Source organism: Myxocyprinus asiaticus, chromosome 6 (assembly GCF_019703515.2).
Source record: "Myxocyprinus asiaticus isolate MX2 ecotype Aquarium Trade chromosome 6, UBuf_Myxa_2, whole genome shotgun sequence".
In the NCBI taxonomy this organism is placed as follows: domain Eukaryota; kingdom Metazoa; phylum Chordata; class Actinopteri; order Cypriniformes; family Catostomidae; genus Myxocyprinus; species Myxocyprinus asiaticus.
The window spans coordinates 25,545,744-25,664,754 of NC_059349.1; the positions used below are offsets into that span (position 1 = coordinate 25,545,744).

The window sequence follows — 119,011 nt, forward strand, 5'->3', positions numbered from 1 at the left end:
TACAAAAACAAATCTAGGAAGCCGACACAATATGTCTCAGGCAGTCATTCTGTATACCAACACACTAATTGAGGCTCTTTACAGAAAAGCATTGAGCTAAAAGTCCAGCCACATCTGTTTCCCATTGCACATCGCTCTCAGAGACACACAGAGGAGGATCTGTCCTGCTAGCAGCCGGGATGTTTCTCTCTGAAGCTCTCCTTGGCTTGTGGCAAATAGCAAATGCACACAAGAGCAGACTGTGCAACTCAACAAACCCATGTGGTCATCATTCAAACGCAACAATGACATAATGACACCACACGAGGACAACCGTTTCTCAACCTGCAGCTCACACCTATATTTTCCAGATAAATGACTACTGCACTAACAGTCATACTCCCTTACTCATTTATTTTTTCCATTTCATGAATCACTACAACCGACTGGAACTGAAACTACAGTCACAGCTATGTCATAAGATTTTATAAACTGTCACAGTATGTATGTTGCAAATTTGAATGCTGTTAATGGAGTTCATGGTATTATGTCATTAGATTAATTAGATATAACTTTGCATAGAAAAGGTTAGTGAGCGATTTTATCACACTAAAATCATGTTAAAACGCATTTTGTTTACATCTTTTGGCTATACTTTTGAAACATTGAGTATTTTAACGTTTACAGCTTGCCCCCATTGCCTTCCATTGTAAGTGCATCATTGTAGCACAGATTTGTGCCCCTTTTTTAAAAAAAATTTTTTTATGAAAAGCAAAATCAAAAAAATAATTTTTGTGATAATCAACATTACTCCACAAATGCTGTCGATTGAACTTAACTTGTATTGAATCTGGAATTTTCCTTTAAAGGGATAGTTTAACTAAAAATGAAAAAGCTGTTAATCATTAACTGTGACTTTCTTTCCTCCGTGGGACACAAAATTAGATGTTCGGCAAAATGTTTTATTGTATGGACTAAAAAATGCAATGAAAGTGAATGGTGACTGAGGCTATCGTTCTTCCTAACATCTAATTTTGTGTTCCACTAAGGAAAGAATGCCATACAAATTAGCAAAAATATTAAGGCTCTAATACACAAAATGTTTGTCATGTTTACATAATGCATTTATGGTGCTAATGCTAACGCTATCCCACTATATGTTACCGGTTACCACTTGTTATCGTATTAATGAAAAATTTGCAACTCCACACTCGAGTGTGTTTATGTTGACTGATCTCAACTGAGTGAAGATATTAACCGAAAAAAGATTAGAGGTCAACCGATAGTGGATTTTGCAGATACCATTAACAAAGGTGGTGGAAAAGGCAGATAACCAATTAATCAGCTGACAGTTTTTAAAATCTATTCATAAAATTTTACAACATTTTCTTAGTAAGCACAGACATAGAGGCCAGAGACCAAAATGAATAAAATCCCAGATGTAGTTTATTTTTCAACCAAAATCCCAATAATAATCAGAAAAAAAGATTTTATCTGCATACGTTTACATATACAGTGCATAACGTGGGACTTTTAACACTTTTAACACAAGTCTGAAACACACCAGAAACTCTTATTTTGAAATGACGGAGACTTGACTCCGTTACAGTGCTCTATATTTAATATTTACCAAGTCAAGCTTTTTATAGCCTATATATTATTATTATTATTATTATTATTATTATTATTATTATTATTATTCACAATATATGAAGTTGGAGACACAATGTATGTGCTGACGAGGGACATTTCCATATTCTATTTCTTTGCATGCCCTCGCTTCAATTATCATAGGAACATGGAGGAATAAAAAAAACGATAACCGATAGTTCTAAAAAGCAACTATCAGCACCGTTTAATCTGCAAAACTGATATACCAGTCTACCTCTAAAAAAGATGGCGTCAAAGTAAGTGAAGCACCCGGTCACTCCTATCGATTACATTGATCAGTGGCAGTGAGAATTTGTTGAACATCTGGTACAATGTTTTCCTGAAAGTTTGCGCTGTCAAGCCATTTCGAACCACCACAACGATCTCAAAAACTGCTTCTTTTTGGACAGATTTTTATTTTAAATGACATCACACCCATTTTTTCTTCAACTTCGCTGGAAGTATATTGGCACCTTTAGAGTGTGTAAATGATGACAAAGTTTTCATTTTTGGGTGAACTATCCCTTTAACTGAGTTTTGAAACCAAAGTCTAGCAATCATGTTGGTATATCAGTCAACCTTTCTGTGAATTTTCCAAAAGCAAAAAGTCTAACTTTTAGCATGCGATCCAAATGAATTACCCACAGGCATAGTTTCACATCTTTCAAATGTTTGTTCAATGCTACAACACGAAGCTCGGTAGTCTAAAGTACAAAGAATGCTAGTACAAGATGAACTGGTTCCACAATGTGGCTAGACCTGCGATCTTCCCATTTCAGAAACTTTCTATCTCCCTCCCTCTACTTTTCACTAACTCTAAATGAGCAACAAGAGTGGTTCTTCAGCATCCTCTCCACCCTCCCCACTCTGTGTTCCACCTCTAGAAGCTATCAAAAATTCACAGACTGTGGGCAACTGCCAGCTGACAAAACTGTTTAGTCAGCAACAGAGGCAGGGTGGGAGAGAAGGGGCGGGGGGAGTAGCAGAGAATGAGGCCTGCAAAGCTGTGTGATTCGTCTTATTTTTCTCTCGCAGACAAACACAAAAAAGAGAGAAAGCAAAGCTCACAGTCCCTCAAAAATGATTCTAATTCTGAAGTTAACAGGGAAAGGATATGGTACCTATTGTATTCTGTTTTTCTTACTTCCTCTATCCACACAGACTGAACTTTTTCCTGTCATCCATGTCCCACTTGTACCAAAGTAGTTTTCATGAAGACTCAGTTTCACTTTTAGTTTCTTTACTACAAGTTGTCATTTTAAAAAATAAAGCGGCATATTCTGTCTAACTGAACCAATGTGCATTGTTTTCACAGAAGCATCCCCAACTCAGTGTCCATGCATTTAAAGAACTAAAAGGGGTTAAAAAAGAGGTTCCTAATTCCAGTTTATGAGTTTAAAGTGTTTGTAAAAATGTGTAGAGCACATAATTATGGATACAGCAGCATTATTAAGTAATATAATGCTAGTACATTTACATAAACAGTTATACAGCTACAGCTGGGTTTTGCGTAGTCGAGCTACAGTCTTTATTTTTTTGTCCAAGTTCACATGATAAAATGCATAAACTAAAATTTAAAGGTGCAGTTTGTAATATTCTGAAACCCTTGTTATTAATGACACCTGTGGCCGTTAAGTGAACCGCAGCCAGCTACCTGTTGCTTGTTCTCGCGCTCGTGCACACACTCCATAGGGACGCGAGCATCGGCCAAAACAATGACATAACGTACAAAGAGACTGAACGTGATCCACCGGCATCATGCTGACAGATGAGGTAGCATAATTAAAATTACACAGTTACGATTGTTTTACTACAAACTTTGAGACTAAACTAAAACTACTTATCAGATAAGATAGCATGCTGATACACACATACAGCTACATACTACCGAACTATACCAGACAGTTTACTGTTGCACTGTTATATTGCACTATTGTATGTTTTGATGTACTACGATCAAGAAACCAGAGTATTTGCTTAAATTTATCCTGTATACCTGACTTTTAGTATAAGGAGAAGATCGTTTAAATTATTTGAAAGTTACAAAGCAAGGTAGCTTGCAAGATCAAGTTAGCTAAAATTACACAGATCAATCCTTATGGCACTACACTACACATGCTTTGCAGTTATGTAAGCTTACCTGTCCAATAAGAAGAACGCCAATTCAGGGTCGGTTTTGATCCCCGAAACCGAATGAAGGTCCCTCCAGGAATCAAATGCCCTGCTGATGTTCACTCTAGTTTTTTCGCTCGATCACGATCACGTTCCTGCTTAGCCAGACTGGATTCTGGATAGATACTTTTTTTTTTTTTTTTTGGCTTACTCGGAGTTTGTGTAGGAGTCGGTGTTGTGCTGAGAGCTGAATGTTTGCTAGATTCCATCTCTAAGATAACTTTACCTAGTGTTGCAGACTGTCCGTTGACATGGAAGAGAAGCTATTACTGAGTCAAGGCTCTCGGGAGCACGCATAAACATCACATCCTTTGGATTTTCCCAGCAAAAGCAACCCGCTCCCTTCGCATGAAAATCTGTCTACAGGCTTTAATAGGCAACCTCATATTTTAAGTTGCGTTACAAGCCGTTCAAGCATTGGCAAAAAAAAAGGTGACTATTACATGGAAATTGTTACATATTGCAACTTTAAATAAAGGACTACACGTCACCTCTGTCTTTTGCCAAGGCCAGTTGAGGTCCGATTAACGTGTACACATGCTGGACAAAGCAAGGCTACATTATCTAGGTCTGTTAGTCCAACTCGCAAAACTCTGACTGGTACGACTACGGCTGCATAATTATTCGAGTAAATAAACGAAATTACAATTATAAGCTGCCACAATTAACGAATTGTGAAAAGTGTCAATTACAGCATTACATTGAGGTGTGCTCCTATTGTGAAAAAATTATATTTACAACATGTTTTTTGCAGCAGCAGCAACAGCAGCAGTGTAGCATTAGTCAATCATAGCCTGTTGGTTTATTTGTGTGTAATTCTGTCAAAACTGATTTTGATTTACTAATGCATAAAACAGCAATGAAGTAATTCAGAAACACTGTTATCAGATGTGTAGCCTAAATAAAGAATACGGCAGGCAGATGAAAGCATAGGTCTCTGCGGAACAATAAGGGGCGTTTCTCAATCTGTTGGTGTTTTCAAACTGGGATTTTTTAACTATCCAATGAAAGTAAGGAATCTCAATGTAGTAATCAGTGGGTGTTTCCAAAACCAGGATGGGTATTTCTCAACTATCCAATGAAAGTAGGGAATCTCAATGTAATAGGCGAATCCTGTAAACGGTTGAAAAACGCCCATCCCAGTTTGAAAACACCCACTGATTGGGAAACACCCGTTTTTGTTCTGCTGAGAGGTGTGCCTAAAACAAAATAAGAATTTTATGTAAATTATCGCAATTTATCGCAATTATAATATCAAGGGGAAAAAATATGATTTCTGTCATAATCATGCAGCCCTAGATATGACTAAAGTGTTTATATGACATTTTCAAAAGACAAATTATTGTTTTAGTCTGACTGAAATAGAACTTTGGAAGTGCATGTAAATGTACGAAGTGAATGTGTAACGCCTTTACCGAATAAGAAGACTAGCGACCAAATAAACAGTAGCATTAAAATAGGTGTTTTTAAGAGATTTAAAGTCGAAAATCAAATATTTTTCAATATAAATGTAAGCCTATCTCTTAAATTCTATTAAAACATGCAAACTGTTTGCATCCATCTGCTCAAAACTAACTTTATTACGCTCCACAGGTACCGTATCTCACCCAACACCCCAGGACCAAGTCAGGCTTCCCATTCCCTTATGATGGAGAGGGAACATAATCTTATCTAAAATAGACAGGTTAAAAATAGCTCCAGAGCGAAACAGGATGCCCATCTCTACCCTTGGATGAGTGAACAGAACACCCATCACTAGGGGCAAAAGGCTTGGGGAGTTAACCAGCTAGTTTCTCCATCCACCCCAGGATCAACAGACTGGTCACTCTGTCTTTACGCTGTTTAAACAGTCACAGTTGGGCATGTTTGTCAAGGGAAGTTCACTAGGGAGCCCCATTTAATCAATGTCTATTAATCAAGGTTAAATAGGGTGTGTGTGTGTGTGTCTTTAGGATGCTAAATAATACATTTCTGAGTATTGATATTCAAATAGACAGTAAACCCCAAACAAAAGCACAAAACAAATCAGTCAGTCCATCGGTATAGTATCACCTATATTTGTTGGGTTTTGAGACTCCAGAGTTTAAAACAGAGTTTTGTATACAAAGTGGGGTAAATGCTGATGGCAAAACTTTCTATCACTATCTATCAGCATGGCAGCTCTGATGCTCACAATGGGTTTTCTCTATTCAACTCTTGCGACTCCCTGCTGAGGACAGAGGAGATTACAGCCCAGATCACTGGTTGACTGTTCAGTGGAACATGCCTTTGAATTTTCAATGGTCTTCTGGCTTTACGCGACTGATTTGTATTGAACAAACAGATCTCCACCCTACATCAACTTGCATTGTTAGAGCAGCTATTCTAATAGGAAAATTAGAAAAGGAGAATTTGTTTTAGCCTTGCCTTTCTGCATATTTTAAGTAGGAAAAAAGATCAGGAGGTGAAATAAGATCTATACAATTTTATATTTTTTGATGTAAAACGAAGGAAAAATGTCTATGCTCATATGAATTAGCAAAGAAACAAAGTAGTAAATTCTCCATTCCAGGTGATGAATCAATAGATTCCCATGTTGGTCTTCAGAGTACATTTCCAATGGTTTAAAGTTTTATGATCATCTCTAATAAGCAACAAAGTTTTCTTGATATCAAACTGTGATGATGATCAGGGGCAAAACTAATTTGTGTAACATCAGTTTCAGAAATAAACCTCCCTCTAAATGACTAAATACAGCAGTTCACAAAATGCAGGTCATCATAACCATATAGTGTAATATTTATGCAATAGCCACAGTTTACCACGTAATTTTCCAGTGTATGGAAATATGGCGAATACATTTAGAATGGGACAACTGGTAAAAATGGGACACTTAGGCTCAATTATTATTGTGCATATTCTTCCGTTAAGTTCATTATATACTAGTAAGAAATAATATTGTTGTAGCATTTTGGATTATATTTTCAAAGCAAACGCTAATGCAGATAATCAGAAAGTGTCCCACTTTACCTGTATTCACACTAACTGTTCAAAACAACCTTGATGTACTTAAAAGTCAGCAGACTGGGAGTCAGAAAGTGAGTGAATGATGGTTGTGCTGCAGGCCTCCAGGAGCCTAGTGTAGAATTTGGTAATGGAATGTGAACTGCTCATCCGGATCTCTGCACATTCTGAATCTCCAAAGAGACGCGAGAACGGACTGTGGATGATGGGAGGAAGGGCACGAGCACAACCTCTGACGAGACACTCGCACACACACACCAAAAAAAAAAAAAAAAAAAAGATGCATCAATGCATTTCGCAGGGAAAGTTTTAAAATAGACCATAATCATCCTAATTCGATATAGTTTAAATGATATCATCGATGTAGGTTCTTATTTCAAAATTATGGCCTGAAAGAATGTCTTGTAAGACTATTCGGAGTTCATTTTGTGCAGCAAACCCAACCCAAAGAGAGTCTCGCGCTGTGTATTCCACCGACGACAGCGAACTTCCTCCTTTAAAACTTTTGACATTCCCAAACACTAAGTTTCTAAAGTGCGACCGACAAAAGGATGGTTGTCTGGTGAACAATAAAAACCTCTCGATAATGAAAACGTGTCAAAAACGCAAATAAAACGTCAACACAAATGTCCCGGCAAGGTCAAAATATAAAGGGAAGCGTGTCCAACCCCCCACGCGCTAGCCTCGATCAAAGTTCAAAGATGTGGATGCTTCGGTTCACTATAAAATACTCACTTTTTATGGCACTGTCTGGGCAAAACTTAAGTCTTTAGAACTTTAGATAAAGTCCCATTACAGGGCTTATGGTTTGTTGAAGTGGTTGAGTTTAACTCAGGTAGGCAGAATTTCCATGTGCGCTGGTTAGACGCGAGTGAATTCCTGTAGTCAGGCGTTCAACCTTTGGATGCGAGAATGAAACGAGGAAGCGCAAACTCTGAGCGAGGAAAAAAAGATCGGTCATCACCTCAACATCTTCGGCCTTCCAAGTAAAACAAAAAACAAAACTTCCAATAAAGTATCCATCCAATAAATTTTGCGTTCGACAAGGTGGAGAGAAACATCACAAAACATGACAAGATAAATTTCAGAAAACTGTTCAATACTTACGTTTGACTTTGTCGGGGTTGGGCAGATTGCGCTGAGACATGGTGATGGTGAAAAGAGATGATGGACTTCGAAGAAGAAGAAAAAAACCCTGCAAACTTGTTCCGGAGAGCGATCAAAATGGCGTATTTGAGGATGTGCAAAGTTCGCCAACTGGAGACTTTACATCGCTCGCTTGCGTTAGCTCCCTAAAGGAATGATGGCCATCGACACTTCCGACGAGTGAGGGTTAAAAAAAAGTCACTTTTTCCTCAAAGTGTGTTCCTGAGCGCGGCTCGGTGAACGTGATAAGTAGACGCATCACGTGTTGCTCTAGTCTCCAAGGGGACGTGTGTTACTGAGGCTGCCACTGGAGTTCAGCTGTGAGCATCTCTACGGGAGGGGCGGAAAAACTTCGCTTCCACTTTTGTCCAGCCTCATCCGATTGATTATTCGTACATACATACACACACATACATACATACATACATACATACATACATAGATGTTTGCTTGCTTGCATATGTGTGCATGTCACAGGATGCCTCATATAATTTAGCACATTACAAATGAGTGTTGCAACTTTCCCAGGTTAGTGCAACAACAGTTCCTGGCATGGGGACATGTCTTTACAACAATAGGAACACTGTATGCAGCTTTTTGACATTTATTTTGTTGGTAGACAGATGAAGGTATCTTATGTGAAAAAAACAAAACAAAAAGGGCATCTTTATTCTGGTCAGTGTTTTTTTTTTAATTTTTTTTTTTATTTTTTTGCAGTACAGCAACAATACTTGGTCTACCATAATAAAAACTCTTTTATAGTAACAGTTTGATCAAACAGGACCTATTAATTAAGCAATATTGCACAAGGAAGAGTGCTGTTGTTGTGAGTAACATTTAAACTTGCATTTCAGACAAAATATGGCCAAAATATAGCACCAAATGCTTTGTGTCTCCAAGCAACTTTTTATACTTTGAACCAAACAGTTAATTAAACTTTATCTTTAGGTCCCTAAATTAGCCTACCTCATAAGTAACTTAAAAACTTTTTAAAAAAACAAACACCCATCTTTCTCTTGTTAGTCAGAGCATCAGTGGAGAAAATCCAATATGAGTCTGCATAATGTTGTAGAGTTTAAGGTCACTTAAATTGCATCAACAGAGCTCTAGGCGTACGATGTGTCACATAATCACTGACGTCGTCCAAGCATATTGATGAAAGCAATAGGTGACATGTCAGCACACAGTCATTTGTTTTCCTTGGCCTATATTTCATACTTTCTTTTCCCACTCACAACACACTTTTTCATGTTTGCTATAGATATATGGCAATATAGAAAATACGAATAAATTGATAGTGGCGAGAAGAAAACAGGACCCCAATACCACTCTTAAGTGATGATGATGCAACACACCTTGTGCTTTGGCACCTTCACACTACTGGCGTGGCCAAGTGATGAAAGAGCAAGCGGGAGAGACAGAGAGAGGAGAGAGAGAAAAAAGAAAACGCTCTTCTTCGGCTCCTGCGGGCACACGGCCCACCCGGTCCTCCACCGCTCCTCCGCCCCCTGGCAGACGGCAGCAGTTCCTTCGCCTCCCGGTGGACGGCAGCGGGTCCTCCAGCTCCTGGCGGATGGCAGCGACTCCTCCGTCCCCTGGTGGACAGCAGTGGCTCCTCCATCTCCTGGCGGACGGCAGTGGCGGGTTCTTCCGGACAGTATGCCCTTCCTCCTTTCCCGGGTTTCGGCACCAATGTAACAGTTCGGGAAAGAAGGATGCGGGAATCGAATTAACAATCAACAAAACTTTAATTAGACAGAACATCAAACTGAAAACACAGCAATATAAACACACACACACACAGAGTGACCGCGTGTGTCTCTCTCTCCCTCTGTCTTCCCTTATCTCCCTCCCGCTGATTAGGCAACTCAGCGCTGGGCGTGCATCCTCACGACCAGGCCACGCCCTTCTCCTCATCACAGTGAGTTAAAAAAGTAATGTAAGGGCATCTATTGACAAATAATGCGTTAAAGAATGACAAAATAATTGGAGTTAACTCCCCATCCATGTGTGATATAGTTTACTGAATTAGGTATTCTAAGATAGCCTACCTACTATTACCTGGGTTTCAATAATAGGCCTCTGTAAATCGTGACTCTGTGAATATAACCCAGCTGCATGCTACACAAGTCCAAGCCTACATTCAAAGTAAATATCTATGGTATAGTAAAATCTTAGATTAATGTGATTGTGTATTTAATGTGCAAGATACTGTATATCTTCTGTGAAGTAACATTAAACAGTGGTTTTCAACCAGTGTTGGGTGTATCCGATTACAAATAATTTGTTACTGTAATCTAATTACTTTGTAGTCAAAAAATGACATTACATTTTAAATACTTGTAATCAGATTAGTTACTGATTTTCAATTAAAGTAATTACTTTTAAGTACATGCACTAAAGTAATATGTAAAATACATTAAAAATATGAATTTAATATTGAATTTATATGTACGACAGCTGAAGGGTGTGCGACAATAAATGAGTAAATATAGACATTCTGAATTTGAGCGGAAAACCAACAACATTCCTAGGAAAAGTGATTTAGACAGTAATTTAAAAGTAAAATAATTAGTAATCTGATTATTTTTAGATGAATTAATCAGTAAAGTAATCTGACTACATTTTTAGAGAAGTAATTAGTATTTTGTAGTGGATTACAAATTTTTAGTAACCAACACTGTTCTTATCCAGGGGGCCAAGGCCCACAAGGGGCATCAGCGAACTTCCAAGGGGGACTCAAGATGACTGAATTTATTTTAATATAATAATCTAACTTGCTAAAGATTAGATTTACAAACATTCAAGATCGCAAACATCTCAACGACATCTGCTGAATGTCTTATTAACATCCGAGACATACTTAGTATCTCGAAGTACCTTCGAGTCTTGGATAATGGAATAAAAATAGAATAAAAAGGTTAAGAACCACTGACATAAAACACAAATTATCCATTTATATAAACACTTGAAATAAACCAGAACTTTTAGGTTAATCACATCCTAAAAAATATCTATCTATCTATCTATCTATTTATTTATTTATTTTCATTTATTTATTTATTTATTTATTTTCATTTTTATTCTCGCCTCCATGCTGCTTTAAGCCCATATATTTTTCAGCAGCTTTAGGCTGGGTCTAAAGAGGGGCTGGGGGGGCATTGCCCCCCTAGATTTTTCTTGTGTCCCCCAGTCGGACCGGACAACAAAACAACCAAGTGGGACCCCTCTAGACAAACAAAAAGAGAACCTACTGCCCACCCGTAAAGGTCAAAATGCCCACCCCCCATAAAAGGTAGCATCCATGTTGCTCAATTTCAGTTAAATGACCCACCATAACAATAAGATTTTGACAAAGCACTTGATAAGTAAAACTTCATTTATATAGCAGCTTTTAAAACAGTATTTACAACGTGGTTTACAGAAGACATATATGCACATCCTTAGATGGCAAGCATTTTACTGTATTAACTTTTCAAAACATTTATCCTTATCTTCAGTCATCATCATCACTGATATGTCTCTTTTAAATATATGTATTTTCAGGATGAAAATACCCTGAGCATGGTTTTGCTGTTTCAGATTATTCACAAAACCAGTTCTCAAAGTAGCTGGAATATGTTGGATGACTAAAACTTTCTTGACATTTTGCGTGCTACGTAAGCTTTTAAACATTCTTTAGCAAAGTGCACAGCTCATTGTTCACAACAAGTTTTCTGCAGTTTTATATACAAACAAGTCAATAACACTCATGCAGCATGTAGTTAACCTGAGTCAAGTGATCTAAGCTTTAACTCATATAATGCATTTGAATGAGGTATAGCTGTGTCTCAAAGAACAGTTAACCCTGCCTCTCCCATGGTCGTTTCAATCTAGGATCAGTTTTATACCTACAGCATGAGAGGTGTCAGCAGCATTGGGTTTTGAGTTTGCGTTGGAGCTACCACTAGAGAGCAGTCTCTCCCTCACCTTATGTAATCACAAGAGAGTGACCTTGTGTTGGTATACTAAGTAATGTCTCTGACCAACAGTGACCTGGATAATTGCCTTTGGCCTATATAGTGTTGTCTATCCTGCAAGAACTCCAGCATAACTATTGACTTCCTAATCACTGGAGTAATTTTATTTGGAGAAAAATCTTGATTAGTTAAAATGTAGAGTTTCAAAACCCAACACAACACATCCCTGTGTTTTAATCAGGGTAAGCATGTGAGTTTGTGTGTTACCAGTGCTATCTGAAATACCTGTAAATGAATACTCCCAGTAACTTCACACGCAATTGGCCTGGTATTTTAACATCAATGCCTTCTAGTGGTAAAAGGTGTGGACGTCTAATCAATGGTCTCATTGCAATCAAAACTCATGCTCTTTTATTCAGACAATTTAATAGGTAGACATTCCTAACAAACGATCTTCTCTTTTACTAAGTAATGTTTCTGTCAGTAGGGCAAAACCAATGATCATGGAAATGTATGATAGTGAAACTCCAAGTTTAGTGTTAAAAGTAGAGGTTAATTAGTCTGTTTGTACCTATGCCAGAAAAATGCTTTTCACAAACAGGCAGAATTTTGATGAAGTTAACCTTTTTATCATTCAAGGGAACAAACCTTGATCACATAAAATATGAATATACGATGATCTTGAGCAGTGCTTGAAGTTTTGTTCTTTATTTTCTTGTTATATTTTCTTTTCTTTATCATTCCCATGTAAAGCACTTTGAATTACCAATGTGTAAGAAATGTGCTATATAGGCATTTGCCTTGCCTTGCCCTTCGTACCACTACTTCTCAGAGTCACCTGGTACGTTGCAGTTTCTTTATTTAATGTAAGTCAGTGGGTGATTTGATGCGGCCCTCCAATCACTTTTATATGACCCTCCAACTGATTTTGACAAAAATCATATCACAGTGTAAACATCCGAACGCTGTCTGCGCAAAACTCCCGGTGAATTTAACAACTCTCAGCGCTGAGATTAACAACCTCAGCAGCGCGTGCAACAGCATCAGCGGTCGTCAGAAGTGATGCGTCACCGTGTTCCAGTCCCGGACAGGAGCGCGCATGCTTAAGCTTGTCTGGGCATAGTTCAGTTTCACTGTTCTCCAAAACATGAACCAGCAACTTTTAGGTGGGCACATTTTATCGCGTCTTATTAAATAAAATTAATTTATGCAAATTGCACTTATTTGTTTTGATAACAAACCCCCCTAGAATCTACACCACTGGGTCAAGCATAATGTTCATTCCTGTTAATAATTAGAACGTTACAAATACTGATCACTTGGGGTCGCTCAAGACAAGAACAAGCTCACTGAATTAAACATGAAACAAGTTTAATATGAGTTGCCATGCATGATTCATCTCTTAGTTTACTTGTTTACATGTGAAGTTAATTGTTAAATGGCTTACTGAGGCATTAATTGTAAGATTTTTGAGACGTGTGTACAAACAATATACAGACCTATGTATATTTGTGATATGTAGGCCTAGGTGAGCACCTGGCAAACAAACCTCACACATTAACATAACATGATTTTCTTGTTATTTTTAAACGTGAGGTTTTGTGTGTCAGGTTCGCGCCTACGTCATTGTGGCGCAAGAAAATAAAGAGGGAGTGTGAATGTACGTGACATCTCCATTTCTCTACAATGCATTTCATCTCAGCCGACAGTGGGGAATTTGTGACAGAAGTAACTTAATTAATTCCCCTTCAACTGTCGATTGAATTTGTTGATCATATGTTGGGACTGACAGCGTCCGATAAATACAATTCGGTACTTTTAACACTGGAATTAGGTGAGTCGGTCCATTTCAGGGTGTCATTCTAGTCCTCTTATGTTTTGTAATACGTCTAATTAGTTTAATTCAAGGTGATATGTAATACCATTCTAGATGCAGTGTATATTTCCAAACCTTTCACAATATGGTACATCTGGTAAATAAAAAATAATTGCACCATTGCAGCACATTAGAAAATGTATTTATTTAATATGTCTTCAGTTAATGGTACTGTGGCCGTTAAGTGAACTGCAGCCAGCTACCTGTTGCTTGTTCTCGCGCTCGTGCACACACTCCATAGGGACGCGAGCATCGGCCAAAACAATGACATAACGTACAAAGAGACTGAACGTGATCCACCGGCATCATGCTGACAGATGAGGTAGCATAATTAAAATTACACAGTTACGATTGTTTTACTACAAACTTTGAGACTAAACTAAAACTACTTATCAGATAAGATAGCATGCTGATACACACATACAGCTACATACTACCGAACTATACCAGACAGTTTACTGTTGCACTGTTATATTGCACTGTCGTATGTTTTGTATGTTATGTTGTACTACAAATAAGAAACCAGCGTATTTGCTTAAATTTATCCTGTATACCTGACTTTTAGTATAAAGAGAATATCGTTTAAATTATTTGAAAGTTACAAAGCAAGGTAGCTTGCAAGATCAAGTTAGCTAAAATTACACAGATCAATCCTTATGGCACTACACTACACATGCTTTGCAGTTATGTAAGCTTACCTATCCAATAAGAAGAACGCCAATTCAGGGTCGGTTTTGATCCCCAAAACCGAACGAAGGTCCCTCCAGGAATCAAATGCCCTGCCGATGTTCACTCTAGTTTTCGCTCGACCACGATCACGTTCCCGCTTAGCTAGACGGGATTCAGTAGATAAATGTTTTTGTTTTTTTCTTTGCTTTTTGGCTTACTCTGAGTTTGTGTTGGAGTCGGTGTTGTGCTGGGAGCCGGATGTTTGCTGGATTTCATCTCTAAGATCAGTGGTGGACTGGCCATTGGGAGAACCGGGACTTTTCCTGGTGGGCCGGCTGCGAAATGGGGCCGCATGGGTCGCCGCATTATGCAGAACACGCCACAAAATGGCGCCGCGATATGCGGAAGGGGGCAGCGATATGCAGAAAAGGACAGCAACACCTACAGACCATCTGCTCGTAAGTGCACATTGTCTACTATAATTTCTTGCTGAAAGGAAAATCAATAAATATACAATAGTGCATGGGTAAGAGCAGAAGTGGGAGACGCTGAACACCAAATAGCAAGGGGTGGAAATTAAAGGCAGATAAACTCTTTCTCTTGTCTAAGATTTGACTAAGATACTGATAAATATTTCATAACTAAGGTGTGAAACAGAGTGTGAACCTTGTGTTTATCCACTTGCAGATATTGGGATAACTTACACTCATGTGCCTCCAGCGCAACTGCAGACTGTCAAGAAGCAACAGACCTTTGGGAAAAATTTCAATTGCAGTCCAGGAGTTTGAACTATCAGGGAAGCTTGTATGAATTGTGCTTTGGGGATAATGGAGCACCTGGAGTTTTATTACCAAAGCAACTGAAGATACTGCTGATGTGTGTCACCACACTAGTAGCGTGGCTTGGTTTTGAGTTGTAAGCCTGAAGATCTGACCTGAATGAATATGCACCCCTCTCTTTCTCTTCAACTGAACTGATTTGTGTTTAAGTAAACACATAATATGATGATTATGTTATTAAACTGTTTAAAAGCATACATGTGGATGAATTAAAAAATGACCCTTTAAAATGGTTGGGATGTTGGTCATTGGGCCTGCTCTTTACCAAAATTTAAAGATGAGTTTTTCGGCCTGGATCATTGTTGGGTGAAATAGCAGACCATTTGCATTGACTCAAAAGCATGCCTCAAATACAGTACATGTTGTTATCTTAAAGGATTAGTTCACCCAAAAATGAAACTTCTGATATAATTTACTCACCCTCATGTCTTTCTTCTGTGGAATACAAAAGGAGATATTTATAGTAGTGTCCAAGCTGCTCTTCTCAGTACATTGAATGTAAATGGTGACCTCAGCTGAAGAACTTCAAGGCAAGATTTTCTGTGAATAACAACTTAAATGTCCATCTATTCCTCACATAAATCTATTATATTGCTTCAAAAGATTTGGAATATTGTGCATGAGTCGTATCGACTACGTTTATGGTGCTTTTTGTCTTTTTTGGAGTTTGAAACACCCTGGTCCCCATCCACTTTCATTGAAAGGAAAAGCTTGAACATTCCTCAGAACTTCTCCTTTTGTGTTTCACAGAGGAAAGAAAGTCATATGAATTTGGAACAACATGAGGATGAGTATATGATTACAGAATTAATTTTTTTTCTGTGAACTATCCCTTTAAGCACATATTTGCTTAAAGGAATGTTCCGGGTTCAATACAAGTTAAGCTCATTCGAAAGCATTTATGGCATAATGTTGATTACCACAAAAATACATTTGGACTCGTTCCTCCTTTTCTTTAAAAAAAAAAAAAGAAGCAGGGGCCTGGGTAGCTCAGTGGTAAAGATGCTAGCTACCACCCCTGGAGTTCACTAGTTCAAATCTCAGGGCGTGCTGAGTGACTCCAGCTGGTCTCCTAAGCAACCAAATTGGCCCAGTTGCTAGGGAGGGTAGAGTCACATGGGGTAACCACCTCGTGATCGCTATAATGTGGTTTGCTTTCAGTGGGGCACGTGGTGAGTTGTGCATGGGTGCTGCAGTGGATGGCGTGAAGCCTCCACATGTGCTATGTCTCCACAGCAACGTACTCAACAAGCAACATGATAAGATGCATGGGTTGACAGTCCCAATTGTGGAGGCAGCTGAGATTCGTCCTCCACCACCCAGATTGAAGCAAGTTATTATGCCACCATGAGGACTTAGAGCATATTGAGAATTGGGCATTCCAAATTGGGAGAAGAAGGGGAGAAAATACCCCCCATCCCAAAAAAAAAGAAGATGCAAAAATCAAGGTTCCAGTGAGGCACTTACAATGGAAGTGAATGGGGCCAATTTTTTAACGTTAAAATACTCACTTTTTCAAAAGTATAACCACAAGACATAAACAATATGCGTGATAACATGATTACTAATCATGTTAGTACTAATCTTTTCTGGGTAAAGTTAAAGCCAATTTAACGACGTGACACCATGCGAGGATCGGACATGTGAACGACGAGCTCTGCGCACTTTGCAAGTTTTAATACTTTTCATGTCATAAACCGGAGAGATTTGATACACCCTGATCATTAACTGTTCCAGGAAGGTAATATGTCAAAGAATTAAAAATCCTCAGGCTCTGCAGACATTAAAAGACACTTACGTAGTAGGAGGCCATGGACCAGGGAGTCAATTTGGTCGGAGAAGTGAAGGAGATTCGGCGTGAATTGCCGAATATGTCAGCAATGCTAGTGAAGGTCATTGCTGACTTGGAGGATCTTGCTGTAATACGTTGATTGATCACTGCCATGGAGATGAAATTCAGTGATATGGTTACAAGAGTGGCGGAGGTCGAGAAATGGATCGATTATTTGAAGTCATCGGAGAGGGAATTAGCTGCTAATCCTCTAGCGACCAAAGCAGATTTGGAGTGGGTCTGGGAAAAGTTGGAAGACTTTTTAGCCGGCGAAATAATGTCCAAATTGTTCGAATTCCTGAAGACGAAGAAGGTCGAGATATGGTGAAATTTCTGGATGGGCTCTTTCCAAGTCTGCTCGACATAACGGGCCATAAACTGGAAATGGAGTGAGCTCACAGGGTTCCGGCTCGGAGATCCATGGAGAGGGACAGGCCCCGATCAATTCTGGCCAAATTTCTAAAGATCTCGTGTTACGCAAGGCGAGGAGTAAAGGAAGGCTTGTTGGAAGAACCACAGCATTTTCTTGTTCCCAGATTTTACGAATTCAACAAGAGAGAAACGTGATCGATTCAAGGAATACAAGAAACTCTTACATCAACGGAAGGTCACTTTTGCACTGATGTTCCCGGCCAAATTGAGAATAGATGCTAAGGATAGCCATAAAACATTTACATGCCCAAAGCAAGCATTGTCCTTCATAAAGTCAATGGAGTGAGTAAGTCATTTGGTGATACTCATGTTGCAGCCAAATGGGCCTGTCCGAGGAAGCTGAGCGTCTTTTTTTTTCTTTTTGTGCTGGTTCTACCTAGCGGCTAGAGTTTGTTTTGTATAGCAGCACTCCTTAGGGACATTTTGTGGATGAATCTGCACGTTCTTTGTGCTTACACCTCCTATTGGTTGGAGTTTCTTTTGTGGAGTATTTCTTGCAGGACATTGGAGTGATGGGTCATCTGTTGCACTCATGTAGCAGTTGAATGGGCTGGCTCACTGAACATTGGTTTGACTGTCCGAGGAAAATGAATGGCCATTTTTTTAAATGTATTTTTGTGTAATTTATTTATTTATTTATTTTGTGTGTGTGTGCTGGTTCCGCTAGAGGCTGGAGTTTGTTTTGTGGAGGAACACACCTTCAGGACAGTTATGTGGATAAATCTTCATGTTCTTTGTGTTTATCCCGCCTATTGGCTGGAGTTTGTTTTATAGATTATCTTCTGTTGTGTAATTCTGTTTTACAACTTTTGTATAGAAACATCGGACTTGAGCAATCCGACGGCAAAGTAGGCGTACATGGACTGTTTGAGTTTAGAGGGATGGACGCCGGTTGGCGCTGTCGTGCGCGGGGTTAATGCGCATGTTTTTATTTTTTCTGTTTGTTTGGTTCAGGGGGAGGCTCGGGGTTTGATTGTTGCACTAATGTATAATGTGGTCTTTATAATTTTATTTTTGACACACAATCTATTTTTTCTAATATGTCAAAATGTCAAATGTTAATATGAGTGGATTGTCTCTCTCCACGTGGATTGTGAATGGGTTGGGGCACCCCATAAAAAGAAGGAAGGTTATTTCTCTTCTTAAATGTAAGAAATATTATATAGTGTTTCTTCAGGAAATGCATCTTTTTTGGGGAAGATATGGGGTGGATCAAGTAAGAGCAGGGGAGTCATTACACTGATAAGTAAACATCTACAATTCATATGTCTCAAACAGATTAAAGATAAATTAGGAAGAGTCATTGTTGTTTTAGCAGAAATTCAGGGGCAAAGTCTGATTTTGGCTAATATTTACGCACCTAACGCTGATGATCAGGGCTTTTTTATAGATCTTGAAGGGATGTTGGCACCCCTTATGATATAATATTGGGAGGAGACTTTAATCTATTGATGGACTCAGTCCTTGATCATAGTGAAGCTAAAGTGTGTAAGCCCCCTAGAGCAAAAATGATGCTTCACAGGATGTGTAAAAATCTCGGTTTTACAGATATTTGGAGACTTTTGAACCCATCAGGTAGGGACTATAAATTGTTTTCAACAGTCCATAAGATTTATTCTAGAATAGGTTTTTTTTGTTTATATCTAAGTCCCTCATTTCATCTGTTGTTAAATTGCTCAATTGGAAACATCTTAGTTTCAGATCACGCCCTGGTGAATTTAGAGATGTTGCCACATATGGAGAAAAGGAAATCATATAGTTGCTGCTTTAATGTATCCCTTTTGCAAAATCCTGATTTCCAACAAATATTAAAGCCTGAAATCAATGTTTATATGGAGTATCCTCTGTGGGCGTGGCTTGGGAGGCACTTAAGGCAGTTCTTAGGGGCCGTACAGTATGCCTCATTCATCAAAAAATCCAAAGCACGAGAACTCGTGGAGGTGGAAGGGAATCTTAAAAGTGCCGAGGCAGAGCTGAAGCGCTGAATGTCGTCTGATGGCCTCAGAGAATTGACCAGATTGAAATACAGATATAATACTATTTTGTCACAGAAGGTGAGGTTTTGGCTATTCAGGGCAAGACAGTCATACTTTCAGTTGGGGGACAAAGCAGGGAAGCTTTTGGCTAGATATGTAAAGCAGAGAGAGTCTTTTTCTATCATTCCCTCAGTGAAATCTACTGGTGGTGAAATTTTTACCTCAGCCATTGATATTAATAATGCTTTTAAAGAATTCTATCTTGATCTTTATAGTTCCACATCTTTGTCTACTGATGAAGATATTAGAAATTTTGTGGAACCATTAGAACTCCCTAAACTGACGACTGAGCAAAAAAATTCTCTTGATTCTGAGATAACCTTGGAGGAGCTTGGCAAGATTATTAAGGCCATGCCTACAGGCAAGGCTCCGGGGCCAGATGGCTTTGCCGCTGAATCTTTTAGATCTTATGCTACAGAACTGGCTCCACTTTTGTTAGAAGTTTATACGGAATCATTAAAGAATGGAAAGCTTCCGCCAACCACGACACAAGCCCAGTTCAGTCTGATTCTTAAAAAGGACAAAGATCCAAGTGAGTGTAAGAGTTACCGTCCAATTTCCATGATCCAGCTAGACGTAAAAATATTGTCAAAAATTCTGGCTAACTGATTATGTAAAGTTATGACATCTCTTATACATATAGATCAGGTGGGATTTATTCAGGACAGCAGCTCTTCTGATAACAGGCGTTTCATCAATATTATGTGGTCAGTGGCGAATAATCAGACGGTTGCTGCCATCTCACTTGATGCCGAAAAGGCGTTTGATATGGTAGAATGGGATTATCTTTTTAAGATTTTGGAAATATACGGGTTCGGGAATACTTTTATTGGATGGATTAAGTTACTTTATTGACAACCGGTAGTGGCGGTACAAACAAATGGATTAATTTCATATAATTTTACTCTGAATAGGGACACCCGGCAGGGTTGTTGTTCTGTCTTACCCTGGAACCATTAGCAGCTGCGACAAGAAGGGAAGATGATTTCCCAGGGGTGGCACATAAGCTTTTGCTTTACGCAGATTATATTTTATTATTCGTCTCCGACCCCATTAGATCTGTGCCTTGCCTCCATAGAATTATTAATTCCTTTTCTTAGGATACAGAGTCAATTGGTCTAAATCCGAAGCTTTGGCTCTGACCGCATATGCCCAGTAACGGCTTTCCAGCCAGGCGCCTTCCAGTGGCCCAAACAGGGCATTAGACAATTTGTCTGATTTAGTTAGAGTTCATTTGACCCCTTAATAAAAAGGTTTTTGAGCGATGTGGGTAGGTGGGCTTCATTACCTTTATCTCTGATAGGGAAGGTTAATGTTATTAAAATGAATTGTATTCCAAAATTCAGCTACCTGCTACAGTCTCTCCCTGTAGATGTCCCCCTGACTTATTTCAAGCAATTTGATAGCATAGCGAAGTCCTTCATTTGGAATGGTGAGTGTCCTAGATTACATTTTAATAAGTTACATAGGCCAATTGACAAAGGTGGGCTAGGCCTACCCAAGATTTTGTTTTATTATTATGCATTCGGTCTCAGACATTTAGCTCATTGGACGCTTCCACCTGAGAGAGCCCCTCCCTGGTTTTGTATTGAACAGGAAGTTCTTGCCCCATTTCGCCATTGCAAAGCCTCTCTATCAAACTAATCGGAGAAGTTAAGTTACACCCCATTATCTCGCATTTGCACTCGGTATGGACAAAAGTGTCCAGAGTGTTTAATTCAGACATTTATTTAAATGTTGCCTCAAGCATATGGCTGAACCCTAAATTATTTATTAATAGGTCCCCTTTCTGCTGGTCAGAGTGGATTGTGAGGGGGGTTACTACACTCGGTGACCTATATGAGAGTGGAGTACTGAGATCTTTTGAAAATTTGGTTCAACATTTTGGGATTCCCAGATCTCAGTTCTATAGGTATTTACAGCTGTGCCACCTGCTCTGTATTGTTTTTGGTAGTAGAACACCCCCCCTAAAGCGGCAGATACTATGGGAGAGGTGATTACTGCTTTTGGAAAAGGTCTTGAGGCATCAGTGTATTACTCCCTGCTAATTCAGAGTCTGGGGGTCAGAGCTTTAACTTCTATCAAGAGATCATGTGCGAAAGATTTAAACTTGGTATTGGAGGAGGAAGTGTGGGTGCAAGGGTGCGCCTTATGCAATTCAAGATTTTTACATAGATTCTATTGGACCCCCTCTAGATTGTATAGGCTTGGTCTTAAAGACACACCCAGCTGCTGGCGATGCCAATCAAAAGATGGAGACACAACCAATGTTTTTTTTTTTTTTTGGCGGGGGGTGGGGGGGTGGGGGTCCAGATCCAAGAATTTTGGTTGAAGATTCAGAGTTTTATGTTTGACGTTTTGGGCACTCAAATAAAATTTTGCCCCAGACTCTGTATTTTGGGCGATGGGGCAGTCATAAATTTGGGGGATAACACATAAAAAATTGTGTTCTGACCAGCATTATGATTGGCAGGGAAATAATTTTAAGGGGACGGAAGTCGGATGGAGCACCCTCATTTCTGGAGTGGTGTGTGGAGATGGGGAGGGTGGCTGCTTTCGAGGAGGGGTCAAGCAGAAGGCTGGGGTTTCGGAATTTGTTTAATAGAAAATGAGGCAAATACTTAGTGTTTTTGGGGGACTCCCGGGGAGGACTGTGGAGAGAGTAGTTTAGTTTTAATTATATATGATTATTATATTTTCTTTTTTGTTTTCTTTTTTTTTTTATATTCTTATTTGTGACCACAGGAGTGTTCTTTGGGGGTCAGGGTGGGGTTGGTGATTGAGGAGGGGGAGGGGTAATAGTGGGGGTTAAATGTTAAATGTTGACTCAGTGTATATATGTTGTGTTTTTTCATTGTTATATGTCTATGAATCAATAAAAAATGTTAACTGAAAAAAAAAGAAAAAGGAATGACTCAAAATTAATTTTTGTGATAATCAACATTATGCCACAAATGCTGTCAATTGAGCTTTACTTGTATTGAACCTGGAACATTCCTTTAAACACCTTAAAAAAACATCCAAAACAAAATGAACATATGAAACTGATTTAATTATTATTTAATTTAAGATAATGATATTTAAATGATATATGGATTCTGAATATGTTAACCTTTATAGAAATTTGTGTTAAAACTGAAGCACATGAAGTACAAATCAAATAAATCACATACTGTTTGGAAAAAGACCCTGTGTTTACTGTAGAGTTGCCTGTTTGACTTTTCCACCCAATATAGATTATTTGTTGTATTTTGAGATTCTTACCACTCTGTGTAGTTATGACAAACACTTTACTTTTAGGTTGCAGGTTCAATCTTGGAGGGTAAACCTGGGGATGGAGAGCTCCTGCGATTACAATCCTGCTCATTCACAATTCAACTGTGAGTTGCTCTGGATAAAATGTATTGCTAAATACACTAAATGTAATTCCACATTTGTATCAATATGAAGAGTTGCATATGCTCATTTACCACAACAGAGCCCCCAGCGTTTGTTCTCTCTAATGATAGCAGAGAACTTGAACATCTTTTTAAAGCAAGATACAACACTACCCATTAAAAATGGCATATCCTTTTATTTAATTGGAGGAAAATTTCTGATGGAATATTAATGGCATAAGAAACGCAGATGCTCTCTTTCATGTGAATCCCGGCTCTTGATTAGGGCCACGGCCTGGTTTTTAACATGTGCTGAGGGTCCTAAACATTCTCCAAAGGGATTGTGCTCTTGTTGACTCAGGCACATCTGTCTTCCTGTTACATAGCCTATGACATGGACTAAATAAATACAAATCTAATTCAGAATATAATAGTTCTAATCCATTATCTATCTGCAGGTAAACAATAGGACTTTGGAGTGCATGGAAAATAATATATATATATATATATATATATATATTTAAATGTGCCTAAATTATTCAAGCAATATCAATTACATCTCAAACATGCAAATGACGAGTCCCAGAGCAGAAACTATGGGCCTGAACTCATAAGTGTTCAATAATTTAGTAACCCCAGATTCAAGATAGCTTCCCAAACACAATAAACCACTCAGTATGACATGATCTCTCAGCATGTTTTGTACGCCAGAAGTGGATTTCACTGGATTCGTAGTGGGAAAATATAACTTAAATGACGTGCACATATATATGTATATACAGTTGTGCTCAAAAGTTTGCATACCCTTGGAGAATTGGTAATATACGGTATGTACCATTTTTAAAGAAAACATGAGTGAGCAGGTAAAACACATTTCTTTTATTTCTTATGGGATTCATATTCAACCGTAGGTTATAACAGAATGGCACAATCATAAAACAAAACATGGCAACAAAGTAAAAATGAAATGACCCCTGTTCAAAAGTCTGCATACCCTTAGTTCTTAATACTGTGTATTGCCCCCTTTAGCATTAATGACAGCATGCAGTCTTTTGTAATAGTTGTCTATGAGGCCCCAAATTCTTGCAGGTGGTATAGCTGCCCATTCGTCTTGACAAAATGCCTCCAGATCATGCAAAGTCTTTGGTCGTCTTGCATAAACCGCACATTTGAGATCTCCCCAGAGTGGCTTGATGATATTAAAGTCAGGAGACTGTGATGGCCACTCCAGAACCTTCACCTTTTTCTGCTGTAACCACTGAAGGGTCAACTTGGCCTTGTGCTTAGGGTCATTGTCGTGCTGGAAAGTCCAAGAGCGTACCATGCGCAGCTTTTGTGCAGAAGAATGCAAATTGTCTGCCAATATTTTCTGATAACATGCTGCATTCATCTTGCCATCAATTTTCACAAGACTCCCCATGCCATTAGAGATCACACAACCCCAAAACATCAGTGAGCCATCACCATGCTTCACAGTGGGGATGTTATTCTTTTCACTATAGGACTTGTTGACCCCTCTCCAAACATAGCGCTTATGGTTGTGACAATAAAGCTCTATTTTGGTCTCGTCACTCCAAATTACAGTGTGCCAGAAGCTGTGAGGCGTGTCATGATGTTGTCGGGCATATTGTAACCAGGCTTTTTTGTGGCATTGGCGCAGTAAAGGCTTCTTTCTGGCAACTCGACCATGCAGCTCATTTTTGTTCAAGTATCATCGTATTGTGCTCCTTGAAACAACCACACCGTCTTTTTCCAGAGCAGCATGTATTTCTCCTGAGGTTACCTGTGGGTTTTTCTTTGTATCTCAAACAATTCTTCTGGCAGTTGTGGCTGAAATCTTTCTTGGTCTACCTGACCTTGGCTTGGTATCAAGAGATCCCAGAATTTTCCACTTCTTAATAAGTGATTGAACAGAACTGACTGGCATTTTCAAGGCTTTGGATAACTTTTTATATCCTTTTCCATCTTTATAAAGTTCCATTACCTTGTTACGCAGGTCTTTTGAAAGTTTTTTTTCTGCTCCCCATGGCTCAGTATCTAGAATGCTCAGTGCATCCACGTGAGAGATAACAAACTCATTGACTATTTATACACAGACACTAATTGCAATTTAAAAAGCCACAGGTGTGGGAAATTAACCTTTAATTACCATTTAAACCTGTGTGTGTCACCTTGTGTGTCTGTAACAAGGCCAAACATTCAAGGGTATGTAAACTTTTGATCAGGGCCGTTTGGGTGATTTCTGTTATCATTATGATTTAAAGAGGAGCCAAGCAATTATGTGATAATAAATGGCTTCATATGATCACTATCCTTAAATAAAAGACATGTTGCATCAGTCATATTTTCAAAATCAATGCCAAAATTTTCACAATTTCTGCCAGGGTATGCAAACTTTTAAGCACAAATGTATATATATATATATATATATATATATATATATATATATATATATATATATATATATACACTACCGTTCAAAAGTTTAGGGTCACTTACTCATTCTTTCTTTCTTTTTTTCACATTTTAGAATAATAGTAAAGTCATCACAACTATGGAATTATAGAAATGGAAATATGGGAATTATGCTGTGACTAAAATCCAAAATAAATCAAAACTATGTTATATTTTAGCATCTTCAAATTGGCCACACTTTGCCTAGATTTATATATATGTATATGCTTTGTGTGGTGTGTGTAAAAAACAACAACAACAACAACAACAAAAAACATCATACCATTTAAAGGAATATTCCATGTTCAGTACAAGTTAAGCTCAATCGACAGCATTTGTAGCATAATATTAATTATCACAAAAATATATTTTGACCTGTCCCTTCTTTTCTTTAAAGAAAAAAATAAAAAGCACAAATCTGGGTTACACACTTACAATAGAAGTGAATGGGGCCAATCTGTAAATGTTAAAATACTCACTATTTCAAAAGTATTACCACAAGACATCAACATGCATTTTAACATGATTTTAGTGTGATAAATTGCGTAGGCCTACTAACCTTTTCTGTGTAAAGTTATAGCCAATTTCACAACTTTTTTACAATAACGAAGTTTTGTCAACAAACCCTAAATGACTCTAAAAATGACAATTTAAACAACTTTACAGCTCAAATTAAACATGAGTTTTAACAAAATAATTAATTTAAGTGCTTTTATAAAAGCATAAGCTTCACATTTCTGCCTTTAAACTCTCCAAAATTGTTAGTGCCTCACTGTAACTTTGATTTTTGCTTTTTTGTGTATGTGTGTGTGGTAATCAACATTATGTCACAAAAGCTGTCGATTGTGCTTAACTTGTATTGAACCCGGAAAATTCTTTTTTTCAAGAACAGGCAAGGACCCAAGTGCTGGATGCAAAAATTTAAATATTTTCTTTAGAAAAAGAAAACATAAAACATTGCATGAGAGAGAGAGAGAGAGAGAGAGAGAGAGAGAGAGAGAGAGAGAGAGAGAGAGAGAGAGAGGGAGGGAGAGGAATCAGCCGAAAACCGGCACAGACAAAAACAGAGGATTAAAATAGAGAGGTGAAATACGTAGGTCTTTAGACTAGACCGTGAACGTGCAGCAAACACTCTGCAACACTATGCAACAATCAGACAAACACTGAAGGAAGTTGGTGAGCTAAATAGACCAGAGAAAACAAGCAACGGGGAGATAATGATAGCTGAGCCATCGTGAGTAATTATCTCAATGAAACAAACACTCGCCCTAAACAAGTGAACTGTAAAACAGAAATGACAATAAACACACATGGAAACAAACACATATTCATAGAGCAGCCGATCTAATGTAGAACCCCAACACGTTTAACATGAAAATAATTCAGTCTAATTGATTTTATATGAAAAATAACAGTTTATAAGACTAGTCTGATTGTTAATTGTAGATGTCATATATAAAGTTTAGTCTAACCCAAGGAAACGCCTCAAGAGTAAGACAGCGGAAAGTATTGCTAAAAACAGGAACAGAGACAGCTGACACACTGATGAATCATGCAACTGATGTAAACTCCCTGTATCTTTACATCTTAAATTTATCAGGGCAAATTTCTTTTTATGCAAAATACTGAGAGGTCTGAATAGAGTTATAGCTTCCAGAATCACTGTCATGTATGAAGGCCCTTGTACTAGTATGTCTTTGTTTGACTGGCCTCTGTTGAATCCCTCTTCACTTCTGTTTTGTGGGTTACAGCAGGAAAGAGTCCAGGCTCTTTCTGACTGTCAATAATGCAGGAGGTTGTGTGAGTTAATGGGGCAGGCGGTAGATACAATGTGGACCTTGTGGACATGGATGTGGCAGAGCAGAGGATGAATAATACACACAGGTTACATGTTTGAAGGGAGAGAAACCAGACAGAGACAGAGAGATAGAAAGGGAGGCTCAGTGCTGTTCTTCAGTATGAGTTTCAAACCAATGCTCTGACTGCCATGAATATGTTACAATTTGTAAGAATGGTCTGCGCATATATAGTACTTCAGCATGCAAATGACTAGATCCACAGAGGGTACTCAGGTCTTCATGTTGTCTACACTGTAAAAGTGGTAAAATGCAACTGATACCTTAAAAATAACTTTTGTTAGTGTAACAATGTAGTCAAGTTGGTTCAATCATATGAAATATGTTTTGATTTGAATGAAACCAGTTAATTTGGGTGTTACCACATGAAGCACATTTATAGGTTCCTTGACAAAAAATGTTTTCACTATGTACTGTTTTCTTTTCATCTGATTGACAGAGTGCGTGATAGACTTAAAGTTTTAATTACACACATTTCAAGTTGCAATAAAGAGTGAATCTGTGTTATATAGTCACAAATAACTGTAAAAAGTGGTAACCTATAATTGATACCTTAGAGAGCTATTTCTACCTTACCCTTAACATTAGTTTTGTTAGCATAACTTAAAGTATTCAGGTTGATTCAGACGTGTTAAGTAATATTTTTGACTTGAATAAAACCAGTACATTTAGATGTTACCGCATCAAGCACATTTTTAGGTTAACATTTTCAGTCTATCTAACCTTGTTGTTTTATATTTCATTGTTAAGAGCTTGCTTGCTGGACGTAAACTGAAAAACATCTAGCAGAAAAATATTTGAAGACCACAGCAAAATTCCTGGATTTTAATTATTAATAATGTACACTTGAAAAAAACAATGTTAACTAAAAACAACATCTAAATTAGTTTTATTTAAGTCAAATTTTTTTTTTTTATTTAACATCACTGAATGAACCTGACTACATTAAGTTACACTACATTTTAAGAGTTGGATCAGGAGGAAATAATAATAAAAAAAGAGGGTCACCACTTTTTTCAGTGTGGAAGAGAAGCAAAATATGAACACTGATGGTACATGGTGTATTTCATGCCTTTACTACTTGATGTGATAAGCATTGTGATATCTTAAAATGCAGTACGGGTATTACATTATGTTTGCTGGTTAAATTACAGTTAAGAATCATATATTTGATCTGATTTGTGCCTTGCATTTTATTTTCAACACACCGTTCTCATTTTGCCAAGAGTGCACAGTGGATTTTTTTTCCCCCACCACATCACAGTAATAAAGTGTGATGCTTAATTATTATTAATAATAATTCCTTACATTTATATAGTGCTTTTCTAGGCACTCAAAGCGATTTACATAGTATAGGGGGAATCTCCTCTATCACCACCATTGTGCAGCATCCACCTGGATGATACGGCATCAGCCATAGTGTACCAGTACACTCACCACACACCAGCTATTGATGGAGAGGAGAGTAGGGTGATGTAGCCAATTCAGGGATGGGGATTATTAGGAGGCCATGATAGATAAGGGGCAATGACTAATGGGGGGAATTTGGCCAGGACACCAGGGTTACACAACAACTCTTTACAAGAAGTGCCATGGGATTTTTAATGACCACAGAGAGTCAGGACCTCAGTTTCACGTCTCATCTGAAAGACAGAACAATGATTAGAAGAGGCCCCATATGCCACAGCCAGCCATGACATGGCCCAGGGGATCTTCTGTTGTCTCCCCAGGCACAAATTGTGGGCTTATAACTCTTATAAAAGGTAGCACTCAAAAACTATAAGGATACCTCCAGTAAACTGTATTTGACATTCAGCTATTGCACTTTAAGCAGTAATTTTGAAAAAAGAGTACCAATTTGGCCTTCTGTTTTACCAGCACTTTGTGTACTAACTTGGCCATAGGCCTCTTTAAAATTGTAATGGCATTGTGATTACCAGATGTCTCTCACTTGCATGCTTACATTTGGCATCATTTACATGAAGGTTTCTAAAACTGTCTTAAGTCTTCCTCAACATGGAGGAATGTGCACGGTGTTCTTCTTTTCAGCTCCTTACATTAGATGGCGGTGTATCGTACTAACTAGCGCTTTGCAACACGAGAAGAAAACAAACACTGAATTATTCAACATGGCGTCGTGCAGCAGGGCTCAAGTGATTTCACTCTACAGGATGCTTATGAAAGAAAGTAAAAAATTTCCCTCGTATAATTATAGGTACGTCTTGGAAGGTTTAGTCTGTTCTCTATAATTAATGTCGAAATATAATATTGGCTCATACACCAGACAAATGTGCAGTAGCCTTTTTAATATTTTAAATAAGTCGGTATTTCAATAAGTAAACGGTAGTACAATTGTCAACCTTTGAGTACCATGGACATTATGGTACACCTCAAAATATAATTGTTAGCATATTTACACCATCATGTATTATTGGTACTACAACTGGCCTCTTGTTTTTTTGTAAGGGTTAATTAGCGTTTTTAGAAAATCCAGTATTCCTTAGTTATGTAACGCAAATTTTATTTTCCATTTTTATGTGAATCAGTGGTTCTCAAATTACCGTTAATAAATGTTGTGATTCCCGCGGTTTCGAGAACTGTGTTCTTCAAAAAACGCAGTTGCTGAAAGGAGGGTTCTTGATTTCAAATAAGAAATATGATGCCAGTTTACATGTTGTACATCTAGAATTTTAGCTGTTTTTAGCATTTTTCGATTTATTATAGAAAGTTAAATAATATATTATAGTTTAACTTAATTTAAATTATTATAAGTCATTTTTATAATTTATGTCATTAAAGGGATAGTTTACCCCAAATTTAAAAATTCTCATAATTTACTCACCCTCATGTAATCCCAGATGTGTTTGACTTTAATCTGCAGAACACAAATTAAGATTTTTACAAGAATATCTCAGCTCTGTAGGTCCATACAGTACAAGTGAATGGTGGCCAGAACTTTGAAGGTCCAAAAAGCACATAAAGGCAGCATAAAAGTAATCCATATGACTCCAGTAATTAAATCAGTGTCTTCAGAAGTGATATGATAGGTGTGGGTGAGAAACAAATCAATATTAAGCCCTTTTCCAATATAAATCTCCATTGTCACATTCTTTTGTTTTTGGTGATTCGCATTCTTTGTACATGTCACCACGTACTGGGCAGGAAGAATTTATAGTGAAAATGGAGTCAATTATTGATCTGTTTTTCACCCACACCTATCATATCGCTTCAGGAAATATGGATTTAACCACTGGAGTCGTGTGGATTACGTTTATGCTGCCTTTATGTGCTTTTTGGACCTTAAAGTTCTGGCTACCATTCACTTGTGTTGTATGGACTACAGAGCTGAAATATTCTTCAAAAAACTTTGTGTTCTGCAGAAAAAAGAAAGGCATGCACATCTGGGATGGGATTTTCATTTTTTGGGTGAACTATCCAAGTCAGAAGATCTTGTGGGCCCCCCCTTGAAAGTTTGGAGGCCCACTGGTTGAGAACCATTACTGTAAAAGAACATTTACTGTTTGCTTTCAGAACATATGCACTTCGCAGAGTGAAAGATGGCTTCAGGGAGAACCTTCAGGTTGACAACCCCAAAACACTTGATATGCTAATAAATCAAGCTAGAGAGAATCTGGCAATCATCAAGAGACAGGCAAGTAATGGCTTCAGGATCTTTTGCATAGAGTGTCGTCAATGTTTCTTATAAGGTTCTTCATCTTAATGTAGTAACACTCACCCATGTTTCACAGGTATCCATTGGCCAGCTGTATTCTGCACAGAAGACTATAGTTGAGGAGCAGCGTGATTTATAATTAAGGCCCTTTATAGGAATACTCTTCAGCACCAAAAACAGTGCTCATACTGTATAAATTAAGCTCTAGGAAAGAAAAAAATCTGTGTTGAAGCCCATAAAATTTACAACTAGTCTATCCTTTTTGTAAAATTGTAATGTATATCAGAGTAAACTGTAAATTTAATTTATGTTGATGCAATTATTTTTCAACAAATAAATGGTATACAAATAATGAGGTCAGTGTTGCCTTAGAACATCGTTTCACTGTAAACACGATTAAAAAGTGAATACCTCATTTTGTGCAATATCACGTATTAACTGTTTATTTCACAGATTTAGGAAGCTTTTATTACAAATGTTGATTATTAGTGCAGCTGCAAGTCAAAAGTCAAGTTAACTTTATTGAACTTCATTTCTGATCATTGCATCATGACATTCTGTCAATTAACGACTTGGGTTGTTAAGCAGTCTGAATCCTTAAAGTGTAGTTCTGTCCATCATTATTGTCCCAGTATTCCCCATGATTAGCCCGACAAAACACTGCGAAATGCACTGATGAATCTGTGTCAAAACAGGGTGGTGCGTGCAATGTAAATTCAAACTGTTCCCATTTTAGCACATTTTCTTCATCCAGTTTTAGGGCGGCCTGTATATCCGAAAATGTCAGCCAGTTATTTAAAGTGTACCTGATCCCAACTTCTCTTCTTTCGTTACTGGGCATGACTCTTATAACACCTTTCACTTCAGAACCGGTTGCGACACTCTCCAGTGCAACTCCCAGACGGCGTGTTTTTAAGAGCAGTTCTACAGAACTAACAGGCTTGTTAAAAGTTGGTACTAAACGTGCAAAGTTAAGAGCTGACATCAGGTAATGTGTTGGAGGGTAACTCTGGAGTCCAGATACACTGCACGTTTCATTTGCATCAGAGATGTCCTGTTCTCTCCGGCCACTCATCGCCTGCACAAGCTTGCCCATGATGCTGAGGAAGGCTTGATTGAATGCAGCCGTTTGTGCATTCTCCTCCGTCCTCAAGGCCGCTTCCTGCTCCCTTGCTTGCCGGGCAACATCAATGGCCATCTGCAAACTGCGCTCCCTCTGTGCCCGGTTCAGCTCCTGCTGTTGAATGTCGGCCGCGAGCATCTCTCTTAGGACGGAAAGATGCTCATGTTGGTGCAGGCTCCGTTTCCTCTTGCCTGAATAAAAATTTAGAAAAGGTAGAAATGGGATGTATTTAACCCTCTGTTTTTTGTTTATTTGTTTTTTTTTACATAAACTAGAGGTTGTTACTGTGACAAATATTTTTTGTGACTACAATACAGCTAACTTGATCACATATCAATCCATTTATGAAAGAACTGTAAATTAACATCCCTTAAATGATCTAAAGTTTGAACTAATCACAAAGTTGCAGTAGATAGAAATCATGTATTTATGGTTCATGATACATACTATATTATTTCAGGCATTCAAATAGTCATGAGTCAAGCATTCGGTAAGCTTAACCTAAAAATATGATTTGTAGCCGTGAGTGTTAGCCATATTGCATACCTGTGACCACACGCTCCAGTGTCATGCTGGTGCTGGAGGTTGGTGGTGTTGGCGGTCGTGCTGGTGTGGAACTTGAGGCGTCATTACAAGAAGGGGCGCTTATTAAAGAACCCTGATCACTCGTAGACAAGAAATCTGAAATAGAAGGTTTGTACAATTTGCTTGTATTGCACGAATTACTGCGACCCAAAACAAACTAGCAACAACAAACCAAGAACATTACTGACCATAAACAACACGACCGCTAGCTGTTAGCTACTAGCTCATTGTGCTGCATAAAGCAATTGCTGCATGGTGATTTACACAAGTGTAACAGTTAAAATGGCCTGGTTGTTTTAGAAGCAAGCTTTCCAGTAGTTGGTCAACTAAATAAAGTGAAGCTTTCAAGCAGAATATAAAGTTAACGGAACAAAACGTACCATCCTCCATCTTGGGCTCCAGCAACGGCGTGGCCGATTCCAGGGCACTCTCCCTCCCATTGATCGCCGGTCTGTTGCCATAGATAGCGTCCATTTGGTCGAACCACTTCCACTTTTTTTCACTGTTTGAACCACTCCGGCTGTTGTGGTCCTTGATGCTTCTGTAGTCACTTTTAAGTTTTTTTAACTTTTCCCTACACTGTTTATAGGTCCGGTGGTAGCCGTGTGCGGCCAACAGCTGAGACACTTCCCGAAAGACTTTTTCGTTTCGCGTCGCCCCATCCAACTCTCGATGGATCCTCTCCTCGGCTACTAAAGAGAGTAACGTCTGCACCTCGTTCACTGACCACGGCGTGGGTTTGCACACAGCCATTTCTTATTTACAATTCGAAAGTCGCGTGAACAAATGATACTGCTATCCTGTTGCTAACTTTAAAACTAGCGGGTTGATGTCCCGTGTCGCAAATTCAGTGACGCTAGTAGTGACGATTCTCTCTGACCAATCAGTGATCTGCAGGGTTTTGACGTCACATATAGTATCGGCTTGACCGAGGTGGTACTAAAAAAGTACCAGGTACTATCCACAGTGCAAAACCCCCAAAAAGCGAGCTGAGCCGAGTCGAGTCGAGCTGAGCTGTACCGTGCAGTGCAGTTTTGCTCTTCCTCTATCAGTTTTGTCATTTTTTTTGTGTGTTTCAGTTCAGACCATCTTTCATCAGTCTTGTCCGGATTAGAAGTCGCGCCATACGCCTCTGACTGCTTGTTCTCCATCTGTATTCATGATACCCAAAACTGAGAACCAAAAAGTCTCTTTAAATGAGTACTGTACTTGTACTCTTTAGGTAAGTAAGATACTTGACAAATACAACATGAGTATACAGTTGTGTCACAACATCGCTTGTCTGTGAAAACAAATTGATGATGACAACCAAATATACTGGGCATTTAAAAAGAAGAACTGCTATGAAACTGATATTATATCTGCAGTTTATTTTTTTATTAATTGATTTATTATGATAACTATTTAAATATATATATATTCATTTATTTATATGAGTCATATAGAATATTTTTTTAAGACCACTGATGGGATAAAAGTTAATATGCTTAAATTTTTTTTTTTTTTTAAACTACAAAATTATAATATAATTACATATTTATATTAAAGGGGTATAACGGGGCTAAAGGCACGCCTTAAGGTGGTACCCCAATAAAATTAGCATTCTTCTGGTCACAAAATGTATCAAGATCGAATTTTTTTAATTTAATTTTTTGAATGTCGATGGAACAACATACTTTGTGTGAAAAGAAATAATAACGGAAGGTTGTTTTGATTAAAATTCTGTTCTTTTTAAAGGTGTTGAGGGAGCCTTTTACCCCATACACTTTAAAGTGAAATTGTGTAGATATAGGAGCAATAGTTATAGTGCACAATTTGTCAACTAATGCAAATTATTTTGAGACAGCAAGATGTTTTACTGAGTGAAAAATTAAGATAAAGCTTACTCAACTACTTCAGAAAAGGGTTTCCTATTAATTTCAAACACATTTGCATTTGCATAACATTTCAAATGCAACATGACAGCGAGTGAATACATTTGTATGAACATGGAACTGTTTATATTTTTTATGACACAATGCAGGGGAGTCAGTTTTACTATGTCATAATATTCCAAAAGAAAACAGTCGAAATGCTAGGGGAAAGTTCAAGATTACTTTGCGCATTACATTGCACATATCACAACACGGTGTTAATTTAACAAAGTAGGCTATTCTATACTAAAGTTTATAATGATAATTGCGATACTGGGGCTTATATGGCCTAATAAAGTTTGGATTGTATATAAACAAATACATAATGGGGGGGGGGGGGGGGGGTGTGAGATGAACAAATTTCCTTCTAAAAAGAACCTTTCTAAGTTTGGTTTCTAGTTTTGCTAGTAGCTCAGAACTTCTAATTTAACAACGAGAACGGGCATTTATTGTCGTCTGAATAAACTTTTATTTATTTATTATTATTATTATTATTATTTTATTTAAACAGTAAGCATAGTATTGTAACACTACAGTCATAAAAGTGATCTGTGAACATCAAACCTTACACAAGCTTTGGACTTTGTTATTTAACAGCCTTAAAGATTGCAAATAATTTTCCAAATCTACAATGAAAATCCGGACAGTTGGTGTTAAGTGTGCACATTTGTACTTATGAATATAAAATTTAGCTAACAAAATAAAGAGGTTAACCATTAAAAAGAAATGTCTTTCAATGTACAATAATAATTAACATTCACTTTCTGAATACTTTTTTTTTCCTGAATAAACTTTTTTTATTTCTTAATTTTTTTTTTAAATTAAATACAAAGTATGATTACAACAGAATGGCATAAATAGTCAATTTTCAAACAAGAAACTGACATGGAAGGCTCAACACATCAGAACCAGATTAAATCCAAGACAGTAAATTATATATTACAAGGAGATCAAACAGTTTTGTTGCATTTTGACTTTTCCTTTTTGTAAGGGCTACTGAAAAGTGTTTTAATTCATTTCTGAATATAATAAACAGAGGAGGGGATTTAAAGAATCTACATTTATATATAAAATATTTTGTCAATATTATAATGTTATTAATCATATAAAACAAAACATGGCAGTCTTTGATTGTCCCATACATTATATTTTGTAAGGTGAAAGTGAAACCATCAGCAACCACATCTTTTCTATCAGCCAATCCTGTAATGCTCTCCAAAAGGCACTGAAATTGCATATATATATATATATATATATATATATATATATATATATATATATATATATATATTTATATATATGTTCTGTATCTTCATAAGAGCTTTAGCATAAGAGATTTAGAAATTTATTAGAAGAATTTAATATTTTGAAGTGTTTCTTTCGCTTTGGGGGGTAAGAGGAAATCTTAAATAGGCTGTTCTAAAATATTTTACCATATTTTTATCAAGTATATGATCTAATTTATTTCTTAAAATTTGATAAGGATAGCAAGTTTTGATTATAACCTGTCTTTTGTATTTGATAGTGCATATACATCCACACTGCACTTTATTAATCTTATTATCTCTCACTGGACTGTCATAAATTATATTCTCTTAACAACACACTGGCAACTGACTATCAACTGACAGCCTGAATGTCAATACAGCACAATACAACCTACTGTATATTTTATATATACTATATATACTATTTGTATTGTATACTGTGTATTCTATATTGTGTGTATTGTATTCTGTACATTCTACATTATTATTTGTATATTGTGTTGTGTGTAATTATGTGTATATTAGATATGTAAGTTGTGTTGTGTAAATCTGTTTATTGTAAATTGGTATATGTCTCACTGTCATAACTGCTATGTTGCTCAGATCTGCACCCAAGAGTTTCACACACTGTTGCACATGTGTATATGGTTGTGTGACAATAAAAGTGATTTGATTTGGCATTGTTTAATCTTAAATTCAATATCACCAACATATAAAGATGAAGAACTGCAGTAACGTTTGAATAAGAAAGGGAACATCTCATTATCATTTTTATACCAGAAGTTATTGCATTAAAAACAGTGAAGAATTGTTTTGGATGACAGGCAAATCCATGTTTTAAAGTGAAAGCATTGTAATCTAAAGTGTTACAATTATCATCCATTAAGTCAGACCAGATATTTCTACTTAACCAATCTTCATAAAATAGAGATTTTTTTTCTATATAAAATATACTTGTTATTCCAGATAGGAGTATTTTGTGGTGTAAAATTGTGTGTGTGCCAATTTCCAAAATAATAAAACTTGTTGATGGAAAGCTGATAGTTTCACCAGGAGTTTGGATAAATCATAGTCACACTTGAGAAGAAAGTGTATTCCACCCAAATTTCGAAACAAAGCTGAAGGAACTGCAAACCAAAAGCTATCAACATTACACAAAAAATATTTGCAGCCACTTAAGTTTTAACAAGACATTCATCTGAATAAACTTTTATAATCCTGCTGTGTGTAGGAACTGACGTCAAACGTATGCGACGAGCCAAATCGCTACCACATTTGTAAAACATTTTCCACCGGCAATTTAAACCAAAGTAACGAAGGAGATCGGTTAAGAATGCATTAAAAATGTAGACATACCTTATTAGATATCAGAATGTCGCCAGAGATGGAGAAGTGTTCGAGAAGTTTGCTGGTGTGCGAGAAATCAAACTTCTTAAATGAAAAATCTCGGCATGATAGCCACGTGTCGAAGCACAGCTTCAACTGCAAGGTGAATTTAAACAATAACTTAATATATTATCTGTTCTCTGCTCAGATGAATTATGGATCGTTGTATTTTCGACCTGACTCTTTCTCTGGCTGGCTGTCTCCATAGATCTCTTTACTGATACCCGAATGTGCAATCCTGCCTGCTGATATATCCAGAGTGATCAACAATTTCAGCCCTTATTATTTAGTGCGCGATCTACCGGTTCATGAACTACTGCAAGAAACATTTCTTGAAACAGTTATAAAGAAAGGTAGGAATTGTTGCTATATGAGCTTTTGTAAATGTCTTTAATTTTGCCTCTTTGCTATTGAACTGGACATGTATGCCTTTTTACACAGGAAACTTCTATGCTCTCTCTTACAACACCAAAATTGATGAAGACAATACCATTGCACTAATGTCCAGTGGTGAGTAAGATGATCCAATAGACAACATACTGTACGTGTTTGTAGTTTGGAACTTTGAAACCTCTCCATATATTGTAATAAAACATGACTTGTAATTTTGCATTGTAATAACTGATAAGTGTGTGTACGTCTGTCATCCCCAGGTCAGTTAATTTTGTCCCTAGATAAAGACACATATGAACAACTTGGTTTGGAGGGGCGACCATCACTGTACAATCACAGAAAGGCTATGAGATATGGTAAATGTCTCTCTCAGCAAGAAGTGAACATCATCTTTTATAGTTGGGAGAAATAGAATTTGTTAGTGTACTGAAATCCAGATTACAGTTATAAAAAACACCTTTCTTTTGCAGTTGTTACTCTGGACCTCACAGACAAAACCTTGGTCCCAGGCACCAAAAGATACCAACGGGTTCTGTCAAGTTTAAAGGACAGACTGCCACTCAAATATGACTTTCTTTTAACTAAACACAACACAGGTTTTTGCCAAGTATTTAATCCAATATAGGTTGCTGTCTCCATAGTCCATACTTGTACCTGTTAGAGGCTTAACATTTTGGATTTATCACTTTTTCAGGTGCCCATGATGATACGACAATTTACCAGCTGTTGTCCCAGTACACACATGTGGAACACAAGCCTGCTTTTAGCAGTCAAACCCTGAAAAATCTACCGTGCCCCACGCTTTACCCATCAGATTTACAAGGAACTACACTGTCATGTAATCCACATCACTTTTTGGAGTGGCTTGGTGCAGTCAACCTGGACATAAATTGGTGAGTAAGCTGAATAATTTTTGACATGTTAAATTTCAGTTATCATGCTGTTGTTTTCTTTAAAGGGCCGGTTCACACTTCCCCAACAAACACCAATATTTCAAACATTCTAAGGCCACATCCACATTAAAGGAGTATTCCAGGTTCAGTACATATAGTTAAGCTCAATCGACAGCATTTGTGGCATAATATTGATTACCAAAAAAATTTGTTTTGACTTGTCCCTCCTTTTGTACAAAAAAAGCAAAAATCTGGGTTACATTGAGGCACTTACAGTGGAACTGAATGGGACCTGCCAGTAAACGGTAAAATAATCACTGTTTCAAAAGTACAGCCACAAGACAAACAATATGCGTGTAAACATGATATTAGTGTGATTAAATCACTTACTAACCTTTTCTGTGTGAAGTTATATCCAGTTATACAACTTAGTTGCCATGATGATGTAATATCAACAAACCCTACAGTGACTGTAAAAATTCTGATTTAAACAACGTAAGAGCTTAAATAATACATGAGTTTTAACAGAAGAATTAAGGTTAGTGCTTTCATAAAAGGATAAGCTTAATGTTTCTGCCTTTAAACCCTACAAAAATTGGCCACATTCACTTCAATCGTAAGTGCCTCACTGTAACCTCGATTTTAATTATTTTTTTTTGTTTTAAGAAAAGGAAGGACGAGTCGAAATAGTTCTTTGTGGTAATCAATATTATGCCACAAATGCTATCGATTGAGCTTAACTTGTATTGAACCCGGATTATTCCTCTAATATGTTTTTGTTTGAAAACGCATTAATAGTGCAACGTTTATACCTCTCATCCACGCTGGAACAGCATTTACCTCCACCAAAAAAGCAGACTAAAACGCTCTCTAGTGCCGCATGCTTTGGAAACCAATGAGGTTGACATTGATTGGTTCTTGCCGATCAGATGATACCATCCTGGTTCCAACAGTTTTGCCTCTGCTGTCTGCATTAATGGCTTGTTTGCAGGCGTTGTGTAATTTTGCTGCTGCATATACAGTACACATTTAGGGTTATCTCACTGATTCAACCACGTTTGTTGGGGCAGTGTGGATTAGCCTTAAAGGTTTAATTCACCCAAGAATTGAAAATTCTTTAATTTATTCACCCTCATGCCATCCCAGATGTGTACTTTCTTCTGCTGAAGACAAACAAAGATTTTAGAAGAATATTTCAGCTCTGTAGGTCCATACAATGCAAGTGAATGGTGGCCAGAACTTTGAAGGTCCAAAAAGCATATAAAGGAAACAAAAGTAATCCATACAACTCCAGTGGTTAAATCCTTCACTTTCACAACTGAAAGTCACATGTGGTGCCTGTTTAGTTTCACTTTCATATCTGAGTAAAAAAGGACTTAAATATTGATCTCTTTCTCACCCACACCTATCAAATCGCTTCTGAAAACATGGATTTAACCACTGGAGTCATATGGATTACTTTTATGCTGCCTTTATGTGATTTTCGGAGCTTGAAAGGTCTGGTTACCATTCACTTGCATTGTATGGACCTACAGAGCTGAAATATTATTCTAAAAATCTTCATTTGTGTTCAGCAGAAGAAAGTCATACACATCTAGGATGGCATGTGAGTAAATGATGAGAGAATTTTCATTTCTGAGTGAACTATCCCTTTAAGATTGTCATCTGTCAAATACACATATTGGTTTGTTGTACTCCATTCATTGCAGTGATTGTCTCACAAGAATGAATTTGCATTTAAAAACATAATGCATCAAACAATTTAAACAAGCTCTGTGTGTATGACTATTTCTTAAGATTCAACTTGGTATCTTTTCAGTGAAAATGCGGCAGATAGTTTCCTGTCTTCATATGTTTGTCCAGAGCCCCAGAGCTCTGTCAGTCAAGCCCTGTTGTGCACAATTACTGGCTTTATATCTCCTGAGGATGTGTATGTACTGCTGCAAGAACTCAGGTATGACCAGAACATTGCTGTCACAACTTGCATTGATTGCTTTCTCACAATCAGACCATGCAAAGGATATTTAAAACTTACAAGCTGGGGGGCCTGGGTAGCTCAGCGAGTACTGACGCTGACTACCACCCCTGGAGTCACGAGTTTGAATCCAGGTCGTGCTGAGTTACTCCAGCCAGGTCTCCTAAGCAACCAAATTGGCCCGGCTGCTAGGGAGGGTAGAGTCACATGGGGTAACCTCCTCGTGGTCACGATTAGTGGTTCTCGCTCTAAGTGGGGTGTGTGGTAAGTTGTGCGTGGATCGTGGAGAATAGCATGAGTCTCCACGTGCTGTGAGTCTCTGCGGTATCATGCACAAGGAGCCACGTTATAAGATGCGTGGATTGATGGTCTCAGAAGCGGAGGCAACTGAGACTTGTCTTCTGCCACCCAGATTGAGGTAACCGCGCCACCACGAGGACCTACTAAGTAGTGGGAATTGGTCATTCCAAATTCGGAGAAAAGGGGATTAAAAAAAAAACTTACAAGCTGTTTATTTTTTTTGGATCACCCAGGAAATATTTCGATGAACCGAAGTTAACACCATGGCTTTCACTCACTGTGCATGGATTTATGGACAGTCCAGTGTCATGGGGAACCACAGAACACGGATTTCTGAAAGGTGGTGAAAACTTCTACAATTTTGTTTGCTTCAAGAATCAGGACTATTGGTTACACATGGCTACTGGTGCCCAAGATGGCTGCCCACCCTAACATACCTGATATTTCAAATAGCGGACCTCTTTTTTTTTATTATTCATTACCAGTTTTAGTTGCAAGCAATTTCTTACATGTAAAATATACAGTTTTTCCTTTCTAAGTTTGTGGTGTAAATTCAATTCAGGACAGACATGGGTGAAAGAATGTATAGTATAATTTATTTTGACCAGTTTTTCACAGCTGTTACATGTTCAGAAATCTAAAAAATATCTTTACAGATTGTACAATTTATAGCATTTAGTATAAGATCAACTACAAGAAATAAGCCTTGCCTATATATATATATATATATATATATATATATATATATATATATATATATATATATATATATATATATATAAAAAATTAAAATTTTACCAGCATTTGAGACTAAAGGCAGAACACATATGTACAGCTATGTTAAAGGGGGAGAGAGATAATGTTGAAAAAGAAAAAATATATACTTTTGTCAGTGAAGTGACTAGAACAAAGATATTTAAATGTTCTTTTCAAACAAATATGTTTTTCTCAGATATGGAGGCTGCAATGGTTTACAACACACTGTATCCAGAATTAAAATCTGCTAAGACAACCATAATGAAGAGTGTGTGGGTTGACCTGAAGTAATGGCTTAAAATAACTTAACTATTTTAAACTTAAAAGCTGTTGTTTCTTCTAGGGTTATTAACAGTTGTTACTAAATGTTAAAAATGATCACAGATCAAACTCATGGGATGCATTTTCCACCATCAGTTTATAAGCCAATGAACCAAACAAGATATTACATAAATATTTGAGATTTTAAAATATAAAGATAAGACATTATTTAGGAATAATGTCATGATACACTTAAAATGAAATATAACCTGCCACATTGTTCTAATTAAAACAACTAAATCATTCAATAAGTATAATAGCAAGAATGAAAACAATTCTATTCTCACAATCATAAATACAATTCTGCAAACAAGAATTAATTTTACACAACCATTTGGGAAGGGAAAAACATACAGGACCCTCTTATGTGATGTTAAAGAACCACCGCAGCAAACTATCTATAGTCAATAAATACTAAATAGAATAAACAGTATATATAATTTACACATTTTATTGCTGGTGCTGAGCTAAACTGATTACAATAAATTAGTTTTTTAGTGAGACCAATTGTGAGCAGGAGTTGGACATTAAGAAATAGTGCATAAATATCTGTTCTAGTAATGTTTTTTGTTTTTTTTATGTGAGATTTTTAAAATGAGTGACCAGACTGCAGCTGAATGTTTCAGTGCTGAAAAAAAAAAAAAAAAAAAAAATTTTTTTTACAGGTAGGATTATCAGACTGGGAAAAACTGAGGTTCAACTGTAGATATTTCTGCAGGTATTTGTTAGCACTCTTAAAATTATAATGTTGTATTTGTTTGAAACATGGTCAGGATGCAGTTTCGTAATTCTCATAACCCATATTTCTCAACCTACTTCAACCCCACACTCCATTATTATACAAAAATAAAATATTGAATTGAAAGAAAGCCTTTGCCATCCAATAATAGTGCATACTATATAGTAGGCGTTATAGTGGATAAGGCAACACTGTTTTCAGTAGGATCTTCCCTTAGGGATGTACGTTTAATATCCAGGACTCTTCTAATGACACAGCAGTCCAATCTGTTCGAGTCAGCAGAACACATGTATGCAGGTTCAAAATGCCAGCATTCTTAGTTGACTCATATGAGGAATATAACTCATTACATTTGTCATTAAGTTATTAAATTAAAAAAATTAAGTGATCAACATTTACATCAAAAATATTTGGTGGTATATTGTTACTCTAAAGCAAACTGTTTGTAATCTAAAAACATTCAAATTAAACCAGCAAAATGTACAAAGTTTAACTTTGATACAAATAACTTAATTCCTGTTATTTAAACCAGAAGCTTGCAAATCCACATTAATTTGAGTATATATTTTGTTCACTTGAATGTTATGGCCAATTTAAACTGAGCATAATCATGTTCATAGACTTTTTAAGCATTAGTAAGGTCAGTCAGGTCTGCTTAAATTGATGCTATAGCAGCATTGATGCCAAATTCCTAAGCATTTGTTTAATAATTAGATTAAATAATCTTCCACAGGCATTGATGTTGCCACAACATTAGGCAAAGGGGAGTATCCATTCATAAAGGCAAAATTACTACAAAAGGCTTACCGATGTCAATGCTGAAGATCTGTCTGAATAATCAAGGTTAAAGGAATAGTTCACCCATATGCCATCCCAGATGTGTGACTGACCTTCTTCTGCAGAACACAAATTAAGATTTTTAGAAGAATATCTCAGCTCTGTAGGTCCATACAATGCAAGTGAATGGGTGTCAAAGTCTGGACATTCCAAAAAGCACATAAGGCAGCATAAAATTAATCCATATGACTCCAGTGGTTAAATCCATGTCTTCAGAAGTGACATAATAGGTGCAGGTGAGAAATAGATAAATATTTAAGTCCATTTTTGCAAGAGATTCTTCTCCCTGCATGAAGAATGTGAATCACAAAAAACACAAGAAAAATGTGAAAGTTGAAGTGGAGATTTTATAGTAAACATTGACTCAAATATTGATGTGTTTCTCACCCACACCTATCAGATCGCTTCTGAAGACATTGATTTAACCACTGGAGTTGTATGGATTACTTTTATGTGGACATATGAGATTTCTGGAGCTTCAAAATACTGGCACCCATTCACTTGCATTGTGTGGACCTAAAGAGCTGAAATATATTTCTAAAAAAATCTTCAGTTGTGTTCTGCTGAAGAAAGTCATACACATCTGGGATGGCATAAGGGTGAGTAAATTATGAGAATTTTCATTTTTGGGTGATCTATTCCCTTAAGACTTTTACAGTTACAAAGACAATGTAATAAAAGTACCTAATAAAGAATAGCCTACTGCTTACGAAAGGCTTGATTCTAATAATGGCCTGTTAGTTCATAGGGAAAGTTCACCCCCAAAGAAAAATTATGTCATTATTTGTTCCAAAAAAGTATAACTTTTTCTCACCTGTGGCACGCAAAAGTAAATGTTAGGCAGAATGACAGCCTCAGCCACACAATGAAAATGAACAGTGACTGAGGCTAATGCTGGGCCTAACATCTCCTTTTGTGTTCTACGAAAGAAAGTCATATAGGTTTGGAAGAACTTGAGGGTAAGTAAATGATGACAACATTTTTAGGTGAACTATCCCTTTAACGGTAATCAAACTGAGGCACGCGTGCACACACATACACACACAAACGCAAAACTTCAACCTATTCAAATCCCCATTAGAGGCGTGTTAAAAAATAATCCAATACCATATTACATATGACAAAGCAATTCGGGACCGTGTCATATTTAGACAAGTCATACGTTTGTGGCCAGTCTTGATAGAACAGAGCTAGAGTCAAAGGATGACATGAATTTACATGAAGGCAAGAGAAGGACAGATTTTTCTTTCTGCACAGTGTCTAGAGAAAGACATGCAAGATGTATCACAAACTCTGTATTAAGTACATTATCAAGTGTAGCAGAAAGAGATGCTGCTTTTTTGCAGTCTGATAAAAAGGAAATGCGCCCTGGACGAAGGCGAATGCAGGTTAGAACACGTCGTGTTTTTTCCATCACAATCCTACTAAACAAAGTTTGTAATGAAGATTCACCACTGACAATCCTTGTCTTAATAAATCAACTCTGGCATCAACATCAGGCACTTGAGAATGGTGTCTGCAGATGAAAATGGAGATTTTGACATCCGCAGGACATTTTAACTACTTAGAATTCATCTATTTTCTTCTGGAGATATTTGAGTATGGAGTCCATGCCCTGAGGAGAGCCCCAGACCCTCTTAAGTGCCTCACATTCCCTCTCGTTGGCCTGCTCCAGGGCGGCCCGGTTAATGTTCCGCACCAGCGCTTTGGACTCGCGCAGAACCTTCAGTGTGGCCAGCAGCATCGCCATGAAAACAAAATAAAATGAGGGGAACAAAATAAGAAAGAAAAAGAAAAGAAGGCACATGACTTATGGATGTGGATGCATTGTGAATTTTAACAGAAGTGTATTGTTTTCACAACTGTATTTAGAAAAAAATTACACAAATTATCTTTAAAGGGATATTTCACCCCAATATGAAAATTCTGTCATCATTCACTCACCCTTTGTCACCCTTGACTTTCTTTGATTATTTGTTTTATTCAATGAAAGTGAATAGTGACTGAGGCTAACATTCTGCCTAACATCATATTTTGTGTTCCACTGAAGAAATATGTAATAACATACATGTAATATGGGTTTGAAACATGAGTGTGAGGAAATGACAGAATTTTCATTTTTAGGTTAATTATCCTTTTAAAGGAATATTCTGGGTTCAATACAAGCTCAGTCGACAGCATTTGTGGCGTAATGTTGATTACCACAAAAAATAATGTTGACTCGTTCCTCCTTTTCTTTAAAAAAAATCAAGGTTACAAAGAGGCACTTACAATGCAAGTGAATGGGGCCAATTTGTGGAGGGTTTAAAGGCAGAAATGTGAATCTTACCATTTTATAAAAGCACTTACATTAAATCTTCCGTAAAAACTCATGTATTATTGGAGCTGCAACATTGTTAAATCGTAATTTTAATAACTCAAGACAGAAAAGGTTAGTGAGTGATTATATCACACTAAAATCATGTTAACACGCATGTTGTTCATGTCTTGTAGCTATACTTTTGAAACGGTGAGTATTTTAAAGTTTATGGATTGGCCCCATACACTTCCATTGTGTGTTGTAAGTGCCTCACTAACCCAGATTTGTGCTTTTTTTTTTTTTCATAAGAAAAGGAGGGACAACTTAAAATACATTTTTGTGGTAATCAATAGTATGCCACAAATGCTGTTGATTGAGCTTAACTTGTATTAAACCCAGAATATTCCTTTAATACAAATTATTTAAATTACTCAGAAGTCTAATAAGGGTTTAAAGGATACTGTAAAAACATCAGGAGGAATAGAGCAATCATCAAAAATAACTTCTACATTTGTTAACTATATGGATGGTTGATCTACTTTCTGTAAGACAAGGTCAACTGGATTCCATCTTCGGTGTTGCAGAGCAAGTGCACATGAGCTGTTGATTTATTCCAGCATAAAAATGATTTAAATTCATTTATATCTAGAAAGACTTGGTTTGAGGATCAAATGTGCATGATCATTCAATGAGGGGCCATTGAAGCAAAAAACAAACAAAATGAAAGGTTGAGGGGGGTGTGGATGTATGCTCTGTTTGAGAAAATGTGATACAAAAAACAAACCACATGAAAAAAGATGACTTACAACTGAATTACAAGATACTAGCTCCTTAATGCGAACCATGACTTCCTGTGTGAAGGTCCCTGGCCACAGAACCTGAGACACCAGTCCTTTGGCACAAGCCTCCTGGGCTGTCAGCTTCCTCCCACTCAATAACATTTCATTTGCCTAAAGTGACAGAATAATAGAGAAGAAGAGCATAAGGAAAATAAATGAAACAGTAAGTGAGAAAAAATGAGTTTATATAGGAAAAAGTGTATCTCTTGCCAACCTTTTGTCCAATGTTACTATTGCTTTTAATTTTATTATTAATATTATTATTACTTTCTCCCCAATTTGGAATGCCCAATTCCCAATGCTCTCGAAGTCCTCGTGGTGGCGTAGTGACACCTCAATCCGGGTGGCGGAGGACGAATCTCAGTTGCCTCCGTGTCTGAGACCGTCAATCTGTGCATCTTATCACATGGCTTGTTTGAGCACGTTACCGCAGAGACATAGTGTGTGTGGAGGCTTCACGCTATTCTCTGCGGCATCCACGCACAACTCACCACACGCCCACCGAGAGCAAACCACATTATAGTGACCATGAGGAGGTTACCCCATGTGACTCTACCCTCCCTAGCAACCGGGCCAATTTGGTTGCTTAGGAGACCTGGCTGGAGTCACTCAGCACGCCCTGGGATTCGAACTCGCGACTCCAGGTGTGGTAGTCAGCATCTTTACTTGCTGAGCTACCCAGGCCCCTCTTAATTTTTATTATTAGTACTTTTGCCCAATATTACTACTGCTTCTCCTAATTTTTTATTATTAGTATTTAGTATTCATTCTGTATTTTTTCCCTTTAATTTTATGTTCTTTGTCTTCATATGCTTTGGCAATTCAAATGTACATTTATATCTTATGCCAATCAAATACACAAATTGAAAACTGATACAAAAGCAGAAGGTAGGGACATAGAACCAGAACAATGATCCTAAAGAGACTGCATGTATGATATACATTATTGCCACAATATATACTTTCCTATGGTTTTAACCTAAATGTCAATGTGAAATTTTTGTGAATTAGTCAGTCAACACACAAGGATATTAGATTAAAGGAATATTCCAGGTTTAATACAAGTAAAGCTCAATCAACAGCATTGTGTTATCATGATTTTAGTGTGATAAAATCACTTACTAACTTTGTGTAACGTTATATCCAAATTTACAGCTTTGTTGTCATTTATGACTTAATGCCGTAAACCCTTAAATGACAATAAAAAACTCAAATACACAAGTTCTAACAGAAGAATTATTGTAGGTGTTTTTATCAAATTAAAAGGTTAAAATTGGCCCCATTTACTTCCATTGTAAGTGCTTCACTGTAACTGCGATTGTTTTTTTTAGTGTTTTTTTTAAAGGAGGGATGTGTTGAAATTATTTTTTGTGGTAATCAACATTATGCCACAAATGCTGTGGATTGAGCAAAACTTGTAATGAACCTGGAATATTCCATTAATCTGCAAATGTCACATCTTCATAGTATATACAATAAATTGTATATCAAGCTTTAATTAACAAGCGGTTTTTTTTTTTTTTTTGGATCTCCCAATTTGGTATGCCCAATTCCCAATGTGCTTTTAAGTCCTCGTGGTTGCGTAGTGATTCGCCTCAGTCCGGGTGGCGGAGGACGAATCCCGGTTCCCTCCACATCTGAGACCGTCAACCCGCGCATCTTATCACGTGGCTTGTTGAGCACGTTACCACGAAGACATAGCGCGAGAACGAACCACATTATAGCAACCACGAGGAGTTTACCCCATGTGACTCTACCCTCCCTAGCAACCGGGCCAATTTGGTTGCTTAGCAGATCTGGCTGGGGTCACTCAGAACTAGAGAGCTAGTGAACTCCAGGGGTGGTAGCCAGCGTATTTTACCACTGAGCTACCCAGGCCCCCTTAATTAATAAGTGTTTAATTCAGAACCATACTATTCATGTACTGACCGAGGCTACTCCCATGATGAGAGGGAATGTTACAGAGGAACAAGCATCTGGGGTTTGACCAAAAGTTGTGTAAGGAGTCTGGAACCAAGCTTTCTCATTGGCCCAGATTACATCACACAAGGGCAAAATAGACGCTCCAAGCCCAATAGCAGGTCCATTCACAGCAGCAATGATGGGCTTCTTGAACTGAATGAAGGTGTTGACAAATGTTCTGGGGACCAAAGAAAACACATAGCCATATATTACTGGAGTTCAAATATTTACAACTGAAATCTGATAAAATACCTCTTAATACATCTCTACTCTCTCTGTTTAGATTTTCTATTTTTTATTTTACCTGATTGTCTCTGCCATTTTGATGCTTTCTTTTTTCCTGTCATCTGTGAGCCGTCTGATGAAGTAAATGAAGTCGAGACCAAAGCAAAACACGCTTCCCACAGCGCTTAGCAGCACAAGTTTACTGTCATCAGCTGCAGCTGTGGCCATGGCACTCTGAACCTCCTTCATTACCTGACAAACACATTCAACATGGGCCAGTTTGAGTCAAGCTATACCAATTCAGAGGATGAATGTTTTCTACTGGGAGCGTTAGATTCTTGTAAAAGCACTCAAATATCAGAATACTTGAGACAAGTTCTATGCATTATGGTGTGAACTGAAAGGAGATTTATTTCTAAAATGCAATTTTGTGATACAGCATGTGATATATTTAGACTTACATCAGGATTCAATGAGTTGTTCTCTGTGGTTTTAGTAGAGAACAGAATGTGTGTAAAGCCGTCTTGTTTCTTAACTACAATGTCCCTGTAACGGTATGCACTCTCAGTTTGACGAACACTGAAACGCAAGCGCTTGTCGAAAGTCGCACGGTCCTCAAAACGGCGTTTCCCTGTTAGCCCTGAGCTGCCCATCCCTCCTGCCGCACCACTCTGTGTAATGGCTGTTCCATTGGCTGATGATGCCTCCATGAGAGTAGTCACTCCTTTAAAACAAAAATAAAACAAAACAATACAGTAAATGACTTGATACATCAAGATTTTTGTGTGCCTTTGTATAAATGTTCCAAAAAATACATTGGGGTGTAAAAGTCTTGAGCCCACTTGTTTCCTTATCTACTTTAGTTTCTATGGAGCCACTTACAGGACTGGGCAGGAATTTGTTTTCTGAAATAGTTTTGCGTGCCCTCGCAATAGTTTGAATTCCCTCTCAATAAGTTTTGCGTGCCCTAGCAACAAGTTTCTTAAGATAAAAATAATAATTTTGTGGTTCTTATGGTTTTACTATACAAATACCATAGTTTAACTATGGTTTTACTATAGTAATGTTGTAGAATGTAGTAACCATAGTTTTAGGTAGAAAGTTTTTCTATAGTAATATTTTACTAACCGTGACTGTTGTTGGCTAACCATGTTTTGTTTTTTGGTGGAAACCATGGTTTTACTATAGTAATATTGTAGTAACTAAGAAAAGTTAAGTAACTTTTTTTTTTTTTTTGGCTGAAAAACCATTGTTTTAATTAAATATACAGTATCCATATAGTAAGGCGTAACAAAATAGTAACACATTTCTGCTCTGTCCTCTAAGGGGCTCCCCCTCCCCCTTAATGACAGCATGCACTCAAGCTGGCACGGACTCCACCAGTTCCGCAAGACCTGATGATCCATGTTATCCCAGCATCTTCTGTGCTTCAATGTAGGAAAGGAAATCTGAACTATGCCACAAATATACTTATTTCATTAGTGACTTAGAAATAGTGCAGAATCTTAAATGATATAATTTCTTAAATCTAAAAAATTCTTAATTTCTTAAAATTAATTTCTAAATTCATTTAACATCATTATGTTTCTTAATTTAAAACTTTTCAAAATACTTTGTTTTTCTTTTGTATTTTCAGCATGGACCCAGAATTTTGAATTAATGTATCTGAATCTGTATTATTAAGATTGCATCACCATGGTCACATACTGTAATTGGTAAAAATGAAAGTCAATTAATTATGGTGCACTGCATGTGCATATGAAAAAGGCTCATTCTTAGAAGATGCAATCTCTAACCATTCAGTATCACACACAAATCATTAGTAGGTACTGTTATGTCTTATAAGCAGCATAAACATTAGGGAGTAATTATTTCCATCTGTTATACAAAGTTCCAATACATGAGAGTAAAATCAACACCATAGTATGGAAGTCAATTTTGATGGAAAAAGCTTTTCATATTTTAAATAACTGAGTAAATGGTTTTTGAATCCAGTCCAGGAGGTACCCTTGATATATCAAGTGGTGATATAGTGGGGGGCAGTGGTGGCTCAGCGGTTAAGGCTCTGGGTTACTGATCAGAAGGTCGGGGGTTCAAGCCCCAGCACCGCCAAGATGCCACTGTTGGGCCCTTGAGCAAGGCCCTTGACCCTATCTCCAGGGGTGCCGTATCATGGCTGACCCTGCACTCTGACCCCAGCCTAGCTGGGATATGTGAAAAAGAAGAATTTCACTGTATATGTGCAAATGTATAATGTGTGATAAATAAAGAAGATTATGATATCTTCTTGATTTTCTGCACCAACACACCTGCTTTCATTTATCAAGTGCTTGTTTATTAATCTGTTGTGTTGCTCCAGGACTGGAATCACATATCCATCAAATTATACAAGTATGACTGAAGCTAAATAATTTAGTGATGCTTCCAGGCCTGGAACTAAAAAACACTCTCCTAAGACTCAAAGAAAAAATAATGTTCTCATTCTAAGGTATCATGAGCGTACCTTTCCCGTTTAACATGCTGACAGCCGCTGGTGTAATGGGAATCTGTGGTGGTGGAAGGGCCATTTGCGTCCTGGGCCTCGTGCCCATCCGAGCCCGCTCCTCTCCTGGTACACGCACAATCCCGGCAGGTTTCTCCAGCAGGGCAACTTCAGGAGGAACTGCATCTGGCTCTTGGCCTCCCTGTTCCAAACTGTGCGCCGCCTCACTGGGCGACTCCTCTGTGTCAGTGCGGTTGTTCATTGGGCTCTTTGGCACTAGAATTTTAATGCCAGATTTAGCCAGGTCCATACTACGGCGTAGTGCACTCACAGTGGGGGCTGTAGTTGGCGCTGCCATTGGGATAGTATCACTTATTGTGCTCGTTACGCCAGTACTGCTCATGCCAGCTGAACGCTTGCTCTTCTGCTGCTGTGCATTTGCTTTACTCCCACTGTCAATGGTGTCTGGTGAAGGCTGTGGTGGCTGAAGCAGTTTCGTGGAGCTGCTGAAGGGTGTGCTTGGGGCAGGTGGAGAGTTCTTCACTGGGCTAGGACTCGCACTGCTGCTGGGTTGATGAGGCCTGCTGATCTGTTTGCGGGCATTGATGCTAGTGTTACCTCCGGTTGTGCTGGGAGCGCCGCGTGTGGAACGTATTAAAGCTCCATCTTTCTGCTTCTCGCTGTGCTGACGTTTAAATTCATGGATGAACTGAATGCAACTGGACAGGTGACTTTCCGGCTCCCATGTGTCTCCCTCAAAGCCATAGCCTCTCCAGCGGACCAGATACTCAGTCTTCCCTTTCTTGTTCTTACGCTTACCCACTATTCTCTCCACCTGAAGAGAGGCATGTAGATAAAAGTATTGCTAAGTGAAATTAAAGTACAATAATCAGTGAAAAGAAAAATCAACAACTACCAGCAACAAAAAGATCTGGAAGTAAACTACATTACATAATGTACATAAACTACATTATTATACACAGACTGTATCATCCCTGACACTGTTGAACTGCTTTAATTTGCCTACTGAGTACTGACCTAAAGGGTCAGTGGATGATGCCATATCTCTAGCACTCCACAGAACATCTGAGCAGATGCTTTTTACTGATAACAGTCCTTCCTTTAACACAACTGTTTCCAATAGGCTTATATGATACTGAATTTCCTGATTGGAAGATCTCAGATGGGATACCCACGAGGCTGCTATCTTTGTCCAAGCCCAGTTTCCTTTCCTCTCCTTTTGGCATAATTGATTTACATGATCGCCGGCCAGTAGGAGGGAGATGGAGCTCGCATTAGTGTCTGCCAGCAGGAGGTCATTAATTTCTTGACCTACGAGACTCCCTGCTGAGTCCACTGATTATTGATTATTTCACAGACATAACTTGAAGTGGAATGGACAGTTCTGCTCATGGATATCGAATTAACTTGCAACTAAATGCCTCAAACAAAACTATTAATATTTTTCAAAGATTTGATGCCAGTACCTGGCATACTTTGGCAAATCCAATGATTATTTTACTCACAAAAGCGCTCATTGTTTCAAACCGGTACCCGGAGCGACTTTCTTTTCAAAGTGTATTGATTGCCTTTCCTCCCAGATGTTGAGTACTGTTAGCCAATCAGATTAAAGCTGGGGAAAGTACTTTCCATTTTGTGTGCTACATGCATCAGACAGTCAGCTAACCTGAGACAAAGCAACATACAACTCTAATCACATAATTTGATAATTATATGGTGACCAGGCTGATATGACAATGATGACATTGCATACAGGAATGAGGTGGAGCTGCTCCCTAGGTGGTGTCATGATAATACTCATTGTGAATTTCATGACACTCAGAGAGTCACTCCCCAAACAACATCAATGGCACTCCAGATGAAATTGAAAACTGCTTCAGGTTCCTTGTCATGCATCCTTGACCTGGTTTAGTCTAACAACACTGTAGGCCAGATTAGATTGCAAGAAAAAAAGCCATCCAACTTCTAGAACACTTTTCTTTGGACAGATTAAACCAAGATGAACCTGTACCAGAATCATGGGAAGAGTATGGAGAAGGGAAGGAATGGCTCACGATCGAAGCTTACTACATCACCTGTGAAATATGGTGGAGGCAGTGTTATTGCATGGGCATGTATGGCTGCCAATGGAACTGGGTCACTAGTGTTTGTTTATGATATGACCGATGACAGAAGCAGCAGAATGAATTCTGAAATGTTTAGAGCTATACTATATGTCAGATTCAGCCAAATTCTGCAAAACTGAGAGGACGGCAGTTCACAGTACTGATGGACAGTGACCCAAAACACTGTGAAAGCAACCAAAGAGCTTTTCAAGGCAAAGAAAAGGAATATTTTTCAATGGCTGAGTCAGTCACCTGACCTCAACCCAACTGAAATGCATTTCACTTGCTGAAGACAAAACTGAAAGCAAAAAGACCCACAAACAAGCAGCAACATATGACAGCTGCTGTAAAGGCCTGGCCAAGCATCACTAGGGAGAAAACCCAGAATTTGGTGATGGCCATGGGTTCCAGATTTCTGACAGTCATTCACTGCAAAGGATTTTCCACCAAGTATTAAGAATAATCATTGTATTCATGATTATGTTAGTTTGTCCCATTACTATTGAGCCTCTGAAAATGGGAGTCTGTGTATAAAATGTGCTGTAATTCCTAAACCGTTTACCACATTGGATGTAAATCCCTTTAAATTAAAGCTGACAGTCTGTACTTTAACCACATATTTATGGTTTCATTTTAAATCCATTGTGGTGGTGTACAGAGCCAAAATTATGAGAAGTATCTCACGGTCACTGGAGGGCACTTTATATTTTAGCTGTGTTGTAAGTTTGCACAATGAATGTATTTCTTTTGCGATAACCTCAAGCAACAACAAACATGCAACTCAACCAGTGTTGCTCAACTCATGAATGAGTGGTTCTTGACTTACACTAAACGGCAAGTCATATCTTTTATCATGTCCAACTCAAAATGAACTGACAACTGTTAGAATTGTTAATGAAATTAAGAAAAAAATTTTTTTTATTCGCATCCCTATTCACACCATATATTTTTTTAGTCTTTATTTAACTGTAGCCATTGTTTACACTATTTATTGTATTGCACTGAAGGGCCTGAAATTCGGCACGGGACTGCGGGTATTGCGCACAATTGTAATCATTCCCACAAGTTCCACGTTCATAACGTGGGGAATTCCCGCACAGTTTTATTCTGTTTTAAATGTAGTTATGAATTTGTAAACCAATCCATACAGAGGAACAAATCAAAAATCAAACCAATAATCTTGTTTTGTATGAAACTGTAATTCCAGAAGCTGCGTGATTAGCTCTATCGTGTCCTTCTCTCTCTCTCTCTCTCTCTCTCTTTCTCTCTCCCTCTCTCTCTCACACACACACATGTGCAGCTGTCAGTAGCACGTTGAGCACTTGAGTTTAGTGTGCTTGCGCACAGTGAGGAAGCGCTTTGTTGCATAGTTACTGAACTTACAATGCTATAGATGCATAAAACATTCTAAACAACATGTTAATTCTACATGCAAATGGCATTATACCGTGTCTCCGTAAGCAAGCGACGTGATAAATCTATTGTTTCAAAATGTTAAAATTGCAAGCGTGTGACGTTGGAGCGATCTATTTGCTTTTCGTATCGTGGCAATCCCTTAATAGTCGTAATGAAGCACATTTGACAAGAAAGGCAGAAATAGTGAAAATGCTTTGTGTAATGTACCAGCTGCATGGTGAAGAGAGACGCCTAAACACCGGTAACATCATCTCTCATCTCTCTAAAGTTCCACTTCCATCTGACCTATATAGGTATTTTTTGTGCCTTACGATTCAGTCAATTTTAATAAGTATACAATAATATACAAATTCAATATATACACATAATTTTCCTTACTCATGATGCCATCTATTTTGTGAAGTGCACCAGTCCCTCCTGCAGCAATGCACCCTCACAACATGATGCTGCCACCCTCATACTTCACGGCTGAGATGGTGTTCTTCGGCTTGCAAGCCTCACCCTTTTTCCTCCAAACATAACGATGGTCATTATGGCCAAACAGTTAAATTTTTCTTTCATCAGACCAGAGGACATTTCACCAAAAAGTAAGATCTTTGTCCCCATGTACACTTGCAAACTGTAGTCTGGCTTTTTTATGGCAGTTTTGGAGCAGTGGCTTCTTCCTTGCTGAGCAGCCTTTCAGGTTATTTCGATATAGGACTAATTTTACTGTAGATATAGATACTTGTCTACTTCTTTTCTCCAGCATCTTCACAAGGTCCTTTGCTGTTGTTCTGGGACTGATTTGCACTTTTCGCACCAAACTACATTCACCTCTAGGAGACAGAATGTGTCTCCTTCCTGAGCTGTATGATGGCTGCGTGGTCCCATGGTGTTTATAATTGCGTACTATTGTTTGTACAAATGAACGTGGTAACTTCAGGCATTTGTAAATTGCTCCCAAGGATGAACCAGACTTGTGGAGGTCCACAATTTTTTTTCTGAGGCCTTGGCTGATTTCTTTTGATTTTCCCATGATGTCAAGCAAAGAGGCACTGAGTTTGAAGGTATGCCTTAAAATACATCCACAGGTACACCTCCAATTCAGTACACCTCCTATCAGAAACTAATTGTCTAAAGGCTTGACATCATTTTCTGGTATTTTCCAAGCTGCTTAAAGGCACAGTTAACTTAGTGTATGTAAACTTCTGATCCACTGGAATTTTGATATAGTCATTTAAAAGTGAAACAATTGTTGGAAAAATTACTTGTGTCATGGATAAAGTAGATGTCCTAAACAACTTGCCAAAACTATAGTTTGCTAATATGAAATCTGTGGAGTGGATTAAAAATGAGTTTTAATGACTTCAACCTAAGTGTATGTAAACTTCTGAATTCAACTGTATGTTAAATACATATGCTGCTTACACACTGTCACTGATTACATTTAAAATATTTTTAATTCAATTTCTATTTTATCTAAAATAGTATTGCCTCTGATTACATCTAAATATTCTTTTCAAAAATACATATTTAATGGAAGTGCATGCTTATCCAGTTAAATAATAACAATTTACTGATTAAATCAAATTTGACATGACATTTGACATTAGGATTATATTCCCCCATAGCATTATTATACATAATATTCAGCATTATATATAGTAGATTAATATAGCACTCTCATTAATCCTCTGTAAACTTTAATTTTCTCTCGCGCTGTCAAAGCAGATCAGTCTCATGCTTCAAGCGGACATTCTATCCCTCACGCTGAAAAGGAGTGTCTCTCTCCCACTGCTGGTTTCACATTCAGCCTAACTCATCGAACAACACCTGTGGCTGCTAGTGTGCAGTCGTATTTTAGATCTCCGTGTGCAAAAGAAGCTATTTCCATTTGTATGCCCACGTTACGTAGGCGTAGGACGTTGCGTGTATTGGATAGTATTATAATTTTAGCATCTGTTCTCTTTTTTTTTTTTCCCCCATCTTCATGATGCGCATTGTCACATTTTTGAACGGCGATGCATCATGTCACGATAAACCGTTACACACCTATTAAATATCTCTTTAATATACATATTATCTGTTTTCAATATACAAAACACCTGATTTAGCAAGTGTTCTCTCTCAGTATTTCATCTGTTAACATTTTCAATGCATTTTGTCAACATGAGTGTTAGATATTTACTTTTTAAAAGTTAAACTTTTTAAAGGGCTGGTTCACCCAAACATGAGAATTCTTGTTGCAAACCTGTATGACATTCTTTCTTCATTGTAACTCAAAAGGAGATGTTAGGCAGAATGTTAGTTTCAGTCATTATTCACTTTCATTGTATAGAAAAAAAACATCTTTTGTGTTCCATGGAAGAGAGAAATTCATACAGGCTTGAGGGTGAGTAATGATGACAGAAATATCTTTTTTTTTTTTTTAGTGAACTATCTTTTTAACTACCTGTTTAAGTGTTTGTTAAATGTATTTGCCAACAACAACAATAAAAATCTCTTGTTAGCTCATGACTGCATCAGGTCTTGTGGGAAACAGGAGACTGAAGAAATGGGCCATAATGTAGGCTGTAACGTAAACTTCATCATTCCATCTGAATAAAACTAGAGGCAAAAATTTAAAAAAAAGTAGCCCACCATCAGATTTAGATGAGACTGTTGAAAAAATTCAGATGCGTTATTGTTACGAGTTATATTCCCCCCATTTTCAGAAATGAATTTCAGGCTCTGCATTGTATCAGATTGTTAATTGTCTACAGTTATGGTGCTGTTGTAGTGTTTTCTGTTTTTATCAACGTAATAACATCAACGTGCATTAGAATTCCATTTGTACATATGGCAAAAAAGTACTCTACTTCTATACATAAATGCCAGTATTTACCAAGTGCATTTGGCAGGTTTACAACAGGCAGTGTTTCCCTTAAATGTATTCAGCAGTGGTGCAAATTATGAGTGCAGGTGCTGAAATTGCACATGGTTCATTAATATTCTTGACACAACATAATGCTTGCTAGGCCTGTTTGGATGGGGTTGTGGACAGCAGGGAAAGAATAATGCCATGGTTCTCCCTCCATTGAAACATTTTTGGCAGCCACCCAAGCAAAATTTAGTGTCACTGAGGCAAATATAATGATAATTTCAAATTTGGTGCTTTATACGTGCTAAATAAGCCGCAACGTAATATTTTCACAGTTCAATTGAAGCCTGGTTTACAAAGGGGTTTGATCTGCTCTGCTCTTTATCTCTGGAGCACATGTATCGGGCGTGCGGCTTCCCACTCTTTCGTGCTGCAGACCACAAAACTGATGTGACCCATTTGAATTCTAGAGAATTTTCTTGCTTAAAGCGCAATGGAAGAAGTCAAACCTCTCAAACAGTAGAAAACCTTGACATGCTAAACAGCACTGAGGAGGAAAAGAGCAACTGTGCTATGTGCCAAAATAAGTTTTAAAATTACACATCATCATTCTTACTAAAAATGTATCAAGATTTTACAGTAGTAACATTAACTATGATATTTTTAATCAAAATGTTAGTTTCATCTTAAATAATCTATTAGTTATATGCGGTAGTTAAAGTTGCTTAAAGGATACTACGTTCTCATAAAAAATACTTCAATTTATTAAATTAGTATGATTATTTTATTAAGACAAGCTACAATGACCTTACCACAGCAATGAGGAGCCATCTATGGCCTTTGTGCTTATATGGGCAAGTTCTGAAAGGGCTTTAAAGTATGGACCTCCAAGAGGACAAATTATGGACGAAGTTTCCCTCCTGTGTAATGTTGGAGGGAATGTTCTGTTTGAATGATGTTTGATATTACTAAATAAATGGGATAATAAATATAAAGGGCTCATATATATAAATGGACTCATCAACTTTTAAAAGGGGGAAGAGAAAACTTCCTGTATCTTTTGTTGTTGTCATCAACAACAAAAATAATGGCACTTGATACGTGCCCTTATACTTGTAAACCATGAACAAAACTATGCAAGATAATGCCACCCAGGCTACATTAAATACAGGTTAAGATTTTTACTGTCTTGGGTCGTGGCTTGTTGTCTAACTGGGCCCGAAGCAAAACCAGTTGAGAACCGCTGGTGTAGTGATTAAGTGTTGATAGTTGTTATACGTGTATGTTTTGTTTAATAGGCTTATAGTATCTATATGTATTTATGTTTAGTAAAAAAAAAAAAGTAATTTTCTGTTGATGTATTTACTTATTTGACAGCTATTACTACAGATATCTGGGCTTCCAGACCCCTTCAAGTATCAAATGCTCCCAGTACATAAACACATTTCAAGTGGCCGTGGGCTAATTTCTCAAACGTAAGATGGCAGGTAAACGGAACATCTCACTGACCAATTATTTTACACTCTCAAAAGATAGCTTTCCAAAAGCAAAATGAAACAGTGCTACTACCCACTACCCGGACGAGAATAATTATCAGCACGGCTCAATGGAGAGCAGCATGAGCGCAGAGCAGGTGCGTTTACATGCGGACCGGTCTTGACCGTGCAGTGCAAATCATTATCAACAACGCTAGCTGCTACCCGGATCAATTATCAGCACAGCAGAATAGAGAGAGGCGAGCATGCGCAGAGCAGATAAGTTTACTCGCAGACTGGTCTCGACCGAATCGCCCACATGTGAAACCCCTTTGAATACAGCAAAGAATTCTCTATTGCAAAACTTCAAATGTCTTGGTTATTAAACTAGTTTAAACCCATATTAAACAGCCCTGACATTGTAAACTGCTCTAAAAACAGTAGAAAACACTGTGCCTATGCACAGTCATACTTCAAAAACCTTACAAAAATTTGCCATGAATTTACTGTAGTAACACTAACTGTATTAACAATTGTATTTTTTACAATTTATAAATGTTTAGACTACTGTTTTCCATTGCAAAAATGCCATATTTCATAGAAACCATTGTTATTACAACGATGATCGTTTTACCATAAGTGGGTCTTATTACAAATACTATTGTTAAAACTATGGATACTATGGAAGAACAATGGTACATTTTCATAATTATTATGGACCAAGCTATTAGTTTTCCATCTGTGTAAAATCTATTTTCTTAATGATCTCAGATTGTAGAAAAATGTAACGGTTTTTTTTGCCTTTCGAAATTCCAAGAGATGACTACTTTAATCAGTGGGAGTCTGATAAAATAAATCTGTAGAGGAGACTGTCACACATCCAAATATTTAATTTGACTAAACTTATAATAATGTACCCTTTATAAATTAGGTGTTAATTTTTCCAGATGTTAGTGTTGTTAATAAAATAATTTACATCTGCATCTTCACCATTTTCACAACAGCCTCTCATAATATTACAAAAATCATGTTTAAGTATCAGAATAGCATTTAAGGTCAGTTTTATCTAAAAGCATAAGCCTATAATTCAGCAGGTACTGATCTGTTAATTTAGCACAATGGCAGTCTACTCAAGGCCGTTATATATTTCAATCGGACAAACTCATGGCAACAAAACCTGCAAAAGCATTTAGAAATACATCATAAAGGAATTCTCTGGGTTCAATATATAAGTTAAGACTACTTCCACTGTATGTGAATTACTGTAAACACATTTGTGTTTGTTTTTACAAACTATGGGAGTTTAATTTTTTTCTGTGCTAATTAACAGCATGCCACAGATGCTATCAATAGAGCACAAAAGCGAACACCCACTTTCTCAGTGGTCTTGGTAACAGAAGTATTCATCGGATTTATTGTCTCTATTTGGGATTTTAAAAGCCTTGAACAAAACCAACCAATTTTTATCTTAAACTGATATACACTATATTGCCAAAAGTATTCGCTCATCTGCCTTTAGACGCATATGAACTTAAGTGACATCCCATTCTTAATCCATAGGGTTTAATATGACATTGGCCCACCCTTTGCAGCTATAACAGCTTCAACTCTTCTGGGAAGGCTTTCCACAAGGTTTAGGAGTGTGTTTATGGGAATTTTTGACCATTCTTCCAGAAGCGCATTTGTGAGGTCAGACACTGATGTTGGACGAGAAGGACTGGCTCGCAGTCTTCGCTCTAATTCATCCCAAAGGTGCTCTATCGGGTTGAGGTCAGGACTCTGTGCAGGCCAGTCAAGTTCTTCCAAACAAACTCGCACATCCATGTCTTTATGGACCTTGCTTTACACCACTGCATCCGACGCTTTGCATTGCACTTGGTGATGTATGGCTTGGATGCAGCTGCTCGGCCATGGAAACCCATTCCATGAAGCTCTCTACGCACTGTTCTTGAGCTAATCTGAAGGCCACATGAACTTTGGAAGTCTGTAGCGATTGACTCTGCAGAAAGTTGGCGACCTCTGCGCACTATGCGCCTCAGCATCCGCTGACCCCGCTCTGTCATTTTACGTGGCCTACCACTTCGTGGCTGAGTTGCTGTCATTCCCAATCGCTTCCACTTTGTTATAATACCACTGACAGTTGACTGTGGAATATTTAGTAGCGAGGAAATTTCACGACTGGACTTGTTGCACAGGTGGCATCCTATCACAGTACCGTGCTGGAATTCACTGAGCTCCTGAGAGCGGCCCATTCTTTCACAAATGTTTGTAGAAGCAGTCTGCATGCCTAGGTGCTTCATTTTATACACCTGTGGCCATGGAAGTGATTGGAACACCTGAATTCAATTATTTGGATGGGTGAGCGAATACTTTTGGCAATATAGTGTATGTGAAACTGACTTTATTCTTAAATTATTTTATGTACTCATCCCATTAAGGATTGTAAACGATGTAATCAAATTCAAATCAGAAACGATGATACAATATAAAACTAATGATTAGAAGTCCTTAATTATAAGTATTAAATAAAACCATAAATTTCACTGCAAAATATTCAAATATACGAGTTGTTTGAGAGTGTAGGGAGACTCAGTTACGTCATTTCCAATGCTATATGGAAGTGGGCAGTCACTGCTGAGCTATTTTGGTGCAATTCTCATTTTAAAGGTAACAACAACTTCTCTGATTAGTAGATCTGTATTCAGGATTATGGGTAGTGTAGTTCTTCATCAGGAATTTGACAATTAAACAATGAAGCTTATACTATCGCAACATCTCACTGACCAATCAGTTAGTGCTTTTCTCATGAATATTAATGAGCCTTCATCTTAAATGTATGTTTTGGAGCGCATTTTGCTCGCTTCAAAAGTGGAATGAAACAGTGCTACACATACCATTTATCAACATGGCTCAATGGATAGATCACCACAAGTGCAGAGCAGGTGCATTATCTCACGGACCATGCAGATCATTGTCAACCGTTCTAGACGCTAACCGGATTAATCATCGCAGCAGAATGGAAGGGCAGATGCGTTTACTTGCAGACTGGTCTCAACCGGACAGCACAAACAATTTGAAATTTGCTTGTGAAGCAGTGACATGCGCGGTGGGGATTGCGAAACCTGTTTGAAAGCGGCACAATAGACCTTTTTCACATTCTGGGTTTTGGAACGCAGAAGTAAACGTCTGCAGGGTAAACTTCGAAAGCGGTGAATGGGAGATCACAGCAAATATTATTTTCACTTACCCATTTGCTCCACGACCAAAAGAAAAAATTCACTATTACGTTTGAATGACTTTCCAGAAGAGGAAAAAAAATAGAGAGCGGTGGATTAAGACAGTAAAATGGGAGAAGATGCCAAATTTACTGTCACTCAGGGGGTAAAAGAAACTCCCTCACAGCTGTGGTAATTCAGTCAAATTTAATAATATAAAAAAAAATAAATAAAAAAAATAAAAAAAAAAGTGAGATTTACACTGATAAATAAGGCGGAAACGCGTCACAGTCAGTGAAAAATGTCTATTGTGTTTCAAACCTCAAATGTCTCGGTGATGAAACTGGTTTAAAACTAACAGCCCCTACATTGTAAACAGCACTGAGAAAGAAAACAGGAGAAAACATAAATTAGAAGGCTTTTCAATCCTCACATCACAGTGCTTACAAAAATTCACCATGGATTTAATGTGGTAACACTAACTGTATTAACTATGGTAGTTGTGGCAGAAAAATTCTGTTTAGAATTAGCTACTATTTAGACTACTGCTTTTTTCACTACAAAAATGTTACTAATCATGGTAGTTAGGAGCCATGCATGGTTTTACCTATAGTTACCATGAACTATTACAAATATTATTGGATATTATGGAAGAACTATGGTAAATTTTTATGATTATTATGGACCAAGCTTTCAGTTTTTTCCATCTGTATACAATCTGTTCTCTTGTAATGCTCTCTGATTGTAGGAAAATGTTAATCGTTTTGTTTGCCTTCAGAAATTCCAAGAGATGACTGTAGTTTAATTAGCAGGAGCCTGATGTAAGGAATCTGTAAAGACCCAACTTAGTCACACTGTCAGAATATTTCAATTTAGCCTTATAAAAATTAGGTGTTTACTTTTTTCACAGATGTTACTATTGTAAATATCATAATTTACATCTGTATCCCTACCTGAAAATCAATGCTATACTGTCAAATTTCCATCTCAATGCACAAATATGCAATATTACTGGTAATTGCATGAGTGTTACCAAAGCAGGTGCTGGTGCCACATTTTCAATCAACCTTTTGAGGGCACAAATAAACCCTGATGTGGCTCAGGTGGAAACTGAGTTTGACAACCATGTTTTAACCCTAAAACAGGCAAGAGTGAAAAATGATTAGCAAAAAATTATTTCATGTCACTTTTTATATCGTTTGGACTTAAGTAAAACATATCCAAAGGAATTTTTTATATATATGATATATTTTGTATCTCACAGGATACGCTGCCCTATTAAGGTACAAAAAAGTCAAAGTCATCAATATTTCTGTGTTTTATTTGATGCAAGAAATGATGAGTTTTTGACTTCCCCTCTTATTTTTATTGTATTATGATTAACATTTCTATTTTTATTAAAACACAGAAAAACAAAACAAATACACAAAATCAACTCTTAACACCCACTACCACTCCTCCTCCTCCCCCCCCATCCCCAACAAAACACCCCTGTGGTCTTACATGAACACATATGAAGGAAAACAAAAACAAAAACCAACAACCAAGAGGGAAAAAAATTACATATATATATATATATATATATAAATCACACACACTGACAATTACCCCTCTCTCTCCACTACTCCAACTGAGAACCCTCCAAGAACACTAAATATCCACCCCATTTTCCTACAAACAAATCCAGATTCCCCAATCTTCTATAAGACCCCTCCTGCAACAGGGGTGCTCCAACCGACTTCCAATCCCTCAAAATTAACTGTCTGGCGACCATAACACAGGTTAGGACCCAATCCTCCACATGTTTATTTAACACATTGATTTCTGTCCCATCTCCCAAATACAGTCTGGGGCAAAACAAAACCCGAGTGCCCAAGATGTCACATACAAAATTCTGAACTCCCAAAAATCATGGGTTGTATCTCCATCCTCCGATTGGCATCGCCAGCAGGTAGGTGTGTCTTTAAAACCAAGCCTATTCAGTCTAAAGGGGGTCCAATAGAATCTATGTAAAATCTGAACTGCATAAGACGAACCCTTGCATCTCTAGATACAGACTTGACATTTTTTAGAATCTTAGCCCACACTCCTTACTCCAATACCAAGTCCAAATCTTTCTCCCATAATCTCTTCAGAGAAGTTGAAGCTCCATCCCCCAGACTCTGAATTAACAGGGAATAATACACTGATGCCTCATGACCTTTTCTAAAAGCAGTAATCACCTCTCCCAAAGCATCTGCCGCTTTAGGGGGGGGTATGCTACTCCCAAAAACAGTACAGAGCATGTGGCACAGCTGTAAATACCCATAAAACTGAGATCAGGGAATCCCAAAATGATGACCCAAATTCTCAAAAGATCTCAACAATCCACTCTCATACAGGTCGCCGAGTGTAGTAACCCCCCTCACAATCCACTCTGACCAACAGAAAGGGGACTTGTTGATACATAATTTGGGGTTCAGCCAAATTAATTAATTCAATCAGTAGACAAAGACGTGGAACTATAAAGATCAAGACAGAATTCTTTAAAAGCATCATTAATATCAATGGCCGAGGTAAATACTTCACCACCAGCAGATTTCACTGAGAGAATGGTAGAAAAAGACTCTCTCTGTTTTATATATCTAGCCAAAAGTTTTCCTGCTTTGTACCCCGACTCAAGTATGACTGTCTTTCCCTGAATAACCAAAACTCCACCTTCTGCGACAAAATAGTATTATATCTGTATTTCAATCGGGTCAATTCTCTGAGGCCATCAGACATCATTCGTCGCTTCAGCTCTGCCTCGGCACTTTTAATATTTCCTTCAAACTCCACGAGTTCTTGTGCTTTGGATTTTTGGATGAATGAGGCATAATGTACGATCCGACCCCTAAGAACCGCCTTAAGTGCCTCCCAAGCCATGCCCACAGAGGATACTGAGGACCAGTTGGTCTCCGTCTAGACACTGATTTCAGTCTTTAACATTTATTAGAAATCAGGATTTTGCAAAAGGGATACATTAAAGCTCCAACTATATGATTTCTTTTTCTCCATATATGGCAACACCTCTAAACTCACCAGGGTGTGATCTGAGACTAAAATGTTTCCAATTGAGCAATCCACAACAGATGAAATGAGGGATTTATATATATATATATATATATATATATATATATATATATATATATATATATATATATATATATATATAACTATTCTAGAATAAATCTTATGGACTGATGAAAAGAAAGTATAGTCCCTACCAGATGGGTTACCAGAAGTATAGTCCCTACCAAATATCTGTAAGACAAAGATTTTTTACACATCCTGTGAAGCGTAAATGTTGCTCTAGGGGGCTTACACACTTTTGCTTCACTATGATCAAGGACTGAGTCCATCAATAGATTAAAGTCTCTTCCCAATATTATATCATGAGGGGTGCCAACAGCTTGCAACATCTCTTCATGATCTATAAAAAAGCCCTGATCATCAGCATTAGGTGCATAAAAATTTGCCAAAATCAACCTTTGCCCCTGAATTTCAGCTAAAATAATATTAACTCTTCCTAATTTATCATTAATCTGTTTGAGAAATTTGAATTATAGATGTTTATTTATCAATGTAATGACTCCCCTGCTCTTACTTGAGCCAGCACTAAAGAAAACATGTCCACTCCATATCTTCCCAACTTTTTCAGCTTCCTGCGGGGAAAGATGAGTTTCTTGAAGAAACACTATATCCTATTTCTTACGTTTAGAAATAACCTTCCTTTTTTTATGGGGTGCCCCAACTCATTTACATTCCATGTGGAGGGAGACAATCCACTCATATTAACATTTGACATTTTGATATAATAGACAAAATAAATTGTGTCAAAAACAAGATTATACAGACCACATTCCCACATTAGTGTAACAATCAAACCCCGAACTCCCCCCGAACCAAACAAACAGAAAAAAATAAAAACATGCGCATTAACCCCGCACACGACAGCGCCAACTGGCGTCCATCCCTCTAAACTCAAAAGGCCCGTACGCCTACAAGAGCCTCCGTGACAACTTTGCCATCGGATTGCTCAAGTCCGGTGCTTCTGCACAAATTTTGTGAGGCAAAATTACATAACAGAAAATACTTTGTAAAACAAACCTCAGCCAATAGGCAGAATAAAAACAAAGAACATGTAGATTCATTCACAGAACTGTCTGTGAATGAATGTGTTTCCTCCACAAAACAAATTCCAACCAATATAAAGCCATTCAGTTTCCTCGGACAGACAACAAGTGTTCAGTGAGCCGGCTGTTTATGAGTCCAGCAGATGACGTAATAATTTCAATGTCCTGCAAGTATACTCCACAAAACAGGAGGCATAAGCACAAGGAATGAACAGATTCATTCACAACTGTCCCGAAGCAGTGTTATTCCACAAAACAAACTCCAGCCGCTAGGTGGAACCAGCACAAAAAGAAAAAAAAACAGGCGTCCCGGTTCCTTGGATGGTAAGAGTCAAATTCACTTGGAGGCCGCATGAAAAAAATACAGCATTACTAACTCAGTCCGTCAACTTTATAAAAGACATAATTTGTGTGGGCATGTAGATATTTTGCGGCCATCCCCAGCATCCACTCTCAATCTGGCCGGGAACCCCCGTGCAAAAGCGATCCACCGTCAATGCAAAAGTTTCTTGAAGGAGAAGTGTTTTTCCACAAAACAAACTCCAGCCGCTAGGCGAAGCCAACACAAACAGAAACAAAAATGGCGCCCAGCTTTCTCAGACAATCGAGTGCATGTTCAGCAAGTCAATCCACTCACATAAGAAACACCAAATGGCTTACTCACTCCAATGTATTTATGAAGGACAGTGCTTGTTTCGACATGTAAATACTTTGCGGCCATCCTTCGTATCTATTCTCAGTTTGGCCGGAAACATCAGTGCAAAAGTGATCTTCCGTTGATGCAAGAGCTTCTTACACTCCTTGAACTCCTTGGATGATCTCAAAAATTTGGCCAGAATTGATCAGGTTTCCCTCCTCTGCTCCTCGCATGGCGTCACATGACCTCCATTCCCCTCTTATTTTAAAATATTCATACGTGTGTGTGTTTGTGTGTGTGTGTGTGTATGTTTTTGTGTGTGTGTAACCAGTGCTGGGCAGATTACTAGTGAAATGTAATCGGATTCTGATTACAAATTCCATGACAAGAAATGCAATAATGTAATCTTGTAGATTACATTTTTGGGGTAATATAATCTGATTGCTTCTGGATTACTTCCAAACTAATTCTATTTTATTTGATGTCACATGCATTTGAGTAGGATAACCTTTAACATAAAAGTACAATAAGAAAGAAAATGTATTCCATTCTGTATTACAAACAAAAAGAGTTCCTTATGAATCTTTTTTTAAAGTGTATTAAACATTACATGAATGAACATACAATAAACATTACATCTAACAGCAATTACAGTGCATGGCCAAAGTCCTATAATTCAAAACACTGAGACATCAAGTTAATTTTAAGTGCATAAAACAAAGGAAACATTAATTGGTCAAAATAATAAAATCAACTTAAAATTATTATAATATCAATAAAAATTAATGACCATAAAATCAACAACAAGGACATTGTTTCAACAATGAAAATGCAAAAGAAAAAAAAAAAAAGAGAGAGAATGATTAGTGTGATCAATAAATTAACAATTTACTGCCATTGCCTTCTTAATATGCAATCATGTAATCCATAAAAAGTAACTGTAGTCCAATTACAAATACTTTAACATTTAATCCAATTACAAGTACTTTTGTAATCTGATAACGTAATCCAGATAACATGTAATCCATTACTACCAAGCACTGTGTAACAAAACTGAGAAAAGTTAGCTTTAAGGTTGCATGTATGGCATGTGTAAGTGTAATAAATGTGTATGTGTAATATTGTGGATTAACCCTTTTTCTTCCATTAATATGGCAACGTATCTCAGGGGATACGCACACTTCAAAATGTGCTAAATAAAAGCATGAACAGCATATGACTTAATTTTCTTCACCATCTTAAGACAATGTTCTCAACTAATATTAGCAGTTTTATTGATTTACTGAAGTAAGATTAATATATAATTAATTATCACAAAGTCAGCATGTCCTGCACAATGTATGGCCATGTTGGTTTTAGGTCAGGCTAATTTAACGATCACAGAAAATTTTAACCAAGTCATGTGACCCACATACTCAAAACAGACCCAAATATGATAAATGATAAGAAAATTGGGCGAGAAACACTTTCTCATACCCCCTTTAACAGTGGTCACCAATTGGTTCCATCCGGACCGCGAGACATCATGACATCGGTTGCCCCATCGTTTCTACACTTCAAGTGATCAGTGTGACAAAACAACAGTGCTGTGTATAGTGCAAGCGCTCGGGCATAGATAGAACTGATCTTTCAACGCTGTATCCTCAAATATTTTTCTATTACGTTTCGTTTACAATCTTTCACACTCCGCGCGCATTGCTAGACGTGTCGGCATTCACTGAATTTAAGGGAAAAATACTTTTTATTAAGTTTAATTCAGTACAAAATTCACTGCAAATCCTACTGTTATCAAGTGTTTTTGTCTTGTTTTCCATTTAAAATTGTCAAAAAATCCTTAAAACAAGATACATTTACTTGAGAAGTAACATATAAGATATTTAGAATTGCTTTAAGAGAATGTATCTTAAATATAAGTGTATTTAAGTGTATTTTTTCACTTGTTTATATTTCTGCCAGTGCAGTAAAGATAAAATATACTTATATTCAAGATCTATTCTCTAAAAGCAAGTCTAAATATCTTATATGTTTGCTTCTCAGGTGAATGAATCATTTTTTAAAGGATTTTTAGATATTTTAAAATATTTGTATTTTTAATATTATATTCAACATACTCAGATAAAAATAAATAAATAAATAAAAAACATTATTCTGCAGTATAGCAGCTAAAGTAAATGTACGTTGTTTTAAATTAGTTTTAGATATTATTTTTGGAAAAAAGCCAAAACAAAAACAAAATCAAAAACGTATTTTGTTGCAGTGCATAATGGGGTGAAGACTACCCTCTATCACCGTTTTGTTCACTTCAATCCATCTTTAACTCACAAAAAATAAACTCTCTCTAATTAATAAAGCTGCGTATTGCCAATTTTCTTCACGATAAGAAATGCACAGTGACATATATTATGATTCAATAAGTCGTCAGCCATCACGTTATAATCTAGCTGCAGCAAGTGCACGCGATCGAGGGACGAGCGTCCCCACGACAGAGTGTGCTTCAGCCAGGTGCAGTTTCAATCTCTCCCCCTTAGATCGGACACTTCGCGCAACTCACTGAAAAGGTGCTGACCGCACAGAGAAATACCAGTTTCGTTGTTTGTAGTCATTTACATGACCTGCTTCCTTATTATTTGAACTTTAATAAAGCTATAACGCATTAAATATAACTGCATTAAAAATGTAACACCAGGGTGTTTCCTTTAAAGACGCTCGACATGCAAGTTTTGCTCCAGCTCCGCTTATTCCACAACGAGTGTGCTTCTGTATTTACTTATATTGTATTTTTGCATTATAATTCCCTCATACTTTGCAGTCTACATCACCTGAAACTGTTTGAAAAGTTTAGAGTGCATCTGTACTGTGAGCTGTGTAATTCTTCCTCTCCTCAGTCAAGCGCGAACTGCAGTGCTGCTCTCACGCGTCATCATTAGTTTCATATGATCTCATGTTACGTTAAATGACATGAAATTACTAGGACAACGGTCATCAATTTTTTTTTTGTCGACATTGTCGACTAATCATTTCAGCCCTAAACGTTGTGTCTGAAATGAATCCAACTGTTCAGCTAAACCAGGTTTGTGACAGAACAAGGTGTTCCACAGCACCTTTAAACTAAAGTTTTTTTCCCTCGTCTAAAATTAGCTTTATTAATCAGCATGTTTCAAGCTTTTCATAAACTTATAAACTTATTTTTGTGAAAATGAATCCAATATGTCATCATCTAGATAGCAATGAAAACAACCAAAAATGTGATATTACTAGTGGTAGAGTGGAGTTCTCATGAGAACTTTCGATTATTTAATAGTCTGACTACTTATGGGCCTACTTTATTTTAGCTAACAGTATTTTTAAGCTTCACTATTGTGATGTACATTGTTTTGTTGTTTGGTAGGACTTCTTCCTGTACCACTGCTTGAAAATATAAATATGGTTCATTCAGACTTTTACATTTTCAAAATTTTCTCTTGGGGAATACCCCTCAACCCCCATACAGTATATTTCCTTAGTCATAAGGCCTCCTATGCCCCTTGGGTATCTAAAAATATTCAAACACAAATACTGGACTGATGTCATTCAGCTTCAAAACAAACAATTTATTTCTATTTTAATTTTCATATCAAAGTGAACACGATTGTTGAACTCATTGAAATATTTCAATCTTTTGGTAAAAGATCCCCCAAACCTCACTACTTTGGCTTTGTCTTTGGGGCCTATGTCCTCATCCCTGCCCAGTTTTGAAGAAACTGTTTTAACTTTTAACTTTTTTTTTCCTTCTTTTACAAAGTACTACTGCTACCAACTTGGAAATTTAAAATAACTATTTAAAAAAAATAAAATAAATAAAAAAATAAAAAAATAAAAGAGGATTTCCTATGTCAATTCATAGCTATACTGACTACTGACAACATTTAAGTTATTGTCCGGACCTTTGCTGGGAAGGAAATGTAGAGACCGGACCTCATGGAATTTTAATTGAATGCCCCTGTCCTATAAGAAACTGAAGAGTATTTATCTTGTGGTGCACACTGCCTGTTTTAGGGTTAAGCTATTCCTCCACTGCACACAACAGGACTGTTGCTGAAAAAAATCCCAGGGGAAACACTGCACTACTACATGGCTTAACTTGTACTGAACTAGGAACAGTCATGTAAAATGTATATAAAATGAAACAATTTTCATGACACTGAATTCCTTTTTGTGAGGTTTTAGACCTATATCTTGGTTAGGAAAATATAGAATTAAGTGATTTTATCTCTTGTCAGGATAAAAGAGGATAATTAAAACAGAAGACAATCTTGATTTCCAAAATTCCACACACTCCCTTTAGTTGTGACTTTAGAGAACCAGAGATAGGAGTCAACGTTTGGGGTAAAATATGCCACTCATAAGCCACAAAATAAATAAGCTAAGTGATATCAAACTATTTAATGTTACAGAGGCCAAAGCCATAACACCAAAACCAAAGAGCACAATGAGCTTGAAAAGACATGGAAACTAATGATGGATCATGACTAAGAGTTCTGGTATTGCCAGCTGAATGGACAGTCAGTATTAACAAGGTGTTTAAAAAGAGGTACATTAAAGGAATATTCTGGGTTTAAAGTGAAGAAAAAAGCTTGCACACTTGCTGCTCCAAAAAATATATCCTTAATAAGTAACCATGTGGTTAATGTTTCGATCCACACACACACACACACACACACACACACACACACACACACACATTGGGTTTTCATGTTTTATGAGGACTCTCCATAGACATAATGGTTTTTATACTGTACAAACTTTATATTCTATCCCCTAACCCTACCCCTAAGCCTAACCCTCACAGAAAACTTTCCACATTTTTACATTTTCAAAAAACATAACTTAGTATGATTTATAAGCTGTTTTCCTCATGGGGACTGATTGTCCCCACAACGTCAAAAATGTCATGTTTTACTATCCTTATGGGGACATTTGGTCCCCACATCGTAGGGAATACCTGGACACACACACACGTCTTCTTCAGAACAATACTTCAAATTTTGTAATGTCTATTTCAACATTATGGCTGTGTCTCGTTTGGAAGACTGTGTCCTCCGGAGGTCGCATTTGTCGGGCGCATACGTCAGAGGCTGTCTCGTTTAATTTTTTTTATTGGGAATGCAAAAAAGGTTAACAATTGTATAAATGTAAGTGCATATATGTAAAAGGCATTGACAATAGATAAAAAATAAGAAAAAGACAAAAAAAAAAAAAATGAAACAAGACAGCCTTGATGACGTATGCGGCCGACAAATGCAACCTCCGGAGGACGCAACCTTCCAAACGAGACACAGACAGTGTCCCATGGTTCACACAGGTGCATGCAATTTGCTGGTAATTACTCCACCCAATCTGATGTCCAAGGGCGGAACACATAAGAGATCCTAATATAAACATGGTTAAATACAAATGAACAATTTACACACAAATATACAACAACCAACAACCACAGAATACAAAAATATACAGTATATTACATAAGCAGCCATTACAACCAACACATAAATATCCTACCCTTACCTCATCCATGAAAAATACAAATATAGTGAAGATACTAATTTAAGGTGCAGTCAAATTTTCCATCGCATGGCGAAATTCCACTGGCGAAGCAGACAAAACCAGCAAACCAGCAAAAAACTAACAGCTAGGGGGCCTGGGTAGCTCAGTGGTAAAATACGCTGGCTACCACCCCTGGAGTTCGCTAGTTCGCTAGTTCGAATCCAGGGCATGCTGAGTGACTCCAGCCAGGTCTCCTAAGCAACCAAATTGACCAGGGAGGGTAGAGTCACATGGGGTAACCTCCTCGTGGTCGCTATAATGCGGTTTCTCGGTGAGGCGCATGGTGAATTGAGGGTGGTTGCCGCGGTGGATGGCGTGAAGCCTCCACACGCGCCATGTCTCCGTGGCAACGCGCTCAACAAGCCACGTGATAAGATGCGCGGGTTGACTGTCTCAGACGCGGAGGCAACTGAGATTCATCCTCCGCCACCCAGACTTAGGCGAATCACTATGCGACCACGAGGACTTAGATTGGGAATTGGGCATTGGGAATTGGGCATTCCAAACTGGGAGAAAAAGGGGAAAAATCCCCCCCAAAAAAACTAACAGCTAAGCAGCCTTTTTTAATGCTGCACTTTATATTCTGTGAGAATAATGTTAAAAAGAAACTCACCGCTAAAATGATATGCTTGTCCGCTGTGAATATTCAGTGTAGCTGTGTCTGTCAAAGTTCACCATACTTGAACTCCACTGAAATTTGTGAGGGGAAACTCTTCACCACCGGAAGTACATTGTGCAAAATTCACGATCGCACCTTTGTTACAGTCAAAAATGGAGCCTACTTATGAGTTTGTGCAGATCCATTGAGGTTTTTTTCCCTGGGGTTGAGGGGCATCCAATGTTTTCCAGTCAAATTATAAACATGGACGTTCCAAAAAGGATTTGTTGACAAGTAGATTAATATGTAAAAATGCTGCCTGAGTTTTTGCCTTTGCTTGCCATTCACTTTCTTCAGAAAACCAAGCATGAGCACAGTACATTGTGTGAATGCTTGTGCACAGGAACAATTTTATAGTTTTCCATTTTATAGTTTTTTTTTTTACTATATCTGACAAAATTCTGACAAAATAAACTTCTGTCCAAGCTTACTTTATGACGTAGTTATGTACAAAAGAAACGTAAGAGCATGGTTAAATATATACATCCGAAATATAAATTTGATATTCATTAGAAATAGAGGTGTAACGGTTTGTCGTGGCACAATACATCACGGTTCAAAAATGTGACTATGCGCATTGTAGAAATGGGACAGTTTTTAAAAAAATTTTAGCGTCTGTTCTATCCAATACACGTGACATCCTAAACCTACATAATGCAGGCATACAAATGGAAATTGCTTCACTGCACACAAGGAGCTCTAAAATACTGCACACTAGTAACAACAGGTGTTGTACGATGAGTTCGGCTAAAATTGCGAATACTGAAACCAGTGAAGTGAAACCAGAAGCGGGAGTGAGATGTGCCTTTTCAGCGCGAGGGATAGAATGTCCATTTGAAGCACAAATATAATAGATCTGCTCTGACTGTACAAGAGAAAGTTTACAGACATTTAATGAGAGTGCTATACACTGCGTGCCCGATTATTAGGCAAATTGTATTCCTCAGGATTAATTTTATTGTTGAACAAACACAATGCTCTCAGTCAATCCAAAATGTTATTGAACCTCAAACCTGAATGTTTAACAAAGAAAAAGTGAGTTTTGTCTTTCTCAGGGGAATATATAAGAGTGCACAATTATTAGGCAACTATTAGTGTGCACAATTATTAGGCAACTAAATTACAAAAAGAATTTCTCCCAACTCAATTGTTTGTTCTCAATTTTTAGAGTAGGTGCAACAAATAAGTAACACAAAATGACAATTAAATAACATTTTTGGCCTTTCAAAAATATTCAGTGACCAATATAGCCACCCTTCTTTTCAATAACTGCCATGAGCCTTCCATCCGTGGAGTCTGTCAGTTTCTTGATCTGTTCACAATCAACTTTCGCTGAAGCAGCAACCACAACCTCCCAAATGTTGTTCAAAGAGGTGTATTGTCTTCCTTCACTGTAAATCTCACGTTTGAGAAGTGCCTACAAGTTCTCAGTAGGATTTAAGTCAGGTGAAAAAGGGGGCCAAGTCGTTATTTGGGCATCTTTGAGGCCCTTGCTGGCTAGCCAAGCAGTGGAGTACTTGGATGCATGTGATGGAACATTGTCCTGCATAAAGATCATGGCCTTCTTGAATGCTAAGGACTTCTTCCTGTACCACTGCTTGAAGAAAGTACTTTCTAGAAACTGGGAGTAGGTTTGAGAGTTGAGTTTCAGTCCATCTTCAACTCGAAAAGGTCCAACTACCTCATCCTTAATGATAGCAGCCCATACCAGTACCCCTCCTCCACCTTGCTGGCACCTGACTCGAAGTGGTGCCCTGTGTTCATTAGTGATCCAGCCACGGGCCCATCCATCTGGTCCATCAAGATTCACTCTCATTTCATCTGTCCATAAAACCTTTGAAAAATCTGTCTTCAGGTATTTCTTGCCCAATCTTTTTTTTTTTTTTTTTTTGCCATTAACAATTTTATTGATTACAAATTTTAAATTAACACATACAACACATGAAAACTCGGAACCATCTTTTAACCATATATGCCCCCCCCCAATCACCCAACATACATCCCAGTGGTCAGACATTAAATAGCAACAGACACACATATAAACATGCAGTTCAAAGAAAATATTCTATGACATTAAGACAAAGAAATTAACCAACCAAAAAAAAAGAACAAAGATTCCACATATTAATTACAGAAATTACACAACTGTCCCTCTCCACTACTCCTCCCCCTCAACCCCCCAGGAAGGCCAAATAAGTGCCCCACTTCCTGCTATAATCACCCAACCTGTCCAGTAGTCCATATGATAACTCTTCAAAATCTGCCACTCTGCCCAACTCGGTGCACCACTCATGAAATGAGGGTGCACCCGGCAACTTCCATCCCCTGAGTATCACCTGCCTGCCGATCATCACGCAGGTAAGGACCCAGTTTTTTATGTGTTTATTTATAATATTAATACCCGCCCCATCACTCAAAATACAAAGTCTGGGGCAGAATAAAATCTGAGTGTCCAAGACCTAGCAGACAAATCTCTGAACCCCAGACCAAAACTCCTGAATCTCAACACAGGACCAAAAAACATGGGCCATGTCCCCATCCTCCAACCGGCATCTCCGGCAAGTAGGTGTGTCTTTAAGGCCAAGCCTGTACATTCTAGAGGGGGTCCAATAAAGACGATGAGGAATCATAAATTGAATGAGGCACACCCTTGCATCCCTAGACATAAACTTTAATTTTTTTTAAATCCTACCCCATTCTCCATCTTCTAGTACTAAATTCAGGTCTCTCTCCCATAACTTCTTAAGAGATGTTAGAACCCCATCCCCTAGACTCTGAATTAGCCAGGAATAGTACGCTGAAGCTTCATGACCTTTTCTAAAAGCAGCAAGCACCATCTCAAGAGTGTCTGCCGCTTTAGGGGGCTGCGTACTACACCCACAGGTGGTACAGAGTAGATGGCGCAGCTGTAAATACCTAAAAAAATTGAGATCTGGGAATCCCAAACTGCTATATAATATTTTCAAAGGATCTCAATGCTCCATTTTCATACAGGTCACCCAGTGTAGTAACACCCTTCTCAATCCATTCTGTCCAGCAGAAAGGGGACTTGTTAATTCACAATTTCAGGTTTAACCAGATACTTGCGGCAACGTTCAGATAAATGTCAGAGTTGAACACGCAAGAAACTTTTGTCCACACTAAATGCATGTGTGAGATGACGGGATGTGTCTTTACTTCTCTGGACAGCTTGGTGGAAAGACTTTGCAATGGCAAGATAGGGGCAAGGAACTCCTGTTCAATAAAGAGCCAGGGAGGGGCTCTCTCAGGTGGAAGTGACCAATGTGCCAAATGTCTGAGACCAAAAGCATAATAGTAATACAAAATCTTGGGGAGACCTAACCCACCTTTGTCAAATGGCCTGTGTAACTTGTTAAAACGCATCCGAGGACGTTTACCATTCCAAATAAAGGATTTAGCAATACTATCAAATTGTTTAAAATAAAAGAGGGGAACTTCAATGGGGAGAGACTGTAGTAGGTAGTTGAATTTTGGAATACAATTCATTTTAATAACATTAACCTTCCCAATCATAGATAAATGTAATGAAGCCCACCTGCCCACATCGCCCAAAAACCTTTTTATTAAGGGGTCAAAATTAACTCTAAATCAGACAAATTTGCTGGAAATAAAATGACCAAATACTTAATGCCCTGTTTGGGCCACTGGAAGACGCCCGGCTGGAAAGCCATTACTGGGTAATACGCTGCCAGAGCCAAAGCTTCGGATTTAGACCAATTGACTCTATATCCTGAAAACGTATAACTGATAATTGTGTGGAGGCAAGGCATAGATCTAGTGGGGTTGGAGACGAATAATAAAATATAATCTGCGTAAAGTAAAAGCTTATGCGCCATACCTCCCGCCATCACCCCTGGAAAATCATCTTCCCTTCTTATCGATGCAGCTAATGGTTCCAGGGCAAGACAGAACAATAATGGGGAAAGAAGGCAACCCTGCTGAGTGCCCCTATCCAGAGTAAAATAATCTGAAATTAATCCTTTTGTTTGTACCGCTGCTACAGGGTGTCTATAAAGTAACTTAATCCATCCAATAAAAGTATTTCCGAACCCATACATTTCCAAAATCTTAAAAAGATAATCCCATTCTATCATAGCAAATGCATTTTCGGCATCAAGTGAGATGGCAGCGACCAGAGTCTGATCATTCGCCACTGACCACATGATATTAACGAGATCATCCTGTTCATCCTGAACACGTAAGTGTCTTTTAATGTCTCCAGAGCCTGAGGATTTTGACTTCTTTGCCATGTTTTGCCTCAAAGAGCTAATGTGTAACTGGGTGTATCAAATTTCACCAGATTATAACATGAAAATAATAAAAAATTTAGCAAAGTGCGCAGAGCTCGTCGCTCACACGTCTGCTTCTTGCATGGCGTCACGTGACCCCCCTTCTTTGCCCAATCTTGATGCTTCAACTTGTGAATATATTCAGTGGTGGTCATGTTTCAGCCTTCTTGACCTTGGCCATGTCTCTGAGCACTTGGCACCTTGTACTTCTGGACACTCCAGGTAGGTTGCAGTTCTGGAATATGATAGCATTGGAGGATAATGGGTTCCTGGTAGCTTCACGTTTAATTCTTCTCAAGTCTTTTGCAGTTAATTTGCGCCTTTTCTTCTCCATGCTTTTTTTGCGCCCCAGCGAACAAAACGTTTGATTGTCCGGTGGTCACTCCTCAGTAGTTTAGCTATTTCAAGAGTGTTGCATCCGTCTGAAAGGCATTACAATATTTGACTTTTCAGTGTCAGTTAAATCTCTTTTTTGGCCCATTTAACCTGAGGTAATGAAGCTGCCTAATAATTATGCAAACCTTGATATAAGGTGTTAGTCACTTTCGCCACACCTTCCCTCATTACACAAATACATACCACCTGAAAATGATTGAATCCAGTAAGCATTCAAGTTTATATGGTTTGGAGTTGGAAAATGTGCATAGAAATAATGATAAGATCAGAATACTCACTTGCCTAATAATTGGGCACGCAGTGTATTAATCTACTATATATAATGCGAAATATTATGTATAATAATGCTATGGGGGAATATAATCCTAATGTCAAATGTCCTGTCTGATTTGATTTCATCAGCAAATTATTATTTAACTGGATAAGCTTCCATTAAATATATATTTTGAAAAGAATATTTAGATGCAATCAGAGACAATATTTTTTTAGAAAAATATAATTTTAATAAAATAATAATAATTATAATAATTATATTTTCAATGTAATCAGTGACAGTGTGTAAGCAGTATACGTATCTAACATAATTCTGTATTTTCATTAAGCAGAATTATTAGCTAATATTTTCATTTGGTGTTTTCGATGCTGTGTCCAATTAAAAATAACTTTAAAAAGCATATTGAGACACCTGCTTTCTGTTAAACTGTATTTGTTGCACTGTGTCTAGCTTTTTAGCGCAAGAATGTGATAGATCTGAAGTCATCGTCAGTGCTTGGCACACATCCAAAATTCGAATGCACAGTTTTAGCATTTGAATGTGCATTTTTTTCTTAAATTCGATGAATATTCGAATTTTAATTTGACAGCCCTAGTGTCACCATTGCCCTGTTCTGGGCTGTTTTTAGTCCCAGTTCATCTCTGCTGGATCATTTAGCCCTTTTAAGAACAGTAATTTTAGCTAAATTTTAAAGGAAAGGAACTGTTTTGCATATGTCTTTAAAAAACGTTATAATTAGATGTAAAAAAAAAACAATCTTAACTTTGCTTGATTCAAGCATAGTTTAAAGAATCGTAAACCGAACCGAATCATGACATTAGTGAACCGTTACACCCCTAATTAGAGGGCACGTTGTTAAATAATATATACAATGTGTTCATGTGGGGGCAAATGTATATATAATATATACAATGCCGTTCTAAAATTACATTTAAAAAGACAAGACTTGAGTTGATTTTATTTCTAACACTTTTTCTCTCCCTTTCTTGTGCATCATTCATAGATTTCATATGACAATAAAATTAAATAATAAACATTGTCAGTGGTGATGAAGCATACAGTCACTATTTGGCTTTGGAAGGCAGTGTTTAACGTTACTGCTGAACAACAAACACATTTGACCTGCAATATTTTCATTAATTTCAGATGGCAAAAGCTTCGAAGAAGGTACCAGTGTGGGTGAAATGTATTGAAGTATTGCCATCATAAGCGATACTTACTAAAGTTCAGCACTATTTTACATTGAGCGGAAAGTTTTTCATATTATACATTTTAAAAACTATCAACCGGTTAATCGGCTATTGGCCTGTTTTCCCACCTTAGTTAACAGCATCGGCAAAACCCACTATCGGTCAACCTCTAATTTATTCTTACAAGTAGTGTTTCAGGTTTAATACAAGTTAAACTCTATTGTAAGCATTTGTGGCATAATGTTGATATCCACAGAAAATCATTTCGACTCCTCTTTTTCTAAAGAAAAAACAATTATGTGCATTAGGCACGAACATGGATCCAATACACAAAACATTAAATACACACTGTTTTTCAAAAGTATAGCCACAATACTTAAGCACATGTTAACATGACTCCAGTGTGATAAAATCGCTTACTAATATTGTCTGTGTAAAGTTATCCAGTATTTCAACTCCACTGTTATTACAACATAACACAGATTTACGATATAGGCATAAATCCCGTGAAAATTTTTAGCACGATTAAAAAAAGAGCTGACATGACTGAGTTTTTGGTCTTCATTATTGTCTTTTGTTTTTGAAAAAGTCATCATGATATCCTATCCGTAACACACAGAGAAGACGCGTTGGAATCAGCGTTGGAATCAGCGTCCGAAACAACAGCCTCCTCATAAACATCTGCTTCATGTCTACAGCCAAGAAACGCTTGGGCCGGTTTGGTTACGGATTGCAGCCCGTTCTGACGAGTGATTTCTCTCTCACCATGGTATTTAGTGTAAAAGTCTGCTCTCATATCTGTTCAGCAAGTGCTGTTGTTGAATTTGTGCCAGACAGGAGCCTCTTTCATGTCCGTGTGTGATTTTGAATTCTCCGCTGTAATGCCAGCTCATGCTTGAGGCAGCGCTGTGATTGAATGGAAAAATTCCTTCTCATGAATAATGTGGAGAAACGCTCAGGATCTAACGTATATGTGTACTGTCCTACCAATCATAACTCAGAGTTTACGCATGTACCTCATTTTTGTGCTGCTGCTTCAACTATCGTTTTTAAACCCAAAGAACGAAAAGTCTCAATAAAAGGAAAAAAATAACCACTTTCCCCTTATTAATAAACATAATGAGTGCTATCATTGTTTTCAATGATGAGAAACCTGTACATTTCTGTTGACATCTAAAAAAAAAATTATTATTTTTTGTGACCCTTTAAGTTTTTCAGTCTTGGTAAGGTCTGTTTTTTGTTGTCTTAATTTGTATATTCTATTTATTTGTATTTATAATGTATGTGGTATGGGTAGTATATTTATATGTGTGAGTTGCGATGGATGCATATGTAATATAGCCTTCATTTTATTATTCTGTGGGTGTTGGTTGTTGTATACTTGTGTGTAAATTGTCCATTTGTATTTAACCATGTTTATATTATCCCTTATGTGTCCCGCCATAAGACATCAGATTTGGTGGGGCGATTAACAGCAAATAGCGAGCACCCGTGTGAAGCATGGGATGCTATGTTGAAATAGACAATACAAAGTTTGAAGTATTGTTCTGAAGAAGACTTGTGTGTAGGTTGAAACGTTAACCACATGTTTACTTATTAAGGATATTTTATGGAGCAGGCCCCAGCACACATACGGAGAAGTTCTTCGTTCAGAGTCAAAAATAAGTTTGAAACAGCCGAGCAACAACATACTGTTTGCGAACATTCAGACACCCGCCACACTGCTGTGGGAGGCATTTAGAGGTACATATAAGGATGCTCAAGACTTAACTGATGTGACATTAAAATGTGTAAGCAATGACTTCATGCCTCATTCTATGAGTAGAATTCACGAGGTCAGTAAAAGAAGCTGTTTTAACCACTCAATGATGCTTTAAAGTAATATGCACTAGATAATGTTTAATTTGTATTGTTTACATTCTGAATTAATGATGCTAATGTGCTAACACGCTATATGTGGCCATAATATGTGCCGATTACACTCTGTAATTGTATTTTAACACTGATAGTACTGCAAAAGACTGGTGTATAAAAGAGTGTTAATCTGCAAAATACAGACAAAAGAATAATGATAGGCATATCTTACTTTGGGCAGACGTGTGCATGGCTTTCACTGAAGATGGCACATGAGTGAATAGGCACTTGAGAGCATTTGAATAGATTTGATTCCTAAATCTGCAACAAAAATCGCATGACATGTTTTTGGAAAGTGTCATTACACGAACGATCCTTCAGATGTAGGTCAATTTGCACCAGCTCAGTAAAAACTGCATGCTAGTGTGTTCATGTTTATTGATCATGACTGACTAAACAACGTAAACAGAATTATCTGTTAACCTCGAAGTAGGTGGAGCTTCAGATCACACCTACCGATGATGTGGATCAATGCCAGTAAAAAGGTGTTTAGCAGCCGGTAAGAAATTTTCCTAAAAGTTCGCCCAGGAGAGCTGTTACGAACCACTGAAACACACTTAGAAACACCTTTTTGGCCAGATTTTGTTCTGTTCGACGTCACACACATCTATTCTTCGATTTCTGCTTTTGTTTTTTGTTTTTTTAAAGAAAAGGAGGGACAAGTCGAAATTATTTGTTGTGGTTATCAACATTATGCCACAAATGTTGTCACTTGCGCTTAACTTGTAATGAACACGGAATACTCCTTTAATAACACGGGTCTTTTTAAACTGGTCAAACATATTTGGATAGATCTGTTTTCTTTATCACGCCTTTGTATTTAAATGTGAGGCTCAAGTGCCTTTGATCAGACTGATGAATTTAGGCTATGTCAATAAGCACATCAGTTTAAAACTTTAACATGTTGCAAAAATCAGTTTTCTGAATGTAGTCCTCATCAGCAAAAGAGACCAAGTCGCAAAGTCTGTGCTGAGGAAAAAAATCAATGGTTTCACTATATCTGACTATTCACAGCATGGATGTGACACCGTACTTTCAGTATGTTCATGACAGATAAACATGGAGCATTATATGACACAATATTTACTGATTCCTCTGAAAAACCTCTATTAAGGCAGCCATTAATCTAAACCATGGTGAAATTCTTGGTTTGAATGAGCATCACTTATAAATCCATCAATCAAGACAGCATGTGACATTTGACTTTCTTTATGTGAAATTCTACACCATGTTCATGCTACAGCCAACTAATAACGTCAGCCCCAAAACTTGACAATGATCTAACTAGAAACTGAAGCAAAGGCTTAGCTGTCCAGTGGCAAACATAATACACAACACAGCACTGCTGGATGGCTAATTATGTGTAGCTTCAGCTAGGCAGGTTGAAAGCTGTGCAAGAAGAGCTAAATTCATGTTTCCTGCTGGAAAGAGGGGGGAAAGTTAGTTCTCACAGAGCTGAACACACCATTCTGGACTGGGATATCCTTCAGTTATCTTGTGTGTCCAGTACACCCCACATACCTCATGGTTAGCAGCTAGCTTGATGAACTATCACTCTCCAAAGTGCCCTTTCCTCCCCCGCCTCATCCACTGCCTCCACCAGCATCTCTCCACACTTCACGATCAGCACTGCTCATAAATTCCACAAACTAACAACATTGCCTATACACTATCGACTGCATATCTCAAGCTATTCGTTCATTATGCTAGCATGCAACCCTATCGGCGTGGTTATAACTACTATCAGAGTGGGTAAGTCAGTTTAAAAGACTGTTTGCTACTACAGTCCACACGAACCTCAACTAAACACTAATATAATCGATTAACTGCGTCTCAAAACAGACAGGAACGGTAATATCAGCGACAATCACCTCGTACAGTTCCTCCGTGGTCATCATGTCCCGATAATCTTCGACGTTGCGGCAATCCGTGAGGATTGGTAGACACTTTTTTCCTCCAGTTACAGTTGTCTTTTTTGGCCTCTTCTTTTTTCAGTTTGTCGGGTGAGATGTGCTTGACCCGCACCGTGGATCTCTGCGCCGTCTAGATCTCCGGCTAACGCAGTCAAGGGCTAGCCAGCAACATTATAGGTGTACCTAAGCATTTCATTCCCGATTAAGTCCAAAAGAGCACTTTTGTCGGTACAGGCAGCAATTTTACCGTAAACTAGTCCGTAGGCAGAGCTGATTACGCGCTCGCCTGCCCTCTCTCAGTTCTACCACACAGGAAGTCTCAATCGAACGCAGATTAGAGGCTAGATGGGTTTGCACTGCCTGCAACCGTCGAGAATGATAGAGCTGTGTACGATAGTTCCTGTGTTTTACAAATCTTTATCGGTGTTGATTTTGAGTGCAGATATAATGAATCATTACTAACGTTATACTAATCAAACAATAACACAGCTTTGGATGCCACAAGTTTAGCACAGAAGCCTAAATTATAAAAAACTAAAATTTTCATGAATACTACCCTGCTGAAAAAAAAAAAAAAAAAAACGGAAACTGAAACTAGCCTAAGACGATTTACTTATCTTAGCTGGTTTAAACTGGTCTTAGCTCGTTTAAGCTGGTCTCCCAGCCTGGCCCAGGTCTTAAACTGGGCTGCCTCCTGGCCTAACTGGTCAGCCAGCAGGTCTGGTGACAGGTGCCCAAAACCTCTCTAAAACTAGCCAGCAGATCAGCCTGAAAATTGGTGCAATGTTCTCCAATGTTCTTTTTATGATCAATATGTCTTATTGTATTAAGAATTCCTTTTTAAAATCATTAAAGTGATAGTTCACACTAAAATGAAAATTCACTCATCATTACTCATTCCATGCCATCCCAGATGTGTATGACTTTCTTTTTCTGCTGAACACAAACCAAGATTTTTAGAAGAATATCTCAGCTCTTTTGGTCCATTTAATGCAAGTGAATGCTGACATTTGAAGCTCCAAAAATCACATAAAGGCAACATAAATGTAATCCATATGACTCCACTAGTTATATCAATATATTCAGAAGCGATATGTGTGGGTGAGAAACAGATCAATATATAAGTCCTTTTTTACTATCAATCTCCACTTTCACATAAAAGTGACTTACACTGGCGGCCAAAAGTTTAGAATAATGTACAGATTTTGCTCTTATGGAAAGAAATTGGTACTTTTATTCACCAAAGTGGCATTCAACTTATCACAATTTATAGTCAGGACATTAATAATGTGAAAAATGACTATTACAATTTGAAAAAACTACTTCAAAGATTTCTCATCAAAAAATCCTCCATGTGCAGCAATGACAACTTTGCAGATCCTTGCCATTCTAGCTGTCAGTTTGTCCAGATACTCAGGTGACATTTCACCCCACACTTCCTGTAGCACTTGCCATAAATGTGGCTGTCTTGTTGGGCACTTCTCATGCACCTTACAGTCTAGCTGATCCCACAAAAGCTCAGTGGGGTTAAGATCCATAACAATGGCAATTTCAAGCATTGTATAGCCTTCATTCCTCAAAACAATGATTGACTGACGAGTTTCTAGAGAAAGCTGTTTCTTTTTTGCCATTTTTTACCTAATATTGACCTTAAGACATACTACATACTGTGGCAACTCAAAAACAAACACAATGTTAAGCTTCATTTAACGAACCAAATAGCTTTCAACTGTGTTTGATATAATGGCAAGTGATTTTCTTGTACCAAATTAGCAATTAGGTGTTGGAGTGATGCTGCTGGAAATGGGGACTGTCTAGATTTGATCAAAAATGACTTTTTTCAAATAGTGATGGTACTGGTTTTTTTTTTACATCAGTAATGTCCTGACTATACTTTGTGATCAGTTGAATTCCACTTTGGTGAATTAAAGTACCAATTTCCTTCCAAAACAGCAAAATCTGTACATTATTCCAGACTTTTTGCCACCAGTGTATATACTGATCTGTTACTCACCCACATCTATCATATCGTTCTGAAGATATTGATTACGTTTATGCTGCCTTAATGTGATTTTTGTAGTTTGAAAGTTCTGGTCACCATTCACTTGCATTGTATTGACCTACACAGCTGAGATATTCTCTAAAAATCTTCATTTGTGTTCAGCAGAAGATAGAAGATTACCTGGGATGGCATGAGGGTGAGTAAATGAAGAGAGAATTTTCATTTTTGGGTGATCTATCCCTTTAAGCAAAAGGGGAGCATACCAAACAATAAGAAATTCTGAAATTCATTTTTAATTTTTTCAGTTAAACTTTTCACCCATATTTTTATGCTGATAATTTTTAATGAATCAACTTAGAAAAGGCCAAACAGAAGCATTTTCAATTCAGACTTTTGAACCCCACTGTAGAAGCACACTGTAGAACTGAGAAGACATTCAACAATTTTAGATATGACTGATTACATTTGTTACATACCAGATGATTCATTAATTTTATTTATATACTTTTACAAAGCATTTGATACAGTGAGTCATAGATTTATGTTTAGGTATTGAACATTTTTGGTTTTAGAGAATACTTTCAAAAAGCAATTAAAACCATATACAATGGGTGTAATAGCTCAGTCTGTACAACTAGTAGGTTTGAGATGAATGGAGGTATATAGCAGGGTAGCCCTGCCAGCTTTTTATTAGTTACCCAAATTATGGCCTTAAACATTAAAAAAGCAGAGTTTGAAGGTATTAAAGCATTCAAAAAGAAAAAACTGTGCCAATTTCTTGATGATACTACAATTTTTCTTCAAAATGATTCAGAAGTAAGTAAGGAGGTTAACTGTATTAAAGAATGTTCCTCTTAAAATTAATTCTTAATTAAATGAATGAAAATTAATCTTAAAAATGAATATAAACAAGTATGTGCTGTTTAAAGTGTTTGATTTAACAGAATTAAATTGTATCCCTATAAAACATTCAGTTACATATTTAGGAATTATAATGAATAAAAATGAAGATAAATGTAGTGTGCTCAATGTCAAATCTATAATTAGCTAATTAAAATAAGATTTAATACTTGGCTTTAAAGAGATTTATCGTTGAATGGTATGGGTCTTATTATCTAAAGCAGAAGAGACTTAACAAGATCATTATGTGTCTTTAGCATTAGAAATGCCATTTAATGTATGCAAGGAATTAGACAAAATGTTATTTCATTTTATATGGAGGAATAGAAAGCATTACTTGATAAAGGAATTTTATGTAACAAAAAGAGTAAAGGTGGATTAGCTGCACTTAGTTATGAAAAACTGAACAATTCATGTTAGGTTTATTGGTTAATTAAATTATTGAACAGCATGTTGTATACATTCCCAAAATATCTGTTTGATGTGATGGGTGGTATAGATTTTTTGATTTGTTGAAATCTATACAATTTATAAAACTGCATGTGAAATTCTCAAAATTTCACAAACGAGCTCTGTTGGCCTGGATGTTGGTGTTTAAGCACAATTTCTCCCCAAATAATTATTTTATTTGGAATAATAGAAGTATTCAATATAAAAATAAATCTCTCTTCCATAACAAGAGAGATTTGCCGTCCTCGGCAAGATACCTCCCCGGGTGGCTGCCCATGTCGCCCATGCCTAAATCCGTCATGGAGTATTAATTTTAATGTAAGAGGTCATGATTTCCTACTGAAAAAATTACTGAATGCACCTTTAAATGAGACATTGACATTCCTAAACACAATTGTACTAATAAGCATATTAGAAATATAATGGTAAAACAGCTACTCACAAAATTGTATTGTGTTCATCTTTATTTAAAATATAAAATGGAGTAAAGCTTGGAGAATGTGTGATAAATATTGTTTACCAAAGTAAAAGAGGTCACATTTAAAATGTTACATCGTATACATCCAGCTAAAAGTATATTAGACTGATTTTAATTAGAAATTGATTATTCCTGTGATTTTTGTTCATTAGAAAAATAATCTAATGTCCATCTTTTTTGTAATTGTGTGTGTATATATATATATATATATATATATATATATATATATATATATATATATATATATATATATATATATGAAAAATAATTGTATTATAATGAAAACTAATATTGTATTCAGGCTGAATGATTTTGAATTTTGATATATGTATGTATTATTCTAATTTTATTTAATTTTATTAACATTCAATAATTTTGGGAAATTTTGGGACTACATAGAAGTACATACGGTGAAGCACCTGTTTGGAGAACACTGTCAATAAAAAGCAAAGAAAACTTGTAATGTTTTGGATGAATATAGAATATCTGATAAATGAATGGATGCTTTGGACACTATGGCTGTTTTGTGTATGATCTCGTTTATTTGTCAGTGGTGGAAAAAGTAGCCAATTTCCATACTTACCAAGTAAAAGTGCAGATACCACACAAATGTATTACTTAAGTAAATGTAGAAGTCATCCATTTAAATATTACTTAAGTAAAAGACAAAAGTACCTGGTTTTAAAAATACTTAATTATCTAAAAGTAAAAGTACTACAAATTCAAATAAGTTCATCCTATAAATGCAGCCCATTCATGTTGTTATTTTTTAAGCCATATAAATGAGTCTCATATAGGTAATATTTGATACAATAAATATTAACTTTCATAGTTAATATTTTCTCTTCAGTGGTCAAATACTTGTTTTACTTTTGATTGTTTTTATTTATTTATTTTATTTTATTCTAGGTAAAAAAAAAAAAAAGTATATCTAAGTACCTGATTAGCATGTGCTATAATCTCTATGTACAATGCATCTTTTTTTTTTTTTTTTTGCTGTCCCTATACAAATAAATAATTAGAAAAATAGTTCAGTAGACAACAAGTAAAGCTGAGTCGCAGGTGGATAAGGACTGGGCATTATATTCAGAATATAATCTATAGTTCATAAAAATGAGCATATACATAATATAACTAATTTAAACAATAATATCAATAATTGTATGATGTATAAATTCAACGTATTTACTTATTCTGTTCCTGAGAAATTATGAGTTGAAGCTACCCTTTAAAAAAATTGTTACTACACTACAAGCTATTAACAATAGTGCCTAACAATTTTTTATCCTGTTGTATTTGATGTTGTGGCAATAAAAAACAATTCAACCTCATGACCGGTAGGTGGCGTAACGCCGCACAATTTCGGTCGCCTCCAAGATTTTAACACGAGGAAGAGCGTTTTCCGCCTGAAGGCGGGGGCGGGGTCGGGGTCACCATCTCTACTGGCAATGGTTGGCAGTTGAGACTTGAGAGGGATCCGCAAGATCAACATAAGTACAGCGAACATAACAGCCGACCGTTCGTTTTCGGATCGGATCGGATCGAATCGATCGGAATAGGCGGGCAGCTGTGCAACTGTGCATCGTAACATACGGCAGACGTTATCTGACTACAGTCATGTCCGAGGACCCGAGCTCTCAACCTTGGTCTATCAACAAGGATGACTATGAGCTACAGGAGGTGATCGGTGAGCTTACTCTATCCACACATCCACGTTTAGAATACATGAATTATGAAAAGATGACAAATAAGACATCGGTCTTAACATCTCTGGAGCCCAAATGGTCTTTGTTATTTCAGATCTCCATTAGTAATTGAGTCATAGCGCCTGAAAGATGTTCAGTCTGTGTTTAGGGCGCTCGCCATGCTAACTCAGCACCCGTCATGCCAGCAGGCTGTAATGCTGCAACACAATGGCTGATAGACTTATTGGTTCATTTTGGGATTTAAAAATGTGGTGTAGATGACATATGTATGGTTTAGTGCTTAAAGAACCATTACAATTGAAAACTTGTGTGGCTGGCTAGTAGCACACTGACAGCCTTTGCTGCCTGTCCAAGGCAGACTGAAACTCAGCCTACATTTCTCTAGAGTCAAACAGCACAAGTAATCAAGTAACGTTTATGCAAATAAGCTGTTGTCTAGAAGGTGACATCTATGTTGTGGGGGCGCTTTGAGTAACCACATTAACAGTCATGAGCTGGCTGTGATGTCCCAGGACTTCTGTGTTTGATTTATCAGCCCCTTTTGACAAAGGAAGTTGTCATCAAGCAAAAGGAAAGAGAATGTGAATATGAATGCAAGGCGGTTCTTTTTCTTTGGACATTTGGAATTGTCTGAGGCATTTTAAGGCGTCAGTTAAATTTTATATCAACCTTCTAAAATTGGGTGTTTGAGCATTAGGGAATATTCCATCCAAAAATGAAAATCCTGCCGACATTACTCACCCTCATATTGTTGCAAACAAAGAAGTTATTTGTGCAGAAAAGATGTTTGGCAGAATGATAGCTTCAGTCACCATTTACTTTTGTTGTTTGGAAAAAAGAGAGGCAAATTAAAATGAAAGTGAATGGTGACTCAGTTTAACATTCTGCATAACATCTCCTTTTATGTTCCACCGAAGAAAAAAAGTGCTACAGGTTTGGAACAGCATAAAGGTGAGTAAATGAAGAGAATTTTCATTTTTTAGATGCCCTAATCCTTAAATATTACAGATGATAAACAAATGCCCAAACATCTTTAATCTATATATTGTGGAAGCTATGTCCTCCTGTGTCTGTTATTTTACCTCTTTTTCATGATGTTCTTAAAGGGATAGTTCACCCAAAACTCATCTTTCTTCTGCTGAACACAAATGAAGATTTTTGGAAGATTATTTCAGCACAGTCGGTCCATACAATGCAAGTGAATGGTGACCAGACCTTTCAAGCTCCAAAAATCACATAAAGGCAGAATAAAAGTAATCCATATGACTCCAGTGGTTAAACCTTTGTCTTCAGAATAGATTTAATAGGTGTAGTAAGAAACAGATAAATAGTCCTTTTTAGTATAAATCTCCACTTTCACATTCACATTGTTTCACATTCTGAAAGTGAAAGTTGAGGTTCATAGTAAAAAATGATTGAAATAGTGATCTGTTTCTCACCCAAAGTGATTGCATCGCTTTAGAAAGACATAGATGTAACCACTGGAGTCATATTAGGGCTGGGCGATAAGTCGCCCGCCTGTTGCAGGTAGAGGAGCAAAATTACCCACGCATGAAATACATTTGGGTGAGGAACTTGCGAACTTGTTTCAGCCTCGTCGCATTTGGCAGGTGGCAGGTGTTAGGTTCACACCCTGGCCACTGTTTAATATATTTGGTGACTTCCCAGATTCATGGTTTTGCCATTTCCCGATATAGTCGATCATCATCTGTTCGCAATCGGCATCGGGATCTTTGTAAGTCATTGTTGATATCCGATTACATCGTCCTGTCGCCCAGCCCTAAATCATATGGATTACTTTTATTTTGCCTTTATGTGATTTTTGGAGCTTGAAAGTTCTGGCCACCATTCACTTGCATTGAAAAGACCTACAAAGCTGAAATATTCTTCTAAAAACCTTTGTTTGTGTTCAGCAGAAGAAAGAAGGTTATACACATCTGAGAAATGATGAGAGAATTTTCATTTTTGGGTGAACTATCCATTTAAAAAATGTTGATCCCTATTTTGTGTATTTTTATCTCTCATTGTTATTTTTCTAGCCTATATCAACTGTAATTTAAATTAGATAAAAGTTTTATTTTTGAATCTTGTCCTCTTGTATTAAATAGGGAGCGGAGCAACAGCTGTGGTCCAGGCAGCTTATTGCAAACCCAGGAAGGAGAAAGTGGCCATTAAACGCATCAATCTTGAGAAATGCCAGACCAGCATGGATGAGCTCCTGGTAATGTTTTGCTTACTGGTCATAAAAAAAGACACCCCACCGAAAGATATTTGATTAGGGTGGAGCAACTGCTTAAACCAGTTATTTATGGATGGTAGTTTAGTTGTCTGGCGCTCTTAAGAAAGATAATATGCTGTCCCAGGGGTATTTCAGAGTCTAGGTCTCATTGAAGAGTAAGGTACTTCAGCCTAAGAAATGTAAATTATTGGACTGATCAGCAGTCTGTAAGCCATTCACATCTGTGACGCTTTAGTCATGTTTCCACTATTGGGCCAGTGCGAGCCAGGGCAATCAACTGGTCAGCCGGGGCCAATAGCTTCGAGCCACGAGACCAAAATCTATCTGCATTCCCACCATCGGTCTAATAGCCCCACAGCGTTGCCCTTAAAACGCCACCCTGGTGTCAACGTCACACACCGTGCCCTTTTCACAAGCAAGAGGGAAGCTCAAGCTGAGGTATCAGACTCTGGAGACTATCTAGCCCTTGAAATGAACAATGGTGGCCTTCTTGAGACCAATAAAAGTAATCGGCGGGCCAAAGGCACATGGCTGTTGACCCCGTGGAAGCCCTGAGGAGGCACGATGAAGTGACAGTGGAAACGCAACTTTCCCTGGCACGTACTAGCATGCCCTCATTTGGCCCGATAGTGGAAACGCAGCTATTGATATGCCTTTAATTATTATTCTTTTTTTTTTGTTTTCTTCCAATTGTCTAATCCTCTTACCTGTCTTGATGGAGTGAGCCAGAAAGTATGATTTGTATTGAATATGCAGTCTGAAACAAATGACAGGCTCAGTGACAGATGTACAACTGTTCAAGTATACAGACAACAAACCTATAAAAATACCAGCGATCACTTGGAAAATATAGACAATCCATACATTTTCTTAATAGTCTGTTTATTCACAACATCTCTCCTCAGTCTAAACGTTATTATTATGCTTTACGCTGAGTTTATCAGGCTATTTGAAGGCCTATTTGAAGCAAAGCAGAGCTCGTATAGTTGGAACAATCTAGGAGCAAATTGTGACGTCTGTCTGCTGTAAGTCTGGTTAAATATATTTTAGCTGCCATTGGAAACAGCAGTTTGCCATGATGTTAAAGGTTGCTATGTGGACTGCTGCAGACTGCAATTTTAGAGATTATGCAATGCACATCTGATTCAGGGTCTGCCTTGTTTACCCCGGTTAATGATCTTTTTGCCAAGTGACCGGGTCATGACGTAACTTGGGTCATGTGCAAGGCAACTACATGTCTTTCAATCAGAGGAGGATTAAACTGGCACAGACACAAGGAATGACTGTTCTGGTCCGTGATTACACTATATATCTGAGTCAGAATATCCTCTGAGAGAGGACTGGCTAACTGCTGTTGCTTTTTTTATAATTAGGTTTGATTAGTGTGGCTTTTATTATTTTTAACAATTTATTCTAGATTTAAGATGGGTTTTGGTGTACACAGGGTTCCCACGGTCATCGAAAAAAAAAGTCATGAAACATTCTGGATTCAGTATATATTTTTGCAGTTATGCTCCGCTTTTTGAATGTAATCTCCATCATTTTTAAAAAACGTTATCCAGTAATCGAGAAAGTCTAAATAAATCATGGAAATTCATTGGTCTAAAGGTGTGTGTACCTTGTGTACAGATTTAAAGTATTTTTGGAAATAAATGCAGTTAGCATTCAAATATATATATTGTTTATTATTTATCACTGAATGTCTCTGCATTCATCTGTTGAAGTTTTGTGGCATCAAAAATCCCCCCCATGCACCCGATCTTTAAAATTAATTTGCCTTTATATACAGTACATGTGTAAAATGTGTATGAAATTAATTTTTTCCATAAAAAAAAAAAAAGAAAAGAAAAAAAAGAAAATGACTGTTGTAATTATAGTCCCACATAAACTTACAAAATGTATATATGGGTATACCATGGTATGGTAACTTGATGTTAAATATGTGTTTAAATTAATAGGTGTCATTAATGTTCCTTTTATTAGGCTACTATGAAATTTGTTAATATTTTATTATTACTCTAACTAATAAACTAATTCATAATACGCAATAAACTGTTAAGCATTGTAGCTAATATGAGTGTAGTAATATTCACATTAACACGTCTTGTATTACCATATATAGCCTACATAAAAATTTATGGTTATTTGTTTTATTTGTGTACCATTGTGCTTTTTTGTGTATAGTGAAATTGTTTTCCTACTTAGAAATATAAATTGAAATTATTTGATATTACGAGAAAAAGGCACCACTGACAGCAGTAAAAGGCAAAAAAAAAAAGAGCATCAAAAACTAGCAGGGGTGCAATAACATGCCGTATTTTCACAAAGTTTAATTGCATAAGTTAGCTCCGTGCGTGTATAGAGAGACTCTCTGTACACTTTAAATATATATATATATATATACACACATACATACATACACACACACACACACTAGTGGTCAAAAGTTTTGAAACACTTATTCTTTATTATATGTTTTTTTTCTTCACATTTTAGAATAATAGTAAAGTCATCAAAACTATGGAATAACATAAATGGAACAATGGGAATTATGTTGTGACTAAACAAAATTCAAAATAAATCAAAACTGTGTTATATTTTAGCATCTTCAAAGTAGTCACCCTTTGCCTAGAATTTGCAGACATGTACTCTTGACATTTTCTCAACCAACTTCTTGAGGTATCACCCTGGGATGCTTTTTAAACAGTATTGAAGGAGTTCCCATCTATGTTGGGCACTAATTGGCTGCTTTTCTTCAAGTCATCAATTTCAAAAACGTTTTTTTTATTTTATTTTTTTTTAATTACATTTTAGTTTTATAATGAAATAAATTAATATGGTGGCACAATTATATTTTTGTCTACAAAAGTAATTTCAAACATTTAAGCATACGCCTTCAGATCAAAAGATTTTTAAGATCATGAGAAACATTTCGGTCAAGTGTTTCAAAAGTTTTGACCGGTAGTGTGTGTATATAATATATATATATATACACACACACACACACACAATTCACTCAACTGTGCTGCGGCATCGCGTTAGTAGATTGAAAAAGTTCTGGGTCAAATATCTACTCGTTATTCTCGGGCGGCCATACATATCATCACTTATTTCAGGTGGACATACGCAAAATCCTAAGAAAGATAAGCGGGCATACGGCATATGCCCTAGACTACACTACTGCTGAAGTTCCTGTTTGAGCAGTCATGGGTGATCTGGATGGGCCTTTTGTTTGCAATTACTTGCCAATGTTGCTTTTCAAAAACTGCTGTTTGGGTGCAAACCTTAACTTCCTAACATTTCTTTCATTCTTTTTTTAGAAAGAGATTCAGGCAATGAGCCAGTGCCATCACCCAAATATTGTGTCTTATTACACCTCCTTTGTGGTTAAGGATGAGCTTTGGCTTGTCATGAAGTTGCTCAGTGGTGGTCAGTTTCTTCATCGATTATACAACATATTGAATGCATGTCTTGAGGAGGATATCAAAAAGGGTATTAGGATAAAGCATCATGTAATACAACATCCTTCCACTCATCTCTGTTTACAGGCTCAGTTCTTGATTTTATTAAGTACATCATTTCCAAAGGGGAGCACAAATCGGGTGTGATGGATGAGGCCAGCATTGCCACCATACTAAAAGAGGTGCTAGAGGGTCTGGATTATCTGCACAAAAATGGTCAGATTCACAGGTATACAGATATGCTCTCACCACAACCTTGTTTGGTGTCGTGTATAATGGCATATGTGTAGGTGTAGCTTCATTTTCCATTCTTAAAGACCCCATGAAATTGAAATTGGAGCTTTGTTGCTTTTAATCCATATCTGTTATCTTTGAAGACATCTCTTTTCTAGTGTACTCCTGAAAGTTGACAAAAATAACCTTTAGCAGAGATGCGCTTTTAAAATGTATAGTCTTTCTCAGAGTAAAATGTAACATTCATTTTGAGGACTCATCTTGCACTACACAAATTTGTCCAATCAAATGCTTTTTGGATTCTCCCTCTCCATATAGCCAACTTGCAAGTGCCAAGCAAGTATTGCAAATTATGGTAAATGGCTGTGACGTAAATGTACTGTTGGATATTAAGAAATATGGATGGGGTCTTCGATATGTCCCATCCAAACTTCCTGTTTAAAAAGGAAATATGTCAGCTAAGGAAAGTAATGCATTCGTTAAGCAATTTCATGTGGTCTTTAATTTTTTGAGCTCTTGTTTGCTGTGTCATTACACTGATATGGGCTTTTCTTTGAACAGGGATGTTAAGGCTGGAAATATTCTTTTAGGAGAGGATGGCTCTGTACAAATTGCAGGTGGAATTTTGCTCTCAGTGCATCTTATTACAACCTTATTCTGATCTTTATGATTAAATAGTTTGATACACAATGTCAATTAAAGGGATAGTTCACCCGAAAATTCAAAGTCTTTGGTCATTTACTCACCCTCATGCCATCCCAGATGTGTATGACTTTCTTCTACTGAACACAAACAAAGATTTTTTTTTAGAAAATATCTCCACTCTGTAGGTCCATATAATGGAAGTGAATGGTGATCAGACCTCTGAAGACTCAAAAATCACATAAAGGAAACATAAGTAATTCATACTACTCCAGCAGTTTAATCCATATCTTTATAATCGATATAATAGGTGTGGGTGAGAAGGAAAAAAATCAATATTTAAGTCTTTTTTTTTTTTTACCATAAATTCTCCCAGCCCAGGTGGTGGCGATATGCACAAAGAATGCGAATCATTAAAAACAAAAGAATGTGAAAGTGAAGATTGATAGTAAAAAAGGACTTCAGTATTGATCTGTTTCTCACCCACACCTATCAAATCGCTTCTGAGGATATGGATTAAACCACTGGAGTATTTTGGATTACTTTTGTGCTGCCTTTGTTCTTTTTGGACCTTCAGAGTTCTGGCCACCATTCACTGGCATTGTGTTGACCTACACAACTGAGATATTCTTCTAAAAATCTTAATTCATGTTCAGCAGAAGAAAGAAAGTCATACACATCTGGGATAGCATGAGAGTGAGTAAATGCGAATTTTCATTTTTGGATGAATTATCTCTAAGAATATAGAGATTGTGAAATATTTAATGAATTATTTCAAGCTTATAAAGAACAATCTTATCTCAATACACAGTAGAATTGTTTTAAAAGGGGATAGTGAAAATTATTTCATTTACTCACCCTCTTGTAGTTCCAAACCTGTATAACCTTTTCTTCATTGGAACACAAAAGGTGATGTTCATTCACTGTCATTGTATGGAAAAAATATCCAATGAAAGCGAATGGTGACCGAGATTGCCAGTCTATCTAAATCTCCTTTTGTGCTCCATGGAAGAAAGAAATTCATATGAGTTTAGAACAACATTAGGCTAAGGATGACAGAATTTTTATTTTTGGGTGAATTGTTCCATTTAATGTTGTTTATGTTGCTGGCTGCAGTATGCAGAAAAGAATATAGTATACAAATTGCATTGATTTGGGTAAGAAGATTGATTGATTTATTGTCTCCTTTTTCCAAAGACTTTGGTGTTAGTGCCTTTTTAGCCACTGGGGGAGACATGACTAGGAACAAAGTGAGGAAGACATTTGTTGGAACTCCCTGCTGGATGGCCCCAGAGGTGATGGAGCAGGTTAGTGTTGACCAGTTAAACAAATATTTCACTTGTATCTTAAAGCTGCACTATGTAAGATTTTTTTGGTTAAAAATGAACAAATTGCCATTATTGATTGAGTACATAAACAATGAGTGTTCAAAACAATGTTCTGAACAATGTTCATTTCGGTAAGCCTATAAAAATAATTTGTATTTTTTGCTGTTGGGTCAGATTTGGTGCAAAATTGCTGGCTTATGTCATTTCTCTTTGCGTCATGACGTCATGTCCGTAAACACAGGAAAGAAGTACTGGCTGTCACGTATTCCAGCTGAGGACGCTGTTCAGTTCAGTCAGTCACAATCACACAGTTCAGGTTGGCATTGCTGCAGTCTGGATGGATGTTTATCTGTTATCTATGTGCTTGGAATTGGATACAGTATGTTGTCTGGTAGGGGTAATGCTTTTTACTCGTGTGTTCACCGATCGCAATCCGTTGTCAGGGGAAGTTACTGTGCTTGTTTACTAGGGCTGGGTGCAACCCGCCCCCACTCTCCTGAGAAGGACCTCTCGAATGACTGGAGATGTGGTCGTCGTTGCTGGTGTGTTATTGTTTGAGAAATATTGTATAGTTGAGCCAAACCATTTGATTATGGTGCTTACTTGTATGTGTTATTCAGTCCTAAATTCCATGGATTTTATCCTGTTAAAAGTGAGGAAAAAAATTGGGATTTATAAAGGCAAAAACTGATGTGAAAATTTTCTTTAATAAATGCCAACTGAAAATCATGTATATGTGTTTTTTGTGTTTGCTCATGCCAGTATGCCAGTACAGTATTAACAGTTATAGCCTGTATGCCTCATGCAATATTCCTTCATTTCCACTGTAACGGACTATTTATTGACTGACATTGGTTTCAGTGTGCATGTCAATTAGAAAGTAATTTTTAGGCTGACAAGATAACGGAGCACACATTTTTGGAGCGAGGAGGAGAGATAATCATTTACAATCCTTCAAAGAAATTTATATGAATCAGTATTTTTAGCTGGTGGCGCAGCTGTGTTGTTTAAGCGCACTATGTGATGCAGGCGAGGGAAGCGAGCTTTCGAACAGCGCTGCCGAGTATTCATCTAGCGAATCTCCACTCTCTCCCTAACAAAAAGGACAAACTACATCTCCTCACCCATACAAACAAGGTCTTTTCAAACTCTGCTGCCTTGTGCTTCACAGAAACCTGGCTGAGTGAAGCCATTACGGACAGCGCATTAAATCTGCCGGGCTTTCAGCTGTTCAGAGCAAATCACATTTTGGAGTTAACGGGGAAAACGAGAGGAGGTGGAACTTGCTTTTGCATCAATAAAAGTTGGTGTACAGATGTAACAACATTAAAGAAGATATGCTGTCCTAATTTGGAAGCACTCTTTATCAACTGTAAGCCTTTCTACTCGCCACGGGAGTTTTCCTCATTTATTCTGGTGAGTGTTTATATTCCTCCACAAGCGTGTGTGAATACAGCGCTGCAACAGCTGGCTGATCAGATCACAGACACGGAACAAAAATACCCGGACTCACTTATTATTATTCTGGAAAATTTTAATAAAGCTAACCTCACCCATGAACTGCCAAAATACAGACAGCACATTACATGCCCCACCAGAGACAGAAATACATTGGATCATTGCTACACAACAATAAAGGATGCATATCGCTTTGTGCATATCCCTAGAGCAGCTTTGGGACTATCTGATCACTGTCTGGTTCATCTTCTTCCAACCTACAGGCGGACACTAAAATCAGCTAAACCTGTAGTAAAGTCTGTAAACAGTTGGACTAATAAAGCAGGGCTGGAACTACAAACCTGCTTTGACTGCACTGATTGGAGTGTATTTGAGGCTGCAGACACCAATCTGGACGAGCTCACAGATACTGTGACATCATATATCAGTTTCGGTGAGGACATGTGCATTCTTACTAGGACTTATTTAACACACAGCAATGACAAACCATGGTTTACAGCAAAACTCAGGCAGCTTCATCAGGCCAAAAGGATGCTTACAGAAGTGGGGATAAAATCTTGTACAATCAGGCCAGAAACACTGAATAAGGAAATCAGAGTGGCTAAAATAAGCTACTCTGATAAGCTGAAAACAAGTTTTCAGCTAACGACCCTGCATCAGTGTGGAGAGGCCTGTAACTTCAAGACACCATCCCCTGTAGGGAACCAACAACTGGCTGATGACTTGAATGTATTTTACTGTAGATTTGGAAGGCCCAGTCTCACACCCCACACCTGCTTTGACCTTCACTTCACACAAACATCAACACCTCCTGCAACCCCCCCTCCTGCTACTCAATCTGCACTTAAGATCTGTGAAGAGGAGGTGTGCTGTGTCTTCTGGAAACTAAAGACAAGGAAAGCACAGGTCCCAGACAGTGTTTCACCCACTTGTCTAAAATCCTGTGCTGACCAGCTGGCCCCCATCTTCACACAGATCTTCAACAGATCACTGGAGCAGTGTGAAGTTCCCTGCTGCTTCAAATGCTCCACCATCATTCCTGTCCCAAAGAAACCCAAAATCACAGGACTTAATTCCAACAGACCCATCGCTCTGACATCTGTTGTCATGAAGTAATTTGAGTGACTGGTGTTGGCCCACCTGAAGGACATCACTGGACCTTTTCTAGATCCCCATCACTTTGCTTATCGAGCAAACAGGTCTACATGGAATTGCATCATATTCTGCAACATCTGGACAGACCACAGACATATGCAAGGATCCTATTTGTGGACTTCAGTTCAGCTTTCAACACCATCATCCCAGCTATACTCCGGACTAAATTACACCAACTCTCTGTTCCCGCGTCTATCTGTCAGTGGATCACCAGCTTTCTTACGGACAGGCAGCAGCTAGTGAGACGGGAAATTCACTTCCAGCACATGTACGATCAGCATTGGTGCCCCCCAGGGACGTGTGCTCTCCCCACTACTCTTCTCCCTGTATCCAATGACTGCACTGCCAAGGACCCCTCTGTCAAGCTCTTGAAGTTTGCAGATGACACCACTGTCATCGGCCTCATCCAAGATGACGTTGAGTCTGTATACAGAATGGAGGTTGAACGGCTGGCTAACTGGTGCAGTCAAAACAACCTTGAGCTGAACACGCTCGAAAAGGTGGAAATGATTGTGGAAGGTTATTGAGGAACACCTCAACATTGACCCCCCCTCACCATTCTAAACAGCATTGTGGCAGCAGTGGAGTCATTCAGGATCCTGGGCACTACCATCTCACAGGACCTGAAGTGGGAGACCCACATTAACTCCATTGTGAAAAAGGCCCAGCTGAGGAAGTTCAACCTGCCACAGGCGCTGCTGATACAGTTCTACTCCGCAGTCATTGAGTCTGTCCTCTACACTTCAGTAACTGTCTGGTTTGGTTCAGCTACGAAATCGGACATCAGAACACTACAAAGTATAGTTCGGACTGCTGAGAGGATTATTGGTTGCCCCCTGCCCTCCCTTCAAGAACTGTACAATTCCAGAGTGAGAAAGGGCTGGAAAAATCACTCTGGACCCCAATCACCCAGCCCACTACCTTTTTGAACTGTTGCCTTCTGGCAGGCTCTACAGAGCATTGAGCGCCAGAAGGGACTACAGGAAACGTGGGGTGAAATGTCACCTGAGTATCTGGACAAACTCTCAGCTAGAATGCCAAGGATCTGCAAAGCTGTCATTGCTGCACGTCGAGGATTTTTTGATGAGAACTATTTGAAGTAGTTTAATATTTTTTTCAAATTGTAATAGTAATTTTTCACGTTATTAATGTCCTGACCATTCATTGTGATCAGTTGAATGCCACTTTGGTGAATTAATGAACAAATTTCTTTCCATAAGAGCAAAATCTGTATATTATTCCAAACTTTTGGATGGCAGTGTATATATATTTTTTGTCTTATTGTGCTTATACTTGTATTTTCTATTTGCTTTTTATTTTTATTCTATTTTTTTATTATCTCTGTCTTGTTGTTGTATTGTTTGTGCACTGGAAGCTTCTGTCACCAAGACAAATTCCTTGTATGTGTAAGCATACTTGGCAATAAAGCTCATTCTGATTCTGGTATAGAACAGGAGTGAAAGCACCGCAACTATCTCAAGAATGGCATAACAGTTTTCATCAGTTCATCAGCCTCTTGTTTACTATTGTTGATGGCATAAATTAAAATTCCTAAAATGCAGAGTAATCAATAGATCAAGCAGATACAGATGGTGTGCAAAAAGCAAACTTGGTCAATGAAAGAATCTATTATTAATCATGCAAAATAATCACACATGATGATGAGCTGTTATAGCAGGAACCGGGAGACTAAAAGTCATTTTTTTTTTTTTTTTTTTCTCGAGAAGAAATACAGGCACATGCCTTATGAACGAATGATTGAATGAACGAACGAACGACATGGGTTTTTGTGTTCTGTCCCCCAATGTTAGGATGTTTGAAAATATGTTTATATTACATTTTTATAACTTTTGTGAGAATTGCAGTCTAATTTACAGTTAATTTACAAAACTGATACACTTTTTTTATTTTCAGTCTGTGGTGATATTAAAAAATCAACATTTTATAATTAATTAATTAATTCATTTCTCTAACTATGCATTATAATGAAGGCTTTGTTAAATTGCACAACTTCTTGATTTACAGATTTGAATAACAGCAGACACGTCAACACAATTTGTTCATCAGTCCATGCAACTAAGTCCTACTACATTTGTTTGAAATGACACGTGAGGTACAACACAGTCACTTATGAATCATAGCGCTAAAATCCAAATGATCTTTCTTAATTATTTCAACACTGACTACGACCACATTAGAGTTGAATCTTCTCCATAGTAAGATTAGTAATTTTGCCCTCCGCTTTCAACACGACTGAAACAACAACAGGCTGCTCAGTCAGACTCCTACTACATCTGTTTGCAACCGTGAGGTACAACATAATTTTATATCATTTAGGAGCCACAGCACTATAATACAAATTATTGGGCTATACTATTTTATTATATATATATATATATTAACTTATGGGTGTGGCGACACGTGTAGCCGTTCTGCAAGCTGCAGCCAGGGATGCTTGTCTGCGTCTGCGCGCAAATCCGGCCCCACTCACTCACAAGTTCTCCTGCAAAATGGAGGGAGACACAGCGCCGGTCCACACTGTCGAAGAAAACTCACCATGTATCTCAATCAGCCCCCTAGCTGCCTATGTCGTGAATCAGTATCTCGTGAACACGAATTCGGGCACTGGTCCACTGAACATTGGGACACTTATCATCCGCGACACGTTAACGAGCTCGCGCATTGTAGCGCAGCTGTTATTAATCAGCACCATCGCTGTGTAAATTACACTATCATTCATTTTCGTTGAAGATATTCAAATGTACATTGTTATAGACTTGTTTCACACTGGGTTTTGGAAAGCGGAAGTAAACGTCTGCAGGGTAAACTTCGACAGCGGTGAAGGGGAGTGAATGGGAGATCACTGCAAATATTATTTTCACTTACCCATTTGCTCCAAGAGCAAAAGAAAAAATCCACTCTTACGTTTGAATGACTTTCAAGAAGAGGAAAAAAATAGAGAGCGGTGGATTAAGACAGTAAAATGGGAGATGACAAATGTACTGTCACTCTCTCAGCAGTTGTAAAAGAAACCCCCTCACAGCTGTGGTAATTCAGTTTAAAACTAATTCCAGGGTAATATAACACAAAGCATAATGTTATTCAATTTTTTTAAAATATAAATATAAAGGAGCGTATTTTAAACATTCTTTTAACAACTTAAATATTTAAATATTTTCACTTTCATGGTAATTATGAATGAAAGACATTTCAAACAACATCTCTTTTAAAGAGAAAATAATGCTTGGACTTCATAGGTTTACACTTGTGCTCGTCATCTAATCACTTGGGAGACTTCAGAAGACACGAGGACGTTTTCGTTAAGGGAACATAGTGAGCAGTAATGCTCCCTGGTTTTTACAGTTTGTGGGATTTTTTAGGGAGCAAACATAAACTGCAGTAGGATGAGTGTGTTAAACTTCGTGCTGCTTCTGTAACCCCGCCGCGAAGCTTTCGCAGCCCGAAAAGTCTTCTGCCCCGAAACAAAGCACGTTGCATGTTTCATTTATCATCTCACATGTGGCTTTGACTTACAACTGAACATTTAGCCCACTTCATTGAAAATACCGAGATATTTATCATGTATCGCTATTCAGCCTAAAAATACCGAGATATGATTTTTGGTCCATATCGCCCAGCCCTAATGTTTACTAATACGTATGACTTCTGAAATTGACTTTTACATATTATTTTCATGTTTATTAAAGTATATTTAATCCCCATTATTGCTCGTTTTATGTTTTTAGTTTACAATGTTATTAGGCCTACAGTTTCACTTGCTTTATCAACTGCCATGTTCATTTTTTCGTTTTAGTCAGTTTTAGTCTTTTGACAAAAATGTCCTTTAATGTTGTACTCATTAATTTTAGTCAGTTTTAGTCTTTTGACAAAAATGTCCTTTAATGTTGTACTCATTAATTTTAGTCAGTTTTAGTCTTTTGACAAAAATGTCCTTTAATGTTGTACTCATTAATTTTAGTCAGTTTTAGTCTTTTGACAAAAATGTCCTTTAATGTTGTACTCATTAATTTTAGTCAGTTTTAGTCTTTTGACAAAAATGTCCTTTAATGTTGTACTCATTAATTTTAGTCAGTTTTACCTAAATACTATAAAATGTAGTCAACGAATATAATATATTTTACTTGATGACGTGAAAAATGGACAAAAAAGTGTCACACTGTAACAGACCAAACTTTAATCAAATATTCAAGTATTTAGAAAAAAAATTATAAACATTTTCTAATGTAAACATGTTTCAAACATACAGTATAAATGTACATTGGCCTACTGTCTTTGTTGTGAAAAACCTGAGCTCCTGAAATAATAATGAATAAACTTTAGTATTAGCTGCTTTTTAGAAGTTAGCCTGTACTCTGAATTCTTCAAGCTTTAGAGACTTATTAATTTTCCGTGAAAGGATATTACATTTTGTGTAGCGCGTTTCTTACGGAAACAGTGTATTCACAACTCAAGTTACGATTATTCTGACAAGCACATCATTTAGTTCGAATTCACATGTTCGTTTCGTTGTGCAGATGTAAGTTCATAAATGTTGTGGATATATTGATGAATCTCATGTATAAATAGGATGCGTTTGAATGAGGTATTTACACCATTTGAAAGCGGTTCATTTTGCCGGTGTTAGCAAGTTCAACTCAAGCGGAGAAATGTCCAACACACTGCATTAATGGATTAAATCCATATCTAATATCTTCTATTTACAGATTATCAAGATGTTTCTTCTGTTTACATCTTGCAGTATAATTATCATCATATTTTCGTCAACATTATGCTTTAATAAAATAATTTAATAATCTTCATGATGTGACTGTCTCGTTTTACGTTACGTCGACAAGATTAATAATGTAAAAATAAAAGTCTTACATTGAACTTGAATCCGCAGTATCACGAGTTTCACCTCTTAAATTGATAATACAATACAAATATTAATAGTCGATAAAACACTTGAATAATCATATTAAAATATACTTGTAACTGGTGGTGAATCAGGAGAGTCCCCAAAAAATAAAAAATAAAAGCGCTTTGAGTGTAACGTCAGAAAAGTGTACAATTCATTCAAAATATGTAAATAACAGTGTTTATCGTCATCAAAGCAAGTCATATTTTATTTTTAAATGTTTAATCGTATAACAATCATATCAACATGAAAATAGCACGTTATAACTCCAGCTCTGATCATGATCACACAGGCGATGTCCAGGTAACCTCAAATCATGAGATTCGTCCACTAGAGCAGTCGTGTCCAAACAGGATGGACTTAATGTATTCTTCCACAATTTTACATTTCAACCACAGATGTTGCTAGAGAGCACAAAATTATGTAGTGCAGCTTTAATATATTGTGGAAACATGAAATGAGTGTCTGTATTATGAGTTCATTATAATGCCTTTGCTCATCCATAGGTTAGGGGTTATGATTTCAAAGCTGATATCTGGAGTTTTGGGATTACAGCTATTGAGCTGGCAACAGGGGCTGCTCCATATCATAAATACCCACCAATGAAGGTAAACTGCAAGTCACTGTGTATACTCCAGAGAAACTGCAATGGACCATGCAAACATAAATAATCATTCAAAGTCACTCAGCCTCTGTTAGTCGACTGCGTCTTCCATAGTAATGATTTGTGTTGTCTTCATTTCTTCCCACTTGTTGGTGCTTTAGGTTCTCATGTTAACCCTGCAGAATGACCCTCCTTGTCTAGAAACTGGAGTTACAGATAAAGAGATGGTCAAAAAGTATGGGAAATCCTTTCGGAAGATGATCTCCTTGTGCCTCCAGAAGGATCCAGAGAAACGGTAGTACAATACTTGAACAAAAGTTTGTTTTCTGAAGTTCACTGATTTGTAATTTGTAAACTTGATGATTATGACAGTGTTGCCACAATGTTCCTTATACATTTTTTTTGTTCTTGATCTTAATAATATGTCTGTGTCCTCTAACAGACCAGCAGCTGTTGACCTTTTAAAAAACAAGTTCTTTACAAAAGCCAAGGTAAGAGAATGAGACTAGAAGTGACAGTTACCATTTCCCCAATGGTAATCTAGGTGCACAAATGTTTAGTCTATTTTGTGTAATGACTGCTGGCAGTTATTATTTAGTTTGTCTAAAGCAGCTGTCGCCTAAACATTCCCAAATCACTGGTCCAGCATGGCTGGTTTTCTGTAACAAATACTTAGGATTAGGGTTTCTAAAGGCTGTTTCCTTCTCATGGGATATAGTCTACATTCTAACGAATGCACTGCTTGCTCAGCAGAATTTTCTTCCCTAATGGCTCAGTGGCACTGTAGTCTTTGCATAAACAGCAAGGCCTGTTTAGCATTGCAATGCAGCATTACAACCTACAGAGGATGCTGTCTTTACATTGTATCTAATATTACATTTGTATATCTCAGTGTCTCAAATTCCTTTTTAGAATAGCTTGACCTTGTTTTTGGTTTTTGCAAAATTACTATTAAATATAAAATATTAGGGAATAACTTGTTTTTTATAACAAATATGTACTTATGTTGTCCACGGGCAGGCTTTTATGTAGCATGCTATAAAATAAATATATTTCCTGAAATTCCTTCAGAACACTGAATACTTGAAAGAAAAGTTGCTGGAGAGAGCACCAACAATAGGAGAGAGAGCAAGGAAGGTGGGTGACAAAAGTACTGACTATTATGTATTGTAATGTTTCACATCAAGTGATGTGAAATTAAAAGTATAGCAGTTGTGCTTCATTCGTTTTTGTGTGTGTGTGTGCATTTGTTTGTATGTAAACAGGTGCGGAGGGTTCCGGGCTCCAGTGGGCGTCTCCATAAGACTGAGGATGGAGAGTGGGAATGGAGTGATGATGAGCTAGACGTGGAGAGTGAGGAAGGCAAGGCTGCAGTGTCTGCATTACGGGTGAATACTCGTCCACTACACAAACCACCTCACCGGTCCAATCAAATAATCAAAATTATCACTTTTCTCTGATCTGAGATAAAAAAATAAATAAAACAATTGTTCATTATTGAAAGGTCAGAATTAAGGTGGTTGTTTTAACTCCTTAATTCAGTGCGATTAATTATATTAAAACATAACGTTAAAAAATTATGCAATTTATCATGTTCCTGACTGTATGGAAATTCTGTAACAATTATCTGAATTATGATTTTATTTATATATACGCGTTAATTTTTCTTAATCGCAATTAAAGCATTGATAATTAATAGCGTAAACAAGCATAAACACTGGTCAGAAGTGCAGAACATTTGCGATGTGTCCGCCCGGAGTCATTACACTGATGCACACACCACAAACACATACAGTAGTGATTCAGTGTCTGTTATAAAGTTATGGGGAAAAGAGCTCTTAACGCCAAGCCTAGATGGAACTTGTGACAGAAATCAAGACATTTTCAGATTAAGTAAGGCGCATTTTAATTACCACAGAAGTACGTCAAGTCTTTATTATCACCAAAATGCAGAATGAGACGTTTTTGTCTGCAAGCGCTTTTCATGTGGAGATCAAAGCTGCGCTTGCCGCTGGCGTTGATGCCCTGACGCGATTAATGAACAAGGCTTCATGATTGCTATAACAAAGCGGATAGCCACAGTCTGCCGGCTGATTAATATTGTGGAGGATGAGAGTTTAAGAGTTTAAGAGATTTAATGGCCATTGCAATGAATATACAACCTATGTGGGGACTAGTTCTTTCAATTAGTCAAAATCCCACTTAGACTTTGGGAAACATTTAATGTTACTAGAATTGGTGCTATTTTAGTGCTTTTCTAACTTTATACTGTGGAAGGCTTTGTTTGGAAAATGTTAATATAGCGTTATATTGTGGCATATGGTATATGGAATATTGGGCTACTTGAAATCTTAGGGGGTACTTCAGTAAATAATTTAGGTCATTGGGGTTCTGCAGACAGAAAAGACTATTGTCTATCTAGTGCAGTGCTACTGAACACGTGGCCCTCGAGCCATCTTTTGCAGCCCGCTTTATGATTTCATCATAAAAATAGATTTGTCAATAGCCTATCAAATGTGTCTGAGTTGTGAGGTGGCCATTTTGAAGAGTATTTATGGTAGTTCTATGTCACTGAATCGCAGTAAGAGAGGGATCTAAACAAGATTTAACGAATGAAATAAACAAAGAATATCTGAGCGTAGCTGATGTTACATGAGAGCAGTGGTCAAGTTTACGTGCGCATTTATAGAAACAGTATGTGTGCACACGCATGGTCTGTCAATCAATCTTGCACGCTCTCAATCTCATTAGAAATTGTCTCATCACTGCAAATCTTCAAATCTGCTTGAAGAGCTCACCAGAGATACTGTATATGCTCTTTTGAGGCTAATATTGGATATATCTCACTTGTCTTTGAATGATTCTCTGGTGTGATGTTGAACACTTGTTATGTTTATTAGTTAACAGATGCTTTGACAGTGTCGACAGAACTGATCATATATGTTTTCTTTATTGCAATGAATGTGGTAGAATGTGGCTCTTTTTTATAATGTATAAAATATACATAGTTTACATATATACAAATTACTATAAAAATTAAGAGCATGGCATTCAAGGCTGCAGGGCTTTGCAGTCCCTGAGCTTTCCAAAGTTGAGTAGCCCTGATCTAGTCTATAATCTAGTATTATCCAATCTAGTCTGTATTTTTTGAGAAAGCATTTAATTCTAAACATATGTGTTTCTCTTTTCTTAGTCACCAAGAGTCAAAGAGGAAGCTGTGCAAAATGCCAAGGTGAGAGTTAAATCCCAAATCCTAAAACTGCACTTTTGATCAACCCCAAAACCATTCTGAAGAAAATCAGTGTGACAGTCTATAGAGTATATGGTATTGTGCACTAAATCTTGTTTGCTGTTCTTAAAGATCTTTTCAAGGAATCCGCCAAGCTTCCTGCAGGCAACAACTGCAGGTCAGTCTGAAGTGCCACAAACTGCAGATGAAACCTCCACGATATCGGTGTCTTGTCCAGGCTCCCAGGTAAGCTCCACTGTAGTGAATCATTTCTATCTGGCAGCAGTGTCAGCATTGAGAATGACCTAATTAGTGAATTCCGGTCATAATTTAGGTTTAACTTCTTACATCTTGCTATTGTGTCCCTATAGGCTGTTGGTGCACCAACTGCAACAGGGCAGGACTTGGGCAAGACCATCAGCCTAGTCCTAAGACTAAGGTATTTGGCATCATTGAGTGACTTGCTGATAACTATCATTTTATAACAATGTTTTTTATATATTACAAACAACCAAGGATAATTTGAACAATCACGCATCTTGTTAAAGAGACACCCTTTTGTGCTACATTTGGCTCATTTTGCTGGCATGGTCAAGTCATTTTTATTTGTATAGCGCTTTTCACAACACACATCGTTTCAAAGCAGCTTTACAGGAAATCATGCATTAACGAATGAATGAATGAAAAATGAAACTGTAATATCTATAATGTCTGAGAGTGATCATTGTGTAGTTTGATTAAATTTGATTAATTAACAGTTATATAAAATGTGGTTTGGTAAGAGGTCTGTGCCAGCCAAATAAAAAAAAGAACAAGACAAATGCTTTACAATAATTTAACGTATCTTTTAAATTATTTTATTTTCTCTGTTTTACATCAGGAATACAAAGAAAGAGCTAAATGATATCAGATTTGAGTTCATGCCAGGGAGAGGTTTGTGCCGTTTACTGGAACTCTGCTCTTTAGATAAATTAGAATGACTTGACAGATTCTAATCTAGGTCACCACATTTTTTAATTTCAATATAATTGAATGCCCTCTCTATCCAGACACCGCTGATGGAGTGTCTCAGGAACTTGTGTCTGCAGGCCTGGTGGATGGGAGAGACTTAGTAATTGGTGAGTGTCGAGTTAATATGAAAGAAGTTGCTGCTCTTAGCAAATGCCTTTAAAGTTGACAGTAAAAAGTTGGAAATGTAGCATTTGCCTTTTACTTGTGCTTTGACTGTTATAGTTGCAGCCAATTTGCAGAAAATTGTTGATGATCCTCAAACCCACAGAAATGTCACTTTCAAGCTGGTAAGTTACTTTACTATAAGGCCTGTTTCACAGTTCATGCATATGCATATTTTTTTCAGCGCCCTTGTAACAAGGCATTCACACTGCATAGAGAAAGCATACATAATAGTAGAGTTTTGGCGCTAAGTATATTTTTGTTGCGCGTATTGCTTGTGCATTTGGCATCATGTTTATCTTTGTTCCATTTAGGCATCAGGAGTGGACAGCTCTGAAATTCCAGACGATGTTAAACTCATGGGATTTGCTCAGCTGAGTATAAGTTAAAACATAGTATTACTAGCAACTGGAAAACACAAACTTCTCTGCATAGAGTGCATTGTAAATGCTTTCATTGGCCTAAAGAAACCACTACTGCCAAAGGGACAGAAGGAACCTGACACCACATAGGATGAACAAATGTTTGAATAGGACTGCAGCCGAGTTCATAGGAGCGCACCTCAGATGTTTACAGTATTCATGTATGTTATTTTCTGTTGCTTTAAACATTTGCACAATCTGAACCAACTTTGAATACTGATAGATGTCAAAAGAATGCCTTATTTTCGATAGTACTACTGAATTTACAACTTTAGGTAGATGATAGCTGTGGATCTCATCTGTGAAATGAATGAGTGACTGTGAGTGCTGTGTGTACATCAGTGGAGAATGCACTGGGGAGGACTGTCATTCAAAAGCATTTAGAAGACTCGCACACAGTGCATGTTGACACTTGTAAAGTTAGCTGTTCAATACACTACTCAGCAAAGTGGTTAGTCATTTTGGAGTGATCAAGCTCATCATAGTTTTACACATCCAGTTAATATGGTTAGTCATCAGTCCTAAAACTCCCTCAGAAAAGACTTGAGGCTTCACCAGTAATTGTGTTGAGACACACCTTTGCATTGCACCTTACAGTTAAGTGACATGCATTATAGCTGCTCTCACTATAGGGATGCATTTCCATCCTTCTGCATGGGCTAACGCCAAACTGCATGAAAGATATTGACTTATAAAAGATAGGCTGACCATTTTGCACTGACTTGCATTTTAATAAATATGTTAAAACAAAAGTTGCAAGTGATGTACATGAAATATGGCAATGAGCTTGTTTCGTCAAGAAGATGATTAACAAGAATACGAAATATGAAAGACTTTCAACATTAAAGAAATTTAAAGCTGAAGTAATTTTTCAAAGGAATAGTTCACCCAGAAATGAAAATTCTCTCATCATTTACTCACCCTCATGAAATCCCAGATGTGTATGACTTTCTTTCTTCTGCAGAACACAAAGATTTTTAGAAGAATATCTCAACTCTGTAGGTCCATACAATGTAAGTGAATGGTGACCAGACCTTTCAAGCTCCAAAAAAGCACATAAAGGCAGCATAAATATAATCCATAAGACCCCAGTGGTTAAATCTTTGTGTTCAGAAGCGATATGATGAGAAACAGATCAATATTTTTTTTAATACTATAAATCTCCACTTTCACTTTTACATTCTGAAAGTAAAAGTGATAGTGGAGATTTATGGTAAAAACATATTTAAATATTGATCTGTTTCTCACCCAGAGTGATTGCATCGCTTCAGAAGACGTATATGAAACCACCAGAGCCATATGGATTTTTTTTATTTTGCCTTTGTGATTTTTGGAGCATCAAATGTCTGGCCACAATTCACTTGCATCGAAAGGACATACAGAGCAGAGATATTCTTCAAAAAATCTTTGTGTTCAGCAGAAGAAAGTCATACACATCTGGGATGGCATGAGGGTGAGTAAATGATCAGAGAATCTTCATTTTTGGGGGAACTATCCCTTTAAGTCTATCAACTTTAGCCTATAACTCAAAAATAAAACAAAATATACACAACACATCTGAAATTGTCTTCAAAAATGTTTGAACAGAGTCTGTACATGAAGCTGAATTTAGAAGGATAAAAAGAAGTATGATGGATTTTAATACAGTGCTCACCTTGCAAGCACTGTGAACATTTTTTAAAGGTTTATGAAGCAGTTTCCCCCTCTGTCCAGGGCTTCAGTCACTGGCCTGCAAGAAACAAAAGAAAAGAGGGACTTGAGTAACCATCTTGTCTCTAGACAAATGTGTTGTCATCAAATTATTGGCAATAGGATCCATTGGGTTTGAATTTGTTGCCCTGTTTGTGTCTGTAAATATTTAAGTCCATTTCACCTTATCATCTTTCTCAGCTGTAGACTGATGTCTGATTCCATGTGTGTATATATAGGCAGAAAATGTGTTCACATGCAATTGTCCCCTTTTGGAAACAAAATAACATGGTCGTCTCTATTATTGCTAATATTTTAATTGGCAATAACAGGTTTCATTGTTTTTAATCTTTTGCTGAACTTTTTGTTGTTACTGGGGAACTACACTACACCTCACGATTTCATTTTTCCATTTATTTTCTTAGCTTGGCTTCCACAACTGTCTATTTTAAGGTGGCTTTAAAATAAATTCCAGACACGATCTGTGATTTCATTCACTCACTTTTGCACTCGTGTGTATGTGCAAATGACTGTTAAATTATTATTATTTTTTTATATATATATATATTAAGTGTGAGTACAATGAATGTGGGTGGGGCATCTTATGAGTACTTGATCAAGAAAAAAAATCATGTAAATAAGTAAAATTGGTGTTGTTTATATATAATATAAACATTATATATAACGTTCACAGTTGGCCTCTAAATTGAGTGGATGTGGTTGTTTGTCTTATTTTTTTTTTTTTTTTTTGGCTTTTCTGTGGTCACAGTTATAGGTTTAAGGAACACTCGGCCCAAAGGGTTTCATGACTGAAAATAAATGACTGATTAAAATCCCCTGGAAAAAAAAAATGGCATCATTAGCACGGCTTGAGAACATGTTTGAATAACTCACTCTTTTTTACTACGTTAAATTCTACTGTATCAACAGTGGAGGGCTACTATGTTTTTTTTTTTTTTTTTTCTACATTTCTGTTTCTGCCTTGCTGTCTTTGTTTGAAAGCATCGTTGTTGTTGGGACTGGTTGGGCCAATGCTTAGAAGGATTGCCAGTGGTATGTTTGTCAGTTGTGTTTGTGTTTAAGCTGTGTGATTATATGGGTAGCAACACAATACAATGGCATGCCACCTGACTGTTTTTATATAATTGTGGTGTTTATCTTTAAATATTTCAGATACCTTAAATAGACTGTCAAATCAGAGTCTGAACACAATTATTTCATTTATTCTTTGACAGCCAAAAATGCTGTTGACCCTGTCATTAATTATTTATGGACACATCATTATCTCATTCTCCTTTTCACTTTTCACCTCTTTTAAAGTGAGATAACAGAAGGGCAAATAGTTGGCTGCCCTGTTTTGGAATTCATTTTAGTAATTTATCTGAGCACTTTGAATATCAAAATCACATGCTTGTTTCTTATTCTTATGATATCTTTAAAGGTACTTAAAAATTGTATACAGATTTAGACATCAGGCTTTGTTGAAGAAATCTAACCTCTTTTTTTTTAATTATTATTATTTGAATAGTGCTTTTCACAATACATGTTGTTTCAAAGCAGTTTTTGATCATGTTTCTATGCGTTCAGGAGAGTTGTCTCAGATCATTCCACCCTGGTGCTTCTCTGTTTCTCTCAGTTCAATAATATTTGGTTCTGTCTGCGGTTTATAGCGTTCTGGAGGGCACCAAGCATATGAATAACGAGTTTTTTGTTTTTTCAGAGGGATTGGCTACATTTTAGAGGAACATTTAAGCATTTTGAATTTAAATCTTTTATCATTTCGGTGTGGCATAATTCTTTTCATGGTTTAATCTCACTGATCTGCAAGGAATAAACTGTCACAACACAACAGCAATGGAGATATTACGGTCACATTCAATGTGGTGTGTTAAGGACAATGGCAGAGCACTATAGTATTTCACATTTTGGGATTTTCAGTGCATGTGTACTCAATTATTTTTAAATAATCATCAATAAAGAATAAAATGATGACATTTCCCCTGCCAACTTGTATAAATGTATTGTGATTTATCTACTGACTTTGTACTTTGATAAAGCGTCTCATCTGTGGTACTTTCCCAGTTTATTGTACATGTTGAGTGACACAATACACTTACTGTCAGCACAATTTTATATGCCATTTGTCTGCTTTGATTTTTAAGTGCTACGTAAGTTCAGTTTTGAAAACTTTATTGCTTTTGCATGACTTAGTGCTGTCTGCTGATGTTTAGCTGATCATGTATTGTAATGTAGAATGAGTTGGCAGAAAGGCAAATAACAACCATATACTTGGGCTGCACGATAATGGTTAAAACGATAATCACAATTATTTTGCTCAAAATTGTAACTGCAATTAGTAGTTAAGATTATTCTGTATTTTGAGATTTTTTTTTTAATTTTTTTTTTTCAATATATTACAGGGCTTTGAATGATTTGGACCAAAAAAAAAAAAAAAAAAAACTGTTGTCACTGTGATGACAACAGTGGTATCTATCAATTCTGAAGTTAAAATTAAAATAAACTTACATTAAACAGCAGCTCTCGTGTTTAATAATTTGTTAAAACTTAAAACTAGTAAATGATTGCCCATGCTTTACTACCAATTTAAGAGTTACTCTAGGGTGTTCACACTTGAGTCCTCATTTAAAAAATATAGTTTTTAAATTATTATTATTATTGCGTTGTACAATAGTAATATATTTCTGTAATAATTTCGCAGGCGGCATTGCTATACGGGCTCAAGCCTTTAATTTGAGGAGGAAATAAAGGAAGTGTGTGTTATTTCTGTATTTATATTGGAAGGAGCACAAAACTGTTGTCAGCTCAGTCATGGTGAAATAATGTAATCTCATCCAAGCTCCACACAACCCCTATACCATGGGGTTACTTTAGATTAGTTTAGAAACATGATGGCCAAACATATATATGTAATTACGCAAATGTGCAACTGAAGAAAATATGGCTCGCTTTAAATATAACGCGATCAGCGTACGTTAGTGATTCACGAACCGAACCGAGAGCGCAGCTGGGTTCGGTTGCACCAGCTATACGTACGTTAGAACTTAGTCTAGTTGTGGCGTAAATGGGCACTTAGTCACAATTTACGCACTACTAAATATTTGAGCGTTGTACCATTAAACTTAGGTACATATAAACTAAATATTTACGGCAGACTCCGACCAGGAGTAACGGATGGAATAAAAAAGCAGACTCACTGAATAACATCAATGAGCTCATGTTTTGCGTGACAGGCTTCAGTCCTTTCAACATATATGATGATGTTGGCATTTACACTCGTTTACATTTACGAGAGAGAGAAGTTTTTTATTTATTTATTTATTTATTTATTTTTAACTTTTTATCGGCTCTTCAGTATGAAACCGATCTAACGGTGCAGTTTTCAGGATGTGTCGCCCGGTGTCAAGTTTCAACACATTCAAAATATATACAGGATATTAAAATGAATAAATGTCTATTTTTCCAGCCTGTTGTATTAGTATTTATTTATCACTCCTTATTTATTTTAGATACAGTTCCTATATATTGTTATTTACACAGGGCAAATAAATCTACTTTTATTACACATCATATATTAATGGGGATATAATTTATTACAGCTGACAGTTACGTGAGCAAACAAGGTTTGAACATCAACCATAACAAGATCAAACTGAAATTCACGGCTTTTTAACACTGTGTACAAATATGAAGGCTGCTTATTGGATAAATACAAGAAAACGTCATATTATGCGACTAGGCATTACTTTTCGAAGAGTATTTACGACCTACTAGTTAAGTCTTGCCTTAAGAACAGTTGGTGCAACCAAATTAAGCACCGACTTGGTTACAAACTAACTAGTAGTTACAAAGCCTTTAGTGTGAACTTTACGTCCCAACTTGCGTGAGACCTTACACAGCTGGTGCAACCCTACCCTGTTCTGTACTCAACTCAGTCAGAGCAGAGATTGAATTCATTTTATGTTTATCGGGCACAGAACCGCTGGAATACCATATTATCAGACTTATATGTGTGTTCCGAGTAGGTGTAACATTTTATGAAGAACCAGACACACGATACTCGTAATCATCAGTGTAGGGTTGCACCAGCTGTGCATAAGTTCTCACGTAAGTTGGGACGTAGGCTTAGTAACTAAGGGCTTAGTAACTACTAGTTAGTTTGTAACTAAGTCAGTGCTTAATTTGGTTGCACCACCTGTTCATAAGGCAAGACTTAACTAGTAGGTCGTAATTACTCTTTGTAAAGTATCGCGTAGTCGCATAATATGACGTTTACCTGTATTTAAATATTTAGTTTATATGTAGGGTTATGTCCTGCATAATTTTAATGGTGCAACGCTCAAATATTTAGTAGTGCGTAAATTGAGACTTAGTGCCCATTTACGCCACAACTAGGCTAAGCTGTAACCTATCTATAGCTGGTGCAACAGGACCCTCATGCTGCATATTTCAGCGCGTGTTCGAAAGTGAAACAGTGATTGGTCAAGTGACGAGCTTCTGAAGGTGCGTGATAGGACAGATGAGGTGAAAATTGACTTTGGAAAAGCTTGTTATTTGTTCCGTCATCCATATAGATACAGCCCATAAAGACAACGAACAACGATTTGCAACTTTGTCTGCTTGTTAGCTCACTATTATATACCATAGACTGTTATGCTTTTAACCGTGAGAGGCAGAAATCGTGATCGCGGTTAAAATGGGATATAATTATGACGTAACATGGCACAATTATTAGGATCACAAGGATCAATATAACTATATTTTACACTTATTCCCCATATTAAAAATATATTGAAATAAATAAACAGATTAACATTGTATATAACCATAAGAATGAAGTGGGCCCTGACAACCTTATTCTTGGTATACAACTTCCATTACTAAGAAATAAAATAAAGCAATACACTTTCAGAGTAATTAGAACATCTCGGTTATGTACCTAACCTCGGTTCCCTGAGACAAAGGGAACGAGACTGTTTTGCTAACGCATCTGGGGAGTGTCCTTTCACACAACCTAGTTGAAACCATTGGCTATGGTGTTTGAGCCCCGCCCTTTTAGGCGCAAAGCTGTCTGCTATAAAAGCAGGCTGAATGAGGGACAAGGAGCGCTTGCTTGCACCTCAAAAGAGCTCTGAGTCTTGTAGTCTCAGGAAACCGAGGTTACGTAGGTAACCGAGATGTTCCCTTATGACTCGGTACACTTGACATTGCGTTCGCTAATGTATATGTGGAACAGAATCGCAACACGCCGCACTACACAACATAACCTTCCAGAGAGGAAACATGATGTCGAAGTCCAGCGGAACAGCGACCGACATGAATATGCCGCAAGTGAGTGACCCTCATGTTGGGCCAGGAGGGGAGCACTCCGAATAAATATATGAACTGTAGACATATAATATGAATTAACCCCTTCACGAACCCAGTTGGGAAGGGAGTTTATTTATAATGAAAGTGCTTGTGACTTTATGGTAAATTACAATGGCCTGAATCCCTGTGTTTGTGTAAAATGATGGGGAGCCCGTACTTAAAGGGAGGGGGCATAAGTATATGTTTGGCAAACAAATTATCAAGCGCTCTAAACAGAGAGGACTTGTGAAGAAAGAGAGACGTTACGTCTAGGTTGTAAAACCTTGCAAATGTGTTTTGAGAAGACCATCCTGCTGCAAAACATATGTCTTGTAAAGACACACCATTCGTCCATGCCCATGAGGAGGCCATGCCTCTAGTTGAGTGTGCTTTAACACCAATTTGGCAAATCTTACCCTGCAACTCGTAAGCCAGGGCAATCGCATCAACGATCCAGTGAGAAAGTCTTTGCTTGGAGATGTACATTCCTTTCGTGCGTCCTCCATACAAATAGCTGATCAGACAGTCTGATCTGTGTGCTCAACGTATGTGTGTAGTGCCCATACAGGGCATAACAAATGCAAGGATTATTCCTCATCCGAATTAAATGGAGGAGGGAAGAAGGCTTGAAGGTGAACCACCTGTGCTCTGAAGGGCATGGTTAGAACCTTAGGCACATAACCTTTTCTGGGTTTTGCATTGGCTTTGAAAGTCCAGGGCCAAATTCCAGACATGAATTGGCAATTGATAATGCATGTAAGTCACTGACCCGTTTTACTGAGGCCAGAGCCAGCAGTAGTACGGTCTTAATGGAGAGCATGCGCAAATTAACAGGGGGGCCCTTCGAGCGCATTTAGGACCAAAGTTAGGTCCCAAGTTGGGACTGTAGCCAGCCGAGGTGGATTTAATCGTCTTGCTCATCTAAGGAACTTTATGATTAAATCATTTTTGACTATAGTGGCACCAGCTTCAGGTGCGTGATACGCAGATATTGTCACCACATAAACTTTGAGCGTTGATGGAGTGAGTCCTGCGTCTAATTGCTCTTGAAGATATATGAGAATTTCATGTATGGGGCATTTTACTGGGTCTTTGCCATGTGAAAGACACCAATCAGTGAACACATTCCATTTTAGCACATAGAGGTGTCTCGTGGATGGCGCACTGGCCTGTAAAATGGTGTTCATGACTGCATTAGTCAGTTCTGCCACGTTTAGCGCACTCCGTTCAGGGGCCACACATGCAGGTTCCACAGATTGGGATGGAGATGCCATATTGTCCCTTGCGCCTGAGGGGCTGTTTACACGACAACGTTTTCAACTAAAAACTGAAAACCTTTTATGCGTTTTGGCTGTTCGTTTACATGACAATGGCATTTTGGGGCCTGAAAACGCAAACTTTTGATAACGGGTTCCAAAGTGCAAGTTTTTGAAAATGATGCCGTTATCGTCTCCGTGTAAACATACAAAAACGTGAATTTGTGAAAACAATGATGTCATGCGCACGCGTATTACGTGTTATATAAAGAATGATGGATTGATAGGCATCAATTTGAGATGTATAATTATCAATATGAATACTGGTGTCTGTGCAAATAACAATAATCAACAATTTATTAATTTGGAGTGTTTTGTATGGAGTGTGAACATTGTACGGTAATCTTGAAATGAATGTATGGATTCAGATGGGAAAAATGTATTTGTATTTTAAATGTTATTTATTTATTTACTTAATTTTATTGGTGTACCTTTACCCTGCAATTCATTCACCCACCGCTTATATATATAGCCTATAGACAGATATGTGATGCCATGTACAGTATTCAGTGATATGCTTAGAATATGAAAACATGAGGCAGTGAAAATGCATGTTAGATCCAGTGTACACAAGACCTCTCTCTCCGTCAGAAGATATCCATATATCAGAGTTCTGTCTGATATCCAAAACCAGTCAACATCAACTGCTTGTTTATTTTACTTACTCTCCTACAAGCCCAAGAGTCAGCAGGGGGAATACAGAAGAAAGCAGGAGACAAAATGATGGTAAAAATTAGCAGAGTTTATTGATTAATCTTGAGAGTTCATCTATAGGGATGCGCGGGAATACTTCAAAACAATGCGCGAGACATTCAAAACTACAATGGCGGACTACAGGACTGTGTTTGTGCTGCTCAAGATTTTGAGTTTATTGACGCTTCTCCAGCAA

The 119,011-nt window shown here is 37.4% G+C and overlaps 6 protein-coding genes across 12 annotated transcripts in view; 3 read left to right on the forward strand and 3 right to left on the reverse strand.

Annotated features, from left to right (window-relative positions):
- The window catches only part of rreb1b (ras responsive element binding protein 1b), a 50,267-nt gene extending 42,051 nt beyond the window's left edge, over positions 1-8,216 (reverse strand). For all 7 annotated transcript variants that reach the window (XM_051700675.1, XM_051700677.1, XM_051700676.1 and 4 more), the window contains exon 1: positions 7,912-8,216. The gene's annotated coding sequence lies outside the window, so the exon portion shown is untranslated. The remainder of the gene's footprint in view (positions 1-7,911) is intronic.
- Positions 8,217-29,358: 21,142 nt separating this feature from the next.
- LOC127442257 (LYR motif-containing protein 4) lies at positions 29,359-31,304 on the forward strand. The gene is made up of 3 exons (XM_051700135.1): positions 29,359-29,494; positions 30,811-30,931; positions 31,029-31,304. The coding sequence occupies exons 1-3, from the start codon at positions 29,409-29,411 to the stop codon at positions 31,089-31,091; spliced, it is 270 nt and encodes an 89-aa protein (XP_051556095.1). The 5' UTR covers positions 29,359-29,408; the 3' UTR covers positions 31,092-31,304.
- Positions 31,305-31,367: 63 nt separating this feature from the next.
- Positions 31,368-33,515, reverse strand: LOC127442256 (uncharacterized). The gene is made up of 3 exons (XM_051700134.1): positions 33,041-33,515; positions 32,622-32,756; positions 31,368-32,266 (listed from the first exon to the last, which is right to left on the reverse strand). Exons 1-3 carry the CDS (start codon positions 33,411-33,413, stop codon positions 31,533-31,535), a joined length of 1,242 nt encoding a protein of 413 aa, XP_051556094.1. The 5' UTR covers positions 33,414-33,515; the 3' UTR covers positions 31,368-31,532.
- Positions 33,516-37,081: 3,566 nt separating this feature from the next.
- rpp40 (ribonuclease P/MRP 40 subunit) lies at positions 37,082-41,539 on the forward strand. Its single transcript, XM_051701079.1, has 8 exons — positions 37,082-37,330; positions 37,436-37,580; positions 37,669-37,737; positions 37,881-37,976; positions 38,091-38,216; positions 38,315-38,513; positions 40,333-40,467; positions 41,022-41,539. Exons 1-8 carry the CDS (start codon positions 37,214-37,216, stop codon positions 41,218-41,220), a joined length of 1,086 nt encoding a protein of 361 aa, XP_051557039.1. The 5' UTR covers positions 37,082-37,213; the 3' UTR covers positions 41,221-41,539.
- A 957-nt stretch (positions 41,540-42,496) lies between these two features.
- Positions 42,497-83,693, reverse strand: LOC127442839 (chromodomain Y-like protein). Its single transcript, XM_051701066.1, has 7 exons — positions 83,310-83,693; positions 51,270-52,083; positions 49,228-49,490; positions 48,846-49,018; positions 48,509-48,719; positions 46,547-46,690; positions 42,497-45,164 (listed from the first exon to the last, which is right to left on the reverse strand). The coding sequence occupies exons 1-7, from the start codon at positions 83,334-83,336 to the stop codon at positions 45,006-45,008; spliced, it is 1,791 nt and encodes a 596-aa protein (XP_051557026.1). The 5' UTR covers positions 83,337-83,693; the 3' UTR covers positions 42,497-45,005.
- Positions 83,694-88,607: 4,914 nt separating this feature from the next.
- Positions 88,608-110,681, forward strand: LOC127442841 (serine/threonine-protein kinase OSR1-like). The gene is made up of 18 exons (XM_051701070.1): positions 88,608-88,868; positions 90,996-91,108; positions 94,447-94,555; positions 94,675-94,816; positions 95,383-95,438; positions 96,661-96,770; positions 104,829-104,930; positions 105,088-105,221; positions 105,369-105,417; positions 105,998-106,063; positions 106,192-106,314; positions 108,120-108,158; positions 108,288-108,401; positions 108,527-108,594; positions 109,036-109,088; positions 109,205-109,273; positions 109,389-109,453; positions 109,643-110,681. Exons 1-18 carry the CDS (start codon positions 88,799-88,801, stop codon positions 109,715-109,717), a joined length of 1,557 nt encoding a protein of 518 aa, XP_051557030.1. The 5' UTR covers positions 88,608-88,798; the 3' UTR covers positions 109,718-110,681.
- The last annotated feature ends 8,330 nt before the right edge of the window (positions 110,682-119,011 follow it).

Excerpts from the sequence above, each read along its gene's own strand:
- LOC127442257 (XM_051700135.1), top strand. The coding sequence starts at position 29,409 with ATGGCGTCGTGCAGCAGGGCTCAAGTGATTTCACTCTACAGGATGCTT. Across the intron at positions 29,495-30,810 it reads TTTCCCTCGTATAATTATAG|AACATATGCACTTCGCAGAG; the intron begins GTACGTCTTGGA and ends GTTTGCTTTCAG. Across the intron at positions 30,932-31,028 it reads TGGCAATCATCAAGAGACAG|GTATCCATTGGCCAGCTGTA; the intron begins GCAAGTAATGGC and ends CATGTTTCACAG.
- LOC127442256 (XM_051700134.1), bottom strand. The coding sequence starts at position 33,413 with ATGGCTGTGTGCAAACCCACGCCGTGGTCAGTGAACGAGGTGCAGACG. Across the intron at positions 32,757-33,040 it reads GGAGCCCAAGATGGAGGATG|ATTTCTTGTCTACGAGTGAT; the intron begins GTACGTTTTGTT and ends CTTCTATTTCAG. Across the intron at positions 32,267-32,621 it reads ACTGGAGCGTGTGGTCACAG|GCAAGAGGAAACGGAGCCTG; the intron begins GTATGCAATATG and ends ATTTTTATTCAG.
- rpp40 (XM_051701079.1), top strand. The coding sequence starts at position 37,214 with ATGTCGCCAGAGATGGAGAAGTGTTCGAGAAGTTTGCTGGTGTGCGAG. Across the intron at positions 38,217-38,314 it reads TTTAACTAAACACAACACAG|GTGCCCATGATGATACGACA; the intron begins GTTTTTGCCAAG and ends TCACTTTTTCAG. Across the intron at positions 40,468-41,021 it reads GTACTGCTGCAAGAACTCAG|GAAATATTTCGATGAACCGA; the intron begins GTATGACCAGAA and ends TGGATCACCCAG.
- LOC127442839 (XM_051701066.1), bottom strand. The coding sequence starts at position 83,336 with ATGATGACCACGGAGGAACTGTACGAG. Across the intron at positions 52,084-83,309 it reads CCACGGAGGAACTGTACGAG|GTGGAGAGAATAGTGGGTAA; the intron begins GTGATTGTCGCT and ends GCCTCTCTTCAG. Across the intron at positions 49,019-49,227 it reads ACAACTCATTGAATCCTGAT|GTAATGAAGGAGGTTCAGAG; the intron begins GTAAGTCTAAAT and ends TGTGTTTGTCAG.
- LOC127442841 (XM_051701070.1), top strand. The coding sequence starts at position 88,799 with ATGTCCGAGGACCCGAGCTCTCAACCTTGGTCTATCAACAAGGATGAC. Across the intron at positions 94,817-95,382 it reads AAAAATGGTCAGATTCACAG|GGATGTTAAGGCTGGAAATA; the intron begins GTATACAGATAT and ends TTCTTTGAACAG. Across the intron at positions 109,274-109,388 it reads TGGGAGAGACTTAGTAATTG|TTGCAGCCAATTTGCAGAAA; the intron begins GTGAGTGTCGAG and ends TGACTGTTATAG.